Below are 144,179 nucleotides of genomic sequence, written 5' to 3'. Positions count from 1 at the left end.
TTATATGTCCTAGTGTCTGCAGTGTATCTAATGTATCTATTATATGTTCCAGTGTCTGTAATGTATCTAATGTATCTATTATATGTTCCAGTGTCTGGCTGAGCTCTGCTGCTAGAAATGAGCTGTTCTGCAAAGGGGCTCAGTGCTTTCTTCTCAGATAACGCCACCTTCGGGCTGGAGTGTTTTTGCGCCCATTTTTGCGCCTAAATGAAAACGTTGCAAGTGATGAATATCATTAGGCGCAGCAAAACATCTGGATTGGTAAGATAGATGAGGGAAAGCTGGTTATTTTTGCTGCGCGGCTAGTTTGGCGTTTAATCGCAAAAATAGCGCAAAAACGGTGCACCCGAATGAAAAGGCGCAAAAAGAAAGAATGAGTGATACATGTGGCCCATTGTATACACACTACACATAGTACACACTGCACATAGTACCCCCCGCACATAGTACACACTGCACATAGTACACACCGCACATAGTACACACTGAACATAGTACACACTGCACATAGTACACACTGCACATAGTACACACTGCACATAGTACACACTGAACATAGTACACACTGCACATAGTACACAGGACACTGCACATAGTACACACTGCACATAGTACACCCCCTGCACATAGTACACACTGCACATAGTATACCCCCTGCACATAGTACACCCCCAGCACATAGTACACAGGACATAGCACATAGTACACACTGCACATAGTACACACTGCACATAGTACACACTGCACATAGTACATTCAGCACATAGCACACACCACACATAGTACACACCGCACATAATACATACTGCACATAATACCCACACCGCACATAGTACCCACCCTGCACATAGTACACACGGCACATAACACTCACTGCATATAGTACCCACCCTGCACATAGTACACACCGCACATAGTACCCCCTGCACATAGTACACACCGCACATAGTACACACTGCACATAGTACAAACAGCACATAGTACACAGGACACTGCACATAGTACACACTGCACATAGTACACACTGCACATAGTACACACCGCACATAGTACACACTGCACATAGTACAAACCCTGCACATAGTACACACTGCACATAGTACACACTGCACATAGTACACCCTGCACATAGTACACCCTGCACATAGTACTCCCTGCACATAGTACACACTGCACATAGTACACACTGCACATAGTACACACTGCACATAGTACACCCTGCACATAGTACACACTGCACATAGAACACCCCCTGCACATAGTACACACTGTACATAGTACACACCGCACATAGTACAAACTGTACATAGTATACACTGCACATAGTACACACCGCACATAATATACACACTACACATAGTATACACTGTACATAATACACACTGCACATAGTACACACCGCACATAGTATACACACTACACATAGTACACACTGCACATAGTACACACTGCACATAGTATACACACTACACATAGTACACACTGCACATAGTACACAGTGCACATAGTATACAATGCACATAGTATACACTGTACATAATACACACTGCACATAGTACACACCGCACATAGTATACACACCGCGCATAGTACACACTGCACATAGTACACACTGCACATAGTATACACACTACACATAGTACACACTGCACATGGTACACACTGCACATAGTACACACTGCACATAGTACACACCGCACATGGTATACACTGCGCATAGTACACACTGCACATAGTACACACTGCGCATAGTACACACTGCACATAGTACACACTGCACATAGTACACAGGAACTGCACATAGTACACACCACACATAGTACACACCGCACATAGTACACACTGCACATAGTACACACTGCACATAGTACACACTGCACACAGTACACACTGCACATAGTACACACCGCACATGGTACACACTGCACATAGTACACACTGCACATAGTACACACTGCACATAGTACACCCTGCACACAGTACACACTGCACATAGTACACACTGCACATAGTACACACTGCACATAGTACACAGGAACTGCATATAGTACACACTGCACATAGTACACACCGCATACAGTACACAGGACACTGCACATAGTACACACTGTACATAGTACACACTGCATACAGTACACACCGCACATAGTATACACACTACAAATAGTATACACTGTACATAGTACACACTGCACATAGCATACACTGTACATAATACACACTGCACATAGTACACACCGCACATAGTATACACACTACACATAGTACACACTGCACATAGTACACACTGCACATAGTACAAAGGAACTGCACATAGAACACACTGCACATAGTACACACCGCACATAGTACACACTGCACATAGTACACACTACACATAGTACACACTGCACATAGTACACACTGCACACAGTACACACCGCACATAGTACACATCGCACATGGTACACACTGCGCATAGTACACACCGCACATAGTACACACTGCGCATTGTACACACTGCACATAGTACACATTGCACATAGTACACAGGAACTGCACATAGTACACACCGCACATAGTACACACCGCACACAGTACACTCCGCATATAGTACACAGTTCACATAGTACACCCTGCACACAGTACACACCGCACATAGTACACACTGCACATAGTACACACTGCACATAGTACACACCGCACATAGTACACACCGCACATAGTACACACTGCATATAGTACACACTGCACATAGTACACGGGACACTGCACATAGTATACAATGCACATAGTATACACTGTACATAGTACACACTGCACATAGTACACACTGCACATAGTACTCACCCTGCACATAGTACACACTGCACATAGTACACACTGTACATAGTATACACTGCACATAGTACACACCGCACATAGTATACACACTACACATAGTATACACTGTACATAATACACACTGCACATAGTACACACTGCACATAGTATACACACTACACATAGTACACACTGCACATAGTACACACTTCACATAGTATACAATGCACATAGTATACACTGTACATAATACACTCTGCACATAGTACACACCGCACATAGTATACACACTACACATAGTACACACTGCACATAGTACACACTGCACATAGTATACACACTACACATAGTACACACTGCACATGGTACACACTGCACATAGTACACACTGCACATAGTACAAAGGAACTGCACATAGTACACACCACACATAGTACACACCGCACATAGTACACACTGCACATAGTACACACTGCACACAGTACACACCGCACATAGTACACACTGCACATAGTACACACCGCACATAGTACACACTGCACATAGTACACAGGAACTGCATATAGTACACACCGCACATAGTACACACCGCACACAGTACACAGGACACTGCACATAGTACACACTGTACATAGTACACACTGCACATAGTACACACCGCGCATAGTATACACACTACACATAGTACACACTGCACATAGTACACACTGCACGTAGTACACACTGCACATAGTACAAAGGAACTGCACATAGTACACACCACACATAGTACACACCGCACATAGTACACACTACACATAGTACACACTGCACATAGTACACACTGCACATGGTACACACTGCACATAGTACACACTGCACATAGTACAAAGGAACTGCACATAGTACACACCGCACATAGTACACACCGCACACAGTACACTCCGCATATAGTACACAGTTCACATAGTACACCCTGCACACAGTACACACCGCACATAGTTCACACTGCACATAGTACACACTGCACTTAGTACACACCGCACATAGTACACACCGCACATAGTACACACCGCACATAGTACACACTGCACATAGTACACACCGCACACAGTACACACCGCACATAGTACACACTGCACATAGTACACACTGCACACAGTACACACTGCACATAGTACACACTTCACATAGTACACACCGCACTTAGTACACGCCGCACATAGTACACACTGCACATAGTACACACTGCACATAGTACACACTGCACACAGTACACACTGCACATAGTACACACTGCACATATTACACACCGCACGTAGTACACACTGCACATAGTACGCACTGCACATAGTACACACTGCACACAGTACACACCGCACATAGTACACACTACACATAGTACACACTGCACATAGTACACACTGCACACAGTATACACCGCACATAGTACACACCGCACATGGTACACACTGCGCATAGTACACACTGCACATAGTACACACTGCGCATAGTACACACTGCACATAGTACACACTGCACATAGTACACAGGAACTGCACATAGTACACACCGCACATAGTACACACCGCACACAGTACACACCGCATATAGTACACAGTGCACATAGTACACCCTGCACACAGTACACACCGCACATAGTACACACTGCACATAGTACACACTGCACATAGTACACACCGCACATAGTACACACTGCACATAGTACACACTGCACATAGTACACACCGCACACAGTACACACCGCACATAGCACACAGTGCACATAGTACACACTGCACACAGTACACACTGCACATAGTACGCACTTCACATAGTACACACCGCACTTAGTACACACCGCACATAGTACACACTGCACATAGTACACACTGCACATAGTACACACTGCACATAGTACACACCGCACATAGTACACACCGCACATAGTACACACTGCACACAGTACACACTGCACACAGTACACACTGCACATAGTACACACCGCACATAGTACACACTGCACATAGTACACACTGCACACAGTACACACTGCACATAGTACACACTGCACACAGTACACACTGCACATAGTACACCCCGCACATAGTACACACTGCACACAGTACACACTGCACTGTTCTTATTAAATGTGGCCCCTGTGTTTTTTGATCAAGGGAGGTCGACTTTGTAACAAACTTATCTCCGCTACACATGATACAAATCTTTTAGTCTCCAGTGTCTTCATCTACAAATCCAAACCCTCCAGTATATTGAAACTGTAAAAACCCACACGTGCACATCATTAATAGATTCGCCGACCTCATTTTTTTGTTCCCACAAAAAAAACGACATCACATGAAATGAATTTCACGGAGAGCGGCCTTACACAAACAAAGATCCCGAAAACCCTGCGTTTAGCCCCGGATCAAGGTGTTAATGTGCGGTTTATGGATTTGAAGTCTCGGCTTGTTTTTGTTTTAATCTCTTAAGCGCAAAAGTTGGAGGCGTCCGTATATTATGCTTGGAAGGGCTGGCGGTGATGTCATCGCAGGTATCCTCATACTGATCCCCTACACTGATTGGAGCGATGATGTCACCTGGAGGGCGGCCAATTACAGGAGCGCTCGTACCATCTGCTGTGATAGTAAACAGAAAACTCATCTGAATAGACGACTTTCTTCCAAAATCCGCTGTGAAATGTAATTCTTTATTTGCTACATAAAACCAGCGTGGGGCCGGCCGGCTGCAGCTCGGATTTCTACATTAAGATCTTTATTGTCCCGGAGTCTTGGAAATGTGAAAATGACTCAAAATCGGTTTTTGTGCAACTAAAAACATTGGGGCTCATTTACTAAGGGCCCGAATTGCGTTTTTACGTCCCGTTACCCGAATTTTACCGTTTTGCAACGATTTTCCCTGAATTGCCCTGGGATTTTTGCACACACGATCGGATTGTGGTGCATCGGCGCCGGCATGCGACGGAAATCAGGAGCGTGGCCATCGGAAAACCTGTCGGATTCATAGAAACCTCCGTATTTATAAAAGAAAAATGTGTCGCTTGACATGCACTTACCTGCACCCGGCCCGGCTTGGTGAACTTCAGTGAACTCCGACAGACTTCAGCACAGCAGCGACACCTGGTGGACATCGGGGGAACTACCTTAGTGAATCGCCGGAAGACCCGATCATTCCACAGAGAACGATCCGCTGGATCGCGAATGGACCGGGTAAGTAAATCTTCCCCAATGACTTATAACTGAGGACACTGTCTAAAAACTATTAACCCTTCATCTGTTACACATTTTTTAAAGGAAATCTACCATCAATATCCATCATGATAAACCAGGGGCACTTACTCATAGATCCAGGCACCGGGACTGTGGGAATCTTCTTACACAGGCGGTCCCCTACTTAAGAACACCCAACTTACAGACGACCCCTAGTTACAAACGGACCTCTGGATGTTGGTAATTACTGTACTTTAGCCTTAGGCTACAATGATCAGCTGTAACAGTTATCACAGGTGTCTGTAATTAAGCTTTATTGTTACTCCTGGTTCTGATGACAACCCAACATGTTTAAAATCCAATTTTGCCTGCGGTTACCATTATAAAATATACAGTTCCGACTTACATACAAACTCAACTTAAGTACAAACCTAGAGAACCTATCTTGTACGTAACCCGGGGACTGCCTGTGTATGTGTTATCCATGGCCTTTGGCCCTTTAATAAATGTTCTTATGGTCTATTTTCTGTCTGGGATTTTGTTTTTCAAAAAGTCCCAAAAAAGTCTCAAAATGCATAAAAAGTCTCAGCACATAGACCAGCAGGGACTGGAGTAATTATGAGACTTTTTGTAAAGTCATGACTCTGGCTTTGCATGATGTTACACTTGCAGTAGTTCTATGTTTACACCAGATTAATGAAGAGGCGTATATAGTCCTGTGAGACTTTTTAGCAGTGAAAAGTCTCAAAAAACCTCAATGCGACTACTTTGAGAATTTTTTTACACAAAAAAACCCTAGGAAAACCAATGATAAATAACCTCCATAGAGTATATACAACTCAAATATACATACATACAGCTTATACACGGTATATACACACATACAGTATATACACACAGATACATTGATACAATCATACACACTTATGTATATACTCAGTCTTCTTATACTAGGAGGTTATCAGAGATATGAATTCATAAAGCCCAGAAGCATTAGGTTACATGTGAGACGTAGATGGCAAGAAGCAAAGTTTTGATATTCCCGGTGCACAGTGGATTATAATATAGGCGGTTTGGGCAGTATCCCAGGGCCCAGGCGTTCTAGGGGGCCCACGACCACCCAAACCACCCACCAAATTTTATATGGAAAAGGACCTTTAATTCATCCTTGTACATCTGTTCCTGCTCTCAAAACACATGTACACAAGAGCCATTTCAGGACCTGATTCTAGTCCCAGATGTAGGAAGTGATTCCAGACTTGTAGGGGCTATAATATTCATCATACAGGCCAGAGCCCATGGTGGTCTTATCCATCCCTAGGTTCTGCTCTCCTGCGATCCCTTCCCTGACATAACTGAGCTGCCGGCTCAGCTGTGTTCTTTGGAAGATGTTCGCCCCAATGTGCAACTTAATGGGGCACATTTACTTACCCGGTCCAGTCGCGATCCCGCGGCACGTTGTCCGACGTGGAGTTCACCTTCTTCGTCCCGGTGCATGTGAGTGCTGATCTTGCGACACAAATTCTTTTTTAAATTCCGCTTTTTTTTCCGAATCCGTCGGGTTGTCCGACGGCCATGCCCCACAATTTCTGTCGCATTGAAGCCGGCGCCGACGCGCCACAATCCGATCACGTGCGCCAAAATCCCGTGTCTATTCGGTGCAAATCGGAAATCGCCGGGAAACCCGACGAAAGTGCGCGATTTAGACCCTTAGTAAATGAGCCCCAATATGTAAATAATGATACATATCCTACAGTGTGGAAGGTTGGGGTGTCGGGATAAAATAATGATACACATCCTCCAATGTGGTAGATTGGAGTGCCGGGCCCCCTGACACTGCGGGCCCCATAGCAGCTGTTATAGCTGCTACCCCTGTAGTTACACCCTGTCTGTGCTTCATACTGTAGACCCTAAGTCCATATTACAGGCTTATAGGCCCTGTATTTGGAGGCTAGCTCCCTGTTTTAGTCCTATGAAATAATATCGGATATATATCACTCCGAGCGACAACACATGACAAACTCAACCCCGCTACATCAGAACAGCCATTCAGCCGGTGCCAAACCCTTTCATCCAAAATAAAAGTGGGCTTATTATTGTAAACATAAGGCTTCCTGGCCCGAAACTTTGGAGAGTCTTAGTGGCTCAGGTGAGATGAGATCAGCCTTCATAACTTTACTGAGCTTTCCAGAATGATGCAAACTTGGCAGCCGCCTCCTATGTACAAACAGGCAAATGTTTCCCTCGAAATCTTTTCCCCCATAAATTATTCTGTCCGTCCATATGTCATCATTAGCGATTTCTGGGAGACTTCAGGGTGGTATCATGTATATGCGTTTTCACACCTCCGTGTAATTACCCACAATCCTTTCATTAGCCGTTCTACAGGTTTTTAACGTGTCACTGGAAAAGTAATGAGCAAACATGACAACATTTCGCACTTCGCAAACCTCCCAGTTGTTAACATCTTAAATAAATAGATAATAAATATTCACTTTCTCCGTTCAGGACGCAGGGAGAACGTATATAGGAGGCCGGAGCGCGAGATTGGGAGGGGGAGGGGGTCAGCGCTAAGCAGATGGTAGTAAGGGGGCCACACATGGAGCACGTGTATGAATACACAATGGCTGGTGTGTTACTCCTGGATGATGGATTCATTGGAGGTTACATTAATTTTGAGCATCATTAAAGCTGAACCGTTGGGTGTAACAGACCCTAAAAGTGACCCTAATGAAGCATGACTGAAAACTACAACTCCCAGCATGCTGCTCTGCCCAGTCCAGTGTTTTTACTTTGGACTTATAGAAGATCTCCATGATCTTCATGAAATATACAACATCTATACTAACCATCCTTGACGCACTAAGCCCTGGTCTACCGGGGGTAAATGGTCAGGGTCGCACACCCGGTCCCTTGTGATTTGGAATCAGTCCTTCGTATACCATTGCATACACATCTTTTAGATCTGTGGTCCTGAAACTTGTAGGACCTCACCCTCCTGGTGCTTCAGGTGGTGGGATGTGTGAGGAGCAGAAGCAAAGATCTTTGCCCTCCTGCCGCTCCCTGTCATTTGGCCATGGTGGCTTAGACAATGGGACAATTTTTTGAATCACAATGGGGGTCATTTACTAAGGGCCTGATTCAAGTTTTCCCAACGTGTTACCCGATTTGCACCGATTTTTCCTGAATTGCCCCGGGATTTTGGCGCACACGATCGGATTGTGGCGCTTGGGCGCCGGCATGCACGCGCCGGAAATCGGGGGGCGTGGCCGTAAAAAAACCCGATGGATTCGGAAAAACCGCACGCTTACCTGCACCCAGGGTAGGACGGTGAACTCCGATGGTCTTCAGCGCAGCAGCGACACCTGGTGGACATTGGAGGAACTGCCTTAGTGAATCCCGGCCGGACCCGAATCCACCGCAGAGAACGCGGCGCTGGATCATGAATGGACCGGGTAAGTAAATCTGCCCCAATGTGTCAAGACTAGCAAAGGACAGCACCAGTATCAAGATGAAGCGGAGCGGAGGTGAACTTTTTTAGCCTTTTTGTTTTTGTTTTTCTGTGGTTGATTTCCTTTAAATGATTGTGGCTGCACCAATATACCATTTTGGGGAAGGAAATCCCTCCCAGTGAAGTCATCGGGTAGCGACGATCCTCCCAAACATGGTTAGTGCCGGCGCTCGTCCACTGAGACATAATGCCACTGGCTATTGATGAGCGGACCCAATGTTTGTGTTCGGGTTTGAGCCACGCGAACCTGACATATTGCCAAATTGGTGGGCGAATAGTCTATATGGCATTTTGATGCCACTAGCAACAAACCATGGCTATGATTGGTCAGGAGTGTTGGGTCCAATAACCCAGTGCCATTTAAAGAGTTAACCGCTGCAATCAGTGCCGGCACCGATTGCAGGCGTTAGCAAGGGGTTTGGATTCGAAACCCACCCCAAACTTCAAATGAAGTATGGGTGCAGTTTTGGAGCACTCGAACCTGCAAAGTTCTGTACGAACCTGATCTTTCAGGTCAACACAACTCAGAATTCTCAACTTGGAGAGAGAACGATCTGGAAATTAACTAAGAACCTGGAGTTTGTGTTGTGAATGTAGCCTAGGGGCAATAGATCATTTTATAGTGTGTGGATGTGCGGACCAGATCCTTCTCTCTCCATGTGTTGATACAACTCCGCATTTCCCTTTACTCCCTGGTTAAGTCCTACACAAAATCCATTATTGACCAAGTGCATTGTAGTCTTCCATCGACCATTGTTACAAATAAGAGGCTATGCTATCCAATAGGCCAACATTTTTAGAAGTTAATACCAGTGGAGTCAGTAGACGGTGACCTTTACGGAACACAATCTCACGCAGTGGAGATAAAATATCTGTTTGTTCCAAATTCGGGAAAAGTCAAGACTACCGCTCCACTCATTCACTACGGAAAATATGACAAAGGCCCCGCTCACCTTCCCACTTGTTTTTACTAGGTCTTTAAACATCCTCCTGGTGAGGAGGAACATTGGAAATTCATAAAATTATCATTTAAGTAAATACTTGTTAATTTGTTTGTAATTCTCTGTTGTAGCAACGACCCGTAATATTAGTAATCTGGCGGAAACTTTGATAGTAACAGAGCTGAGGAAGGGGGGCGTTGGGTTAGATCTTTCCAGGAAAGTTTTGTGGTGAAGCTGATAAGACGGATTAAGGAAACAGACTTTTTACGGACTGACAATGTCCACCTCCGACAGATACTTAGATTTATCCGGCGGCTGTCAGGATCGGAGATAATTGGATGTTCTCGGCCAAACTTGGACAAAACAGAGAAGAGTTTTTGAAGCTTCAAAAGAAAAGGTCCAAGTCCTGGAAGAAACTTGAAGTAGTCACATAGACCCATTACAAAATCTGTGACTGGACCCTCCACCGTCTATGTGATCTAACTCTACCATCCATATTACGTCCATGGGTTAGATACTTGTACTGGAAAGATCTTCTTGAAAGAACAAGTCTTTTTGGATAGTTATGGTTAAATGGTTTGTTTCTTTTTGAAAACCCATTTCTTAGACACCCTGTTACCCTGTCCTTATCTATTCTCTACAATAACCATTGGTGTCTTTTTGAATATCCTGGAAGGTGTCGCTTCAATGTCTACTATCGACTATTCATTCTTAATCTGATTCCGTTCATCACTTATTGTTCCTTCAGCTAAGTTCACATTCGCAGAAAAAATAGTGCAATAGTCCGCAACGTTTTTCCGCTATTAATAACTGATGCATTACAGAAGATTCATTACAGTCTATTGAGAACGGAAGGTTCTGGATGATCTCTCGATCATCTTTCTTCTTAGTTACTGTTACGTTATCCTTAAAGGGAACCTACCACCACGAATCTACCTTTAAAGGTTTATTGGGTGTTAGGTGGATAAATAGGACGTGAGGATGGCCCTTTTAAGGGCTAATCCTCACGTCCCCGCACTGTTTCGATAAGTTTTATTAGATTTATATGCAAATTTTCTTATGCGGCTACTGGGGCGTGGAGTAGCCGCATCTGAGGTTACACGAGGCGGCTACTCCACACCCCGGTAGCCTCTTTTCTCCTCCTACTCACAATCTTCGGCGCGTATCAGTATTGGCTTAAAGTCCGGCCCACCTGAGGATCCTCTGACTCTCTGGTGGGCCAGTCCGGCACTGAGTACTGGTGCAGGTGGATCTGAAGACTCCGGTGCAGTTCATCATAGAGAATATGTAGAGACTGCTAAGAGAGGTAAGACGCCAGTCAGTACGGAGCACCAGGGTTACACCAGGTTTATGGTTGAGAGCAAAAATTGGGCCCTTCTTCTGATGCAATATTATAGACAATATTATACAGTGATGGGTTAAATAAGAATAACTTAGTCATTTTCCAATATTCATTCATGCAGGGAGGGAGGAGGTTGTGACGATACAGTATGAGCGAGAGCCAAATCCCGGTGGACGGTAATCACCTGAATCTCGTATCACTGCCATGAAGGATTACCTATAACATACACCCGAGCTAATGAGAAGGCGACCAGAGACAAAACAACCCAAGCAGGAGCTCCGCCGATAACCTGCGGCTCTACATTACTGACAGGTGTTATGACTGCGCTCAGGAGGTGCACTCACAGGATAATTGGGAAGGCATGTGGAGGGTCAGCGTAGTATGTGTAGAAATCCGGGTCCATCAGGACATTTAGATTCACAATGCAAAATGATGTGGAGTATTCAGGGACAGATCACAATCCGGGGTCGTCACAGGCTGAGTCTAGGCTGACGTCTATTATTTAAAGGTGCTGCCTCCTCAAGGGCAATTCTTTTAAAGGGATGTGTTAGCAGTATTGCCCATGGATACTGCAGCCAATGTCAGGTCTTGTCCCTGGAGAGATGTGTAATCAGACCTTTGTGCATGATGTTAGTATCAGCAAGACTGTGAAATATGGATTTATATTCTAGAATTGTAACTTCTCCAAATGTCCTCCTGTAACGTCCAGTGATTGGTTGGTTCCTTACATTCCCTGGTGATCAACTCTGCAAGACTTTATAAAAGAGGACTAATTCCAGGCTGCTGTGTCTTAATCTCGAGACATGTGAATTGCAGATATCTCTGCTGCAGAAGCAGCAGAGCCAACCTGGCTCCTATCTCCAGCCTTCTGACCACTGTATCATTCTGAGGTGCTCCCAAATTCCTGCTCCACAACGGAATAATTGCGCAGCCAACCAACCCACCACCTTGTGTGCCTGCGGGAAGGACCATTATCAGCCTGCTACTTACTGCTGTGTGGACTGTGTTTGCCATTAAATATTCCCATTGTTCAGTGTGATCTTTGGCCTGGCAATAACATCTTGGGTCACCCCATCTGTCCGATGATCCATTACCCCAAGTACACTGGGTGTTCCCCAGGGGGATCCATTATGTATATAGTAGTCTCCCCCTCTTCACGCCTCGTCTCTCTGGCCCTGACAGATGTGGACGAGACCTATTCCTGTGGACCAAGCCACCGTGACACAGCCCTTCTACTTCAGTATGTGCCTGCTCCAGTATGTGCCTGCTCCAGTATGTGCCTGCTCCAGTATGTGCCTGCTCCAGTATGTGTCTGCTCCAGTATGTGCCTGCTCCAGTATGTGCCTGCTCCAGTATGTGCCTGCGCCAGTATGTGTCTGCTCCAGTATGTGCCTGCTCCAGTATGTGCCTGCTCCAGTATGTGCCTGCGCCAGTATGTGCCTGCTCCAGTATGTGCCTGCTCCAGTATGTGCCTGCTCCAGTATGTGCCTGCGCCAGTATGTGTCTGCTCCAGTATGTGCCTGCTCCAGTATGAACCAAAAGACTTCTCATACTCAGAACAGAGGTGTTGTGGGGCTGCTCATGATATGGAGAACCAGGCAAAGTAGTATGATGTTTGGAGCAGCAAATATGGATTTGTGATTCACTAAGATTGTGCGCCCGATATCCAGCAGGTGTCGCTTCCCCACTCAGGTCCCTTAGTAAATAGGCCCCAGTGTCTGTGCACCATCAGCACTAACACTCAGCTAAACCCAGGATAAAAGCTGCAGCTTCCACAACTGGACACAGTTCCATCCCAGCCTGCATCTGCTACCAGGCTGGTGACCCAATTCCTGAGGACCACTCTCCATGACCACTCCAGTAATCCGGAAGCTCCAGTAATCCGGAAGCTCCAGTAAACCGGAATCTGTACCAAGGTCATTCTGGCCTGTTGCCTGCAGTTGTTCCGATAAAGAACCGTGAGTTATTTTGCACAACGTTGCCTCTGTCTGATCCCTGGATACGGCTGTCACTACCATGGGCTTCCCCATCCATTACCCAGGGATACATCTTACAGACACTCAGGGGTTGCCCCAGGGAAAACCAGTACATCAGCCTCTCCCTCCATATTTCTTGCACACCACCTGATGGAGACCTGCCAGGCTGTGGGACAGCCCTCCGGTCCCCATACCAAGCACCGTGACACCAGCGTGCCTAGGACGCAACCGCCAGCCACTCCGATATTCCGGGCCCCGGCTGCCTCCAGGCCCCAAGAAAAGGCTAGGCCCCGGTGGGAAATGTTGCATAAATCCCAGCACCATGGCAAAATATGAAATTATATTGCAGGTGTTTTCCTCACACTGCTGTCCTCAGTGCACCCTGCTGGCAATGTTAGGTATTGTCCTTGGACATCCGTGTAATTATATCTTTGTGCATGTTGTTGGGAGCAAAAAGACTGGATTTATATTACAGAATTGTAGAAAACGCACAACTGTCCTTACACAGCAGTTCATTGTGCACTCTTCCGCCAGTGTTAGGTATTGTCCCTGGAGAGATGTGTAATCATACACCTTTGTTGTTAGTAGCAGCAGCACTGTGAAATATGTATTTATATTCCAGGATTACAATTAGGGTGCCCTCACACTGCTGTGCTCTGTGCACCCTGCAGCCAGTGTAAGGAATTTTCCCTGGACATCTGTGTAATCATACTTTTATGTGTGTTGTTAGTAGCAACTGTACTGTGAAATATGGGTTTATATTCCAGGACTGTAGCTTCTCCAAGTGTATCGGGGAGATGTCCTCACACTGCTGTGTTCTGTGCTTTCTGGATTTAACTTCTCCACAACCTCTCCCCTGTTCCCTTAGAGTTGTAGCAGTCTTCTTTTCGAACACTGCACAAGTCGCTCTGTGCAAAAGGAGTTTGTTGTGGCGCAGTTCAATGCAAAGTGCACAGCAGTGTGAGGTAAGTCATAAAAAAAAGTCATAAATCTTACTGATAATGTGTTGCACATAATGATACATAATGGAATTGGCTAGAAATGATTTATCTTTGTGTATAGAGATAAAGCGGTCACAAGAAAGGAACTACCTGCAGGGAGAACCTGTAGGTCACCAAGGTACACGATGTGGAAAATCCACACGTAAATCTGCATCAAATCTGCATGGTTTATGTGTTTTTATCCAGATATATGTTATGTCTTTATGAGGATTGACATGCATTTTATTCCATATGACAGATTCTTGTGACACAGTTATAAATAAGGAGATTAGGGCTCAGCCTCCCTGACTGTATACTTATGGTAGAGCGGATATAGAGGACAATCAATGTACCCCTCCAGCTTCTAAATTGTTCTGTTTCTGGTTGGCCGTGTGATGTTGTACCAAGGCATCATGGGATTGATAGCATACCGGAGGAGAAAGAGGAGAGAGGAAATGAAACTCACTGCAGGTTGAGCCTAAACTCTCTGCTGCCAGAGGCGAGCTGTAGAACGACATCCCCTCTCTGCCCCATCCATTAGTAATATATCAGGTGATTTCGGGATAAAATGGGTTTTACATGTACTGTCTTACACCAATACTGGCAATACTATTTGTAAGGTGCTGCCTGAGGCAAGAGGTTCACCTCGCTTCATGGCTGGTGCAGAAGTATTATCTAGCACAGGGGTTCAAGTAGAAGTTTTTGGAGGGGAAGCTGGAGGTCATCAAAACGGTATCAGACTGCTCAGTGAAACCAGAAGATAATGGGGGTCATTTACTAAGGGCCCGATTCGCGTTTTCCCGACGTGTTACCCGAATATTTCCGATTTGCGCCAATTTTCCCTGTATTGCCCCGGGATTTTGGCGCACGCGATCGGATTGTGGCGCATTGGCGCCGGCATGCGCGTGATGAAAATCGGGTGGCGTGGCCGAACGAAAACCCGACGGATTCGGAAAAACCGCCGCATTTAAAAACGGAAAATCTGTCGCAGAGCTTGCACTTACCTTCACTCAGCCGGCCTCGGTGTATTCCAGTGCGTTCCGATGCTCTTCAGCGCAGCAGCGCCACCTGGAACTGCCTTAGTGAATCCCGGCCGGACCCGAATCCACCGCAGAGAAGGCGCTGCTGGATCGCGAATGGGCCGGGTAAGTAAATCTGCCCCTATGTGTGTTTTTCACTGAAAACACACTGATGGCTTAACACGAGTTACATCTGTAACATTTATGACTGTAACGCATCTATGTGTATTCCAACACTATTTTTATGTGTCAGCTCCTAATTCGTAGCAGGTGACTGCACCCCCTGATGCCTCCCCCCCATCTTGCAGCAGGTGGTGCCGCCTGAGGCAAGAGGCTCATCTCACTTCATGGCTGGTGCGGAAGAATTGTCCAGCATTGGGGTTCAAGTAGAAATTGTTTGGAGGGGAGCTCATGAAAACTATATCAAAATGTGGATCCAGACTATAGAATATTTTTTGTGTGTAGCCCGAGTTGCATCTGTGACATTTATGACTCTCACACATCTGTATTGGCTCTTAGACCGTTACGTTGCGCTACGCTGATCTTCAAAAAGTCCCCTTGACTTTCTAATTTTTTCCACTTGAATGGCAGCCCTGTGCCGCTGACATCCAGCCTCTTCCAATTAGTTTTCAGCGCTGCCGAGTACATTTCTCTAACTAGTAATCCCAGTGTAAATTATAAGTGAACAGAGTGTACGCTTCACCCTTAATGGTTTAAACAGAGGCGCTTCACTCCGCCGCGTAAATGTTTTTTCCACAAGCGGCCCCCTCTGCACCGCATCGATCCCTCTTCATTAGTCCTGGAGGCGGCCTGGCTGACACTGGGTCATTAACCCCTTCTCTCCCGCGCCTCTCGCTTGGAGTTTCGTTACATTGATCCTTGCCGTGAAATATCTCTAACAGGCGCCGAGATCACGGGTGACGATGATGAAACGCGCGCTGCTGTATGATCAAACCAGATGGGTCGACACGAGGCGGCTCCGACATCTAATGTAGGAGTCCCCCAGAGACTGGCATTGAACTGTGCAGAACTCCGCACTCAACCGGCAGGACTATGTAGCACCTGCAAGTTTTTGTTCCTGTATGATTTAGTAATAGCAATTAAAGGGGTTTTCCGGGAATTCTGTAAAAAAAACTCAAGGGGCCAGAGAAGAAGGAATATATATGAAGTGTACTTATCCTGCTCCGAGCTTCTACCGCATGTTCATTGACTATCCTGACTCGGTCAAAGGAGCCAATGGGGGTCATTTACTAAGGGTCCGAATCACGTTTTTCCGTCGGGTTTCCCGAATATTACCGTTTTGCACCGAATTGCCCCGGGTTTTTGGCGCACGCAATAGGATTGTGGCGCATCGGCGCCGGTATGCATGCGACGGAAATCGGGGGGCGTGGCCATCGGCCATCGGATTCGGAAAGACCGCCGTATTTTTTTTCAAAAAAGGGTCGCTTGACACGCGCTTACCTGCACCCAGGATAGGATAGTGAACTCCGACGGACTTCAGCGCAGCAGCGACACCTGGTGGACATCGGGCGCACTACCTTAGTGAATCGCCGGAAGACCCGAATCCTCGACGGACAACGCGCCGCTGGATCGCGTCAGGACCGGGTAAGTAAATGTGCCCCAATGAGTGAGCCTAGTGGCCTCCTTCAAGGTCATTGGAACCTGCTAAGACCCCAGTCTGACACCTCTCATCTCACCTCCGTCTCCACCAACCCAGGGGGGGATTCAGAAATACTAAAAATGACATTTAATCATATAAAATAGTAAAAAAATCTATTACGTGCCGTACAAGACTAGCCTTAGGTACTTGTGTCTCTCTCACAGTCCATCTCACTGACAGACTCAAGAAGAGGGGAAGGAAGCAGGATGAGTCATAATCACCTGCTGCAGCTCCTCCTATTCATCTATTCTTTATCTATTCTTTTTGCTAATGAACCTCTTAGGCTAATGGAGCGTGTAGTAGCCCGTCTGAGTGCCCGGGGCTACCTTAGCCTCTCAAGTCTTACCTCCGCATGCGGCTCCGCAACGCTTTTCGGGTACTCAGCCTGTACCGACACATGCACTCACTGCCGAGAAGAGCAAGAAGTTACTGCGCATGCGTGGGCACAGGCTGGATAGCTGTAGAAGCTGGAGGGCCACACACGGAGGTTAGACTTCAGAGGCTACAGGTAGCCCCCGGTGCTTGGCCAGGCTACCATGCGCCAGTAGCCCCTGAAGTTCATAAGCATAAAGGATACAGTTTGTAGTTGGTTTGGTTAAAGGTTTAGGTAAAGGCAGTGTAGGGATTAGTAGATAGAAAGGTATCTACCATCAGGAATACCTCACTAGTATATTTCTGATGGTAGGTTTCCTTTAAAAGTAGGGCTGAGCGGACCCGTTCAGGTTCTAGTTTGGGTACCCAACCTGCACCTGAACACACACAAACCATCTAAATGCTGGTGGTGCATGCGCGCCTCCATTTTTTTTCATAATGTTATTGGGGATTGACAATACAAGAGTAAATAGCTGTTGCATTTAAAGAGTGTTAAAGAGTTAACACCTGAGATCGATGCCAGCACCGATTACGGGTGTTTCCATCCAGGCGCTGAACCTAGCGCTGAAGTATGGTTCATAGTTCGGTTACAATGAGCATGCACATCGGGGGTTCGGGTCCACTCATCACTATTCAAGAGTCATGTGGGAGGTGCAGCGCTGGATCGCCAGAAGGACAAAGAGATTTCTGCATTTTAGGCTTATAAAGAAAAGCTAAATAACTCAGACAATCCCTTTAAGAAGAGCAAATATTCATAGCTGGAATTACATCGCATTACACAATGCAGGTCACATGACCCATAGATGACTGGGATAATAGTCTGCAGTGTCCGGGTGCCGCCGGATATCCTCCAGTGCCTGTTGTATAGTAGTTATTCCAGACATCTGTGAGGATATCACACACCACAAACAATGGACACTGCACTTCACTTCCAGCTGCCGCGCACCTGTACATGATCAGCGCGCTCTGACGACTTTAACCCTCCAAGTACAACTTTGCAAAAAAAAAGTTTCAGAACTTTTTGACATTCTTTTTTTTCCATGAATGGACAAAAGACCGTCTATATCCATCTGTTACTTAATTCTTATGTTATTAGAACTGTACATATTGGGTTAAAAAAATGACGGGGGGGGGGGGGGGTGGAACGACTTTCCTGATGAAGTGACAGGAGGGCGCTGCACGGCCACAGACCAACACGAACGATGTTAAACGCTTCAAGCTGTAGAAGCGGCCGGGCCGAGGCCTTCACTACAAACTCGGGGAGCTCAGGGATAGTTACAGTCTTTAGAAATGGTTACACTTAAGATTGGAAAAACTTCCTTCCATTCTCTTAATGCCGACTTTTAAGGTTTTCTTGAATGTTTTTCTTTATCACCTTTCCAGAAGAAAAAAAAATTTGCAAGTAGCCGCTCGGTTTCTGTAGTAAAATTATTTCCCCCATGTGTCATTAGGAAGGTTTTTGATCCAACAAAAACCTGTTTCCTTCCTCCCGTGTTACACATGTCTTTCCTTTTGCTTGGCTCACCTTCCTACCCCTATTACTGCGGCTTTGAAGTTTCCACCTTTTTCCCCCCGTCTTTTAGCTTAAAAGCAGCCGGTGCCCCTTCCATAAGTGAACGGGGGCCGAGCGAGATTTCACTTCTGATTAAATTTTGTGTTTATGCCCAGTCAAAATACAGAGGCCCGGATAAATGGGGCGTAAACCGCTCAATTTTACTTCATCTGATCCGAGCAGATGTGCCCGGGGATTATTGAGAAAGGTCTAGAAGGTAATGTGACGCTTCATGGAAACCTGTACATCACTTAAAGGGTTAGTTCACTTATGTGTGATTCCAGGGGTTTTCCAAAGGAAAAAGTTTCCGTGAAGAACTGATCAACTCTTTTCACCCTCGCCAAAATTTAGGCTCTGGCATGGACCAGGTCCTTGCTTCACTGTACTTCCTGCTCCGGCATGGACCAGGTCCTTGCTACACTGTACTTCCTGCTCCGGCATGGACCAGGTCCTTGCTACACTGTACTTCCTGCTCCGGCATGGACCAGGTCCTTGCTACACTCTACTTCCTGCTCTGGCATGGACCAGGTCCTTGCTACACTCTGCTTCCTGCTCCGGCATGGACCAGGTCCTTGCTATACTCTACTTCCTGCTCTGGCATGGACCAGGTCCTTGCTACACTCTACTTCCTGCTCTGGCATGGACCAGGTTCTTGCTACACTCTACTTCCTGCTCTGGCATGGACCAGGTCCTTGCTACACTCTACTTCCTGCTCCAGCATGGACCAGGTCCTTGCTACATTCTACTTCCTGCTCTGGCGTGGACCAGGTCCTTGCTACACTCTACTTCCTGCTCCAGCATGGACCAGGTCCTTGCTACACTGTACTTCCTGCTCCGGCATGGACCAGGTCCTTGCTACACTCTACTTCCTGCTCTGGCGTGGACCAGGTCCTTGCTACACTCTACTTCCTGCTCCGGCATGGACCAGGTCCTTGCTACACTCTACTTCCTGCTCTGGCATGGACCAGGTCCTTGCTACACTCTACTTCCTGCTCTGGCATGGACCAGGTCCTTGCTACACTCTACTTCCTGCTCTGGCATGAACCAGGTCCTTGCTGCACTCTACTTCCTGCTCTGGCTTGAAGTTATGTGTTGTTTGCGAAAAGCCACGCCTCCCTTAACCCGAAAAAATCGGGTTTGGAAAGGGGATGACTGACTGGACTGAGAGTCCATAGAGCCGTTCAGGAGCCAGAAGAGCCATCACTTCTCGCATGACAAGTAGAAGGAAATGCCACAGTCATCTTACCTTTCTATGTTGACTATTCAGGTTTCAACACTTGCTTCTCTTCATGTGTTTACTTCCCGATTTCTTAAAGGAACACTCCAGTCACAGCTGATTCATTGAATTAAACCTTTCGTAGGGCCTAAAGGTAGGAGCGTGACTCTAAGTTAATAGAGGAAATGTCTGGAGATGGCCTCACAACAAATCACTGGTTGCGTGTTCTCTGTTCTGCCCCAGGTTCCACCGGTCATCTCTTCCATTGGGATCTCCTAAAATAGCCACCCATTTTTTTCCAGAAAGCTGCCTCTAAGTCACAGGCCCTCCCGTCTCCACACTAACCAGAGCCAAGACTATGAAGGGGGTGTTTTCTTGACTACCAACATCTTCCAGATTCATAGGACCCTCCTTTTTTTGATGATCCAATGCTTGAATCCATCTGGGAGCCCCAAGGAGATTGAATGGTGCAGCAGTGCACAAGCTAGAGCACCACCCTATCCAAGCAAGAAGACACAGGGTGACATCATTGGAGGGGTTCAAATAGTCAAATCTTCAACAAAATCATTGCACCCCTCCTGCGGCTAGTTTGAAACTACACAGTATATGTTGGATTGTACTGAGGAAGAAGTTGCTTTCCCCACTACAGCTTACTACCATTGAGCACTCCATCTGAACATACTTGCAGACACTGAACAAGCAGGACATGCCTACTAGAAGAGATGTGATGTAACGTAGGGTGCAGGTCCAAACCATAGAAGCATTTCGTAGAGGCAGGGGAAATGCATTGTTGGTCTCCTTGGAGGGGCCTGGAGGTCTCACCTGTTATGAGAATTAGTTTCTTGGGATGGAACGCTGATCCAGGAATGTGTCTACAAGATTGAGGGTCGGGAAGGAATTGTTTCCTCACTATAGGCCAGTTGGCGTCTACCTGTTGGGACAACTTATTGGTTGGACTTGATGAACCTCAACCTTGATCGATCCTAATCTAGTAGGATACTGTAGAGGTTTTACGGAGGTGGACCTATATGGATCAGCTGATCATTGTGCCGATTCAGTAGAAAGTGGTTTGTAATGAAGAGACCACTTGTTTAATCTATAAAGGCTCCATAAAATAACAGATGTACCATTATATTGATGTCCAAAAGCTGCAACCCTCCGGTGGTTAATAATAGAGGTCCAAGTTCTCCGGAGAGAATATCACACTGGTACAACATGGGCTGGCCTGGAGGTTTGCAGAACATCGTGCTTGTTATTTTGACACACGGATGATGTCTCACGTCAGGAATGGGAGAAGCACTGAAGCATTTTGTGAAATTAGTCCCCGGGGAGCCTGTTGCCAAAGAACTGACATAGATTTAACAAGGAACATGAGTCCTGAAGACCTCAGCATACTCCGGGGTGCAAATTAGATTTAGCAGTTTAGGGGATTAAAAGATTTATTTTGTTACTGAACTTGGGGCAATTAAGAGGTTCATTGTATGGGGGGATAGGGAGGGATTTGTTGTGCCTCATTGGACCTGACAGAACACATGTACAACTTTGTAGACCAAAGGAATATTACAAGATATAAAAAAAAATGCCCTGTGTCATCGGTTTTCTGCTTTTTGTACTCTTTTCGTTTTATTGCCGAGATGCGAGTCATTAAAATTCTGTCTTCGTGGATGAAAATAAAGGTCTTTATGGAGGACATTTGTCGTTGTTTTCCACATCCATGAGATTTGCTGACTCAGCGGTTCATTCTGTAGGACTCTAAAGCCCAAGAATTTCCAAGTTTCAAAGCGGTGAACGAGTATCAGGGAGGTCCACATGAAGGTCCACATGAAGGTCATAAACTCATTTAGGACCTATGGGTCTTCAGTCGGATTGGCTATATCTTAGTCAGGGTGAATAGTCGCAGGAATTCTCCCGTTCTTCACAGGTTCTATACAGACTAAGGCATTCACACAGCCCTATGGGGGACATATATATGGTCGACGTATATACGTTGGACATACGTCCCTCATAGACGGCAATGGGTGCACAGCGCCGTAAGGGAGTGGTACAATACTGCACAAGTGCTGCACCGCACTGTTCCATACTCAGGGAAAAAATAGGACATGTCCTATCCTTCCCCGGAATATGGCGCCGTACCCCATGTTTCTCTATGGAGAGGGGTGAGCGACACTTCTCCTTTCCCCGGCGCCGAAGTGTGCCCCCTTGATACGATGGGCACACTTGTGTGTGAATTTAGCCTAAACCAGGGAGCAGAGCCTTATAAACCATCCAATTCCTGATGGTACTTTCCATTCTTTTCCATAAGCTTTGTTGGCTTGTCACAAACGGCTCACTGCACAAGTGATGAGGGAGCAGGGGGGTTGAGACAGTGTAGCAGCCTGTAAAGCCAGATCACAGGGGTGCTACGGTAGTCCCTTGGGTTCATTAACATAATTTGTAAAAGTTGATTTTAGAAGGAGGCCATGGATAACAAATATAAGAAGATACCACAGTCCCGGTGCCCGGATCTATGAGTAATGTCCCTGGTTTATCAGGATGGATCTTGATGGTAGATTTAAAGGGTTAATATTCCACATCCTAAATGGATTATCACATCCGCACTATTCTACCTATTCAAGCTATGCTAGAGGAGTGAGTGCTCACAGTATAATATAAAAAGGTGATAAATTTTACACGGAGGCATAATTTATGTTACGAGAGATAATAACGAGAATAATAAATGTGTTTCGGTCTGTGTTTATAGTTCTCCCCCATTTTCATTGGCGGCATAAGACGAAGGGGCAACGGAAGAGAATGTAGAACCCAAGTCGAATTCCATGTCATAAATGTTTAGATCTATTGATATTAGTGAATGGAGACGACTTAGGAATTTAGGAATCGTGAGAAGATATCGGTAGAAGCGGTCAAACAAACTATGATATACTCAGTGGGTGATGGATCTTTACTGTAATCCATGTAGGAAGCTAATATTCCAAGAGATTTAACCCGAGATAATCTTAATTTCAGATTATTGAGATTATTTCAAAAAGAGCCACAAAAACAATAAGGGGTATGGAGGGTCTCAGTAATAGGGAAAGATAAAAACAACTAGATTTATTAAGTCTGCAAAAGAGACGACTACGAGGGGACATGATTAATTTATATAAATATATATAGGAATGGTCCATACAAAAAAAATATGGTTAAAAGTCGTTCCAGATTAAATCAAACCAAAAGACAAGAGGGCACTGTCTCTGTCTGGAGAAAACAAGGTTAAATCACTAGAGGTGACAGGGCTTCTTTACTATGAATAGTGGAATAGCCTGCCTCAGGCGCTGGTCACAGCAGGGACAGCAGAGAGCTTCAAGAAGGGTCTAGATGCCTTTTTACACCTAAATAACACAGATGGTTATGTTATATAGAATTGTTTCCCCTAAATCCCTTCCTCATCCAATCCCTTCCATTCCTTGGTTGAACTTTATAGACATGTGTCTTTTTTAAAGCGTATAAACTATGGATGATATGTGTTGCTCAGATAATATGACAAGGTCTTATATTATGGTTAGGTTCGGGCTGGGGTTGAATGGAGGTGAACCTCAATGTTTGGGGTTAACCTGGAAAAACTGGTTAATGGGCTGCTGAGCATGAAAACCCCTAAATCCATGAAAAATACAAAATCCACAAAAATATTGGGATCAGAAGTGGAAATGATGTGGCAGGTGTCTGAAAAGTTCAACATCCCTTTCATCTAAACATTATTTAAAATTCTGAAAATGTCATCATCATCCGGGACCCGTCAAAAAACTTCGGACTGCTTTCTAGTGAAATCACTTGGATATCCTGAGCAGATCCGCTCAGCCGTCATGGTGGCCTATACGTAGTGAGCTCACCGCCTGAGCTGGAATATATCTCTAGCGAGACAGATTATCCAGAGGTTGTAATAAGATAAATTTGCCGTTTGACCCAGAACAAATTACTAAAAAAGATCAAATATCAGCGAGTAATGGCAGACGGGCCCCGGGAGGACAGAACTGTATATGGGGCCTCGTATGGTTCCGGGTAAAGTATATCTCCATGAATATTGAGGGCCAATTAAACTTTACGGTGGGTTATAAATGTAATCGCTTTATTGAGCCTCCCTAAGGTTAAATCGATATTAAATGGCAATAACCGGGCAGATATATGTAGCCACTTTTATTAAAATATAACTAGATTTAATCTTCATCTAACTGGGGAAAAAAAGTTGAAGTTCATACAAGGGTAAAGAAGTTGGAAAAAACTTCACATATGGATCCTCAGGTCAAAATCCAAGAACCCTTCGACCGATTCAATAGATTGGATATCTTTTTGAATTTGGTCCATTAAAAGGGTATTCCCATCTCAGCCAAACACCACTGAGATGAGGATAGCCATAGGCAGGACACAGGCAAGGACAGTGAGCCCTAATTTTGAGCCCCTCCCAAAAAGTACAGTCTATTCTTACTGGGGGTCACATTAAACAGTGGCCAGGAACTGGGCATCAGTGCCTCCTTGCACCAAAGTAAAGACACGTAACAAGACAAACAACACAAAAAGGAAGGTTCGACAATGTAATGTACAGAATTGTATTCACAGGAGAATAGTCAAGATTGTAAGCCAATATCAAAAAAACAGAAGTACAAATAAATAGCAAGATAGCACTGACAGAAAGCAAGACAAACTTTTAACCAGCAATGGAAGACGGTGCACACAGGGTTTATGTCGGAATATGATGTATGCTCTAGATGAAAGAGGTAGAGTAGAGTCTTTAGCCTTGCTTATTCAGAGCAAGGATTGCAGAAAGACAGCAAAATACAAATACATATGGTGCCCATCAACATATATAGTAGCCATTGGGATTCTAGTAGCTTTGATGGCAAGAGAGTGACTGTAGACTTGGCTATTCTAGGTGTTAAAAAATAACAAGAAGTGGCTTCATCTGGGATGTTATATCGACAGCATGTGACCTCTGCAACTTATCACCGGTCTCATCAGAGCCTCACTGAGGACAGTAGTCAAAGCCTTTGAAGTGAAGCCACATTAAGAAAGCAGTCGTGACTACTTGAGTGGAACAATTTTAACAGTGTTTCTAACTGGTCTCCCTAGTGTGGACGAACAGCCAATCCAGTAAATGGACGCCCCGTGCTACTAGCCATTGTCTAGCAGCTAGCCAATCATAGCCATGGCTAGTACTAAGGGGCATCCATTTTCCAGATTGGCTGTTAGGCTGGCAATAAATCTGAGTCACATGTCCAAACCCGAACTGCAAACTGAAACTGCTGGTCCGCTCGTCTCTAGTCAAGAGGCAAGCCAGGATCAATGCAGGAGATCAACAAGTAATAGTCATGGGACAAGCCGATGTCAGGTACATAGAAAAACATCCAGAATGCTAAAATTCTTGTAGAAATGAGGCCCTCCGAGTGAGTAGAATTTAAGGGTAATGGGTGACCAGGGACTGTATAATGGACCTTTGAGAAGAAGCAAAAGCTAGCACATGCATCCTGTACATCAGTGATAGCGAGACCGATTGTTCAAACTACGCTCAGAATCCACTTATTTATTGAAAAGTGCAAACACATTATAAAGAAGATCTGTCAGGTCAATTTTGGACCCTAACCTAACTACAGGTCCTTATGGACCTGTGGTTTAGGGTCCCAAACCTACCTTTTTGAAGTTTTTCTATGCCAAAAAATTGGAAAAAAACTTTGATACTTATCTAGATGTGATTCCGATGAAGCTCCTGCGGCGGCGCCCATTTTTGTGATGCAGGAAATGAAGCTAGGACAGTATCCCGGTTTCACTTGCCAGAATGTGCAGGCGCCAAGGCAATCTGGTACGAGGTAAGTAGATCGTTTTGGGGTTTTTTTTTTACTGAATCAAACAGGGGGATTTAGAAGACTACACCATTGGTCTATGAGGACCCTTGGGTGGTTTAGTGTCCCAAATCGCCTTGACAGGTTCTCTTTAAGCAGTAACGTTTTTTCTCCCTGTTTTTCCATAACTTTGAATCGTATTGGCTTCTTAGGACACCAACACAGTTTAATGAAGGAGGACACATTTGGACCATTATTTTGGATTCTGTCCAGGGTCCCCCTGCACAGGGAGACTTGTGGGGCCAGCAGGAGCTCCAACGATGATCCACCACTTTCCACACATTCTCACTCATCCTGCGGTCCCAAGAAGCCAACGATGTGCCGCTAAAATAGCGCGGGGAGCAGTATATCTTCAGTTGCCTGGGTGTCTTAAGTTGCCCGAGTCGTGTCTAGTGAACACTTTGCTGGAACGATGGCCTGGATGCCTACAGAGAGGGCTCTGAGTGCCATAGGTTCTCCACCACTTCTGTAGGTCAATGTCAGAAGAACGTAAGGAGAGGGCAAAGCCACCGGTTGTGTCTGCTGGAGGACATCGAGGGACCTCTGGAGCTACACATCACAAGTTATCAGGTCCCATAAAGTAAGGTTATAAAAATGATATACGCAGGGGAACATGTCCACATGAAACCCCAGCAGCCCATATTACTCCCCCCGTACAGAACAACCCAGATCTTTTATTACCTTCCTATGGCTCTTCATGTCATACGCAGGTCTGCTTTACCTTTACCCGGCATTAGGGTGTCAGCAGCTCCCCGGCTGCGGGGGTGAGACAGTCCTGCGCCAGGGCAAATGGGATTTAAAAAGTGTGACTTTCTTTTCTCACTTTGAACAAATCCTCGATGACTGGAAGTTTTATTCATTGCACGTGAGAGTGTGATAGAGAAAAGAGACACGGGATGGAATTTTTACAGATCTGGAGCTCGAGATGGTTTTATGTGATCAGGAATAAAAAAAAGGAACATATGGTCGGGATTTAAGAGCTGCAAGAAAAGCTGAGATATGAGGGTTGTTAAAGGGACTGTCCACAATGTATAGATAAGAAAGCATCGCCCTCATCAGCGCCAACTAGTGGGGAAATCTGGCACTACGTATTCACTTCCCCTGAATATGAAGCGTTACACATTGGGGCACATTTACTAAGGGTCCGTCGGACGAATTTCCGTTGGGTTTCCCGAATTTTTCTGATTTGCCCTAAATTGCCCCGGTTTTTTGGCGCATGTGATCGGAGTGTGGCGCATCAGCGCCGGGTTTCATGCGACACAAATCGGGGGGAAAGGACTTCGGACAACCCAGCTGATTCGGAGAAACCGCAAAATTTAAAAATCAAATTGTATCGCAAGCCCAAGCACTTACATGCACCGGGAAGAAGAAGGTGAACTCCGGCGGACCTGAGCGGGGAAGCGACACATGCAGGAAATTGGACGCACGATCTTAGTGAATGGTGGCAGCTCCAAATCCTCATCGGACATTCCGGATCGGCGGCGTCAACAGGACAGTAAATGTGCCCTATAGTACATTCACATCAAGTCTGTAACACGGGTGCGGACAGGACCTCCAGTGCAGAAGACACTCGCTTTGTAGACAATCTCCAAAGATTCTTTCTGTCTTGGTCGGTCCGACATGTTATGTTTGGGAGAAGTGGTCATGACGGCTGGACAATGTCGCCACTCGTGGTGGGGCTGGTACTGGGAAATCGGGAGTAGAGTATTGTGTCACCTTTAAATGCTAGAAGACTCTGCTTATGATATGGCACCGGGCAGGTAATTTACACAATAAATGTGGTCAACCGGAAGTGGATCACACAGTAAGTTGATGGAGGAGAAGATTTTGCAAAGTTTAGGGGGTCACCCTAAGCGATGAAGTGATGAATCTGGTTTACCAAGATCACCAAGAAAAGAATATCTTTATTAATTATACATGTTAAGGTTCCGATTTCGCGTAAACTGAACCCGAGTTTGGGTACCAAACCTGAACGCTCACCAGCAGTGGTAACACCTAAGATTGGTGTTGGCACCGAGCATGGGTGGTACCCTTTAATTACTACCGGCAATGCTGATGACGCACGCGCGCAGCCATCTCCCGGAGAATCGTTGCTCCCAATGTTGTCACAGGGAGCAACGATCTTTAGGAAAAGGGCGTCATGCAAGAGTCACCACCCAAGATTGGTGCCAACACCGACCGTGGGTTTTGCTGGAGTTGATCTGAACTCGGTTCGTGTCCGCTCAAACTTTTTGTCTCATTTGGCTAAACGAAGAAAGTCGGAGTTAGGAAACTTTCGCTTTTTTCCCGGAAAAGTTCCAGAAAAAGTTGAGAGTGGTAGTTGTATTTCTTTCTAATGAGACGAAGAAAGATATTTATGAGGCCTAGGAATGTCTCGCGATGTAAAGCCCGGGATACTTTCAACATTCTACCAGAGTTTGTGTGATCTGATTGGCATGAAAATAAATAGAGAGGGTGGTCTGTTTAAGGCTCTTGTCCAAATCCAATCACATTACATTTTCCTAGTATCAACAGTTGAGAATACTGGGGGCTGTTGCATTAACAAAACTTGCTTGGGAATATCTCCAGAGCAGATGGCTGCGAGCACATGGCAGGGGCTGGGGGGGATCGCAAATCACCCCCCCCCCCCTTCCCCAACCATTTATATTTTTGGAATTTCTTCGTTTGTGGGATCTAGAAAGAATTGACAAAATATCGAAAATTTCGGAAATCAAGTTTATAGAACTCATACATCATCTATAGTCCCATAGAATCAGATATTAGTAGGAAAGAAATGATAGAACCATGGGGATTAAGTTTTTCCAAAATATTGCAATATTTAACAGGATTGTGAAATGTAACCGCAAATATTTTGATCACAATTACTTCATTTTATTGGATTCTTGTTATATATGTACAGACAGTGAATCGAACCTGAAACTATTACCCCTTCATTAAAGGGGTGGTCAGCAGGGTGATAAACATGGCATCTTTCTTCCAAAACCAGCGACACACCGGGCCTTGTTATCAGTTCAGATATATAGAAATAAATGGAGCTTGTTTGCATTACCACAAACAACCTATGGTTAGCTGTTGTTACAAAGCAGCCATTTTTCAACCCCTTTAAATATGTAATGTAAGGTAATGTAATCCCTTTATAGGAATACTGCTTTATATGACCCAAATGGATGCCCTAGAGGTGATTTTTCTATTAAGACGGTTATACTTGTAATGTCCCGCTGGACGGGTCATCACTAAATTTAGCTACAGTATCCTATTTGGCTGAAGAGGGTTTGACCAGCTGTCCCATATCACCTTAAGGCATCCTTCCTTTTTAATTTTGGAGTTCACCTGCTTTGTCATTTATATATAAGTCTATAAATACTCTAGATCAGTGATGGCAAACCTTTTAGACACCGAGTGCCCAAACTACAGCCAAAACCCATGTATTGTTTGCAAAGTGCCAATGCGACAATTTAAGCAGTAACTTATTACTCCCTGCTCTTTTGCAGGTTTGAATTATATAGGCACCTGAGGACACCAATACAGTAGAAAGAAGTAGAAGAAGTTTGGATTATCAGTGTAGCTTTCTTCTAGGGTCCTGGGCTGCAAGAGGCCTTAAGTCCTGTCTGACGAACACTGCCCTGAGGTGATGGCAAGGGTGCCCATAGAGATGGCTCTGAGTGCCACCTCTGGCACCCGTGCCATAGGTTCGCCACCACTGCTCTAGATCTTACTCTGAGCTCCTGTTTGGAGACAGGTTCAAGTAGGTCTTTCTGCCTATTACTTCAAAGGGATACTTCTTTGCTTCCTAAGTGTGTATCTCTTTGTTCTAATTCTACAATGATTGAGAGCTTGCTGCTCAAGCAGCAGAGCCAATCTGTCTCCTACTACCCAGCTCTCTGACCATTGGACTAGGGCTAAGGTATTTTTCAAAATTCCTTATCCACAGCCAACCAATCCACTGCCTTGTGTGTGTCTGCAGGATGTAGCTTTTACAGCCTGTTACCTGCCGTTGCGTAAACTGTGTGTCATTAAAGAGACTGAGTTGTTTTTCAAGTTTTCAAGTTTTTCAAGTGTGATCCCTGCCTGCTGCTAACACCACGAGCCTCCCCATCACAACCTGCCCAGGGATCTGTAACTGCACACACCGGCAGTTCCCCAGGGGGATCTCTATAGTGCGGCCTCCCCCTATATTATATTCTTATATAATATTAGCTGCAGCAAAAAAATAAAATAAAAACACACACACAAGTCCCCAGCCTTTCCGAAATAAAACCATGTGCTGTTCGCATTGCATGTCACTTGCGGCAGACACAATGAGATCCACATGGTCACCATCTCCCCAAGTTGACCCAATTACGTTGATGGCTTCAAAGCGGCAATCTGTTTTTAAGAGAGTTTCCCACATTTTTGGAGACGTATAGCAGCGAGGAATATTTAGACATGATAATTATTCAGTTCCTTGACTTGCTAAGAAAAACATACAAACACACAAACACTAGAAGCCGGTCGCTGGCTCACGTCAAACTTGAAAAGCTGCCGGCTCCCAATTGTGGTTCCCATTGGTAAAGATAATGGAAACTTTTGGATAATTGGGTGGACTGGGAGACGGGCCGGGAAGGAGGGTCGAAGGTTGATTGCTGTTCTATTTTAGAGAATTGTTGGTTCCCTCCTCTAACTTGAACTATAATGAATGACTTACACACACAACAGACGTCGTAATCGCCTAAGGGATCGAAAGTAGGATCTCAAATAATCAACGTAAAGTGGCCTACAATAATTTTTTGTCTCGGCTTTAGAATTTTCTACTGTAGAACGATATAGATGTTCTACTTCTCTCCCGTCCGTTTGTTGTTCTACATGGTGAGATGCCTACTGTTGGTAACTATTTTAGGACCTGTAGTTACAGTAGGCCCCAGGTCTTCTTCACCCTAGACAATAGAGATGAGTGGACCTTGTAGTTTCAGTTCGGGTTCACGACCCTGACATTTTGCCGGTTGGTGGCTGAACAGCCAATCCGGCAAATTGATTCCCTTTGCAACTAACCATGGATATGATTGGCCAGGACTCCCCCAATTTGCCAGATTGGCTGTTTGCCCGCCAATCCGGTAATATGTCCAGGTTGGAGACCAAACCCCAACTGATAGTTCGGTTCATCAGTAGGCCCCAGGTCTTCTTGACCCTAGACAATAGAGATGAGTGGACCTCATAGTTTCAGTTCAGGTTCACGACCCTGACATTTTGCCAGATTGGCGGCTGAATAGCCAATCCGGGAAATTGATGCCCCTTGCAACTAACCATGGCTATGATTGGCCAGGACTCCCCTTATTTTAGGACCTGTAGTTACAGTAGGCCCCAGGTCTTCTTAACCCAAGAAAATAGAGTTGAGTGGACCTCGTAGTTTCATTTCGGGTTCACGACCCTGACATTTTGCCAGATTGGTGGCTGAACAGCCAATCCGGCAAATTGATGCCCCTTGCAACTAACCATGGATATGTAAGGACTCCCCCAAATTTGCCAGATTGGCTGTTTGCCCGTCAATCCGGCAATATGTCCCGGTTGCGAGACCAAACCCCAACTGCTCCTATGGTTCCGTTCATTCCTACTAGACAATGATCAAGCAACCAAATCAACCAAGCGAAAAGGCCCTGGTATCAGTCCAGCTTTGCCTTGAGTCATCCTAGTTATAAGAAGCTTAAAAAGTTTTTATAGGATTTCCGGAATACCACAAGGGGGCGGAGGTAGGGATGGCAAAACCTACGACTACCGAAACCAATTCTGCTCCTGGTTCCTGTGTCTTTCTGGTACTTCCGGTCATATTGTAAAGCCCAGGTGAAGTAAACTGCAGAATCAGACTACACAAGGTTTTGCTTGTAGTCTGTTACCAGGGCAACACATAGGTCTGCCAACATAAGCTGTGTTTACATAAAAAAAATGTACATTTTTAAGGAAAGTTATTTAAAAATTTTGCTAAATCTTTCATTTTACATTCCCTGGTTGCAAAAATGGACACAACTTTATATATTTTGTCTTGCCTGCAACAAACTTTATTGATAATATGTAAATGAACAAGGCTGACGACACAAAATGTACACAGTACAGATGGAGTGCAATAAAACATATATATCTTCAAGATACTTTTCTATTAAATATTCTTCTTTTGACGTTGTAAGGAAGTTTTTTTTTTAAATAATAATAAAAATCTGTACGTTTTTCTCTGGGTCTCGTGTTTATTATCGTACGAGTCGCGGGGAACAGTCTCTTATTCTCTTGATCTTTGTTTGACTCCAAACAGACTGCACCTGGGCAGTAAAATCTTTATGTTCTAGGGAACTCATGCGTATTACATGCACTAAACCCACTTTTAGTGTGATTTCAAAAAAGCTACATATTGTCGAGAAAAAAAAAAACCCCCACCAAAAATCAAAGTGCCGATATACTCGGAGACTACCGCTTTTAACCCTTTCTTGCACCACGGCTGGATGTATCTTTCTCATAGCAATGTAAACAAGTACATTAATATATGGGGGCAGATTTACTTACCCGGTCGCGTCGTGATCCTGCGGTGCGTTGTCCGACGAGGATTCGGAGCTGCCGCGATTCACTAAGATCGTGCGTCCGAGTTCCTTCCTGTGTCGCTGCTGCGCTGAGGTCCGCCGGAGTTCACCTTCTTCATCCCGATGCATGTGAGTGCTTGATCTTGCGACATTTCCTTTTTTAAATTCCGCGGTTTGTTCGAATCCACAGCCACGCCCCCCCCATTTCTGTCGCATGCAAGCCGGCGCCGGTGCCCCACAATCCGATCGCGTGCACCAAAATCCTGGGGCAATTCAACGCAAAACGGAAATATTCGGGAAACCCGACGAAAGTGTGGCATTCGGACCCTTAGTAAATGAGCCCCATGATATCACATGTATATAGCACGGCTGATATTTCACTGCCGCGGGAATTGCTGAAATCCACAGGTTTAACCCATTAGTTGCTGCAGCAAAAAGACACATCTCAGCAGGTGTGTTGTGATGTCGCTGATTCGATTCAATTCTATTAAAGCGGTTTGCCATCGAAAATATTTGCGCCTGTACAAAAAAACAAGTCTGCACTTATTTTGCCTAGATTAATACAAATAATCAAGGCGAAAGAGGTTTTGAAATAAAATAATATTTTTTTTCTTAGAATTGTTCAACCCATTTATCCCCTAAAGAACTATCCAACTATTTTGGGCCTAAAGGGACAAAGAAAATTTCTACTGCCATATGTTATCATTGTAGAAGATCGAGGACTTGGTTTATCGAGGGATAAGTTATAGTTTTTAAGTACTTATTGCCTGTTCAATTTTTTATAGATATACACTCACCGGCCACTTTATTAGGTACACCTGTCCAACTGCTCGTTAACACTTAATTTCTAATCAGCCAATCACATGGCGGCAACTCAGTGCATTTAGCCATGTAGACATGGTCAAGACAATCTCCTGCAGTTCTCCCGAGCATCAGTATGGGGAAGAAAGGTGATTTGTGGCCTTTGAACGTGGCATGGTTGTTGGTGCCAGAAGGGCTGGTCTGAGTATTTCAGAAACTGCTGATCTACTGGGATTTTCACGCACAACCATCTCTAGGGTTTACAGAGAATGGTCCGAAAAAGAAAAAACATCCAGTGAGCGGCAGTTCTGTGGGCGGAAATGCCTTGTTGATGCCAGAGGTCAGAGGAGAATGGGCAGACTGGTTCGAGCTGATAGAAAGGCAACAGTGACTCAAATCGCCACCCGTTACAACCAAGGTAGGCAGAAGAGCATCTCTGAACGCACAGTACGCACTTTGAGGCAGATGGGCTACAGCAGCAGAAGACCACACCGGGTGCCACTCCTTTCAGCTAAGAACAGGAAACTGAGGCTACAATTTGCACAAGCTCATCGAAATTGGACAGTAGAAGATTGGAAAAACGTTGCCTGGTCTGATGAGTCTCGATTTCTGCTGCGACATTCGGATGGTAGGGTCAGAATTTGGCGTCAACAACATGAAAGCATGGATCCATCCTGCCTTGTATCAGCGGCTCAGGCTGGTGGTGGTGGTGTCATGGTGTCTTTGGGCCCCTTGGTACAACGCCACAGCCTACCTGAGTATTGTTGCTGAGCATGTCCATCCCTTTATGACCACAATGTACCCTGTAACATCTGATGGCTACTTTCAGCAGGATAATGCGCCATGTCATAAAGCTGGAATCATCTCAGACTGGTTTCTTGAACATGACAATGAGGTCACTGGACACAAATGGCTCCACAGTCACCAGATCTCAATCCAATAGAGCATCTTTGGGATGTGGTGGAACGGGAGATTCGCATCATGGATGTGCAGCCGACAAATCTGCGGCAACTGTGTGATGCCATCATGTCAATATGGACCAAAATCTCTGAGGAGCTTCCAGCACCTTGTTGTATCTATGCCACGAAGAATTGAGGCAGTTCTGAAGGCAAAAGGGGGTCCAACCCGTTACTAGCATGGTGTACCTAATAAAGTGGCCGGTGAGTGTACATTTGGCTAGTTTTTCACTTTATAAATAAGTATTCTGGAATAAAAAAATAGCCTTAAGCTGTCGGTTATCCTGTACTTGTTTTTTGCTGTATGGGTTGTAGTTAGAACTGGTTTGGGCCACATTTTCTCAAAAGGGTTTTCCAAGAAATCTTGAAAACCTGGTGTGGGGCGGAGCATAAGGCACATAAAAGAAAGCATACTTACCTTCTCTGAATCTCAGTTCGTGGGTCACACCTGTGTGTCCTTGGATGTTTGTTCCATGCAGAGCACTGCTACCTACAGGCAATGGGGGTCTCCATTATGCACCCATGTGGTATATTCGGTGTGGATGGGCCAACCATGGTAGACCCCCTTGCCTCACCACTGAAGCTACTGCGGTTAAACTGCCAGAAACCATAAAAAAGTGATATTTCCCATAGAAAAATTAATCTTATAGAATACAAAGTCATCATAAAGCAAAACAGTCGGCGACACAGGACCTGGAGGTCCTCAGACGTCCTCCTCAGCTCCACCGAATGTTTGTCATTGTGTCAGATGTTCTTCCCCGATTTCATAGATTTCCCCGGAGTCGTCTCCGTTATTAAGTTATAATGAAGTTATTTAAATACGTTTGTCAAAGGTCAAGTGTCACGATCGGTTTGGGCCCTTGACAAATTCCATTGGAACGACATAATTCTGACCTAAGGAAGAAACTTTTCCACCGACGTCCAGTAACTTCAGCGGCGAAGGAGGCGATTCTCCAGCGTCTGGAATAATCCGACCAGAAACACAGAAAATGAAAAAGTCTCCCAGAAAAACATTCAAGTCCCTTCCATCCCGTGCCCAATGACCCTGCCCTAGAGATGATCAGTCTCATGGGCATTAAAGTCTCAAGGTATTAAAGATTATAAAATAATTTTTTTTTTTTTATAAAAATGCAAATTTTCTAATTCTGATTCTTTGGTGCACATAGAGGTCAGAGGTCAGGGGTCAGCAGGGGCGCTCCAGTCGGTGACTACATGAAGGAAGGTTCTGTAAAGTAAATATTACACACAGTGATGTCACAGTACAGGGATAATAGACACAGTGATGTCACAGGGATAATACACACAGTGATGTCACAGTACAGGGATAATACACACAGTGATGTCACAGTACAGAGATAATACACGCAGTGATGCCACAGTACAGGATAATACACACAGTGATGTCACAGCACAGAGATAATACACACAGTGATGTCACAGTACAGGGATAATACACACAGTGATGTCACAGTACAGGGATAATACACACAGTGATGTCACAGTACAGGGATAATATACACAGTGATGTCACAGTACAGAACCCCCAGCAGTGATGTCACAGTACAGAACCCCCAGCAGTGATGTTACAGTACAGAACCCCCAGCAGTGATGTCACAGTACAGAACCCCCAGCAGTGATGGCACAGTACAGGGATAATACAGTGATGGCACAGTACAGGGATAATACAGTGATGGCACAGTACAGTATAGGGATAATACAGTGATGGCACAGTACAGGGATAATACAGTGATGGCACAGTACAGTACAGGGATAATACAGTGAAGGCACAGTACAGTACAGGTATAATACAGTGATGGCACAGTACAGGGATAATACAGTGAAGGCACAGTACAGGGATATTACAGTGATGGCACAGTACAGGGATAATACAGTGATGGCACAGTACAGTATAGGGATAATACAGTGATGGCACAGTACAGGGATAATACAGTGATGGCACAGTACAGTACAGGGATAATACAGTGAAGGCACAGTACAGTACAGGTATAATACAGTGATGGCACAGTACAGGGATAATACAGTGATGACACAGTACAGTACAGGATAATACAGTGATGGCACAGTACAGTACAGGATAATACAGTGAAGGCACAGTACAGGATAATACAGTGATGGCACAGTACAGTACAGGGATATTACAGTGATGTCACCGTACAGGGATATTACAGTGATGGCACAGTACAGTACAGGGATAATACAGTGATGGCACAGTACAGTACAGGATAATACAGTGATGGCACAGTACAGGGATAATACAGTGATGGCACAGTACAGTGCAGGGATAATACAGTGATGGCACAGTACAGTACAGGATAATACAGTGAAGGCACAGTACAGGGATAATACAGTGATGGCACAGTACAGTACAGGATAATACAGTGATGGCACAGTACAGGGATAATACAGTGATGGCACAGTACAGGGATATTACAGTGATGGCACCGTACAGTACAGGATAATACAGTGATGGCACAGTACAGTACAGGGATAATACAGTGATGGCACAGTACAGTACAGGATAATACAGTGAAGGCACAGTACAGTACAGGGATAATACAGTGATGGCACAGTACAGGGATATTACAGTGATGGCACAGTACAGTACAGGGATAATAAAGTGAAGGCACAGTACAGTACAGGGATAATACAGTGATGGCACAGTACAGTACAGAGATAATACAGTGATGGCACAGTACAGTACAGGGATATTACAGTGATGGCACAGTACAGGGATATTACAGTGATGGCACAGTACAGTTCAGGATAATACAGTGAAGGCACAGTACAGTACAGGTATAATACAGTGATTGCACAGTACAGTACAGGGATAATACAGTGATGGCACAGTACAGTACAGGGATAATACAGTGATGGCACAGTACAGGGATATTACAGTGATGGCACAGTACAGTACAGGGATAATACAGTGATGGCACAGTACAGTACAGAGATAATACAGTGATGGCACAGTACAGTACAGGGATATTAAAGTGATGGCACAGTACAGGGATATTACAGTGATGGCACAGTACAGTACAGGATAATACAGTGATGGCACAGTACAGTACAGGGATAATACAGTGATGGCACAGTACAGTACAGGATAATACAGTGAAGGCACAGTACAGTACAGGTATAATACAGTGATGGCACAGTACAGTACAGGGATAATACAGTTATGGCACAGTACAGTACAGGATAATACAGTGATGGCACAGTACAGTACAGGGATAATACAGTGATGGCACAGTACAGTACAGGGATAATACAGTGATGGCACAGTACAGTACAGGGATATTACAGTGATGGCACAGTACAGGGATAATACAGTGATGGCACAGTACAGTACAGGGATAATACAGTGATGGCACAGTACAGTACAGGGATAATACAGTGAAGGCACAGTACAGTACAGGATAATACAGTGATGGCACAGTACAGTACAGGGATAATACAGTGATGGCACAGTACAGGGATATTACAGTGATGGCACAGTACAGTAGAGGGATAATACAGTGATGGCACAGTACAGTACAGGGATAATACAGTGATGGCACAGTACAGGGATATTACAGTGATGGCACAGTACAGTAGAGGGATAATACAGTGATGGCACAGTACAGTACAGGATAATACAGTGATGGCACAGTACAGTACAGGGATATTACAGTGATGGCACAGTACAGTACAGGGATATTACAATGATGGCACAGTACAGTACAGTATAATACAGTGATGGCACAGTACAGTGATAATACAGTGATGGCACAGTACAGGGATAATACAGTGATGGCACAGTACAGTACAGGATAATACAGTGATGGCACAGTACAGTACAGGGATAATACAGTGATGGCACAGTACAGGGATATTACAGTGATGGCACAGTACAGTACAGGATAATACAGTGATGGCACAGTACAGTACAGGGATAATACAGTGAAGGCACAGTACAGTACAGGATAATACAGTGATGGCACAGTACAGTACAGGGATAATACAGTGATGGCACAGTACAGGGATATTACAGTGATGGCACAGTACAGTACAGGATAATACAGTGATGGCACAGTACAGTACAGGGATAATACAGTGAAGGCACAGTACCGTACAGGATAATACAGTGATGGCACAGTACAGTACAGGGATAATACAGTGATGGCACAGTACAGGGATATTACAGTGATGGCACAGTACAGTAGAGGGATAATACAGTGATGGCACAGTACAGTACAGGATAATACAGTGATGGCACAGTACAGGGATAATACAGTGATGGCACAGTACAGTACAGGGATAATACAGTGATGGCACAGCACAGGGATAATACAGTGATGGCACAGTACAGTACAGGGATAATACAGTGATGACACAGTACCGTACAGGTATAATACAGTGATGGCACAGTACAGTACAGGATAATACAGTGATGGCACAGTACAGGGATAATACAGTGATGGCACAGTACAGTACAGGGATAATACAGTGATGGCACAGTACAGGGATAATACAGTGATGTCACAGTACAGTACAATACAGTGATGGCACAGTACAGTACAGGGATAATACAGTGATGGCATAGTACAGGGATATTACAGTGATGGCACAGTACAGTACAGGATAATACAGTGATGGCACAGTACAGTACAGGGATAATACAGTGATGGCATAGTACAGGGATATTACAGTGATGGCACAGTACAGTACAGGATAATACAGTGATGGCACAGTACAGGGATAATACAGTGATGGCACAGTACAGTACAGGATAATACAGTGATGGCACAGTACAGTACAGGATAATACAGTGATGGCACAGTACAGGATAATACAGTGATGGCACAGTACAGGATAATACAGTGATGGCATAGTACAGGGATAATACAGTGATGGCACAGTACAGGGATATTACAGTGATGGCACAGTACAGTACAGGGATATTACAGTGATGGCACAGTACAGTACAGGGATAATACAGTGATGACACAGTACAGTACAGGGACACAGTGATGGCACAGTACAGGATAATACAGTGATGTCACAGTACAGGATAATACAGTGACGTCACAGTACAGGATAATACAGTGATGGCACAGTACAGTACAGGATAATACAGTGATGGCACAGTACAGTACAGGGATAATACAGTGATGGTACAGTACAGTACAGGGATAATACAGTGATGTCACAGTACAGGATAATACAGTGATGGCACAGTACAGGATAATACAGTGATGGCACAGTACAGTACAGGATAATACAGTGATGGCACAGTACAGTACAGGGATAATACAGTGATGGTACAGTACAGTACAGGGATAATACAGTGATGTCACAGTACAGGATAATACAGTGATGGCACAGTACAGTACAGGGATAATACACACAGGGATGTCACAGTACAGAGATAATACACACAGTGATGTCACAGTACAGGGATAATACACACAGTGATGTCACAGTACAGAGATAATACACACAGTGATGTCACAGTACAGGGATAATACAGTGATGGTACAGTACAGGGATAATACACACAGTGATGTCACAGTACAGAGATAATACACACAGTGATGTCACAGTACAGGGATAATACACACAGGGATGTCACAGTACAGAGATAATACACACAGTGATGTCACAGTACAGGGATAATACACACAGGGATGTCACAGTACAGAGATAATACACACAGTGATGTCACAGTACAGGATAATACAGTGATGGCACAGTACAGGATAATACAGTGATGGCACAGTACAGTACAGGATAATACAGTGATGGCACAGTACAGTACAGGGATAATACAGTGATGGTACAGTACAGTACAGGGATAATACAGTGATGGCACAGTACAGTACAGGATAATACAGTGATGGCACAGTACAGTACAGGGATAATACAGTGATGTCACAGTACAGTACAGGGATAATACAGTGATGTCACAGTACAGGATAATACAGTGATGGCACAGTACAGGGATAATACAGTGATGGCACAGTACAGTACAGGATAATACAGTGATGGCACAGTACAGTACAGGGATAATACAGTGATGTCACAGTACAGGATAATACAGTGATGGCACAGTACAGGGATAATACAGTGATGGCACAGTACAGTACAGGGATAATACAGTGATGGCACAGTACAGTACAGGGATAATACAGTGATGACACAGTACAGGGATTGTGAATGCAAATAAAATAATAATGTATTAAGTTTATGTGAACACAATTATTGCCTTGTGAAGGCTGTCTTAGGTCATTGACCTCTGACAAGAATAGACATTGTACAGCTCTGTGAATGACAGCTGTAGCTGGACTCTGCAAAACTACCCCATCACTAAAGACTATTTATATATTTAGTTACACATTCTAGCTTTATCATCAGCTTTATGTAAAGGACATATATGGCATCATGCGTTCTCTTATGTCATCAGTCACATGTTTATGTAGATTGTGAGGGGCAGTCCCAGGATTTCACTATATATAATAAAGTTTATTTGAATGCTCTGGGGGGGGAAGGTGGATGGAGCACTAAGCAACAACGTGTCACCTGTGTCTCTGTCCCTACTCCCTACCCCCACCATCTCCCATGGGGGGATGACTCAGTTCTCTCTGTATGTCTGTCAAACTCTCACACCCATAGAAAACTTGCTGTTAGCCGCTGCAGCGACAGGATATTACAGTGATGGCACAGTACAGTACAGGATAATACAGTGATGGTACAGTACAGGGATAATACACACAGTGATGTCACAGTACAGAGATAATACACACAGTGATGTCACAGTACAGGGATAATACACACAGGGATGTCACAGTACAGAGATAATACACACAGTGATGTCACAGTACAGGGATAATACACACAGGGATGTCACAGTACAGAGATAATACACACAGTGATGTCACAGTACAGGATAATACAGTGATGGCACAGTACAGGATAATACAGTGATGGCACAGTACAGTACAGGATAATACAGTGATGGCACAGTACAGTACAGGGATAATACAGTGATGGTACAGTACAGTACAGGGATAATACAGTGATGGCACAGTACAGTACAGGATAATACAGTGATGGCACAGTACAGTACAGGGATAATACAGTGATGTCACAGTACAGTACAGGGATAATACAGTGATGTCACAGTACAGGATAATACAGTGATGGCACAGTACAGGGATAATACAGTGATGGCACAGTACAGTACAGGATAATACAGTGATGGCACAGTACAGTACAGGGATAATACAGTGATGTCACAGTACAGGATAATACAGTGATGGCACAGTACAGGGATAATACAGTGATGGCACAGTACAGTACAGGGATAATACAGTGATGGCACAGTACAGTACAGGGATAATACAGTGATGGCACAGTACAGGGATATTACAGTGATGGCACAGTACAGTACAGGGATAATACAGTGATGGCACAGTACAGTACAGGGATAATACAGTGATGGCACAGTACAGGATAATACAGTGATGGCACAGTACAGGGATAATACAGTGATGGCACAGTACAGTACAGGATAATACAGTGATGGCACAGTACAGTACAGGATAATACAGTGAAGGCACAGTACAGTACAGGGATAATACAGTGATGGCACAGTACAGTACAGGTATAATACAGTGATGGCACAGTACAGTACAGGGATAATACAGTGATGGCACAGTACAGTACAGGGATAATACAGTGATGGCACAGTACAGGGATAATACAGTGATGGCACAGTACAGTACAGGATAATACAGTGATGGCACAGTACAGTACAGGATAATACAGTGATGGCACAGTACAGGGATAATACAGTGATGGCACAGTACAGTACAGGATAATACAGTGATGGCACAGTACAGTACAGGGATAATACAGTGATGGCACAGTACAGGGATAATACAGTGATGGCACAGTACAGTACAGGATAATACAGTGATGGCACAGTACAGTACAGGGATAATACAGTGATGGCACAGTACAGGGATAATACAGTGATGGCACAGTACAGTACAGGATAATACAGTGATGGCACAGTACAGTACAGGATAATACAGTGATGGCACAGTACAGGGATAATACAGTGATGGCACAGTACAGTACAGGATAATACAGTGATGGCACAGTACAGTACAGGATAATACAGTGATGGCACAGTACAGTACAGGATAATACAGTGATGGCACAGTACAGGATAATACAGTGATGGCACAGTACAGGGATAATACAGTGATGGCACAGTACAGTACAGGATAATACAGTGATGGCACAGTACAGTACAGGATAATACAGTGATGGCACAGTACAGTACAGGATAATACAGTGATGGCACAGTACAGTACAGGATAATACAGTGATGGCACAGTACAGGATAATACAGTGATGGCACAGTACAGGGATAATACAGTGATGGCACAGTACAGTACAGGATAATACAGTGATGGCACAGTACAGTACAGGATAATACTGTGAGGTGTCAGTGTCTCCTATGAGTCAGGCTGTTTATAAATCACTTGAAAAGAAGCCGGTAGTGAGAATACACAGAGCGCATGCGCGGACAGCCGCCCGGTCACGTGTGTGTGTGTGATGGCGGCCTCCTCCTCCCTGTCCCGGTGTGTGGTGTCTCCGGCGGGGAAGCACTCGGCGTCCGTCATCTTCCTGCACGGATCAGGTGCTGCGCCTCCCCCCATCCCCTCCCTCATCTCTGGGGAGAGGGACTACAAGTACCAGCAGCTGCACACTGTCCTATATACAGGGGGAGTGTAAGTGGTCACCTGGGCGGGTACCATGGCTGCTACCGCCCCCATCATGGCTGCCCATCACCTCCCCCCTATAATACTGCCATATCACCTCCCCCTATAATACTGCCATATCACCTGCCCCTATAATACTGCCATATAGTGTCATCACCTCCCCCTATAATACTGCCATATCACCTCCCCCTATAATATAGTGCCCATCACCTCCCCCTATAATACTGCCATATCACCTCCCCCTATAATATAGTGCCCATCACCTCCCCCTATAATACTGCCATATCACCTCCCCCTATAATATAGTGCCCATCACCTCCCCCTATAATACTGCCATATCACCTCCCCCTATAATATAGTGCCCATCACCTCCCCCTATAATACTGCCATATCACCTCCCCCTATAATATAGTGCCCATCACCTCCCCCTATAATACTGCCATATCACCTCCCCCTATAATATAGTGCCCATCACCTCCCCCTATAATACTGCCATATCACCTCCCCCTATAATACTGCCATATCACCTGCCCCTATAATACTGCCATATAGTGTCATCACCTGCCCCTATAATACTGCCATATAGTGTCATCACCTCCCCTATAATACTGCCATATAGTGTCATCACCTCCCCCTATAATACTGCCATATAGTGTCATCACCTCCCCCTATAATACTGCCATATAGTGTCATCACCTCCCCCTATAATACTGCCATATAGTGTCATCACCTGCCCCTATAATACTGCCATATAGTGCCCATCACCTCCCCCTATAATACTGCCATATAGTGCCCATCACCTCCCCCTATAATACTGCCATATAGTGCCCATCACCTCCCCCTATAATACTGCCATATAGTGTCATCACCTGCCCCTATAATACTGCCATATAGTGTCATCACCTGCCCCTATAATACTGCCATATAGTGTCATCACCTGCCCCTATAATACTGCCATATAGTGTCATCACCTGCCCCTATAATACTGCCATATAGTGCCCATCACCTCCCCCTATAATACTGCCATATAGTGTCATCACCTGCCCCTATAATACTGCCATATAGTGCCCATCACCTCCCCCTATAATACTGCCATAAAGTGTCATCTCCTGCCCCTATAATCCTGCCATATAGTGTCATCACCTCCCCCTATAATACTGCCATATAGTGTCATCACCTCCACCTATAATACTGCCATATAGTGCCCATCACCACTCCTGCTTTATAATACTGCCATATCACCTTCCCCTATAATACTGCCATATAGTGTCATCACCTGCCCCTATAATACTGCCATATAGTATCATCACCTCCCCGTATAATACTGCCATATATTGCCCATCACCACCCCTGCTCTATAATACTGCCATATAGTATCATCACCTCCCCCTATAATACTGCCATATAGTGCCCATCACCACCCCTGCTCTATAATACTGCCATATAGTGCCCATCACCTCCCCCTATAATACTGCCATATAGTGTCATCACCTGCCCCTATAATACTGCCATATAGTGTCATCAACTCCCCCTATAATACTGCCATATAGTGTCATCACCTCCCCCTATAATACTGCCATATAGTGTCATCAACTCCCCCTATAATACTGCCATATAGTGTCATCACTTGCCCCTATAATACTGCCATATAGTGTCATCACCTGCCCCTATAATACTGCCATATAGTGTCATCACCTGCCCCTATAATACTACCATATAGTGTCATCACCTCCCCCTATAATACTGCCATATAGTGTCATCAACTCCCCCTATAATACTGCCATATAGTATCATCACCTCCCCCTATAATACTGCCATATAGTGTCATCTCCTGCCCCTATAATACTGCCATATAGTATCATCACCTCCCCCTATAATACTGCCATATATTGTCCATCACCACCCCTGCTCTATAATACTGCCATATAGTGTCATCACCTCCCCCTATAATACTGCCATATAGTGTCATCACCTCTCCCTATAATACTGCCATATAGTGTCATCACCCCCCTCTATAATACTGCCATATAGTGTCATCACCTGCCCCTATAATACTGCCATATAGTGTCATCACCTGCCCCTATAATACTGCCATATAGTGTCATCACCTCCCCCTATAATACTGCCATATAGTGTCATCACCTCCCCCTATAATACTGCCATATAGTGTCATCACCTCCCCCTATAATACTGCCATATAGTGTCATCACCTGCCCCTATAATACTGCCATATAGTGTCATCACCTGCCCCTATAATACTGCCATATAGTGTCATCACCTCCCCCTATAATACTGCCATATAGTATCATCACCTCCCCCTATAATACTGCCATATAGTGCCCATCACCTCCCCCTATAATACTGCCATATAGTGCCCATCACCTCCCCCTATAATACTGCCATATAGTGCACATCACCTCCCCCTATAATCCTGCCATATAGTGCCCATCACCACCCCTGCTCTATAATCCTGCCATATAGTGTCATCACTTCCCCCTATAATACCGCCATATAGTGCCCATCACCTCCCCCTATAATACTGCCATATGGTGTCATCACCTCCCCCTATAATACTGCCATATAGTGCCATTATAATACCGCCATATGGTGCTCAATACTTCTAGCTTCCTCTATAATACTGCCATACAGTACCCAACACCTCCAGCAGCCTCTATGACACCAGCCATATAGTGCCCCTCACCTCCAGCAGCCTGTATAACACCCCCATATAGTGCCAAACATTTCCAGTGCCCTCCATAATAGCGCCATTTAGTGTCCAACACCTCCAGCAGCCTGTATAATACCGCCATATAGTGCCCATTACCTCCAGCAATTTGTATAATGCCGCCATATAGTTGCAAACTTTTCCAGTCCCTTCCATGATAGAGCCTTTTAATGTCCAACACTTCCAGCAGAATATATAATACCGCCATATACTGCCCATCACCTCCAGCAACCTGTTTAATGCTGCCACATAGAGCTAAACAATTCCAGTGCCCTCCATAATAGCGCCATTTAGTGTCCAACACTTCCAGCAGAAAGTATAATACTGCCATATAATGCCCATCACCTCCAGCAGCCTCTATAATACCCCCATATAGTGCCAAACATTTCCAGTGCCCTCCATAATAGCGCCATTTAGAGCCCATCACCTCCAGCAGAATGTATAATACCGCCATATAGTGCCCATCACCTCCAGCAACTTGTCTAATGCCGCCATACAGTGCCCATCACCTCCAGCAACTTGTATAGTGCTGCCATATAGTGCCCATCACCTACAGCAACTTGTATAGTGCCGCCATATAGTGCCCATCACCTACAGCAACTTGTATAGTGCCGCCATATAGTGCCCATAACCTACAGCAACTCGTATAGTGCCGCCATATAGTGCCCTTCACCTACAGCAACTTGTATAGTGCCGCCATATAGTGCCCATCACCTACAGCAACTTGTATAGTGCCGCCATATAGTGCCCATCACCTTCAGCAACCTGTATAATACCCCGTATAGTGCCAAACATTTCCAGTACCCTCCATAATACCGCCATATAGTTCCCTCCATAATAGCGCCATATGGTGCCCATCACCCTGTACTGCTCGGAGGTGGTGTATGTGGCAGCACATTAGGGTCTCTGTGGATGGAGCTGTGTGTAATAGTACATGGGGGGTCCCAGCTATCCCCCCAGTTCGTAGGTCACCCCCCCCCCCCTCTCCGGTCTTGTTTTCCATGTGTCATGCTCGCCCCCCTGTGCAGTGTAATGGACCATTGTTGCAGTCATGCGTTGTGGAGACGTGTTAGTCGCTCTTTGTACCTGGGCCCCCCCCCCTATGTTAATGAGCGCGGCGCCACTAATGGGCATGAGGTCATCGGCCGCCGCTCGTGAGTCACCGCCGCTCCCCCCTGATACTTCCCAGCGTCGCGCTCTTATTAAGCATGAAGCCCCCGGACGCCGTGTTACTGCTACTCTCCCTGATTCATCTGCAGCCCAACAGTGCGAGCCAGCGGGGATGTAGCAGAGCCGACACGGTGCACGGAGCAGCCAGTCCTGGAGAGAGGTGTCATCACACCTGGGATATAGTGATTTATACACTGGTGTCCTCACACTGCTGTGCTCTGTGCAGCCAGTGTTACGTATTGTCCCTGGAGAGATGTGTCATCAGACCTTTGTGTATGTTGTTAGTAGCAGCGGGACTGTGATACATGGATTTATATTCCAGGGTTGTAAAAATAAAATACAGTGATGTCCTCACACTGCTGTGCTCTGAGCTCTCTGCAGCCAGTGTTAGATATTGTCCCTGGAGAGAGGTGTAATCAGACCTTTGTGTATGTTGTAAGTAGCAGCAGGACTGTGAGATATGTGACCTCACACTGCTGTGCTCTGTGCTCTCTGCAGCCAGTGTTATGTCTTCTCCCTGAAGAGATGTGTAATCAGACTTTTCTGTATTCTGTTAGTAGCAGCAGGACTGTGATATATAGATTCACACTCTAGGATTGTAAAAATAATCTACTGGAGTCCTCACACTGCTGTGCATTGTGTTCTCTGCAGCCAGTGTTAGGTATTATCCCTGGAGAGATGTGTAATCAGACCTCACACTGCTGTGCTCTCTGCAGACAGTGTTAGATATTGTCCCTGGAGAGAGATGTAATCAGACCTTTGTGTATGTTGTAAGTAGCAGCAGGACTGTGAGATATGTGTCCTCACACTGCTGTGCTCTGTGCATTCTTCAGCTAATGTTATGTACTGTCCCTGCAGAGATGTGTAATCAGACCTTTGTGTATGTTGTTAGTAGCAGCAGGACTGTGAAATATATATTCCAGGATTGTAGCTTCTTCAAGTGCACTGGGGATGTGTCCTCACACTGCTGTGCTCTGATGTATTACCCGTGGATGGATATGTAATCACACCTCTGTGTATATTGTTAGTAGCAGCAGGGCTTTAAAGGAAACCTACCATCAGGGATCTACCTAATAAGGTAGGTGCAATGGTAGGTTGCTGCTATAACATGCACCCCCCGTATGTTGTGTTGTTAGCGTTGAAGCAGGACTGTGAAATATAGGTGTCCAGTATTTTCCTCTGACACTGCTGTGCTCTTAGCTCTGTGCGCAGAAGTCCTGCACTGTCCATGCCATTTTTGCGGTGACTGCTGCAGTATTCAGCTAGAAGTCTGCTCCACAGGGGAGGGGGTTGTGGGCTCAATACAGAGGACTAAGAGCACAGCAGGGTGGGACACTGTGGATGGGAATAATATTGAATCTGTGGACAGCCCCTTTAAGTGGACCATACACAGTGTTGCTGGCCAAACCTACTGATTTGGGCATGTTGGATTTCCACATGTCCGATCCTTCTGTAATGTCCCTTCTAGAATTCCCTCTTTTATGTGACATCTCACCCGTTTACCTATAAAAAAAAAATCTCCCCCCAAAGTCATGTGACAATGAAAGAGAAGAGTCATATTTTCCCCGGGTCCCCGGGTTACATACAAGATATTGTCCGGAGATTTGTTCTTAAGTTGAATTTGTATGTAAGTCGAAACTGTATATTTTATAATTGTAGATCCAGACAAAAAAATGTTTTGGCCCCAGTGACATTTGGACTTTAAACATTTTTTGCTGTAATGGGACCAAGGATTATCACTAAAGCTTCATTACAGACACCTTACAGCTGATCATTGCAGTCTGGGACTATAGTAACATCCAGAGAGGTCAACAGAGGTCACAGGGGGCAGAGGGGTCCGTCTGTAACTAGGGGTCGTCTGTAAGTCGGGTGTCCTTAAGTAGGGGACTGCCTGTACACGGCGTGGAATATTACACATATTTGTATAATAAACAACAATATTTGGGCCCGTAGCCCCACTTGATGAACACAACGAAAAGTCCTTGGTGATGGCGCCACCCCCACAGCCCCGAAAGTCGGAGGCCACCAATCCAATACTGATGGCCGCCCCTAATGAAAAAACTTGGACAACTGTCTAAAGGACATCTACCATTAGGATGAAAGACTGTATGCAAATGAGCCCGAGGGGCTCCAGGCTCCATAGATGTTAATGGTGCCTGGAGCCCCTCGGGCTCATTTGCATACAGTCCTTCATCCTGGGGGTAGATGTCCTTTAGAATATTCAGAGATGTTTTTGGATCAGCACAAATACTAAGGTTGCAGGTCTACAATTTGTGGCCGGACACAGCTCTGAGCTCGTTAGTTTCGGAGATTTTCCATTCTCCGGTAATCTCCTTGTACATGTGCGACCCGATCCGCCAGGGTCTGACTTCCCAGAAGACAGAACAGACACTAATCCCTTTAACTAGGAACACTCCTCGTATCCTAGTGGCCGCTTCCGGCCTCGATGTTACTTTTTGTTGGATTTTTTGTAATTTGACTAAACTCACAATAAACAGACGTTTCCTTTCATTTGATGCTTTCTGGATTCTTGGTGCTGGTCCAGGCTGAAGAAAAATGACAATTAGAGATCAGCGGACCGGAACCTTCCCGTTCAGTATCGGGCGCCCTCTGTGCGACCTGGACATATTGTCAGATTGGCTGCCGAACAGCCAATCCAACATGTTAACGCCCCTAGCAACTAGCCACGACTTTGATTGGCCAGTGGTGTCCCCTTGGCCAGGTCACACGGGGCACACCTGAACCCAAACGGGAAGTTCAGGGTCCACTCATCTCTGATTACAATCTGCTAAGACAGATGAAACCGAAGTAATAAGAGGAGGATCTAAGGGGGTTAAGTCGGCACAGGAACTCCAGATCTGCATATCACACTCCGCCCCTTTAAAGCCCTATTTATATTTCAGGATGTGCCCTCACACTGCTGTGCTCCCTGCTCTCTGCAGGCAGTGTTAGATATTGTCCCAGGAGAGATACCTGTGTGTATGCTGTTAGTAGAAGCAGGACTGTGAAAGCAGGATTGTAGCTTCTCCAAGTTCACTGGGGTTTGTCCTCACACTGCTGTGCTCTCGCCCTTTGCTTTCTGACTGCTGTTTTATTATACAAAATATGTATTAAATGACCCCCCCCCCCCCCCACCTTCCTACTAACTAATATTCCTTTTCTTTGTAGGTGACACAGGACCAGGAATTAAATCATGGATACGGGAAATCTTGAAGAAGGATTTAGCATTCAGCCATATTAAAGTCATATTCCCCACCGCTCCGGCCAGGTGAGTTTTCTCAGTGTGGGAATATACTCTAGGTCAGGGGTCAGGAACCTTTTTGGCTGAGAGAGCCATGAACGTAACATATTTTAAAATGTTACTCCGTAAGAGCCGTACCATATGCACATACCCCCCAGTAGGTAGGTAGGTACAGTGTCACGGGTGCCCCTTTCCACAGTGCTTCCTTCCCAACTGTTGACGTCCCATTGTGACCCAGGACCTGTTCCGGGTCACACACATACAGCACATACTCCCAGCAGATAGGTAGCCACAGCACATGCCCCTAGTATATAGGTAGCCACAGCACATGCCCCCCAGTAGATAGGTAGCCACAGCACATGCCCATCAGTAGATAGGTAGCCACAGCACATGCCCCCCAGTATATAGGTAGCCACAGCACATGCCCCCCAGTATATAGGTAGCTACAGCACATGCTTCCAGTATATAGGTAGCCACAGCACATGCCCCTAGTAGATAGGTAACCACAGCACATGTCCCCCAGTAGATAGGTAGCCACAGCACATGTCCCCCAGTAGATAGGTAGCCACAGCACATGTCCCCCAGTAGATAGGTAGCCACAGCACATGTCCCCCAGTAGATAGGTAGCCACAGCACATGTCCCCCAGTAGATAGGTAGCCACAGCACATGTCCCCCAGTAGATAGGTAGCCACAGCACATGTCCCCCAGTAGATAGGTAGCCACAGCACATGTCCCCCAGTAGATAGGTAGCCACAGCACATGTCCCCCAGTAGATAGGTAGCCACAGCACATGCTCCCAGTAGATAGGTAGCCCCAGCACATACTCCTAGTAGATAGGTAGCCCCAGCACATACTCCCAGTAGATAGGTTGCCACAACACATGCATGCCCCCCCCCCCCCAGTAGATAGGTAGCTACAGCACATTCCCCCCAGTAGATAGGTAGTCACAAAAAAAAAGAATATTCACTTACCTGCGCCCCTGCAGCCAGCTCCTCATCGCTCCCACAGTCTTCTCTTTGACCCAGGCTCAGACGATGGCGGCAGTGGCACCTGGGTCGTACAAAAGACGTAGGCAGCAGTAACATTGCTGCCTGTGTCCAGTGATCAGTATGAGACACACACAGCAGCCATCACTATTTATTACAGATCTGTCTGAGAGCCAGATGCAGCCAACAAAAGAGCCACATCTGGCTCCCGAGCCATAGGTTCCCTACCCCTGCTCTAGGTCATCCATGTGTGCGGCTAGGATAAAGGTGACCTCAAAGTATCTGGTGGCATCAACTAGGATAAGGTGGGCAATCCAAGGAATCTTCTGAGCGATTTTTAAGCCCTGTCCTAAACTAGACCTTCCTGGTGCCAGATTCCCAGGTCATGGTGTTCAGAATGGTCAACTAGTGGTGGAAGAAGTGTTGTTTGACCGTAACGTAATCAAGAGTGAAACCGAAGGTTGCCACCAGGAGAGCACTCAGGATGAGACAGGTGTAAGGACAATATGGGAATGTGGTTAGGAACTAAGCCAAGTTTCAAAGCCTAAAGTAGTACAACAGGCACCAGGTGAAAAAAACGTATAGCCAGGCATGAGGGATATCTAGGAGAAAAGATGAGATCGAGGTTAGAGTCAAGATGAGGATCAGTATGCATAAGCAAGTCATGTCTGCTCACAGAGATTCCCCTCTGGTATGACAAATAATGAGAAGGCAACAGTTGTCCTACCCATCCCCCCCATGGGCCATGAGGAGAAATATGGTGGAGACCAACAGGACCTTTGATGAGGATTAGAGAGTCAACTGGTCTTTCAACTAGACTCTGCCATCTACTTCATCCGCGGCTACTCACCAGGACACGTCAGTAGAGCCAAGTCAGGTAACATTCGGTCACTTATGATACGGCCAGCTGGCAATTCTGGTTCTGTTGGCAAGTATCTATCCCAATCAAAAAGTTGAGAATTAGTATGATGTGGAAGATTGAGAACCAAAAATAAGTCGTGATTGGTCACAGATTCCCCTCTAGTAGGACACTAGGTCTCACTGAGTCCACCGAGACCTTACCTGAGGCTCAGAGGAGTCAACAGGACTTTGCCATCTACTGTTCGTCAGGACTCGTCAGTGGAGCCAAGTCAGGTAACATTCGGTCAATGATGACAGGACCACCGGCAAATACCTATATTAATTACCACCGTTGGTCGGGATGGATGGCTTTTTGGGATGAAACTGGACCCGGTAATTTTGGAGTTGGACATATTGAGGAGTTGGAGACAGAAGTTTGACTTACCGACTCCACAGCCCAAGTTCTTCTATAGATATGGAATATAGGTATGGACATCCATGATAACTTCCATAATTGGCCGTTGGGTTTCTCCATCGAGGTCCTCAGGGCTGATGGAATCTACAGGAATATGAATCAAAAACTTATCTCTAGCCCAGCCCCCTCAGACTGGACTTCATGGAATCCCTTTACTGAAGTGTTGCAAAACATTTTTCTTCAGCACATTCTCCGCCATTCTCCTCGTTCATTCCAGGAAAATGTCTAAACAATGAATCACTTTTTTGGAATCCCGAGACCCTATTCTCTTTTTGGATCACACTCTGGTGATTCATGTACTTGTTTCCCATAAATGAGGAAGCGCACTGCATAACATTGGTGTTCTCCCTACGACGTGCGCTGGGAAGTGCCTTACCCTTTTGCGATGATATCGTCTGCCGCCCGTCCTAGATGTTCTACAGTAGATCCAGACGCTGGCCCGGATGGGATGGGATCTTGGCCATGGATTTCCCCCTGCTCTGCCTCTTATTACTGGTAAAAAGTCAGAGGGCCATAAAAAGTGTGAAGAGTCGGCCAAAACCTGCCCGTAACTCACAAACATTCCCGAGGCCGGAATCCTGGATGCAAATTACCCGCAGGAGAGATATTAATCACCCGGGTTACTACGAAGAGCCGCCATGGTGTCCGGAAGCCCAGCTGCCACTCCTAGGCCCATGGCTCAAGTACACGAAGAGTAGGGATTGGAAACTCATTGGAAAATTGAGTTCAATATATAAGGATTTGGGTCATTTGAGGGTATTTTAAAGTAATTCAAACGTACCGTGGCAAATACATTTGACCCGTGTAGACCTGGACTCCACAAGACGTCCATAGGAGTCCTGCAGAATCTGGCAGGAGATGTCCTGTAAGTTGTGGTTAGATCCTCTCTTTTGAGGTTTTAATATATTTTTTGGGTCTTTTAAGGGAATTTTTAAAAAAAAAAATACACATGTGCCGTGGCTAATCTGATTCGAGCTCTGACCCATGTAGACCTGGACTCCACAAGACGTCCATAGGAGTCCTGCGGTATCTGGCAGGAGATGTCCTGTAAGCTGTGGTCATATCATCTCTTTTTGAGATTTTATTATACTTTTGGGTCATATGAGGATATTGTAAGAGGTACAAATGTATCGTGGCTTCTGTGATACACGCTGAGACCCTAGAAGGCCCAGACTCCTTAAGATATCTGAAGGAGTCCTATGGTATCTGGCAGGAGATGTCCTGTAAGATGTGGTCATATCATCTCTTTTGTGGTTTTGATATATTTTTGAGTTATTTGAGGCTATCTTAAAGAAATGCACATGTACTGTGGCTGATATGGTCCAAGTTTTGACCCATTTAGGGGTGGACTCCACAAGACGTCCACAAGAGTCCAGGACTCCTATCTGGCAGGAGATTCTTTTGAGCTTTTATTATACTTTTGGGTTATTAAAGAATGACACATTCACTATTTTAGCTGCTCTGACCCTTTGAGGCCTGAACTCCACAAGGCCTCCTGTGATATCTGTCTTGTGGGTCAACTGGATTGACCTGGAAGACTTTGTCATGTTCTTCAGACCATTCCTGAAGTGTAGCAGGACATTATCCTACTGGAAGAGGATTAGGAGGCAGCACAGCTATACGGGAGGGTGCAAAACCGCGTTTATGGTATGGACCCTGGAGAAATGGGTGATTACACCTTTGTGTGTGTAGTTAGTAGCAGCTGAACTGTTATTTATGGATTCGTATTTCAGGGCTGTAACTTTTCAAAGTGCAGTGTGGGTGTGTCCTCACACTGCTGTGCTCTCTGCAGCCAGTGTTATGTGTTATCACTGGAGAGATGTGTAATCAGACCTTTTTTATGTTGTAAGTAGCAGCAGGACTGTGAAATATGGACTTCTATTCCAGGATTGTAATTTTTTCGAGTGCATTGGTGGCATTTCTTCTCACTGCTTTGCTCTGTGCTCTCTGCAGCGTGTTTTAAGTATTGTCCCTGGAGAGATGTGTTATCATGCCTTTTGTTTATGTGGTTAGTAATATGAAATATGGATTTATGTTCCAGGTGCACTAGGGGTATGTCCTCACACTGCTTTTCTCTGTGCTCTCTGTAGACAGTGTGTAGGTAATGTCCCTGGGGAATTGAGTAAGCATACCTGTATGCACTGGTAGTTGCACTGCTGTCCTTGCACTGCTGTCCTTGCACTGCTGTGCAAAAAAAGAGGGATTTGGGGCATTTTTGACACAACTGTTTCCTACCCCTGGTCCTGTTTCCTACCCCTGGTCCTGTTTCCTACCCCTGGTCCTGTTTCCTACCCCTGGTCCTGTTTCCTACCCCTGGTCCTGTTTCCTACCCCTAGTCCTGTTTCCTACCCCTGGTCCTGTTTCCTACCCCTGGTCCTGTTTCCTACCCCTGGTCCTGTTTCCTACCCCTGGTCCTGTTTCCTAGCCCTGGTCCTGCTCCTACTCTTCAGGGTCCGCGGGCTATAATTACACATCTGATTACAAATCTAACTCGGGTTATTACTAGAATTTTATGTTTTACTTTTTCAACTTTTAAGTCCCAAATGTGAGGTTATTGGGTTTGTGTCTCAGCAGTGAGAAGAAACCACTTGTCCTCATGGTCCGGTGAATGTAATGTAATAGGGCGGTAAACACGGCAGCGACGGAGGCTGCGCACTACATTCTATAAATCAGTAATACCATCTAGTGGCTACTGCTCAGCACAGCGCTGCCCTATAGACACATGAATATGGGAATGACAGGGAACCTGGCAGCAGGTGTCACCATGCAGCCAGTGTTATGTATTGTTCCTGGAGAGATGTGTAAACAGACCTTTGTGTATGCTGTTATTAGTAGCAGCAGGACTGTGAAGTATGGATTTATATTCCAGGATTGTAGTTTCTCTAAGTACACTGGGGATGTGTCCTTTCACTGCTGTGCTCTGCACTCTCTGCAGCCAGTGTTAGGTATTGTCCCTGAAGATATATGTAATATACATGTACTCATACCTATGTGTATATTGTTATTAGCAGCAGGACTGTTTTATATGGATTTATATTCCAGGGTTGTACCTGGTACCTCCAAGTGCACTGAGGGTATATCCTCACACTGCTGTTCTCTTAGCAGCCAGTGTCAGGTATTATCCCTGGAGAGATGTATAATCAGACCTTTGTGTATGTTGTTAGTAGCAGCAGGACTGTTATGTATGGTTTTATATTCCAGGTTTGTAGCTTCTCTAAGTGCACTGGGGGTGTATCCTCCCACTGCTGCGCTCTTAGCAGCCAGTGTTAGGTATTGTCCCTGGAGAGTTGTGTAATCAGACCTTTGTGTATGGTGTTAGTAACAGCAGGACTGTGAAATATGGATTTATATTCCAGGATTGTAGTTTCTCCAAGTGCACTGGGGGTGTGTCCTCACATTACTGTGCTCTGAGGTATCGCCCCTGGAGCTTCTCCTAATGCACTGACTATGACCTGTGCCGCTCACCCGGACCTTTGGTCTGTTTCTTGACCACAGTTGTTAATTCTGCCATTCGGCCCGGCCGCGGGAACCTTAGTTTTTGAGATAGGTGCAGGTCCTAGAAGTGGGAGCTCCATCTATCATGTATTTATCACATATCCCGTGCGCTCCCACTCACCCAATGTGTAACCAACAAGCATGCTCTACAACACCATAAACCTAAAGTGAGCAAAATAAGTCATTGGAATTAAGGGCTATTTAGTATCTAAATGCAGAGAGCACAGAGCACAGCAGTGTGAGGACACACCCCCAGTACAATATTGGAATATAAATCCATACCTCACAGTCCTGATACTATTAACAAAATACAAAAAGGTCTGATTACACATCTCGCCAGGGATAATACATAACACTGGCTGCAGAGAGCACAGAGCACAGCAATGTTAGGTCTGATTACACATCTCTCCAGGGACAGTACATAACACTGGCTGCAGAGAGTACAGAGCACAGAAGTGTGAGGACAAACCCCCTTTACAATTTTGGAATTGAAATCCATATTTCGCAGTCCTGCTGATACTAACAACATACACAGGTAAGGTAAGCTTTAGGTTACTAGCTCTTATTGAGGAGATGAAGGTGGTTTGTTTTAGGCAGTGCATTATGGGAAAAAAGTAAAGAATGTAGAGATGTTTTTATCCTTTCCTTTGCAAAAAAATTTGACTCCAGTTAAATTTGACACCCGAGTCCAAAGTGACTCGGGTGCACGACCTTAGTGAATCACAGCACGGTGCATTATCGGCGGGGATAGCGACAGGACAGGGAAGTAATTGTGCCCCAATCTCCGCCATATTCAACTGCCCCAAAGACATTGGGGCTCATTTACTAAGTGTTTGAACACCACACTTTCGTCGGGTTTCGCGATTATTTCCGAATTGCCCCGGGTTTTTGGCGCACGCGATCGGATTGTGGCGCATCGGTCGCTGGCTTGCATGTGACAGAAATTGGGGGACGTGGCCGTCGGACAACCCGACGGATTCGGACAAACCGCGGAATTTAAAAACTTGAATTGTGTCGCAAGATCAGCACTTACATGCATCGGGAAGAAGATGGTGAACTCCGTCGGACCTCAGTGCAGAAGCGGCCGATGCAGGAACTCGAGCGCACGATCTTGGTGAATCGCGGCAGACCCGAATCCTCGTCGGAAATACGCACTGCGGGAGCGCGACAGGAGCGGGTAAGTAAATCTGCCCCAATGAATAAAGCGAAAGGGTGCATGCCTGATCTGCATCCCCATACATTCAGGGGAATGGGACCCCGGGTCATCCTGCATCCCCATACATTCAGGGGAATGGGATCTATGGTCATCCTGCATCTCCATTCATTCAGGGGAATGGGACCCCGGGTCATCCTGTATCTCCATTAATTCCCTGGTCTTGTGCGGGGTGGAAGTCTCTTTGGATAGGAGTAACTTCCAGTATCCGGAATACCCCTTTAACCCTGACACTTAGTTTCGTGCCCATTGCAGCGATCTCAGATCTGATGTTGATCAAAGCGTCTGCACTACAGAAAAAAACCTCTAATCTGATGAGATTGTCTGGGAGATTGGCGCACATCACAGCGCCGGCCCGGCGGTTTTACATGACGGTTATAGATGTAACAACACGTTTATTGGCGACCCAAGAAAAATAGAAAAAAAAAAAAATTGGCAAAAAAATCTCCATCTTCTGTAAAGAACACAAGTGCTCAAATAAACATTTAGACAACTGTTCAGATTTAGGGGATTTTTTTTTTTTTTTAAGTTTTCACGGTTGGGATGATATGAAAGGTAAGTGCGTGTCCAAGACATTAATCCCTTATCTGATGGTGGAGAGCCCGGGGTTATTACATTCTTCCCGTGTGTGCGGTTTCACATAGACAAACAATGGATAAAAGATACAATAATAACATCAGCTACGGAAGGGAATTAAAGGGGATTTCGGGGCTGAAAATACTAATCAGATATTTATAGGATAGGCCTATAATGGGGTCTAACACCCAACACCCCCAGGGATCAGCTGCTCCTAGTAGCAGATAAACAGAGACTGTAAGAGGAAGCAGACAGCGCCATTCTCTGTGTAGTGGTCAGACCAGGTTATTGCAGATTATACCCCATTCATTTTTATTGGTGGTGAGCTGCAGTGACTCAGTTCAGCCACTACGTAGAGAACAGCGCTGTCTGCTTCCTGTCTCAGAACAGATGATCTGTTGGGGTACTGGATGTTGGACCCCACCATCTTCATACTGGGGTGCTATCCTTAGAATAGGTCATCAATAAAAGATGGGGGTCCAGCACCCATCACTCCCACTGATCTTCCGTCTCTTCTTCTACGTTTTATACAACGTAGACTGTCAGCCATCCATTTCCTACATTGCTGCAAAACACAGTGGGCGGAGCCAATTGCTTCCGATTCCGTACACAATAGTTCTGGAAGAACCATCTTGTTGGGTTTCCTACTCCCATTGATGTAATAGTCATTATCTACGCAAAGAATTCAACATCAATATAAAATTTCCTTTAAAGGGGTTGGCCGCTCCTTTACATAAGTTGCCCATGTCCGTTTGTGTGGAAAATCACTGAATGTTCATCATGTGATGCAGCAGTCCTGATACTTACATTAGTGCTGTGTGCAGACTCTATGTGATTCTTTGTTTACATGTCTGAGCTTAATAGGAGGAGCTGCAGCAGGAGATTGATAACTCATCCTGCTCCCTCCCCTATTCCTGAATCTCTCAGTGAATATGGATTGTGAAAAGAGAGACACAGTGGGAGACGCCATGAGGACGGGCTGGAGCAGTGAGAGAGAGGAAGCAGTGTATGTATGCAGGGGGCAGCATGGAGAGAACAGGGAAAGGCTGAAACTCTGAAAGGAGGCAAAGACACAGGGACATATATACGCAGAGACCCCTATAAGGAAAACCCCCTTTAAGATTAGATGCATGTCCGACATCCCCCATCTGCACAGCCAGATCCTCTCTCTTCCCCAATGGATGATGTCCGGGTAAAAAGTATGGGGTATGTTGACTTCCGCCCATCCACCACCCAGTAACTCCCTTTTAGGTTTGATTTACTGCCCCCTACACCCCCAGTGATGCTTGGAAAGAGAGGGAGCACTGGACCATATGTCCACGCCCATGTTGCACTGAAATACTGATTTGCATATAAATGAAATAGAAAATCTTGAATATGTGACGGGTTCAGGGGATCACTTACATTTCAATACATTTTTTTAAAAATTGGCATTCCAAATCTGGACTCCTCATCTTTCTTGTTGGAAAGACAGACAGAAGCTCACCGGGGTGTCTATGGAGAGGGCAGGGGAAAGCAGTGAGTCACAGCAGCTAGGTCTACACCCTGCAGCTTGAAATCCCCCTGAAATTTTATTTGGCATGAGAGGCAGAAGCTCACTGAGTGTTGTCAGATTGCATAGAAGTTCTATGTTCTCATTCTTGCCAGTAAGACGGAAAAAGGTTTACTGAGGTGTCTACGGAGAGGGCAGGGGGAAGCAGTGAGTCACAGCAGCTAGGTCTACAGCTTTGAGACAGCTGCTCATTGTTGCTGGTAAGAATCAGAGGGAGGCAGTGAGTCACAGCAGCTTGAAATCCCCCAAAAATTGTTACTGGAAAGATGGACCAGAAGTGCACTCAGTTGTCAGATTGCATAGATGGTTTAAAGATATTGAAGGGGGAGGCAGCGAGTCACAGCAGCTAGGTCTACACTCTGCAGCTTGAAATCCCTCCCAAATTATTCCTGGTAAGAGAAAAAGAAACTTACTAAGTTGTCAGATTGCATAGAAGTTCTATGGAGAGGGAAGGGGGAAGCAGTGAGTCACAGAAGCTAGGTCTACGGATTTGAGACAGCTGCTCGTTGTTGCTGGTAAGAAGCAGGGGGAAGCAGTGAGTCACAACAGCTTGAAATTCCTCCGAATATTGTTGCTGGTAAGAGACAAAAGCTCACACAGTTGTTAGGTTGCATAGAAGCTGTATGGAGAGTGAAGGGGGAAGCAGTGAGTCACAGCAGCTAGGTCTACGGCTTTGAGACAGCTGCTCATTGTTGCTGGTAAGAAGCATGGGGAAGCAGTGAGTCACAGCAGCTTGAAATCCCCCAAAAATTGTTCCTGGAAAGAGAGACAGAAGCTCACTCAGTTGTCAGATTGCATAGAAGGTTTATGGAGATTGAAGGGGGAGGCAGTGAGTCACAGCAGCTAGGTCTACACTCTGCAGCTTGAAATCCCTCCAAAATTATTCCTGGTAAGAGAAAAAGAAACTCTCTAAGTTGTCAGATTGCATAGAAGTTCTATGGAAAGGGTAGGGGGAAGCAGTGAGTCACAGCAGCTAGGTCTATGGCTTTGAGACAGCTGCTCATTTTTACCAGTAAGACGGACAAAAGCTCACTGAGGTGTCTGTGGAGGAGGCGGTGAGTCACAGCATCTTGAAATCCCCCGAAAATTGTTCCTGGTAAGAGGGACAGAAGCTCTCTTAGTTGTCAGATTGCATAGAAGCTCTATGGAGAGGGAAGGGGGAAGCAGTGAGTCACAGCAGCTAGGTCTATGGCTTGGAAGCAGCTGTCCATTCACAGATAGAGAGGGGCGAGCTGTGATAAATAAAGATGAAAAATTATGTCATAGAACAAACTTGCTGAACTACTGATTTAATTGTAGTTTGTTAAAAGTTGAAGGTTATGTGATTGCAATCCCCCGAGGTAGTGAATGGGCGGCTAAACCATCAGCTGCAACGCAAAGTACACTTTGTATTGTTACTTTACTTCTTACTTATGCATAATAAATACATCATTAGAAAACCCCTTTAACATGGAAGCTGGTATGACCATGTAATGACTTGTGTCCCGTATGTTATGACCCCCAGACCCTATACACCCATGATGGGCGGAATCTCCAACGTTTGGTTCGATAGATACAAGATCTCCGTCGATAGCCCCGAACACCTCGACTCCGTCAATTCAATGTGCCAAGTGTTAACCGACCTGATCAAAGAAGAGACGGCAGCCGGGATCGCCAAAAACAGAATACTACTGGGTAAGATCCGCTCCTGCTATGCTCAGTATTATATGAAGCTTTGCATCTGCAGCGCCACTCTTGTGTGGAGGCTGTGCCTGGTATTGCAGCTGAACCTTGGTGAAAATTGGTGAAAACATTTTGTTTAATGTCCTGCAGACAGCTGGGGATTGGATACAATTGTACTTGGCAGTACTTAAAGGGGATGTTTAAGTCTGAATGTTAACAATCTGATTTGTGGGGGTCCAACTGCTGGCATTCCCTCCATTCACAATAACAGAACACCCATCAATCCGGAGGATGGGGAGGCAGGTTGGGTTAAATTTTCAGAGAGTTTTGGAAATTGCTAAGCCAAAGTGCTCAGGTATCTTCAGGCTCTCATAGAGATCCAGAGATCCCCCAGCGCTGTGCTCATCAACTTCCAACACTCCCATGGTATTTATTAGAGCGGCAGAACACATGCTCAACCTGTCCATCCACATAGTAGTCAGAACTGAACCCCCCTTCTCCTGATCGCAGGGGTCCCATCCTTGTGATCCGTGAGAGTCCCGGAGGTCAGAGTTGAAATTCGGTGTCCTTCACTTGATGAGCGCTGGGGCCACTGATTGACCTGAAAGGAAAATTACCATCAAAATCTATCATGATTAACCAAGCGCACCAATGAGCTGTGACAAAATAATTTCCAAATTTGGGATTATTAAATTTCTAACCTATCAATGTATCTACACTTAATCTTAGATCTGTGACTGTGTTAATCGTTAATAATTGTTATCCATGGCCTACTTTCTTCTAAAAATCAACTTTAAAATGTATGCTAATGAGCCACAAATTCTCTGGAGGGGGAAACATTACCAGAGTCCCTCTCTGCTGTAGCTTCACAGGCTGTTACACTGTGCAGGAGCAATTCCCCCTCCCCACTGTGTGAGATTACATCAGAGGGGGGAATGCAGTGTAACAGCCAGAGAAGCTGCAGCATGGAGGGGCTCTGGTAATGACCCTCAGAGCTCTTCTTTTGGCTCATTAGCATAATTTTAAGTGTTGTGTTTAGAAGGAAGGAGGCCATGGATAACAAATATAAGAAGATACCACAGTCCCGGTGCCTGGATCTATGAGTAATGTCCCTGGTTTATCATATTTGATTTCAAAGGTAGGTTTCCTTTAATGGCCATTTCTAACCCAGCCAGAACAACAACGGAACATTTTTTTTAGAAAAATAGAAATTTATCAGAAGAGTCTGAGGTAAAACTGTTCTAATTGCCCATGGAAACCAATCAGAGCTCAGCTTTTATTTTATAAACAGCTGTGGGAAAATGACAGCTGAGCTCTGATTGGTTGGAACAGTTTTACCTCAGACTCAGACGGATAAATGTCCCCAAATGAAAAAGTATAAAGTATAAAAAGGGAATAATTCAACAATCTAAGTCTTAATCCATGAATTCACTTTGTAGATAGACCCTTACACCCCCACCCCTACCCGATATCCCCCCAATATTTCTCCAGTCGCTTTCCACAACACAAAACACATATTTAGCAGATCAGAAAAAACATTCGGCTGATAGATGACATCCTGATCCAATCTGATCGGATCGGATTAACTCATGGAACATTCAGCCTCGTCCCGTGTCTTGGGTCATGGGTCAGGAAAGAGACGGGGAGTGGAGGTGTGGGGGGGGGCGATTTTTGGCTTCTGACAGGAAATTACCTTTTACTCTCTTGAAAACTTTATGAAACGCCGAACAGCGACTCCACGTAGCGGGCAGGTCATTAAGTCAACAATCTTTGGAAGCGAAGCGTCTTCCCGAGCTCGGAAGAGAGAGAAGCCCTTGAAGCAGCAGCATGTGTTTTATGCATCACGTCCATCTCGCCCCTGAAATACTATCCCGCCGAATCATAAAATTTTGCCACAAACTATAAATATTTATTGAAATCACTGTCTGCAAAGAATTTACTACAGTCCATACCTTGGGAATTCGGGAGGGGGGGGGGGCGGTTATTGAGCTACAGAGTTTTTTGATATTTTTTTTTTTTCCCATGGAAAATGACATTTTCAGAGCTGAGAATTTTTCTTCCTGTTCTGCGGATGCGTTTAGCCTCCTTCTTGTAGCGTTCACCACATGAAAGTATCATGACTTCATATGCGACGCTGGAGGTGACTACATCATAGAAGATTGTACGTTGAGTCATACCCCGTCGGATCTGCCAGATTGTGACTAACTGGGTGTAAAAATGTTAACTTTTGGGTTTTGTCAGAAATAATGCGATTTCAATGGGTTTTTTCTGCAGAACTACTTATGCAATAGCGGCCATAAAGTGTATGCTGGTGTATGCAACTCTTTGTGCCCTATAACCGGTCGAGAAGCGGGTTTCGGAATGGGGTATTTTGGGTTATTTTTAAGAAATTCTTTGGGTTTTGTTTCAGGAAGAGGATAAGGTAATAAAAATAAGCGTAAGAATGGAGCACTCCGGACTACAATGGGGCAGATTTACTTACCCGGTCCATTCGTGATCCAGCGGCGCGTTTTCCACGGTGGATTCGGGTGCGGCCGGGATTCGTTAAGGCAGTTCCTCTGATGTCCACCAGGTGGCGCTGCTGCGCTGGAGTTCCCCGGAACGCACTGGAGTTCACCGAGCCGGGCTGAGTGAAGGTAAGTGCAAGCTCCGCAACACATTTATTTTATTAAATGCGACGGTTTTTCCGAATCCATCGGGTTTTCTTTCGGCCATGCCCCCCCATTTCCGTCGCGTGCATGCCAGCGCCGATGAGCCACAATCCGATCGCGTCGGGTAACGCGTCGGGTAAATGAGTCTGAATGGAGCTCAAAGCACATGCTTGACTGTTCCATTGTATACTGCATGACCACAGTGAGACCGAATGGAGCAGCACTCAGGACCACAATGGACTGAATGGAGCAGCAAATCACATGATTGGCTTCTTGATTCTTTACTGTGTGACCAAAGTGAGACTGAATGGAGGAGCAGACAACCATGTGCCTTAAGCTCCATGCAGTCTCATTGTGGTCATCAGTGCTCCATTCTTCACTGCATGACCACAGTGAGACCGAATGGAGCAGAAATCAATCATGTACCTTGCTGCTCCAGTCAGTCCTATTGTGGCCCTGAGTGCTGCTCCATTTGGTCTCACAGTGGTCATGCAATAAAGAATTGAGTATTCAATCATGTGCTTTGCTCCTCCTTTCAGTCCTATTGTGGTCCTGAGTTCTGCTCCATTCGGTCTCACTGTGGTCATGCAGTAAAGAATGGAACAATCATGTGCCTTGAGCTCCATTCAGTCTTATTGGGGTCCTGAGATGCTCGAAACTTGGGAATCTCCTTTGTCTGTGAATAATGTTCTGCAAACTTTAGCCCTATGACTATTATTTTTTTCCCTCCAGGTGGATTTTCTATGGGTGGCGCCATGGCAATGCACTTGGCTTATCGGTACCATAGAGACGTTGCAGGAGTGTTCGCGCTCTCAAGCTTTCTCAATGAAAACTCTGTTGTTTATAAGGTACAGTTCTATGTCCTGAAGTGGATTGTATCAGTAGCGGGAGGAGTGGATTTGTGAGCTTACTTTTTTTGCTCAGGTACTACAAAGTTGGGTTGTCTAAGCCGTACGAAGTCTGGCCTCATACTTACGAGTGAGGAAACGGGCTGAAAACGGGGGGAAATTTTCAGCATGTTTCATCCGGTTGGAATTGGTTGGAGTGAGCACTGCTCACCCTTCCCACCTTCGTAGGTCGGCCCGGAATAGGACCTGCTGTATAATTTGTGTTGGAGCTCATGGTCCAGTGTGACATGGTTTGGTCATCCCAATGACCTTTATGGCTCATGAGCTAGCTGCAATTTTTGCAACTAGCACCTGGCCCCATATACGGTTGTGTTCATGAGGCTAGTAGTCTGGTAGGCGAGGATCACCGGGATTCCTGCCGGTCACAAGACTGCTCCCAACGTAGAGTCTTATTCCCAATTGGATGGAGTGTCTTGTTGAGCGTAAGTAGCGCTCAACCATCTCCTACAGTTCCATAGATAATTGGAAGAGTCAAAGTGTACACGGTCAACCTGCCGCTCTTTCGTATAAGGGAACGGGATAACGTTTTTCGTGATTGGTGGGGTTACGATGGGATTTTGTTCCAACTCCTTAAATGTGCATAGATCAGTCTTGTAATAAGACGTGTACAAGACTCCTTGGATAACCTTAACGAATGAATGCATACAATTATATCGGTAAATTATACAGCTGGAACGCCCCTTTAAATAATTTTTTTTTTTGTTTTCCATTTTTTATTTTGCTTGCTCTTTTTTTTCCCTGTGTCCTTCAGGAACTTGAAGCGGCTCGGCAGAGCCTACCAGAATTATTTCAGTGCCACGGACAGGCTGACGAGTTAGTCTTTCACCAGTGGGGAGAAAAGACTTGCGCACGACTGAAAGGTCTTGGCGTGACTTCATCTTTCCACAGTTTCCCAAATCTTTTTCATGAACTCAGTCTACAAGAATTAGAACAGTTACGCTCTTGGATCTTAAAGAAATTACCCGAGGTCACGGCAAACGCGCTGTAAACCAGAAGAAGAAACCTAATAAATGTTTGTAATCAAAGATAATGATATTTTGGTTCTGACTTGGGTTTATGGGAAGCTTTTCCCCATTCGACATGTCTTGATTTTGTTTATAACTCAGATTTCTTATGAAAATGATGTTTTAATCCTATTTTGGTTTCGGAAGAATACTGAGAGGTTCTCAGGGTATGAGGTTGTTTGTATATTTGACTATGGAAGTAGCGGGCCGGTTCAGTGGTTAGCACGGTTACCTTGCAATGCTGGGCTCCTGGATTCGAATCCAACTATGGGGAACTGTGTGGACTTTGTGAGGGGTTTTTGGAGATGGGGGGTGGGGTAGTGCTTTCTAACACACTTCCAAAGTCAAGTATTTGCCAAAGAAAGTAACCCTGGAATGTTTGAGAAGCATTCATTAAGGAATAAAGGAAAATAAAAGATCTTGATAGAAATTTTGGATTGCCATGGGTAGTTGTCCTGTACCTACCATCTGCCCTGTAATGGTTCACGGACAACTTTTGGGTAGCGGACTTCTTGATGATTGCTAGACATGTCTCTTTGAGAGGGGGAACGTCATCGGACTGAGAGAACCAGGATGGTCATTTTGACTAATCATCCATCATTAAAGGAAATCAAACAGTCGGAAAAACATTAAAAACCTTTGCTCCTCTTCATTTTGATCCAGGCGCTTGTCTACCATAGTCTTGACACCTCGGGATCACCTATAAAAGAAACTTAAAACTAGTAGCACGAAGTGTGGGGACCAGATGTCTGGCGCTCCGGGCTGCTAATCATGCACGCCCCTGCACCTCCCTCTCCCATGCTGGAGCGAGGTGACGGCACGCAAGAGAGGGAGGTGGCTAAAGGGGGGTTTCCCTGCGCCCCGGCCTGCTAATAAGTTTTTTTTCTAACTGATCCCGACGTGTCAAGACTACCGAAGAACACCGTCGGGATCAAGATGAAGAGGAGCAGAGGTGAGTATTTCTAGGTGTTTTTTAAACTGCTCGATTTAGTTTCAGGCCATTATGACCAGGCTGTTAGGTGGTGATGGAAAAAAGTCAAGTGAGGGAATGGATACATTCAGAAACCATGACCTAAATAGGTTCCCTCGGTAGTAAGGGATGTTTAATATGCCACCAAGTACAGGCATCTCCCACAGTTTGATTGTCCACTATCCAGACACAGATAACCCCTTTGTTATACTCAACTTTTCCCTTTCCCTGGACCATTTCTAAGCTGCTTGCTAAAGGGACTATGTTTACTAATAGGAAAAACCTTCAACGCTAGCCTGTCCTTTATGCCCCTTATCCAAGCCCTCACTATGACCTGCCTCCTCCAATTCAAGAATATATCTCGCATCTGAACCTTCATCAACCCCTAATCTACTAAATTGCTATTCCATTCTCCTCTGTAGTGTCCCCCGCACATCCATCCATTCTTTGCTGCCCCCTAATCCATCTCGCTCCTTGTTCCTACTCTGCCAGATTCTCCACTGTCAACCAATTGCACAACGACTTCCCTTTAAAATATTAAGCTTGACCTTAAAAGCCATCCACACCCTGTCCTCTCCATATTTCTCTGACCTTATCACCCAATATCATCATTTCTGATCCTCACATTGGGGCACATTTACTTACCCGGTCCTGTCGCGATCCAGTGGCACGTTCTCAGACGAGGATTCGGGTCTTCCGGCGATTCACTAAGGTCGTGCGGCTGATGTCCACCAGGTGTCGCTGCTGCGCCGAGGTCCGCCACAGTTCACCTTCTTCTTCCTGGTGCTTGTAAGTGCGTGTCAAGCGACACCATTTTTGAAAAAATACTGCGGGTTTTCCGACGGCCACGCCCCCCGATTTCCGTTGCATGCAAGCCAGCGCTGATGCACCACAATCCGATTGCATGCACCAAAATCCCTGGGCAATTCGGCGCAAAGGGTAAAATTCGGAAAACCTGACGGAAATGCGCGATTCGGACCCTTAGTAAATGTGCCCCAATATCTTCTGCTTTATTTTCCTACTATCCATTCTTCCCAGAACTGTCTCCTATATATCCACCGTACATGTCACAATATTCCCACCCTTCAAACTCTACATACAGAGTAGGAGGGATTTTTTAAAACTTTTATGCTGTTTTCCTGGCTACAGGCCTTGAAATAGTCACAATTCCTGATGCACAGCCAGGAATTGCAACTATTTTCCCCATTAACATCACCACCATTTCAAGTGGACGTGAAGGGGACATCCTTGGCCACAGAGTGGAGCGTTTCTACCTGGCGTCTGTGTTCGAGCTAAACCTGAGCCCGGAGCTTGCAGAAGTTATAGCGCAATTCTAGAACTGCCCAACCACTGAGGCCGGAACATCTAGGAAGGGCGGGGTTTACATCAAGCACTAGCCCACTATAAGTCCCCCCAATGTTCTCAGAGTTATGTTCCCATTAAGATTGTGAGCCCCCATGGGCAGGGTTCTCCTTCCACTTTTGACTTTTTTGTCTTTTGTACTTGTTTGTGCTTATTTTTACCCAAAGTACTTGAATGTTTAGTACCATAGAATTAATGCTGCTCTATAAATAATATAGAAATCCGATTTTGGGTCGGGCTAGTTTGGATACGTAATAAGGAGTGGGTCTGTAGCTCACGATGGTGGCTAGTCAAACAAAACTTTTAAATACAAGTTAGTGCTTCTGGAGCAGCCTATATTTAATTTTTCTAGATTTTTATTTTATTTTTTACTAATGAAAAAGTCTTTTTTTTTTTGGTACTAGATGAAGTGCTAAGCTTGAACGATCACCTTGCTGACCATCGTAAAAGCAGAGCAGGCCTCACGGAGCTGGCACACACTCTGCCGATAAAGCACAATTACTTTATCCCAAATGGGTTTTCCAATAAAAATATCTTCACATCACTGAACTGTTATTAAAAGGAGCAAAAAGGGTCCTTTTTAATAGTTTTGTTAAATTAAGAGAAATCCAGATGTTTCATCCAAACCTAATGATGAGGAAAACTGATTATGTGATAGAGAGGAATAAATAGCACACGTTGTATCAGGGAAGGAACACGGTGTAAGGGGAGTTTAAACTTTCTACAGATTTTTAGCTTGTGTTGTCATGTACGCTATAATTCATGGAAAGTGTACGGAGGAAATGGAAAATGATTGAATGGAAAGGAATAGTAAATAGATTGGATCATCCTCTTTGTGCAATTCTAAACCGACTTGGACCCATCCGCCTCGTAAAATGGGGGCAGCTATTGTGTTAGCTTGAAGAATTTTTTTGTTCCGAGAAAGTGGTTAACACATAGGGCAGTGGTGGCGAACCTATGGCATGGGTGCCAGAGGTGGCACTCAGAGCCCACTATATGGGCACCCAGGCCATTACCCCAGGGCAGGTTTCGCCAAACAGGACTCAACTTCTCTTCCAGTCCCAGGCAGCCCAGGACCCTAAAAGGAAACTACAATGATAATCCAAACTACTTCTCCTTCTTTCTATCGTACTGGTGTCCTCAGGTGCCTATACAATTTAACCTGTGACACAGCAGGCAGTAATAAGTTACTGCTTACATTGTCGCATTGGCACTTTGCGAAGCACTTTGAGAAGCAACTGAGATATCCTTTGTTATCTGCTGAGATGCAAGTCTACGTTGTACTATCTAGAGAGCCTAGAATTACTTGGGTTACAACAAGAATGTCTGGTTGGTTACCACCAATCAGTGGTGGTACCAGAGACCTCTTTTTGAGTTGACCATACACGCATGAACACCACTCCATTCCATGCACTTACAGAGATGGATGACCATCTTGCTCTGTTATTCCCATCCAGTTGGTGGTCTTGTATTTGCTCTGCTATTCTCTTCGTACACAGACTTTGGAATCCTTGTTCGGATAGTATCAGATGGATACTTGAGTGCACAACATACCTTAGGAGAAGGAAGATGACAAGCAGATTCTCGAAGAACCACGGAGCTCAGAACTTGGAGTGCCACAAGCATAAACATCAGAAAAACTAACCTTTTGGAGTTCCATTAACTTGTCTTGTGATTGTACATTTTCAACTTGTTGATCTTTGCAGTGTGAGAGAGAGGGAGGAAGTGGTGACCTGATATTACAACATACAATATTGAAGGAAAGGGAGGAGGAACTCCAGCTCAAAAGTAAACTTCAATCCAGGTAGGTAAAATCGAAGAGACTTTTATTGAAGATATACAAACAACATGATAAAACGGATTGGCATGGGTAGCGGGAAGGGTCCCTGGAATGCCTACGCGTTTCGGATAAACTCTGTATCCTTATTCATGGCTGATACATACAATATTAGGATAGATGGAGAGTAGTTTGACAGGCACTAAGTGAGCTCAGAACTTGAAGCTCCACAAGCAGACACTTCAAACAAACCACTCTTTTTGGACTTCTCGTTCTTGTGAGTTTTCCAGTAGTCCAATTGTGTCAACGCAAGATAGTAAGGAAGTGCAGACCCGTCTGCACAAAATACTATGTTAGGAGAAGAGTAGTTTACAATCAAACATTGAGCTCAGAACTTGAAGATCCATAATAAGACACATTAGTCAAACCAATAACCTAGAGCAAAGTAAATCTGTACCGATTTTTGTAGAATCCCTTGAGATACAATAGAAATCCTTCAATAACGATAAAATAATTGGTTCTACCAACATTTTTGTATTTTCAGATCCAAAATATGAGGTTTCCTAATGCCCGTTAACTTAGGAGCAGTTAAATTAGGGTTAAGATAGGGGTATAGATATCCCAGTATATTCAAGAATGACCCAGTGGTTGACCCCAAGTTAAAAAATGACGACACAATTAATTTAAAGCTAAATATTGGAAGAATCTAAACCAAAATGTACCATCTATAATGTATGCCAGATTCTGTAAATCCCAGATGGTTCCATCAAAGAATTCCAAATAAAAATGAAGAATTTGTAAATCCACTTTCTGGCATGTGAAATCTATCCAGTCCATATTGCACTTTCTCTTGTAAAACTCTAATCCTGATCTATAGAAATTCTGTTTTTATTAGGAGTGTGTCTGGAGTTAACTAATGGAAAATACTGTATCATCCACGATCTGCTTTACGTGATAGAATGCTATGATGGGTATATGTCTGATACGGCGTCGGGCAAGGTCATATACCATGGCAGGCAATGGAAGAAGGAGATGAGAAGCAAGTCTATTGAAATTGGAATTAATATTTATTTATAGAGCACCACTAATTCTATGGAGCTGTACAATCAGTAAGGGGGTCACATACATTACATTAAAGGGCACCTACCACCCCGATTCTACCTATAAAGGTAGAAGGGGTGGTAGGTGGATGGATGGGACGTGAGGATAGCCCTTTTTTGGGCTGATCCTCACGTCCCGGGCGTCTTTTACAAAACTTTATTACATCTATATGCAAATTTTTTTATGCGGCTACTGGGGCGTGGAGTAGCCGGACATGAGGCTACTAGTCGCGGCTACTCCACGCCCCGGTAGCCACATTACTCCTCCTACCAGATAATCTTCAGCGCACAGCTCCTGGCAGCTGCGCGCCCTCATCCGGGTCTGCCTTCGGCCGCGCGGTTCCGGGGCCGGAACTACTGCGCATGCGCAGTAGCCGAGGGACTCGGACGAGGGCGCGCAGCTACCAGGAGCTGCGCGTCGAAGATTTCCTGGTAGGCGGAGTAACGCGGCTACTGGGGCGTGGAGTAGCCGCGACTAGTAGCCTAATGTCCGGCTACTCCACGCCCCAGTAGCCGCAAAAAAAAATTTGCATATAGATGTAATAAAGTTTTGTAAAAGACACCCGGGACGTGAGGATTAGCCCCAAAAAAGGAATCGGGGTGGTAGGTTCTCTTTAAGACATTACATTAAGAACAGGCGCAAGTACAAAAATACAAAACTACAGAGATCAGGAGACAAGTAGCAGGAGGACCCTGCCCGTGAGGGGGCACAATCTATATGGTGGGGGGATAGAGACATGAGGTGAGGGAGCAGTGCAGTTATTGTGCATTCTTGGCGATCCTGAACAGGTGGGTTTTACAGGTTATGTTTGAAGGTTTGGAAAGTGGGGGACACATTTTGGTAGAGCGTTCCAGAGAATGGTGGAAGCACGGGAGAAGACCTGGAGACGGCTGTGAGAAGAATGGATGGTAATAGAGTGAAGCTGAAGGTCCTGTGAGGATCGGAGATTACGTGTGGGGCGGTATTGCCTGATGAGTTCAGAGATATGTAGAGGGGACATGCAGACGGCTTTGTAGGTCATGTGGGATGTGTCTGAACGGCTGAGCAAGCAGTATGCAAACACCCGCTGCTCCGCTCAGACGTCTAAATACACTGCCATCCGTGCACTTTCACGGATCATCCACCATCCTAGAGGAATCCGGTTGATACGAGGCTCTCAAAGGCTCCGGAAACAGGAAGATCCAACATCACCACTGGCTTCAAACGGGCCAGAGAGCCGCTCATGTTGAAAACAAGATGGCTGGAATTACGACAGTACACAACGACCTGGTGGACATAGCTAACAACCTGGAGGAAGAAGTGGACTCCCTTAAGGTAAAATAAGCGCTCCTAGTAGACTGTAATAGGAGAAACAACCTCCACTACAGAGGTATCCCCGAGAAGGGAAAAGGAAATTCAAGACACAATTTTCACCTCGGCAATGGAAGGTGGTGTTTCTTATAAGCTCTAAATCACCTTAATGCATTAACCATTTAGCTACATCCAAAAAATGATTATACAGGTGGTACTTGACCCCAATCCATCTCTCCAAAATGTACTCCTCCAAATCGGTCACATGTTGAATATGCCATAGACAGTGACACCATGTATGGTGGAACTGCGGGAATATTGTCCAATTTTGGCACTCCATCTTCCTATTTCTGAAAAAAATTCTCCTGTTCCCTCCCCCAAGGGGCCCCCAGGTAGCTCTCGTTTCCCCGATCTGGATGACCTCAGCAAAGAGGACAAAATGCTAATATTTCACATCTTGATTGTTACTGGAGTATACATAACCAAAAGATGGAAATCTAGAGCCCCCCCCTTCACTGATGGAGATTGTGCAGGGGGTAGAGTTTAATGCAGTTATGGAAAAGCTCATTGCTATGAGAACGGGCTCCTTACCCTCATACAATGGCATATCCACTAAATGGCATGTATACTAAGCCTCCAATCCACCTAGTAGATTAGACATTATCCTTTTTTCGATTTTCTCACGTAATTTCTCGAGATTTTGTGCTACACTTATACCTTCTAGAGAATTACACAATCGGTCATCATCTAGTCTACTCAGCTGTATGGGTGTACGCATACAGGGAACATGTTAGGCTGCATTCACACAAACGTGTGCCCACCCGACTACGGCCGGATGGGCACCCTTTGGGCCACTGAAGAGAAAGAGAAATTAGTGCTGCTCACCCCTCCACTCTCCATAGAAAATAGCCGCACGGCCATGCTTATGGGCAAGGATAGGGCATACTCTTTTTTGTGGGCACACACAACGTGCGCTCACCGTACCGAGCCCGGATGCCATAGACGACTATGGGGGACCTATATCTGGCTGCAAATTTATTACCTTATATACGTTCCCATGCAACCTTACTATTATGGTTATTGTTATCTGTTAATGTTGTGGTTAATGCTGTATTAACCCCCTTCTCACCTTTTCCTCTCCATTTTTCTTCCCCCCTTTCCCTTCCCTGCTCTCCTTCTCGCCCCTCCTACTTGAGCTTTGTAGGTACATATGTATGTATCAGTGCACTCCGGTTACCGGTAGTTCACCGGGATCATTTCTTTTCTGTATTGTATAAATCTCTTAAAATTCAATTGAAAAAACTCAAATTTTTTAGGTGAATCTGTAAAATATGGTTGCATGAGATCAGAAATGCAACGGCATTGTCTCCACATATCATTGGCAATTACGTTGTCCAAAAAAACCCCAACCTTTTCATGACGAAACGGCACATAGTAGGTTTTGGCTGGGAGAAGTGTCGATGTGGATGACCATACTTTTCTACTACAATGAACAGCAAATCATTTACAATTCTAAGCCTCCAAAAGAAGAGTCGTTGGGGCTTATTTACTAAGGGTCCGCGGTTGCAGTTTCCAACGTTTTTGGGGATTGCGCGGCTGTGTCAGGTATTTAACAGGGGATTGTTTTTCGCACGCGATAGGATTGTGGCACAGATGCGCAGCTTCCATGCAACAGAAATCGGGGCGGGCCGGCCTGGACGATGCGACTGATTCGGACTGATCGCGGGGTTAACATTCAAATTGTGTTGTAAGATCAAGCACTTACATGCACCAGGAAGAAGAAGGTGAACTCCGGGGACCTTAGCGGGGAAGCGACACATGCAGGATATCGGGCGCACGATCTTTGTGAATCGCGGCAGATGTCCATTATCGTCGGAACAATGCACTTTTGGTGAACTCCTCCGGACGTGTAAGTAAATGTGCCCCAATGTTCGTAGTTGCTATTATTGTTCATACAAGGAAGTCTCCAAGGAGTGACCATTAGGTGTGTGTCTGGAGTTAATGGAAAATACTGTATGATCTAAAACTGCTATAATTGATACAATACTGGCTGTCCCTGACCAAACCTACAGAAGACCTGTCACAGATGGACCACTCCACCCACTATGACCCTCGGTTAAGCTCTCTGGATGCTTTACCTTAGTCCCAATGATCAGCTGTAAGGTGTCTGTAATGAAGTTTTATTGATAATCCTTGTTCTTGTCACAGCTGAAATTTGGAAGATCCAGTTGTCACAGGGACAAAAACAATTTGTCTGGAGTTACAATTATAAAATATACCTGTTCTGACTTGCGGACAGATTAAACTTAAGTACAAACCTAAAGAACTTGGTAACCCGGTTACCGCCTGTACTCGATCTATGGTCTATATCTAACTGTACCAGCGAAGGATCATAGATGAATGAATGGGGCAAGAGTTGTAATGTCTTTGCCTCGAGAAGACAACCTGTTTACTAATAGAATCAATAGGGGATATTCATCGAGCACCAGCGTATGAAATGCCCTGCCATTGCATTTTCACAGCGCGATACATCAAGAGGAAGAAGCCTCTTGATGTATCGGGCAGGGTGTGGTGTAGAAATAGACACAGCCGGTGACTTTTCCCATGTGAAAAGTTGCCAGCAGCAGCCAGTGTGCCAGCGCGGGGACAGTAACGCCCTGAGCTGGCCACTCCCGGATGGACCCTTTGCTTTGCTTGCCATGCCCCCTTTCACGCCCCTCTGGATAGCATTTGCGATTATTTCAGGTCCTCTACACCTGATAAATATGCCCCAATGGGTCTGGCTTTGATACTTTAGCTAAAAGGTTGATATTTTGCGAAACAAAAGTGTAAATTACTCTACAAACAGTAGCCAACCTTGTCTTAAATGGATGACTCTAGACGCAGGAGCATGAAAAACTGTTTTAGGTCGCTCTCCATTGTGGCTCACAGACGGAATGTCCACTAAGTTCCTTGAGTTCACCAGAGACGTTACTGAGGTCCACCCTTTATCTATACAGAACTTGTCCACGTCTACCTTTAATTGCAGTGATATCTTATTCATCAATATGATCCAGTAGGTTTCCTGTATTTTTATAAGAAATAGATCATTGATGCAACTGCTTGCTTCCACAGTCACCACCGGATCTGGTTGCCCTTTGTCCTGGTGGCCATGATTATTTCAGAGCCCTGAGCCCCCTGGTGGACCTCCTGGTAGACCAGTCCGACCCTTCCCGTTGATCATAATCAAAAGTGCTCTTATGTATGAAGAATTTTTACCTTTCACATAGATAGATTTGGATCTCCAGTCACTTCCAAGTTTACAATGAAAATACTTTACCGTAAAAATACACTCAGGGGTAATTTTTCATCATCCTCGAAAGTCTGTCGGTAGGACATGAATGCATACATTAATGTGAAAAACAGAGCTGGAAGCGCAGGAGAATTGAGTTACAACACTAAAAAGTCATGCTTTCATTAAAAAGGTACAACATTGGTGAATCTGACCCTTTTTTTCCATTGAAACGCGGTCCAACAGCACACTGTTATTATGAATAGCGGGGTTTTTTTTGCTGAACATCAAGCATGGACAAAAATAAACATTGATGTAACAGATGTTTGAACTTCCTGCAGAAAGTTACCATCTATTGGATTTCAATGTCCAAAGAAGTCTTTTTTAAAAAAATTTATTTTTTTTTGACCAACAGTAGAATAAAATAAATGCCTTTCGTCTTGCAGTTCATCAGCCATGAACATCGATGGTCTTCAGGGGCCAATGACACAATTTCCTCTAGCCCCGGTCGGAGATGGAGCAGAATCGGAATGTTTTTTTTTGTTTTTTTTTTAAAAAACAAGGTCCTATTTCCACTGATAACTTCTGGGAAAGGAAGGTGGGGTGAGGGGGAGAGCGGCTCGAGGCAATGGAAGGGCACGTTTGCCACTGACTCATTAGCTTGACTCATTCAAAATGGAAATACGTGGTCATGGAATTAGTCTTGTACCAGGACCAAATACTTTCAAGTACTAGTGACTTTTTTTTTTTTTAAAGTGACATCAGGACTAAATTTATTGAGTAATTTTTCTTCCTTACCTTGTGCCATCTACTTTCTTTCATATGATTTTGAGACTCGGAAAGAAGATGGCCACCCACACGTGGGTGGTCTTCTCAAAAAGAAGAGGCCAATATGCACAGGATATTAGTGCATTGATCACCTTACGCTGAAAAGTCTATCCTATAGCGTTGTCCTCCCTTCTATTTCCTCTTGGCTAGATTTACCAATTTATGTGGGTCATGTGATGACCAGCTTCTCTAGACAGTAACCATGTACCTCAAATTGATATCCTTAAATGCATCAATATTTGGTCACCTTCTTTTTGATTTGTGATTTGCAGCCTGTCTAGAGATTTGTTAGCATGTCGGGGTATTCTATTGAAGAATCAGGCTAAGGCTACATTCAGATGGCCGTTGCCCGCCATACCGTAGCACGGTGGGCACACGGCGGCACGAGGGAAGAGGAGGAGGAGGTGAGCGCTGCTCACCCCCGCCCCTCTCCATAAGAATACACAGCACACGGCGCCGTATTCTGTTGAAAGGTGTCCTATCTTTCTACGTGTGCGGAACCGTACCGCTCCCGTTGGGCGCCGTGAGTCCATTGCAAAGTATGGTGGGCGTATATTGTTCGTATATACGTCGGTCGTAAATATACGGCCCCCATACGTTCGTGTGAATATAGCCTTAGTTAAATGTGGACAGATCTGTATATGGGAAGGGGGGGGGAGGTTGTCATCTCAAAGCGTTTTTTAGAAGAAAAGCATGACTCAGTTCTAAATTGTAGGTTCCCCACCATGTGCCTTCAACTCTTAGCGTGGGATAAGGAAAACATTGGTTCTTTTTGCTAGCTTTAAAGATAGCCCCCTTTAATATCAAGCATGACTTTCAAGAAGCCTAATGACATGATGTGGGATTAAAGCCAAACCAGAATATCTATTCCAGAAGGAACAACTGTAGACAACAGTGTTTCGATACGGTTGCATCTCTTGAGACACCAGCCTTAATTGGTAAAGTCTCTGTAAGGACAACTCTTACTTCCCGACCCTAGCCAATAGCCTCTCGCTCAGCCAAACCAGTTGTACTGAAGAGAAGCAACCATGATGAAAAATTGTACAGAGCTTTCTATAGTTGGGAATCTGTTCCTTCTAGAATAGATCTACTGGTTTGGCTTTTACCCCACATCATGTTATTAGATTTCTTGAATGTCATGCTCGATGTTAAGGTTGCTGCCTTTAAAGGCATTGTTTTCCTTATCCCATCCTGGAAAATCTATTTGCATGTTTCCCAAAATCCCCAAGTGGAGCATCAATGGCTATAAGTCTTCACACACCTACAAGACGGCCTTAATTAGCAAAGTCTCCTTAAGGAGAACTCTTATTTCCTGTCCCAACTCTTAGCATGTCATCATCTAAGGATAAAATGCTTTCCCAATTCAGAAATATTTGGAGTGAAAAACTATATTATTAACTGAAGTGAACATGGGCCGGCGGTGGGAAATCCTTGGTATTATTTCGAAGGCTTTTGAGTAATGGCAAAAAGAGAGTTAGGTTATAAAGGAAATGAGTGCTGGTTGCTTGGTGCACTACAGGCACTATGTAGCATTTGTAGAAAACTAAAGATGGGAGATTGCTGACATTCAGTCAAGGCACCTCAATGTACTGCTGCCATCACTCCTCCACTGCTTGGGTACCCAATGTTTCAAGCCTGTCGCAGAAGAGGTGAAGTCTCTGTGGAAATGTACACGGCCTTAAACTGACACTTGTTGGCTTACTTCACTCATGTCAAGGAGACAGGAGGTATCATAGACTATCATAAGGCACCATAGTGGTGGTGGTACATATATTGGCCATGCTGAGGGCATTATGAACTGGGCAAGGTAGCATGCACCACCTAGGGGCAAAGGATGTACCACCTTGGGCACAAGTCCCCTAGATTCGGAACCATTGGTTACAGGCATCAAGAAATTTTAAGTAAACATGAATCCTTCCTTCCGTTCCTCTGGGAATGTGTTTTTTTTAAAAGATCAGAGGCATAAAACCAACCTCAACAAAACCATTTGAGTTACTCTTCTTGGTCCTGGTGATCTTGCGACACTTAATCCTGGAAATCATAAGCAAAAAAGAAACATGTCAAGTTTTTGTTTCCGGCTACATCAGTATAGGTTACTCTCGAAACGTTGGAGTGCGCCAACCTCAACAATTTTTTGCCTGTGTTCTCTTTGCCTTCACTTCCATGCCTTGGCGTTCTTGAGTGGATTTGTTATGTAACATATGATTGTGTTTGTTATTACACAGTCATGAGGTCAGCAGAACCCTGACTCAATTTGTCCTACTTTATAATCTTAATATTTTCATTAATCACACTTCTTGGAAAGGTCTGAGATCCCGAACCTCCTGAGATTCCTGTATTTATTGATATTGTGGGCTAATCTGGTGGTATTCCATCAAGTCCTAATCTTCTTGTATATCAGAACTCTTTGCGTTCTTAAAACTTCAACAAACTTATCTCCTGCAGTACAAGATGAACCCAGTTGTGAGAAAAGGCTAAAGCTTTTAGCGTGGTTGACATCAAATGACCATCTGAGATTTCTCAATTACCGGTATGAAATATTCTTGGAACATCTGGTGACATTTATTGCCCAGCACATAAAATGTATACATTTAAAGGGGTATTTGTATATCAGGTATTTATGACATATCCATAGATGCGAGTTTCATCTCAGTAGCCCTTCCAGTAACCCTTGGACAGCCATAGCGATGGCTACGCATTCAGTCGAATTGGAGAGGTCAAAAAAGTCGAAGAATAAACTTCAATGGGAATTGTCGAAGTGGGACCCGCATCAATCCCGTATTTATTACTCATCCTGTGGATATATCATAAATACCTCAGTTGTCACCTGAGGTATTCTGGTAATAACAACCTATAGGCATCCAGTATGTAATTTGGAGGGCGCCAACACCATCGCTCACCTCTCTCAATTGGACATTGGCTTTCCTTTTGTCATTGCACCTCTCTTCCATTTCATTTGTAGATACTCTTCTCATGCCCATCTGGAGATTAGATATTATCACCTGATGACAGGTTCCAATTGTCATTGTAATAAAGATTCCAGTAAGATTACCTGGCTCCCTGCCAGAAGCCCCAAGCAAGTCACGGGGGCGTCAGTTTCTACAGTCCTCGAGTCCAACTCCCTCACCCTCACTCATCCCCCTCTATCCTCCTCCCCCATGCCTATGTGAGATGACCACTGCAAGCAAATATGCTTCTTCTAATTGTCATGCGCAGGAAACAGTGAAGACAGATCACCCCATCTTCGCTCTCACTGCGCATGCGTCACAAAATTCGTCCGGTTGCTAGCAAGTAAATCACTACCGAGTATTCACACCGCCGTGCCTCACTATCTTGCAACCCGGCAGAATGAAGCAACACATATGCTTTGAGAGTGGCGATGAGATTTTCTTGCAGTGGTTACTCCACATGAGGGAGGTCGGGGGTATGAGTAAGGATGACTTGAGGACTCCGGGACTCGCTCAAGGCTGCTGGTAGGGAGCCGGGTAAACTTTGATATACTGTTATAGCTTGCTGGAAGCTATTGCAACCTGTCATCAGGTGAAAATGCCATATCCTTATGATAGGTTCCCTTTAAAGCGCCTACAACGGAATTGTACTGCCAACAGTCACCTGTGGGGGGAGCTGTTTCCCGAATATAGTAATAATTCCATTTAAAATTGTATCCGTATAAGAATTACTCTATGTAAACTTGTATCTCTATTAAGGGCAGAGTTCAGGAGTGGGAATCTACTCATAATAATAGGCTGGATGCCCCGTTCCTGAACCCGGCCTGTATTACACTTAAAGCCTTTCACAGCTTCTAGGATTCCGGCTCTGGTAACACAGCAGATAAAATGGTAATGTATATTATAAGGTGTTATAACAGCGCAGTACATCATGTTCTGTTATAGTCCAAGTAAAGACTCCAGGAATTGTTGGATGCCGGCAGTAGTCCTGGAGCCGGATCGCCGGTGTTAGACGTAGGAGTGCACTGTAATGTCTGATGTACACGGCTGTGTCTGGGATGTGTATGGCCGCCAATCCTGTATTCTACTTACACAAAGCTTTTCCTCGCCAATGCCATGTACATGGGTGGATTCTGATATGTTCCAGGGAATGGCTTGTTTTTCATATTTTTTTTAATTTTTTTAAATTTTTTTTGAGTTTTTCCAATTTTATAAGAGAACAACATAGGATTATCAATGCAAATATTGGGTCTGGGACCCACAGGAGAGAGGGACAGGGAAAGGAAGGGGTATGGAAGTAAAAGGAAGGGGAAGTTCAGGTCAATAGGTTCCATTTAATTCAGAATGGCGACTCCAATTCTCTCCAGCCGTAAGCAGGATCCTTTGCATGGTTTATTTTAGGAGCATACAAACTTTGTTTAGAAGTACAAATGACTGGGGTAAAGTTTAGAATATATCTTCTATTCTGTTTCTAATCTGCTGGATTCCATCTTGCTAGCAACTAGACAGAAGCTCAATAGGAGGGTCAGTTTACAAAGAAGATTCCATTGAGGTCTATAGTGAGAGAAGGGGGAGCAATAAGTCGCATTGTCCATTTCTCCACCAACTAGCTTAAAGTGCACTTCAAATTCATAGACATAGATTGCCGAGATCAGAGCTGTTGGGAAAATGAAGACTCCAGTCCGCATAATGACCAGAAACAGTAACACTCCTAATGCACACACAGTGGACCTCTGGATGGAAATCTGCCCCTGGTAATGTGATATCACACAGGTGCACGACTCGTTATTTCCCTGGTCATGTGATGTCACACAGGTGCACGACTCGTTATTTCCCTGGTAATGTGATGTCACACAGGTGCACGGCTCGCTATATCCCTGGTCATGTGATGTCACACAGGTGCACAGCTCGTATTATATCCCTGGTCATGTGATGTCACACAGGTGCACGACTCATTATTTCCCTGGTCATGTGATGTCACACAGGTGCACAGCTCGTATTATATCCCTGGTCATGTGATTTCACACAGGTGCACGGCTCATTATATCCCTGGTCATGTGATGTCACACAGGTGCACGGCTCGTTATATCCCTGGTCATGTGATGTCACACAGGTGCAAAGCTCGTTATATCCCTGGTCATGTGATGTCACACAGGTGCACAGCTCGTTATTTCCCTGGTCATGTGATGTCACACAGGTGCACGGCTCGCTATATCCCTGGTCATGTGATGTCACACAGGTGCACAGCTCGTATTATATCCCTTGTCAATTGATGCCACACAGGTGCATGGCTCATTATATCCCTGGTCATGTGATGTCACACAGGTGCGCGACTCGTTATATCCCTGGTCATGTGATGTCACACAGGTGCACGGCTCGCTATATCCCTGGTCATGTGATGTCACACAGGTGCACAGCTCGTATTATATCCCTGGTCATGTGATGTCACACAGGTGCACGACTCATTATTTCCCTGGTCATGTGATGTCACACAGGTGCACAGCTCGTATTATATCCCTGGTCATGTGATGTCACACAGGTGCATGGCTTGTTATATCCCTGGTCATGTGATTTCACACAGGTGCACGGCTCATTATATCCCTGGTCATGTGATGTCACACAGGTGCACGGCTCCTTATATCCCTGGTCATGTGATGTCACACAGGTGCAAAGCTCGTTATATCCCTGGTCATGTGATGTCACACAGGTGCACAGCTCGTTATTTCCCTGGTCATGTGATGTCACACAGGTGCACAGCTCGTATTATATCCCTTGTCAATTGATGCCACACAGGTGCACGGCTCATTATATCCCTGGTCATGTGATGTCACACAGGTGCGCGACTCGTTATATCCCTGGTCATGTGATGTCACACAGGTGCACGGCTCGTTATATCCCTGGTCATGTGATGTCACACAGGTGCATCGCTCGTTAGTATCATAGAGCAATCAGAGCTGTGTGTTGTAATGTGCCATGCACCTGTGTGACATCACTTGACTAGAGACCGTTTTTTTACCCACATGAAGCTATAATGGAGCTGTCCTATAACACGACAGCGACTAATTCTATATAACCTTTTGATTTTCAAACAATGCTGGAAAAATGGACAACCCCTTTAACTCCCATACACTGCAACTTATGGATGGATCTCCGGTATGGCTGCTATATATTAACATTCAGGCTGCGAGACGTCCCTTTTAATCTCGTATAATCTCAGTTGGATGAATAAAAAAAAAAACGAGTGTTTTTTTGGACAAGAAATACCAAACATTTCCATTAGCGATACAAGGTAAAAAATCATTAATACAGATGTTCTTGTAAACTGACGGAACGACAGCTAAAACGCTCAGTGAGTCACTTAGAAGAAGTGAAGTCATTGAAGTTCTCCGCTCCTCTGCTTATCGTGGGGCTCCTCATGCCAGACTACTGTAAGTTATGAGCATTACTCACGACTCTGCTCTTCGCCCCTCATAAAAGGATAAGATCCTGACCGTCCGCGGGCTGTTCATTACCAGTCCCAGATAGGATTTGTCAGGGAGAAGCCTCCTTATCGCTCATCCCTGCCGTGAATGTTGTTCCATGCAGTGTTAATTAGGTTGTAGATCATTGCAATACAAGATGTTAAGCAGGCACTGGCGGCCATACATGGTCATCCGAGCCCGGCCAAAAAGTGAGTAATGGCAAATGTATCTCTTCACTTGGAAATAAATTGAATCCTGGAAGTAAGAAAAAATGGATGTGTGAAATTATTTGATGCCTCGTTATATTGGATTGAATATTGGCCATTTTGGTGGTTGGTTGCCTCTATGGGGCTCATTTGCTAAGGGTCCGAATGCTGCACTTTCGTCGGTTTTCCCGAATATTTCAGTTTTACGCTGAATTGCCCCATGGGATTGGATTTCGGCACATCGGCGTTGGCTTGTACGCGACAGAAATCGTAGGGCGTGGCCGTCGGGCAACCCGACGGATGCAGACAAACCACGAAATTTTTAAAAGGTTTTGTGTGGCAAGATCAAGCACCAGGAAGAAGCAGGTGAACACCGGCAGACCTTGGCGCAGCAGCGACACAGGAAGGAACTCGGACACACTGGGGCACATTTACTAAGGGTCCTCAGCCGCGAATCCGTCGGGTTTTTCCCGAATATTTCCTCTTTGCGCTGTATTTCACGGGATTGTGGCGCACGCGATCGATTTTTGGTGCAATCGCTCCGACTTTCGCGCAACAGAAATCGGGGGGCGTGGCCACCGGACAACCCGAAGGATTCGGAAAAACCGCAGAATTTAAAAAGCCATTTGTGTCGCAAGATAAAGCACTCACATACACCAGAAAAATGCAGGTGAACTCCAGCGGACCTCGGCGCAGCAGCGACACCTGGTGAATATCGGCGCACGGACTTTAGTGAATCCCGGCAGAACCCGAATCAGCGTCGGAGAACCCGCCGCTGGATCGCGACTGGACCGGGTAAGTAAATGTGCCCCACTATCTTAGTGAATCGCGCCGGACCTGAAACCTCGTCGGACAACGCACTGCGGGATCGCGGCGGGACTGGGTAAGTAAATCTGCCCCTATGTGGTTTTTGATAAATTAACCCTCGCCAGTTGTCCCTTTCGGGGCTTGTGAAACACTAAAAAAAGAGTTCTACTTGACGGGATTTTCTACATATATTTATCCCTTACCCACAAGATCCGGGATAACTCATTGTTTGCTGGGGGGGTCCAACCAATCGGCACCGGGAAGAACCGTGAAGCCTCTGAACTTCTCAATAGTGACTATGATTTTTGGGATTGGCCTTACTGTAAGACCCCCCGAGGCTCTGTAGAAATTAATGTAGTGCAGGATAAGCATGGAACGCAATCAAAGATGTCTCAGAAGTTGGGCAACTTCTCTATTCTTCTCATGTTTGGGGTTCCAGAGGTCAGACTCGAGGGATCAATGCTGTGAAAAGGAGATAAATGTTTGATTAGAAAACCCCTTTAAGCAGGGTTTTTTGTCTAAAATTGTACACCACCCATATAGGTTACCACCAATGTGACTTTATAGGGGTCCAGATGGAAAGAGGATAATAATGCCAGCAGTCGGACCAACGCCAATCATGAGAACTGACCCCCAGTGATCTCAAGAACTGGGGTCTCATTCTTACTAATTGAAGGAAGCGGAAAGTTAAGTATTCTTCCTGCCACTCCATTAAATACTGAGTGTTGGAAATTGTTGAGCACCGTTCTCGGCAATCGTCGGCACAAACATTCACTGTCTAGGATATTGTTGGCGATTCCAAGTGCTGTGTTCGGCAATTTACAAAACTCTCATATTGAATGGAGTGGCAGGTTGAGCATGAATGGTTGAGCTTTGTTCACTTAGTGAGAACACTCAAGCCTGAAACAGCCCCTTTAATGAGGAATCCATTTTTACGGAAATGTCCCATTGGTGTTGGGAACTCACCAGTGGTTGAAGTTGATGCCAAAAAAAGTTTGTATCAATGAATCTGTTATTTATTCTGATCAACCTCACCAATGCCTAGCTTCTTACAAGAGGACTGGCTCAAAAATATTGATTATGATAATTTTGGTGGCAACGGTCAGTTATCTGATGTGTGTGGTCACCTTTAGGCCTTGAAGATGTTTCCTAAGTCAGGTTAGCCATGTTGGATTTCCATTTGTACGAAGTTATGTGGTCACCACCAGACGTGAAAGCACATGCAACCTTGACCAACTATGGCGGTCTGCAGACCAAAATCTGTTGGCTATCTAAAGTAAATGTCTACATTAAGGCTGTATTCACAACATTTTTGGGCAAGTTGCTTAAGATACAGTTTATAAAGTCCAAACATATGCTTCAACATGAGATTTCATGAGGTCCCTTTAAGACTCCCTAATCGAGATGTCTTCTGGCTGAGAGGAGTAGCCGAACTGCCAGAGAAGGATCAGGTTGGTTGCACCTCCTCAATACTGGATCAAAAATAAGAAGATAAGTGTATTTATTTTTGGAAGAAGAACTGAGACTTCATGTCCACCTGCCTAAGTTCTTCTTGTGCTCGGTATGAGCTTTATCTGAAGACTGCTGCTATTAATGGGATCCATTCCCAAAAACATTATGAGCGAATCCAAAATATTCTGGAAAGGTTCACTATAGGTTAACCTGGAACCTAGAGCCAAGTGAGATGCAAGTGTCTGGAGCTTCTTTGGATATTTCACGCGTAATCTGATTGCTCTGACCTTGAAACTTGTAGACGTAATTGGACAAAAATATATGTGAGACCTCTAGTCTATTTGGATCACTTACTTGATTATTCTTACGTTTATGCTTTTTAAGACCTTTAACGGGTTGTCCGAGAGATATAAAAAAAATTGTGATGGGGTGAGGCTGCTTAACAAAATAAACATGTAGTTACCTCCACGTTCCCCCCCCCCCCTCCGGTGTCCCATGCCGCGGCCTCTCCATGCTGTGCCGTGGCTTGTTTACAGGGGCACGAAAGCTGCATCTTATCAGGCGCTGGGATATGGTGATGGGTGGGCATGCCTGGCCGTCTGAAAGCTGTCTGAGTGCGCCTTCCATACCCCTGTATACAAAAAGGGAGAGGGCACAAAGAGACCACAACACAGAACACCGGGAGTGACTGAGGGGGTAAGTACATGTTTGTTTTTTTAAGCATCTTTTTTATATTTCTTGGACAACTCTTTTAATCCGTTATATCTTCATGAAGTGTCAGTGACCTCCAATCAAATAAAGTGTTTTGAATTAATGCTTAACTTTTTATAACTTTATTTACAAAGCTTCTTGTATGATTTTGAGGTCCTTGGTGACCTTCCAAAGCCATGACATGACGTTCATGACTGGGCTCCACTGAAGGCGATACCCAGGTACACCAAATCCCAAATTCCATGAGGATAGTATGAGGGTCCAACGTCCACAGATGGGAGATGTGTTCACAGTCTAACACCGTGCAGGACACTTGGCATTTGCCAGAGAACCCCAGGATTGGCTAATTCACCACTGGCACAGTGTGCTCTTCACAGATGAAAGCAGGTTCACACTGAGCACATGTGACAGACATGACAGAGTCTGGAGACACCGTGGAGAGCGATCTGCTGTTTGCAACATCCTTCAGCATGACCATTTTGGCAGTGATCAGTGATAATGGTGTGGGGTGGCATTTCTTTGGAGGACCGCAACGCCCTCCATGTACTCCCCAGTGTTAGCCAGAATGCCATTCGCTACAGAGATGAGATCCTCAGACCCCTTGTGAGACTATATCCTGGTGGCCCTGGGTTCCTCCTAATGCAGGACAATGCTAGACCTCATGTGGCTGGAGTGTGTCAGCAGTTATTGCAAGATGAAGACAGTGAAGCTATGGACTGGGCCACTCGTTCCCAGACCTGAATCTAATTGAGCACATCTGGGACATCATGCCTCGCTCAATCAACCAACGTCACATTACACCACAGATTTTCCAGGAGTTGGCGAATGCTTTAGTCCAAGTCTGGGAGGAAATTCCACAGGAGACCATCTGCAACCTCATCAGGAGCACGCCAAGGCTTTGTAGGAAGGTCATACAGGCACGTGGAGGCCACACACAATATTCAGCCTCATTTTGTCTAGTTTTACGGACGTTACATCAAAGTTGGATCAGTCTATAATGTGTTTTTCCACTTTAATTTTAGAGGTTCCAATAATACTTGCTGTCTCTAACTTGGGATGCCCAAAAATGGTTTCCAGAAGAGACAGGTCCCAGGTCAGCCGGAAGATTTTTGCTTTTAATGATTATTTCACCCCGCCCGATCCGTGCTTCGATCCTGGACCCACAGCTCACGTGCAACCGTGGGGAAGTGTCCGGGCAGCCGAGCATGTGGGGACTTATAACAGGGTAGGGCAGCTTACCCTTGTGTGCCGTGCCCACTTCATGATTGTTATGGGCCTCTAGGACGCCTCTGATCTTGAGGATGATGTCCACCAACTGTGCAAGGAACTATAGCTCTAAATCTGTACTCCTTCTCAGAATAACTAAGGGACTAATGGTTTGACCCCCAATTTTCATAAAGTGCCCCTTTAATTGTTTTTTAATGAAAAGTTATTTAAAAAATAGAATAAAAGTGTTTTTTGGGCGGGGAGCTGTGCAGTAGTCTACTACGTCCTCCTGCCAGTAAAATATTTTTGTTATTGATAGTTAGTTTTTGAAGCAAGAGAAAATAATGTGATGTTACCTCTCATCAAATCCAGGGTTGCACCTCATCTTCTATGTGAAATATGGTTCCAGGCATCATGAAAAGAACACGATGAAACTAAGAAAATGAGGAGAAGGTCAACAAACTTAGTAGAAGATTTATGGAACACTTAGATGGGCTTTACGAGAAAAGGTTCCTCATATTCACCAGATAAAACTTCTAAGCTCAAAGTATAAAGCCGGTTATTATTCTATATCAGTCACAAGTGAAAAAATATGTTGTCCAAAACAGTGAGTATAAAATGTCCAATTATAGGATGGGAAGCACTTACAATCTACAAATATGGCCATACCCATAACAACCTACAGTGGAAGCCTCTTCCCACACTGCTAAGCGGAGAAAATTAGGTAGCTAGTTTTATCCTGGCCAATTAGAGGGAAATCAGTTACCCATCCATGAGTATGTTCGTGATCTAGCAGAGGAAATTTGGGTACCCTGCCCGAGGATGTTCCTTTTCCAAAAAAAAATAAATAAATAAGTACTTGGCCCTAAGTAAGTCCCTGGTCCCTCAGAGGAAAATCAGGAGAGCACTTATGTGTTTGTACCTGGACCAGCAGAGGAAAGTCAAGTATTCGATCTCTTCCCAACATTGGAAAATCCCAAAGCATGTCCCCATTGCAGCAAGAGGAAATCATGGACCTATTTCTGAGCATTTCCCTGGCCAATCAGGTGCCTGTTCCGCCGTATGTACACAATGCAGCAGAAGAAAATCATGGATCCCCCATTGACCAGGTCTCTTTCCAACAGAGGAAAATCAGGTACCTGGCCGTGATCATGTCCCTGGTCCTTGAGTGGAATATTGTACATCCACTTCTTAGTATTCTTCTCATTCCAGTTGCCCTGCAGAGAAAAATTAGTTGCTTGCCCCATAGTATATTCCTGGCCAAACAAGAGAAATTCATCTACCACCCCTAAGCATGTCTGTGGCCCATTGGAGGAAAATCAGGTAACCATCCAAGTATTCTTGGGTCTAAGCAGAGGACAATCAGGTACGTGCCCCCAAGTATGTCCCCCATATGAGCATGTCCCTGGCCAATCAGGTGCCTGAGGAGAGGGTCTGGACCGATTCTATGAATCAGGAGTAGAAGGGAAAAGACCAGGGCGCATCGACTCAGGTGTAGGTTTGATTAAAAAAAGGTATTTAAAAAATGCTAATAAAAGCTGCTCACCTTGCGGCTATCTTTTAGCCTAGCATGTAGTCAAGTATGTGGAGTGCTGCCGGTGGAGCCACGAGGATTGAACGTCCAGAGGTAGAATCCCGCGGTGTGGAGATGCTTGTAGGTAAGCAAGACAGAGAAGATCCACAGTGTGGCGCAACTTCACTTTGGTAAGAATCTTTATTGCAAATGAACTACGCGTTTCGGCGCTTGGACCAGCGCCTTCGTCAGGTTCGGCAAACAAGATAAAAGGTAACATACATGGCTATATTTTATACATAGAGGCTGGGAGCCTCATTCTCAAAAAGGGGAGGTACGTCATAGGTAAGATGGTGGGATAGGAAGATGCTGCTGTCCATCAGTGGCAGCCCCGTGTTTTTTACAGGTTAAAACAATAAATATTTGGATAATAACACAATGACACAATAATAACACAGTAATAATCCCACATACTTCATATAGATACAGATAGGTTGGTTAAAATAACGGGTTAAAAATAGCATGTTAATAAAGAAGAAAAAAAAAAAATTTGAAAAAGAATAATAAGGGGTTTACCCTGGATCCAGTGGGAAGGTGTATTGTTGGGGCTTATGTTTGGTTGCTTACACACTTGAGTCCCCCAGGTCCCAACCAAACATAAGCCCCAACAATACACCTTCCCACTGGATCCAGGGTAAACCCCTTATTATTCTTTTTCAAATTTTTTTTTTTTCTTCTTTATTAACATGCTATTTTTAACCCGTTATTTTAACCAACCTATCTGTATCTATATGAAGTATGCGGGATTATTACTGTGTTATTATTGTGTTATTGTGTTATTATTGTGTCATTGTGTTATTATCCAAATATTTATTGTTTTAACCTGTAAAAAACATGGGGCTGCCACTGATGGACAGCAGCATCTTCCTATCCCACCATCTTACCTATGACGTACCTCCCCTTTTTGAGAATGAGGCTCCCAGCCTCTATGTATAAAATATAGCCATGTATGTTACCTTTTATCTTGTTTGCCGAACCTGACGAAGGCGCTGGTCCAAGCGCCGAAACGCGTAGTTCATTTGCAATAAAGATTCTTACCAAAGTGAAGTTGCGCCACACTGTGGATCTTCTCTGTCTTGCTTACCTACAAGCAATCAGGTGCCTGTTACTGAATATATCTGCAATGGAGCAGATGGGAATCATGGATCCACCCCTAAGCATGTCTCTGACCCAAAAGCACCCTGACTTTATCCATTGCCATCAGAGGACAGTCAGGCATCCACCTGAATCTGAGAATGTCCTGGTCAATCATTTGTCTGTTTTTCAGTATGTCCGTAATGCAGCAGAGGAAAATCATGGATCCACATCCGAGCAGGTACCTGGCCCTGATCAAGTCCCTGGTCCTTCAGAGGAATATCATGCATCCACTTATAAGTATGTTTCTGGCTTAGTTGCCCAGCAGTAGAAAATCAGGACTTGTCCTATAATGTATTCCTGACCAATCAAAGCAAAGTCATTTACCCAGCCCTAAGCATGTCCATAGCTCAGCAGAGGAAAATCGGATACCCCTAACGCAGCATGTTCCTGGTTCAACAAAGAAAATTTCGAAAGCCATCCAAATATTCTCTGATCTGGCAGAGGAAATTCAGGTACCCGCATATGGGTATTTCCACAGTCCAGCAGAGAAAACCCAGGTACCTCTGGGTATGTCCATGGCCCAGCAGTGGAAAAGCAGGTGTTTGCTCCAAACTACATCCCCAGTGCAGCAAAAGGAAATCATCCCTAGTTCTTGTTCCTCAGTATGTTCACAACTTAGCAGAGGTAAATCATGGATCCACCCCTGGGCATGTCTCTGGCCCAAAGGAAAATCACATACCCACCCCTGAGTATGTTCTCAGCCTAACAGAGGAATATCAGCTACCCACAACTCAACATACCCTCAGTCCAGAATCGGAAATCAGATTTGTGCCTCGCCTAATTATATCCAAAGCCAATCAGAAGAAAATCTTGTACCAAACAAAGTGGGTCTCCAATCCAGCAGAGGAAAATCACCCTGAGCTTGTCCTTGATCCAGCTGTCAAAATCAGGTTCCCCGACCTTAGCATGTACCCAATCATCCATTTTTTTGAATAACACATCGGGGCACATTTACTGAATTGCGTTTTTCCAACGGGTTTTCCAAATTTTACCGTTTTGCGCCGAATTGCCCCAGGTTTTTGGCGCACGTGTTCGGATTGTGTCGCATCGGCACCGGCTTGCATGCGACGAAAAACGGGAGGCGTGACCGTCGGAAAACCCGACGGATTCGGGAAAATCGTGCTATTTATACAAAAAAGTGCCGCTTCACACACTCTTACAAGCACCAGGAATAGAAAGGTGAACTCCGGCGGACCTCGGCGCAGCAGCGACACCTGGTGGACATCGGGCGCACGACCTTAGTGAAACACCGGAAGACCCGAATCCTCGTCGGAGAACGTGCCGCTGGATCGTGACAGGACCGGGTAAGTAAATGAGTCCCATCCTGTTGCACTAAACCTTCGAAACATTCACCTTCATTCCAACATGTCACCACCTTACACGTATTGAGTTACGATCCTCATATTTCAGAGTATCCTAAAGTATCTTTGGTTGGATGGATATTAATTCTGCTTTTAGACGGAGAAGACAACATGTGGCACAAATTAGCATCACAATAAATACATAAATGGGAAGGAAGAAGGAATGGAATGGGGGGGGGGGCAAAAAGTTGCAGATAACACTTGCTAAGCCGCGGCGCGGAGTACATTTAATCTGAAGCCTCTCTGCTGTGTATAAATGATTATGTCATAACATTTGTCTTCAATTACTGTTCCCTTTCCAATACTTTGACTCATTGCATGTTTGGTTAACCACAAAACATGTACTACAAGATTTGCAGTATAGATTCCTCCTCACATCTAAGTAAGAAAACATTGGTTCCCCCGGCTCCCGAAAAAACCTTACACCGGCTAATTATTTTCCCCTAATCAACGGCAAAGTCTCATTGATGATCCGGTGGTTGGTGGATTCCGGCACAGGTCACTCCCTCACTTCGGAATAACTTCTGAACTCCGGGTCTTTGCGAGCGCGTCGTTAAATTTAATCACGGGTCCGGTGGAATTTTCCCACTGCTCAGTTTTCACTCGGCGTAATTATTTTTGATGACAGATTAACAATGGAATGCCGTGTTTACAAATTTAGTTTCCATGTCTTTCGGAGAAGAAAAAAAAAAAATAGAAAGTAAATCTTTATATAAAAAGAGCCTGAGAAATTCCACTGTAAGATTAATGTGTTTACATCACAGAGATTGACTGCTAATGTTATGTGATGCCTTCTTATCAAATTTCGGAGTGGAAGGATCTGGAATCACCCGGAAAGGAAGAACAAGGTTTTCAAATACTACAATTTTAGTGTAGCTTTACATTCATGGAGCAGAATATTGACATTGAGCTCTCCACCTTGGAAGATAGGTGTGAATTAACTTGGGGTAAATGCTGGGGGTACAAAGCTGAGTTAGCTATGAATGCAAGTGGGTTCAGTATCGGACTTAAGTCCGATATGGTAGATATTTTCTAATGGGCCAAACTTTAATATCTACTTGCCATGAGGATTCCTTCCAATGTATGAGATATAACTGCTAAGTGAAGGAAGTTACCATAATTAATTTTTGGGACATCAGTGAAAGGTCCCCCTATATCCCAACTCCATTAATCCATGATTTCTATCTTAAAATGGGCTGGAAATAGAGTTTTTCAAGTATAGAGGTCCAGAAGTCAGCACTTTGACAATTTAAGCATTGTAAATCCTTCAACCTTACTTTGTTTACACGTCAAATATTCTAAGATGTTGGTAATGAATCAACGGGTCATGTAATCTGCTGAAAGGTACTGGTGGCCATTACATGGTGGCCCCAGACTAAACTATTGTACTGGGGCGCGTGAGACTTTGGTTATGTCTTGGCTTAAAGGGACTGACCCATAATGAAAACCTTTAAACCTTTTTTCAAAAAGTAGTCCTCTAGCCAGAGGCCGATTAAGACGGCCATGGGCCCTTGTCTGTATGAATATTATAGGGATATGAAACCGTATGTTCATCTATGTTCAATGCCATTAGGGGTCGGTGTGAGATTTCAGCTCTGAAGCCCAAAGAACACTAAATACTTTCATCACTTTATTCACTTTAATATCCATGTACACTATGGGGCTCATTTACTAAGGGCTCCATGGCCGCACTTTTGTTGGGTTTCCCAAATTTTTCCGTTTTGCGCCGAATTCCACCAGGATTTTGGCGCACGTGATCAGATTGGCTTTCACGCGACAGAAATCCGGGGGCGTAGCCTTCGGACAACCCGACGGATTCTGAAAAAACGCGGAATTTAAAAAACGAAATGTGTCACAAGATCAAGCACCTACATGCACCGGGAAGAAGCAGGTGAACTCCGGCGGACCTCGGCGCAGCAGCGACACCTACTGGATATCCGGCGCACGACTTTAGTGAATCTCGACGGACCCGAATCCTTGTCAGACAGCGCGCCGTGGGATCGTGACAGGATTGGGTAAGTAAATGTGCCCCTATGAGTAGTATTAGAGCAAATTTTTACTGTGTATTGAGTATTTTCTGCACATGGTTCCTATATTGATTTATGTGTATCCATGGTTACAGACTACAAACAAACTCTTTGTAGTCTGACCCCGCCTTCCTTATTTTTTTTTCCTTCCATCACTATAAAACAAGCAGGCATGGAGAAAAGACAAGACAGGGATTACTTGTGGCATGTAACATAAAGGTTTGCATGGGAGTCACAGACAAAAAACTGTCCATTTTTCTTTTTTTTTTTAAACTATAGTTTATTTTTTTGTTTTTCCCATCATGCTTTTCTCTCCTCCAAGTCTTCAGTTTACAGTTTTCTTTCAGCTAAAAATAATCTGATGCTATGCCCCAAAAATGTCCTTCTTTCATTCATTTTCAGGCAACTGTAAACACAGCGACAAAAAAAAATTTTTTTGGCCACAGGACAGGATATTCCCGTATATGTATCCGCTTCATAGCGTAGACCACGATTTGTTGTTTATTAAACCTGACATTAATTTATACAGGCGGCCGTCGTGCCAAGTTTTGTTTTCCCTTTCAGATTCTGAAAAAAAACACTGTCAGCGGTCCAGCTGATTCTGTGATAGAGGAGTGCACTCGAAAAATCTGTTCGTTTTTTTTCCTAAACAAAAGGGGCGGGACGGGAATGATTCACAGAATCTGCTGGAGTTGCACTCGGTTTACCTCGCACATCCACAATTTATGTTTGTTGTGGAAAAAAAAAACAAAAAAAAATTTAAGATTTTGGCTCTTCATACAGTTTTAGTATTTTCCGAAAACATCACTGGAAGTCTTACTTTTCAAGTAAATTTTTTTATAGTGTCACAACTTCATTCTATATCTTAATAGGGACCCAAGGTAAATTATAAAATTCTGGCTACCTGCCGCTACCACTAGGGGGAGCTTAGGAGCGGAAATAAATTATGTATTTCATTTTCTATTTGCAGAAATCCATTTTATTAAATTACTGTATATACTCGAGTATAAGCCAACCCGAGTATAAGCCGAGACCCCTAATTTCAACACAAAAAAATGGGAAAACCTATTGACTCAAGTATAAGCCGAGGGTGGGAAATGCATTGGTTACAGCCTCCCAGTATATAGTCTGCCAGCCCCTGTAGCATACAGCCTGCCCAACCCCTGTAGCAAACAGCCTACCCAGCCCCTGTAGCATACAGCCTGCCCAGCCCCTGTAGCATACAGCCTGCCCAGCCCCTGTAGCATACAGCCTGCCCAGCCCCTGTAGCATACAGCCTGCCCTGCCCCTGTAGCATACAGCCTGCCCAGCCCCTGTAGCATACAGCCTACCCAACCCCTGTAGCATACAGCCTGCCCAGCCCCTGTAGCATACAGCCTACCCAACCCCTGTAGCATACAGCCTACCCAGCCCCTGTAGCATACAGCCTACCCAGCCCCTGTAGCATACAGCCTACCCAGCCCCTGTAGCATACAGCCTACCCAGCCCCTGTAGCATACAGCCTGCCCAGCCCCTGTAGCATACAGCCTGCCCAGCCCCTGTAGCATACAGCCTACCCAACCCCTGTAGCATACAGCCTGCCCAGCCCCTGTAGCATACAGCCTGCCCTGCCCCTGTAGCATACAGCCTACCCAGCCCCTGTAGAACGAAAAAAAATAACACTGTACTCATCTTTCCGACGTCCCACATAGGTCCTCTTCTGTCTCAGACTGTCTCAGACAGAAGAGGACCTATGGGTGACGTCAGAAAGGTGAGTTTTGTCTTTATGTTTTTAGTTGACTCGAGTATAAGCCGAGTTAGGGTTTTTGAGCACAAATTTTGTGCTGAAAAACTAGGCTTATACTCGAGTATATAAGGTAATTTAAAGTTTTGCTATTAGCTTATATTTTTGTAACTAGGAGTAAGAAACCAAACCAAACGGATTGTGCAGAGCTTTGCAGAGATTGCAGTACAGACTAAAATGACATATACCATTATAGTATCATAGTTTATACGGTTGCAAAAAGACACACGTCCATCAATTTTTTTTTTTTTTATATATAATTGTATTTTTATTATTATTTTTCAGAAATATATAACAAACAAGTTATCATGTACATGTATCACATAAAAGTTTCCCAGTGGTAAAACAACTAAAAGACAAAAAAGGAATCTGTTTCCCCATAGAATATCAGCAGTGTAAATCTTCTGTTTGCGAATCAAAATGCAAAATCCAGCAGTACAATATGTATATAATAGTAAAACAAATACCAAAGATGGCATCAACTCAATGCCTAACCCATCTAAAGGGGTTGGGAAAAGGGATACAAACAAAGACAGTCATTCATACTCACTATGACAACAATTAACACTTGGGTAGACACTAAAGGGATGGCCCTGTCACTCTCCTCCTCCTGCTCGTTCTTCTATCCAGTAGCGGTCCCAACGTTCCCAGGTTTTGTCAAACAGCGGGATCCGATTGTTCAGGGAGGCAGTCAGATATTCCATACTGCGAGTTTCTCTTACCCTAGAGAGAAGGTCCATTCGGGAGGGGGGGGCTTGCCTCTTCCAAAACTGTGCACCTCGCAGTTGTAAGAATGTGTAAGCTCAGTTTTGTGGTCGCTTTGGCCATGGGGTGCGGAGAGACGTTCAGCAAGTGGAATAATGGGGAGAGCGGGATATCCACCCGAAGGAGAGTCTTTACTTCCTGCCAAAAAGGCTGCAACAATGGGCACGTCCAGAAGATATGTTGAAGAGTACCCCCAACTGAGCCACATCGCCAGCAAGTATCTGGCGTATCTGGAAATAATCTGTGCAGCAAGGATGGGGTGTGGTACCACTGCATCAACAGTTTGTATTGGTTCTCCTTATGTGTAGCACACAGGGAGGTCTTAGCCGCCCTATGCCAGATCAGTCGCCAAGTGTCCTGAGATATCGGCCCCCCCACTATGCTCTCCCACTAGGCCATATACGGGTGTGCGATGGGTTCGTCTGGAGTAGTATCATGTAGATATCTGATATGAGTCCAGAAGTCTGGGTAGCAGTTTTGCAAATGTGTTCGAACGTGGTGGGTGCCGAGACTGTCTCAGCACTGTCCAGGGATTGTAAAAAGTGCCTAATTCGGATGTAGTGGAAATTGGCCGTATGTGGGAGATGGAATTTATCCTGTAGGGCGGCAAAGGGCAAAATCTTCCTATCGCAGTAGTCCACAATATCTGCAAATCTAAATAAACCCTTCTCATGCCAGGGTTTAATTTCCTGCCCAGCCCCAGCTTGTTGCATGAGGGGAGTGTGTAAGAAAGATTGCATAGGGGAACACTTAGACACTAGTGGGAATCTAGCCAGACAGGCCCTCCATAACTTAATCGTGAATGAAATAGGGCCTAGTTGGGGATCAGGCAGCGCAGGCGCCTCTTTAGGCCAAAGGTAAGAGTTAGGATGGAAAGGGGCTAGCCACAGTTTCTCTATCTCCATCCACTTAGAGAATGCTAGTAGGGTGGACCATGCAGGAATACGCCTCAAATGTGTTGCCCAGTAGTATCTGGTTATATCCGGCACCGATAGGCCGCCCCTAGATTTGTGAGAGAGTAGAACAGACCTGAAAACTCTGTGTCTCTTTTTCGCCCAGATGAAGTGTAATATTGATGCTTGCAGGGACCTCAGAGCACCCAGCGGCACTGCCACCGGCAGGGTTTCAAAAAGATACAGCAGCTTAGGTAGAATAGTCATTTTGACCGCTGCTATCCTGCCAAAAAGAGAGAGGGGGAGACTGTTCCAATTATCAAGCAGAGTTCTTATTTCCTGAAAACTGCCAGGGAAGTTCTGCCCATACAGTGTGTTGTAAGAGGGGGTCAGGAGTATTCCCAGATACTTAATAGTGTCTGCTTTCCAGTTATATCTGAATGTGGTCTTCAATTGGTCTACCAGCGGTTGGGTAATATTGAGAGGCAAGGCCTCCGTCTTTGAGGTGTTCACTTTATAGCCAGAAAGACGGCCATATTGTTGTAACCTTGCTTGTAGGTTAGGTAGGGAGATTAGAGGTTGAGTAAGATATCATCTGCGAACAACGACAATTTAAATTCCTTGTCTCTAACCATGACACCATGGATGTTAGGGTCCTGACGGATAATGGAGGCCAGGGGTTCAATGCAGAGTATAAACAAGAGAGGAGAAAGTGGGCAGCCCTGACGTGTACCATTCTTGATCCGCAGAGGTGGGGAGGACGCATGTGGAAGCTTTATTTCTGCTGTAGGATTTGAATATAACCCCCTCAGAGCCTGAAGAAAGGGGCCCTTTATTCCAATGTGTTCTAGCACTTGGAACATAAAGGGCCAGCTGAGGCGATCAAACGCCTTCTCTGCGTCTAAACTGAGAATTAGGGCCTGGTCTTTTTGTTTATTAATTACATCAATAAGATCAATTGTTCTCCTCGTGTTGTCACCACCTTGTCGTCCTGGTACAAAGCCTACCTGGTCCTTATGGATTACCTGAGGAATCCACTGAATCAGGCGATTGGCCAGTAGTTTTGTGAATATTTTCAAATCTGCGTTCAAAAGCGCAATCGGTCTGTAATTAGCACAATCGGTCGCATCTTTCCCAGGCTTGGGGATAAGGGTGATATAGGAATGGGTGAAAGTTGTAGGCATGGGTTCACCTTGTAAAAACGCATTAAACACTTTTGTCATATGTGGCAACAACACAGGGGAGAAGGTCTGATAGTAAAGATATGTGAGCCCATCTGGGCCCGGGGATTTCCCATTAGGCATTTCTTTAATCACCTCCTCTATCTCATCCGCTGTTAACTCTGAGCTGAGCGTCTCGATGGCCTCCGAGGGGAGTCCAGGGAGGGAGCAGGAGTTCAAAAAATCCAATAGCAGCGTTTTTCTAAGGCCCTCATCTAGGGGCAGAGTATTTGGGAGGGAGTACAGTTTAGCGTAAAATTCTTGGAAGCGAGAGGCAATTGCTCTCGGATCATGCAATAGATTGGGGAGTTTGGTGCTCTCTCTTCTCCCTCAGTTGTCTCGCTAGGAGAGAATGGTGCTTGCTCATAATACCGTTGCCTAGTAAACACCAGTAATTTCTCTACCGCTTGAGTCTGAACCTCTCGCAACTGCTCCCTAACCTCAATTAGCTGTTGGAGTCTCCTCCTAGTTGGTTTGGCTAACAGAGCTGCCTCGTGCTTACCAATCTCCTTTCTCAATTCCTTTTCCAGATGGACCCTATTTCTTTTCAATCTGGTTCCCTGTTCTATGCAATGACCTCTGAAGACCGCCTTATGAGCTTCCCATATCATAGGGATAGAGGGAATTGAATCCTCATTAAGCTGGTAATATTCCCGTAGTGCTCCATTTAGCTCCTCCTTGATCAGGGGTTTCTTAAGAAGGGATTCATTTAAACGCCAATGACATGCCCTAGTTGTGGAGGGGCCCTCTCTAAGCTGTAGTAGAACTGGCGCATAATCTGACCACGATGTGTCTCCCACCTCTGCGGAACGCATCATTCGCAAGAATTGGATGTCTCCAAACCAGTAATCTATACGGGTATGGGTGCCATGTGGTGCAAAGTAAAAGGTAAATGAACGGTCGCCCGGGTTGCCCACTCTCCATAAATCATACAAAGCAAACCTCCTGATGACTCTACGGAAAGCCGCTGAAATAGTGCTCTGTGATCTAGTGGTGGGGTTGGGGTCGATTGCCAGTCGATCCATATTTTCTGAAAAGATTACATTGAAGTCCCCTCCTATCAGTAGGGGTGCCGCTGGGAGTCTGGCTATTTTATTCAGAACTTTGGTAATGAAGCGGACCTGTGAAGAATTGGGGGCATAAATATTGCATAAGAGCACAGGCGAGCCGAACATTTTACCCTGAACAATGATAAAGCGACCCATAGGGTCCGAAGTCACTGTCTCAGGTACTATGGGACACGAGGTTGAGAACAGGATCGCCACTCCTGCTTTTTTGTTCTCTGTGGATGCCATATAAGATACCGGGTAAAGGTGCTTAGCAAAATTGAAATTCCCCGTAGCATCATAATGTGTCTCCTGCAAAAACACCACATCTGCTCTACTTCTCTTCAGCTCATTGAGCGTAAGTCGTCGCTTGCGAGCTGAATTGAGCCCCTTTACATTAAGTGTCAAAAGCTGAACCATGGTGAGTTAGCTAACCGATACTCCTGGGCAAAATACGATGGCGCCCCTGAATAGGATGCAACTGGACAAGCTCTGGGGGAGGTGGGGGAGTGTGGGAGAGGCTATGTATAGCTTTTTTCTTAAAGCTCTAGTGTGGTGGTACGGGAGGGTGTCGGTGTATAGAGGCCTAGAGCGTCAGGGAGGCTAGGAAAGGCGACAAGAAGGGTGACGGGGGAAGGGACAAGACTTTCACACCACAAGACAAATAGTCAAAACAGATAAAAAGAAAAAACAACCCCCCCCCCCTCCCGAAAAAAAAAAAGGGGGGGGGAGGTAATAAGAAAACAAGGATAAATTCCTACTACTATAACCAGGGGGAGGAAAACCTCCTGACCCTAGTGCAGGTCTATTCAGCCGGTCTGCCCCTAAGATGGGGGAGTATAGTCAGCTGAACCGGATTCACCACCTCCTGTATCAGCCCTATGTTAGGGTCAGAGGGCGGGATCCGGGAAAGACCCACCTGGTGGGGGAAAAACGTGGCAATAGAACCTAATAAAGGAAAAAAAGAAAAAGCATCAAGTGTAGTACTACACAAAAATAAGAACTGAGATATATCTCTAACTATCCAGACACTAACCCCGGTGCCCTTGTGCATATTACTTCCAAATTTACTAAGGAGGGGAAGGGTACCCCGAATCAAAGCAAATATGAGCAAACATAAGACCCCCTTCAATCAAGTATGATAACTATAAAGGATATATATGCAGCAGGTGTTCTCCTCTAATCATAAGAGTCCTGAGATGGAGCTCTGGTTCGCGGCCTTCGTCTCTTCTGTTGCAGTTGGGTCTTATTCTGCATTTGGCGCAACTGAGGGGGAAGGTCCCCCCAGTCGTCCAGTCGTGGAGTCGGGATGTTCCAGATGTCGCAGAATTCCTGCAGCTCCTCCATTGCTGAGAGCGTCGCCGTTATTCCATCTTTGGTGGCCGACAGGGCAAAAGGGAAGTTCCAGCGATAGGAAATGTCATGCTTATGTAAAATGTCCAGCAGTGGTCGTAGAATCCGTCTTTTCTGAAGGGTGATCCCAGAAAGATCCTGATAAAGCTGTATGGTGTCCTCGTTGAAGACAAAATTCTTTTTCTTCCGCGCCGCAAACATGAGGCGCTCCTTTAATTCAAAGTCATGCACACAACAGACCACGTCTCGCGGGTCTCCTCCCATTACTTTAGGCCTCAATGCTCTATGAGCTCTATCAAGTTTTACTTGTGTTTCCGGTTCCCCCCCAGAAAAGCGCTTGAAGTGTGGCACGGACATCTTCTTTACCCTCCACCTCCGATAGGCCCCTCACCCTTATATTATTACGCCTACCTCTATTATCGAGGTCTTCAAGGTGTCTGGCCATGTCTTGTAATGTGACAGATTGAGAATGCAAGGCATGTTGCGTATGTGTAATCTGACGCATTGAGTCCGCCTGTTCCGCTTCTAGGTGGTCAATTTTCTGCGTCATGCCCTGTATATCGCGCCGTATCTCCGAAATTTCAGATCTGAACGCCTCCTTAACTTCGGCAATTAAAGATTTAAAGTCCTCTTTAGTAGGTAGGTTCTGAAGGTGAGCGTGCCAGAGCGGTTCTGATACCGGTGGTCTCTTGTCTGCCATATCGTCTGTACCGAGGTGCTCAGGCGATGACGCCCATAGCGCAGCATAGCGGGCGAGAGTGGGGGTTGCACCCAGCTCGTCCTCCGTAGCTTGTGACCGGAGGACAAACGGGGTTCCAGGAACAAATTCCCCAGGCTGTGGGAGTTGGGGGGACCTCAGTGGGAGGCTCCCAAAATGTCGCCCCTGCCCTTCGTTTTCAAACTGACCCTCTTCCATAGGGTCGTGTTAGTCTTCTGGGGTCTGCAGATGTTGCAGGGTAGGCTCTTTCAGATGGAGGGGTGACCCCCCCTCAATGTGTCGCAGGCTGCCTTTCTGGTCAGAGTTCTGTGGAAGCGTCACTTTATTCTGGCGCTGCTGCGCTGCTTCATTCTGGCGCTGCTGTATCACTTTATTCTGGCGCTGCTGCGCTGTTTCATTCTGCCGCTGCTGCGCTGTTTCATTCTGGTGCTGCTGCGCTTTTTCATTCTGGCGCTGCTGCGCCACTTTATTCTGGCGCTGCTGCGCATCGGGAGAGCCGCGCTGTCTGTCTGGCTGCGGGCCAAGATGGCGGCTCGGCGCGGCCTGAGAGGCCCTGGCTGGATCGCCGCGGGCCACGTGCGGAGACGGTGCGGCGGTGGACACCGCGGTTCCCCTCTTACCCGTTGCAGGCGTGGGTGCCATGGTGAGGGCTTCTGCCGGCTGCGACTGGTTCCTCAGCGGGCCGTTGGGTCTCCGGGTAGCACGCGGTCCTGTGCTGGCTGCTGCAGAAGAGCGGAGGAAAAAGCGGGTAAGTGGTATTTCGCCCACCCGTTTCGCGTTCTGGGGTCCCGAGGACTTCACTCCCCTTCTGGGGGTCTTTTTAGCTTTAGGGGCCCTCCTTAAGGGTAAAATAGGCACCGGGGCTGCAGAGCTGTCTCAATGTGCGTCCATCAGGCTCAGGGTCTAGCCACGCCCCCCCCATGTCCATCAATTTAAACCAAGGAAAGGAAGGGATTGGATGAGGAAGGGATTTAGGGGAAAAAATTCTATATAATATAGCCGTCAAGGCTAGAAGGCATCTAGATAGTTCTTGAAGCTCTCTGCTGTCCCTACTGTAACCAGCGCCTGAGGCAGGCTATTCCACAGATTGACAGTTCTCATATATACTCATGGTAGACTCCTATAATGTACTTACTCATGGAGGTGTTGTCTTTCTGCACACCCCCACTGTTCTTTATACAGCCAGGTACCGCCTTCTGATCATTCAGACTGCCGGCGACGTCAGCCGGCAGTCTGAAAGTCTTGTGCATGCGCGCTGAGACTTACCTTGCACGTCCAAAGCCAACTGCATGCGAGGAAAGTTTCCACAAGATTTTCAGACTACCGGCTGACGTCACCGGCAGTCTGAATGATTAGAGGACGGGACCCAGCTATATAGAGAACAGTGGGGGTGTGCACAAATTATTAGGCCCTGGAGCCAGGAGGTGCTCAGGTGATGTGAGCCCAAGCCCCTCCGTCTCATTAGCATATTTTATAAAAGTCTTTTTGGGTTCAATTGCCCCATTCCAGAATTTCCTGAAACCACTATTAAAAAGACAACACCCCCATGAGTAAGTACATTATAGGAGTCTACCATCGGTATATCTGATGGTAGATGTCCTTTAAGTTAGAAGATTATGGGTGATGCCTCTATTTGCATTTCTCCATCCAGCCACCCCCCCCCCCCCACCCCCATGATGACAACTTCTCTGGTTAAGCAATGTAGTAAAAATCTCCATGTCCCTAGAGTATCCACCGATACTTCTAATGGCCCAGGAAAAAAAATATAGTCACTTTTAGGCCTCATTGTATATGGCAGCCATCATGGCCGACATTGGCTACTATTATGCACGGTCATGATAAGGCCACCAGGATTTACCACACCGTGCCCGGGCCAGGTGGCCACCCTGAAACTAAAAGAGCAGGTCCTATTCTTACCCTTGTTGTGGCAGGACTAACTGGCTCCTATGGAGTTGAAAGCACTCTCCGAAATGGGCCATAAACATTCTTCTGTTTTTGACAGATCCTTGTTAACCGGCTTTGATATCAGTGCCGGTTCTCCACTCACTGTAGGCAGCACTATGCACTGACTTCATTGAAATGACTACATAGAAAGTGCTGGAAGACCAGGTTTGAATGTGCCACTCTCTCTGTGAGCCAGAAGATCATATCAAAGGTCATTTTGCCTTGGATTTCAAGAGCTTGTTATAGTGGGCCCCACCATACATAAAAATCTCCATCATAGTGTCCTCTTCTGTTCTGCCGACCACCAAACCATCATCTCATGTGTGATATCTGGTTTAGGGTAACGTAACACCAGCTAAAGTAGGAATGGTCAAACATACAGTTAAAGGAGTAGTAGTTGGGGGGCATTGGACCATGTATGACTTCTTAATATATATTAACAAATTAACCTTAAAATCTTTCAAACATAACTGACTTTATGTAAATTGTCCTTAGATATCATATACAAATTTTTACCTGTAAGTATCCTGGGGGTGTTGCTTTTTGGATCAAGAGCCAAAAACATTTATCTACAGTTGTCTTCAGGAGCCTGTGGATTCAAAATTTTCTCTTTTAAGGTGGAGACTAAAAATATTCTAAAAAAAAGTTCTCCCTAACATATTTTTACTCTATGACAGTGGTGGCGAACCTATGGCACGGGTGCCATTGGTCGCACTCGGAGCCCTCTCTATGGGCACCCTTGCCATCACCCTAGTGCAGAGTTCACCAGACCGGACTCAAGGCCTCTTGCAGTCCCAGGCAGCCCAGGAGCCTAGAAGGAAGCTACAATGATAATCCAAACTTCTACTCCTTCCTTCTACTGTATTGGTATCCTTAGGTGCCTATACAATTTAAACAGTAATAAGTTACTGCTTAAATTGTCGCATCGGCACTTTGTGAAATATACATGGGTTGTAGTTTGGGCATTCGGCATCTAAAAGGTTCACCATCACTGGTCTATGACATAAAGGCTCTATGACACAAATCCTGATGCAGTATTCCACAGGGTCATAACGTGAAGTTCCTCCGCACCAATAAATTATCTTTAACTGGACCACAACCATCATGCGCATGGTTGCCACCTTATAACATTAAAAATATCAACCACAATAGGGGGAAGCCTACAATGTGGCTTCCCGACTCACGTCAGCAACCCTTATCGTGATGTCCGCGGAGAATTCCTCACTATTATACAATAACATGACTGGAGTTGAGTCAATAGAGAAAAGTTCCCTTGGCCGGCGTTTACCCATTGGCCTTCTCCATGGATTTTCTTATAAATCTGCACATCTATATGATTCACTCGTAGCATATTGTTGTCATTATTTCAAGAAAAATTTCTTCTCATATTTGGCCATTAAACTTCCCTCACCAAAACCGATCGAGTTATCAAGACGGGCTGGCACCTCGAGGCTACACTTGTACTAATCGTTAGACACAGCTCGCCGCCTAGAAATCCCATAGCTCCATTAAACGGTTGCCAAGAATTGAACTAGACATTGTGCAAGTCCGGGACTGCAGCGTGCGGCCCATGCCAGAGCTGTCAACTTATTTCTTACACCGGGAAGAGATGGCAGCAGCGGGGGATGGAATGGGGTGGTGAGCCATTCATGGCTGGTTATTATTCAAGGAGATTAAACTATGTTGAGACTCGATGGAATGGATATCGAATAGGTTTTTACGGATCATTTTTTTGTTTTACCATTTCATGGATTGTTAAAAGTGTAACGACCAGCGGGTTGTGAACCCACTGTGGCACCAAACCTGTTTGTTTGTGGCCGGCGGAGTACAAGCCAAGATTGTCACGAGAAGCAGAGTATCGAGTCTTATGGCAGAATTGGAGTCGTTAAACCGAGTCGGGGTCAGTAATCTTAATATCAGACAAAACCAGAAAGTTTGGACACTAGAAAGTTGGGGATTTAAATACTCAGGCACCTCCCAGAAGAAGCCATTTATCATCAGGAGTGAGCTCTGATCGGAAGGCGGACACAATAGACCCAGACATACAGGCCTTTTTTATCTTTGGACTTGAGGCACGCGTCTACTAGAACTGAGGAGCTATCCTCTAGATCAGTGATGGTGAACCTTTTAGAGACAGAGTGCCCAAACCACAACCAATCCCCATTTATATGTCGCAAAGTGCCAACTTATTGCATCACAGGTTTCAATCGTATTGGTGGCCTGAGTTCACCAACAGTAAGAAGATGGAGAAATTTGGATTGTAACTTACCTCCAGGGTCACCCGAAGAGAAAGAATCAGAGGACCCAAAGAAGGTGCTCCAACAATAATCCACATTTTCTCGCTCCTCCTGTAGTCCTGTCAGCCAAGGATGTTGCTTTAAAATGGCGCTGAGCATGGCATGTGGACTTGGACCACAGGAGGAAGCTTTGAGTCCTGTCTGGCAAACTGTTGGAGTGAAGGCCTGGGTGCCCAAGGAAAGGGCTCAGAGTGCCACCACTGGCACCCGTGCCATAGGTTCGCCAGCACTGGTCTAGATGCAGGTGAAGTAGATAATTGAACCAGGATGAGGGGTAGCAGTGACCGGAGTACAGCTACAACCTGCCCGGTAGAGGAAAAAATGAGGTGGCGGCAGGGGCAAGCCTAAACTTTCTGCTGCCTGAGGCATACTTAAGGTGGCATCCCCCCCTGCGCCCAATCTTGTATTAATATATAATTTAATATATTTTAGAAGGTGGATTCTCCATGCAATGTCTCACAATCACGCTACAATAAAAACATCTAATCTCTAAGGAATTTTAACAAAGGTAAAAGGATAATAAAACAAATCTGGACCTGGGCCTTGCGTCTTCACTTTGCGAGGGAGCTGGGATTGGTGTCTTTGGGGATCGGGTTTCTCATTGTTCTGTTGAAAGGTTTAATGCGGCTTTACGTCTCCGGAGCGATGGCTTTTTAAGCCCTTCTGCACTTGAAAGCTTGCGTCCCGGTGATTTTATAGGGCAGGGGGTAGCTGTAATATGTGATTACAAGCTGGGATTGTATTTATAGAAGGCGTTCATCATATCTTCATGTCATAAATAACCGCATGCTGCATTACACAATCGAGATAAATCACCGATGGGGGGGGGTAAAGATGACATCATGCCGTGTGCTGTCTCCAGAACAAAAGCCGGGTCATTAAGTTATATCTGATCCGCGGCAGAGACTCTATTAATAGTCATGCTCGGTGCCCTTGGTAATTCCTCTGGTATACGGCATATACCGGGGTAAGAGAGAAGCTGTAATATTACTATACATAGAGGATGCTACTATCATAACAAGCAAAATGCCTCTGATCTGGCAACTGGAAATCCAAATGATAACAATATCAAAAGTAGAAGACTAAGAAAGGATAACTTAAAGGGGTCCTCCTATAATACGTAGGTTCCGACATCCGGTAGATCCATTAGATATTTGCAGGGGAATCATAGACTTTATGTGCTGTGGCCTGTTCACAATTTACCAAGCACAGCGCCACACATGGTACAGTGGCTATGTTGGATATAGCAACCTGGAATGGATTTGACGTCAAAGGTCTGGGAAGTGGAGGCAGCACACAGAGAGGTATCAAGGCCACTCAAGTAACTGATCGTGAGGATGCCGGACTTAGAAGATCTGATATTGATCGAATTATAATCCTGTTATATGCCTTGAAGATAATCTCCCATCAAAATCCATCATGATAAACCAGGGGCACCGTGACTGTGTTATCTTCTTGTATTTGTTATTCATGGCCTCCTTCTTTCTAAAATCAACATTTATGATTGCATCACTGTGTGTGGGCGATATAATAAGGACTCTCGATGCTAATTACTGTGTGTGGGCGGAGTAATCGGGACTCTCACTGCCAATCACTGTGTGTGGGAGGGGTAATCAGGACTCTCACTGCCAATTACTGTGTGTGGGTGGAGTAATCGGGACTCTCATTGCCAATCACTGTGCATGGGAGAAGTAATCGGGACTCTCATTGCCAATCACTGTGCATGGGAGGAGTAATCAGGGCTCTCACTGCCAATCACTGTGTGTGGGGCGGGGTAATCAGGACTCTCAATGCCAATCACTATGTGTGGGCGGGGTAATCAGGACTCTCACTGTCAATCACTGTTTGGTGGCAGGCTAAGTAGGACTCTTACTGTGTCTCCTAGCAGAGCTCAACTTTTTGTTATATGAACACCCCTGCCTCAGTTTCTAAACTCTGTGATAATATAAAACCCTGGACGTATAACACGGCAATATAATGAAGCTTTCTGTGGGGGAATGCCTATAAGTACAGAGATAAGAATTACATATTCAGAATAAGCATCGCTTTTATCTACCATCAGGGCCGCCGATAGGGCAGTACAACTGGTACTGCCCTATGGGGCCCGGACTCTAAGACACTAGGGGGGGGGGGCCCGGGGGCCCGGCCGGTGGGCCGCAGACTGTGCGGTCTGTGCTGCACAATATGTGTGGTCAGCGCCGCCTGTGCCCGGGTGATGACACGTCATGGCCGCCCGGCTGTCCCAGTCTCACCTGAAGCTGGAGGCTGAGATTGAGCGCTGCAGGGCTGAAGGGCAATGGGAGAAGATCCAGGTGCTGGTCAGACAGCTCGCACCCAAGGTGCAGGACAGCGCGGGTGAGTGGCAGAGCGTGCGCGGGGCAGCAGGGAGTGACTGTACTACAACGCTCATCCTCCTGCACTGGCTGCAGTGTCAAGGTGACTGGCATGGGGCAGGGAACTTGGCACAGGGCTGGCAGACACCTTTATGTCACTACAGTGCAAGTATCTGAGATGAGAGCCAGGAAGTGACAGGACGCAGCATCTCCTGCAGGACCCTCCGAGACTTCCTGATACTGAGATTGTCTCATCACACCCTCATGTATATAGCTACCAGACCTCTGTATACTTGCCTGTCCCCCCTGTATACCTGCCTGTCCCCCTGTATACCTGCCTGTCCCCCTGTATACCTGCCTGTCCTCCTGTATACCTGCCTGTCCCCCTGTATACCTGCCTGTCCCCCTGTATACCTGCCTGTCCCCCTGTATACCTGCCTGTCCCTCTGTATACCTGCCTGTCCTCCTGTATACCCGCCTGTCCTCCTGTACACCCGCCTGTCCTCCTGTACACCCGCCTGTCCCCCTGTATACCCGCCTGTCCCCCTGTATACCCGCCTGTCCCTCTGTATACCCGCCTGTCCCTCTGTATACCTGCCTGTCCTCCTGTATACCTGCCTGTCCTCCTGTATACCTGCCTGTCCTCTGTATACCTGCCTGTCCTCCTGTATACCTGCCTGTCCCTCTGTATACCTGCCTGTCCCCCTGTATACCTGCCTGTCCCCCTGTATACCCGCCTGTCCCCCTGTATACCCGCCTGTGCCCCTGTATACCCGCCTGTCCCCCTGTATACCCGCCTGTGCCCCTGTATACCTGCCTGTCCCCCTGTATACCCGCCTGTGCCCCTGTATACCCGCCTGTCCCCCTGTATACCCGCCTGTCCCCCTGTATACCCGCCTGTGCCCCTGTATACCTGCCTGTCCCCCTGTATACCCGCCTGTCCCCCTGTATACCCGCCTGTGCCCCTGTATACCCGCCTGTCCCCCTGTATACCCGCCTGTCCCCCTGTATACCCGCCTGTGCCCCTGTATACCTGCCTGTCCCCCTGTATACCCGCCTGTCCCCCTGTATACCCGCCTGTGCCCCTGTATACCCGCCTGTCCCCCTGTATACTTGCCTGTCCCCCTGTATACCCGCCTGTCCCCCTGTATACCCGCCTGTGCCCCTGTATACCCGCCTGTCCCCCTGTATACTTGCCTGTCCCCCTGTATACCCGCCTGTCCTCCTGTAGGCTTGTTCGGTTTTGGGGTGTGTTGGGGCCCAGACACTTTTGCTGTATGGGGCCCCGAATTTCCTGATGGCTGCCCTGTCTACCATTACATAAGTTTGGGTAAAACGTGAAGATTTCTCTGCCTTATGACCTCTCGCCACACATTTGGGGTGTCTAGTACATTCTGCTTCTCTTATTCCTCCTTTATCTTTATATGCTTTCATTTCCACTATCTGAGTTCCTGGAGCAGAAACTATGAGTAGTACATCATATACCTCTACCAACTCATAATCCATCACACTACAAGGGTGTACTGAGAATTAAAACAAGACAAATGCATCATGTCCCACTATCTCTCCCATATCCTAGAGAGTCATGGCGAAGGTAGGTCGGGAGTAAATGTCATATTCTGACTCATGGTGGGAGCGAGCGATGGAGTACGGTGGAGGAGGCTAAATAAGACAGATGATAGGCGTTGTAGAAGATATCCGCGAGGTGGTGCACTGTTTAATGTTAAACCATCAATACCATTATAATCGATGGTAACCAACATATGGGAGTCATTTTCAGCACAGCATATATCAGGGCAAGGCATCGCTAGGAGTCCAAGGAAATTTGTCTCGTAATCGAGCTACGGGTCGTGTAAGGCCAATCTGAATTTTTTTCTAGATCATTTACGTGTCTTTTACGTCTACCACGTTGCAACCATCCACTCCCAATGTTGTCGTCTTGTTTTCATTACACGTCTCCAACGTCTATCACTCTTGTATCACAATTTCAATTTGTGCCGCATTATGTTGGCAGATTCGGTGATAAAAGTATTAATAAAGTCCACATGTCCATGTTTATTCATATAGAAAACATAAAAATAAAATCCCAACACGATCCGACAAATAAAGGGGCCATTCTACAGAATTCCTCTTGGAGTTTTCAACATCCCGCAGCAGGATCGCGTGATGGGATTGAGCAGTTTTGGCGATTTTCGACTTTTGACCGTTTTCACTTTCATCGGGGATGGGACTGATAGCTGGGAAACCATTGGAAACTCAAAACATGTGTCTTTTACACTGAGGTTGTAAGTACTTGGCAAATTAAGCTCCTGCCATCGTGCTACTGAACATAAAAATAATGTGAATTTTTTTTCCCCCCTCCATTGTTTAAGTAATGGAACACAGCTGCCCCATCGCTACGAGTCATCTGGTTCTCGGAACATCTGCAGGATGAATGAAGATGGAAATAGAAGACATGCTGAGAAAAGAAGAAATATTTCAAAATGGGGAGGATACTTCCACACAAATATATCTACTATCCCTTGGATGTAGCGTCATGTTTTCCACCAATCAACCCATTGGGGCACATTTACTTACCTGTCCCGTTGACGCTGCCGATCCGGAATGTCGGATGAGGATTCGGTGCTGCCGCGATTCACTAAGATCGTTCGTCCAATTTCCTGCATGTGTCGCTTCCCCCGCTGAGGAGTTCACCTTCTTCTTCCCAGTGTATGTGAGTGCTGATCTTGCAACACTATTTCATTTTTAAATTCCGCGGTTTGCCCGAATCAGTCTGGTTGGCTGACGGCCACGCCCCCCGATTTGTGTCGTATGCAAGCCGGCGCCAATGTGCCACAATCTGATCACATGCACCAAAATCCTGGGGCAATTCAAGGCAAAAAGGATAAATTTGGGAAACCCGACAAAAAATGCGTCCGACGTACCCTGAATAAATGTGCCCCATTGACTTCATTGAAACAAAGTCCAGGTGGCCCATGGCCATTGTCATACACATAGGGAATATTGGGGCAGATTTACTTACCCGGTCCTGTCGTGATCCAGCGGAGCATTCTCCGTCGAGGATTCGAGTCTTCCGTTAATTCACTAAGGTAGTGCGCCCGATGTCCACCAGGTGTCGCTGCTACGCCGAGGTCCGCCGGAGTTCACCATCCTATCCTGGGTGCCGGTAAGCTCGTGTCAAGCGACACATTTTTTTTTTTAAGTACTGTGGTTTTTCCAAATCCGTTGGGTTTTCCAACGGCCACGCCCCCCAATTTCCGTCGCATGTGCCAGAATCCGATAGTGTGAGCCAAAAACCCAGGGCAATTCAGGGAAAATGGCGCAAATCGGTAATATTCGGGAAACCCGATGAAAAATAGTGATTCGGGCCCTTAGTAAATGACCACCATTGAGTTATTAGAGTAGGGAGACTGGTGGGAGAGAAAGAGAGTGCTCACAGGGTACTAACATTTTATCACTAAAAGGTCGGAGACTCACCAGATTTTGTTGATTTTGCAGTGTTTAGGTACAACTATAGTTTTTGTGTCATTCAGCTGTTTTGAGTTCTACCACCATACAGGATTTTCTGAACACTGTCTTAACTGGCCTCGAACGAACTGGAAAGATAAGGGTGTGGACACATGAGCCCAAAACATTTAAGGAGATACAGTAGAGGATCAGCTTTGAAAGACTTCATGTGAAGGGCTGAAATAACTTTAAAATAAAGCCTTTCAACCCTGATTCTTACTTTATCTCCTGAAGTTTGGAATGCGCTGGTGTCCATACCCCTTCCTCTTGAGTTATTAGTAGGTTTCCTATGTGTAGGATCCTCATCTCTTGGTCAGAGAGTGCCTCTCATACTGGAGGACCATTCCTGTCCAATAATACTTAGAACAACCATTGCTTTAAAAATTGTCCTAGTAAACCTTCATATCTCCTGTGGTGGGGCTGCAAGGAAACAGAACATTTAAAGCTAGAGTCCCTCCAGATTAGAGCACGTGCCTTGAAGGTGTAGACGAAGAACACTTTATGAACGGCTTATTGTCAGGCAGTGATTGGAAGAACTAGAGTTTTACCAATAGGAAGAGACATTTTAGGCAAAATGCAGTTAAATGGGAAGGCTCAGGTTCAATCCATTTTTTGCTGTGTTTTGAGTAACTAATAAACTTTCAAGACAAAATAGTAAAATTAAAGAATAAAGAGGGTTTAAGATAAATTCAAAAATTTGGAATAGACCTAAAGAACCTAAATACTGATTTGTTAAATACAATGTACATTATAAAAAGTTTATCAAAGTCTATCAGGTTATCATATGAGGGAAATCTTGGATATTGTACCAAGCCACCAATAACCCTAAGGCACCCTAAGGTCTTAGACTTTCCTGCCAATTTGTCTCTTTTATCCTTTATATAATTCATCTTGGCACCAGTTCTGCCTCTAATTCTGATTAACATTTTGTTTCTGACCTTTTAGTTGATCTTCTCATGGTCCTGTTAGTATCTCATTTCCCCCTGACTAGTTTCACACCCAACTCTTCGACTTCCGATCTCTGTCCTATCTGACCACTTTGCAATTTCCTATTCAGTTGTCAATATTCACTCTTTCCAAATTTTCAGTGTTAGCTCAAACCTTAGGTCCATAACTTGTACCAATTGATCATTCCTTGCATCAGACCTTGGCAAATACCAGATTTCCATCAGACTTAGCAGCTTGGTGGAGAACAAGTCTACTACCAAACATGTGGAAGGTCCACCTACAATATAACGAGGAGAGATCTCCATGATTCAGCTCTAGAACCTCAAACACCTGTTTTGTGTCCCGAGTCTTATTTTTGACCTTCCATTAGGTCTTTGTAAATCAAAAAGATTTCCAGAGTCAAAATAAAAGCCATTGTTCCCCCCACACACAAGAGCTGGTAGATAGGGCTGGGACAGATCTGCCTGACATCTTCTAACAATAACAGCATGGGAGGTGCAAGACAAGCAGCATGTGTTTAGTGGTTTACTTAAGTGATTAACTGTGTTTAGAAAAAAGAAATGAAATTATGTTAAGGGTCAGATGAGATCAGAGGAAGGATATGTTCACAAGTGTATACAAAGCACAGACACGTATCTCGTTGCAAGAGTGCCACCCCTAGGACAAAGCTCAAATGCTCCTCTATCCTAAGAAGAATACATGGAAGAAATCAAATAAGACATATTGGAGCACATTTACTTAGCTGGTCCTGCGCGATCCCTTAAAGTGCATTGTCCGACCGGAATGCACATCTGCCGCGATTCACTAAGATTGTGCGCCCGATATCCTGCATGTGTCTCTTCCCCGCTCAGGTCCGTCGGAGTTCACCTTCTTCTTCCTGGTGTATGTAAGTGGTTGATCTTGCGACACAAATTGATCTTGCAACACAAATTCTGCGGTTTGTCCAAATCAGTCGGATCGTCTGACCGCCCACCTCTGATTTCTGTTGCGCCAAAATCCGATCGCGTGAGACACAAACCCCTTCTAAATGCCTGTCCCGGTTGCGCGATCCCCGAAAAGTCAGAAAACTTGACGGAAATGCGGACAAGGGACCCTTAGTAGATAATCCCCAATATTTGCTTGAGTTTTCAGATCTTGATTGTCATGATTGACAGTTATTGCCCCTTCTACAGGATCCAAGAGAGGTCCGATAGCTCTGCCCCCTCTGCGATCCACAGAACGAGCGACCACAAGTCTGATCTAACCTGAACCATACCAGCAGGACTTCCAGGTTTTGTTATCTGCTTTCTGTACAACTGAAACCCAGAGGTCCCACTACAATGGTGATGGTCGAGGAACTTGAAATCTGTGGATCTGTCACAGCTGTTGAGCCCCCCCCCCCCCCCTCATCTGTTACCTAATGTCACCTCACTTAACTATTTGCTCCTACATGGAAGGGTATGGAATGTACTTTGTAGAAATAAATGCGAAATCTCAGCGTTTAACCTACAAAGAAAAGGAATATGAGAATTGAGAAGAAACAAGTCATTTTTGCCTGAGATGAATCAGGCTCAAAGGCTAGGGTTGTGTCACTTTAGATGCCTATATCTTGGGGCTCTATCACAGTTATAATCATGGTTTTGGTATCAGACTGAAGAATTTTTCTCTGGCTTGAGGTTCCATGACCTACAGATAAGATGCAGATAATGGGGCAGATTTACTTACCCGGTCCTGTCGCGATCCCGTGGTGCATTGTCTGACAAGGATTCGGGTCTGCCACGATTAACTAAGGTCTTGCGCCCAAGTTCCTGCATCTGTCGCTTCCGCGCCGAGGTCCACCGGAATTCACCTTCTTCTTCCCAGTGCATGTAAGTTTAACTGTCCGTATCTTTGGCTTGGGTTTCTGCAGCTCACAGAAACCCAAGTCTGATGTGGATTAAAAGAGAAACCATGGTTCTAGCCTTCACGGGACACTCTTTGCCTAGCTACTTGTCTCAGTAGACCATTGGACATCACTTCCTCTTTTGGTCACCCCTGTTGGCTTTCAAGGTATTTTCCAAGATTACTTTAAAAACTCTTTAAGGTATCAATAATTTTGGACTATTAAGCCCCAGATTAACACAGTTTTACCCTCTGAAAGCAAAGTACCATTGCATTAGTGGTGTCACTAGAGGAGGACCTCCGAGGCCCTGAGCTTTGGCCATGGGAGACGGACTCAGGGCAGCCTACTTATGACCAGCTACGTGTTCCGTTGAGGAATAATAAATGGTGAATCTAACATTTACGCTGCGCACAATTTGTGCTCTCGGTTTCTGGACTCTGTTTTTAAGTAGTCCAAATGTCTGTGGTTTTGTCATTAAAAAACAAGTTGGCAGGAACACGCTCGCTCTTTATCATGTGCAGCTGGACAACTGCACATCATTACTGTGAGCTGGATCCTCAAATGTAATTCATATGGAAGATAGTACGGTTAGCTGTATAAACATACCAGGGGACAGTCTTAAAACATTACAGCTGAAAATGTAATTCTATTAGGGTGGCCACTAACCGGGGAAACGGGGGAGTGTGTGAGTCGAGAGGAGGGCTACAGCGGAAGGCAAAAATAACACCCTTACGTTTTACAATGATGAAGTAAAATACTGCAGACACAGATTGTCGTGAAGAAAATGACAAGTATTCTAAAAATTTTTGAAAAAACTTTCACAAGGTCTACTCCAAGATTAAAGTTTTTGTCGAAACAACAATACATTGATGCAAAATCTGTAACAGGTTTTCACAAATGTGGTGATTAAGCTGGTGGACCACTTATCCCAAAGATCTCTTTTTGGCGGCCAGAAACAGAGCCAATCACAAGCCAGGAGACTCTGCACTCCACCCAGCATGACGTGGTACCCTTACACGTCGATAGCAGTGGTTGGCTGGCCAGATCAGGTGACCCTGGGATAGACTAGCCGCTGCCCGCGCTGCTCGGATCATTCTGTGTCTGGATGCCGCTAGGGAGAGAGCTGCTGCTGGTCAGGGAAAGCGTTAGGGTGTTCTATTAGAATAGTGTTAGGCAGGAGTGATTCTCCAAGAACCCAACAGCCCTTCTTAGGGCTACAATAACGTTATACTTTTTTTTTTGTTTGCTTGTGGCTGGGCTTGCTGGCACTAGTAGTGCAGCTAGTACCATATTGTGAGGAATTAGCAGGGGGACTTGCTACCGTTGTGTTTAGCTCTTAGTGACACACATATCCACCTCAAACACCAAAGTGGGAAAATTTATTAGGGGTTTGATTTCAATTAGGCACAGTCTGGCAGTTTCTTTTTATTTTACGTTTATTTTGTTTAATAACTCAGCGTCATCTCATCTGGCATAGTAGTGTGCTTTCATACTTGGCTAGAAAATAGCCATAGGAGAATCCAAACGGCTTACGCCTACAGTAGCGTTATATATATTTTATTTCTGGTTGATCTGCTGGTGGCTGTACTTGCTGCAGTGCATCTACTAGCAAATTGTGAGCAATTTGTAGTGAGACTTGCGACCGCTGTGTTTTGCGCTTAGTGACGCACATATCCATTGCAAAGACCGAAGTGGGAAAATTTATTAGGGCTTGGATTTCAATTAGGCACAGTCTGCCATTTCCTTTTTTATTTTACGTTTATTTTTTTAATAACTCAGCGTCATCTCATCTGGCATAGCAGTGTGCTTTCATACTTGGCTAGAAAATAGCCATAGCAATAGGATAGCATCGTTTGGTTTTAAAAACTAAAAAACACAAAAAAAAACAAAAAACACAAAAAAAAGTTAAAAAAAAATTAAAGTTATAACTCTCATTTTCAAAATGTTTAACCCGAGGGCTAGGGGTAGAGGACGAGGGCGGGGACGTGGGCGTCCAACTACTGCAGGGGTCAGAGGCCGTGGTCCTGGGCGGGGTGAGACACCACCTGCTTATGAGGGAGCAGGGGAACGCCGCAGAGCTACACTCCCTAGGTTCATGTCTGAAGTTACTGGGACTCGTGGTAGAGCACTGTTGAGGCCAGAACAGTGCGAACAGGTGATGTCGTGGATTGCCGACAATGCTTCGAGCAATTTGTCCACCAGTCAGTCTTCCACGCAGTCCACCCATGTCACCGAAATCGGCACTCCTCCAGCTCCTGCACCTCAGCCTCCTCCCCCCCAGTCTGCCCCCTCCCAGGAAAATTTGGCATTTGAACCGGCATACTCTGAGGAACTGTTTTCTGGACCCTTCCCACAGTCACAAACCACTTGTCCGGTTGCTGCTGAGCAATTTTCCGATGCCCAGGTTTTCCACCAGTCGCAGTCTGTGGGTGATGATGACCTTCTTGACGTAGTGGAAGAAGTGTCTAAAGAGGTGTCCGACGATGAGGAGACACGGTTGTCAGACAGTGGGGAAGTTGTTGTCAGGGCAGGAAGTCCGAGGGGGGAGCAGACTGAGGGATCGGAGGATGATGAGGTGACAGACCCAAGCTGGGTTGATAGGCCGGGTGAACACAGTGCTTCTGAGACAGAGGAGAGTCCTCGACCAGAACAGGTTTGAAGAGGCAGTGGTGGGGCCAGACGGAGAGGCAGGGCCAGAGCTGGTGCATCAGCGCCAAATGTGTCAACTAGTGAAGCTCCCGTGGCGAGGGCTCCTGCGGCGAGGGCTAGATTTTCAGAAGTCTGGAGGTTCTTTAAGGAAACACCGGATGACCGACGGACTGTGGTGTGCAACATTTGCCAAACCAGGATCAGCAGGGGTTCCACCACTAATAGCTTAACTACCACCAGTATGCGCAGGCATATGAATGCTAAACACCCCACTCAGTGGCAACAAGCCCGTTCACCTCCGGCCGTGCACACCACTGCTCCTTCCCCTGTGTCAGCTGATAGTCAGCCCCCTGCCCAGGACCCTGCCACAAAAACCCCATCGTCGCCTCCACGATCCTCCACAGCATCCACCAGCGTTCAGCTCTCCATACCCCAGACGCTGGAGCGGAAACGCAAATATAGTGCAACCCACCCGCACGCCCAAGCCCTTAATGTCCACATCTCCAGATTGCTTAGCCTGGAGATGCTGCCCTATAGGCTAGTAGAGACCGAGGCCTTTCGCAACCTCATGGCGGCGGCCGCCCCTCGGTATTCGGTCCCCAGCCGCCACTACTTTTCCCGATGTGCCGTCCCAGCCCTGCACCAGCACGTGTCAGACAACATCATCCGTGCCCTGACCAACGCCGTTTCTGACAAGGTCCACCTGACCACGGACACGTGGACGAGTGCTGCCGGGCACGGCCACTATATATCGCTGACGGCAAATTGGGTTAACTTGGTGGAGGCTGGGACCGAGTCTGACCCTGCGGCTGGTCATATACTGCCGACGCCGAGGATTGCAGGGCCTACCTCGGTCCAGGTGTTTCAGGCCTACTATGCCTCCTCCTCCTCCCACCCCTCCTCCACCTCCTCCTCCGAACTACCATCCGTGGGCATGGCGCCATCAGTCGGTAGCTCTAGGCACAGCAGGCGGTGCTCAAACTGCTGAGCCTAGGCGATAAAAGGCACACCGCCCAAGAACTATTACAGGGCATCACGGCGCAGACTGATCTGTGGCTGGCACCGCTGAACCTGAAGCCAGGTATGGTTGTGTGTGACAACGGCCGTAACCTGGTGGCGGCTCTGCAACTCGGCAGACTGACACATGTGCCATGCCTGGCCCATGTGTTAAATCTGATAGTTCAGCGTTTCCTCAAGACATACCCCAATCTGTCTGATTTGCTCACGAAGGTGCGCCGCATCTGTGCGCATTTCAGGAAGTCCAGCACAGATGCTGCCACTCTCAGGGCAGCGCAGCGCCGCCTCCAACTGCCCGCTCACCGACTGTTGTGCGACGTGCCCACGAGGTGGAATTCAACACTGACCATGTTTTCCAGAGTTTACCAGCAGCGCCGAGCGATTGTAGACTGCCAGATGTCAACTTCCACCAGAACTGGTAGTCAGGTCAGTCAGCTTCCTCAAGTCTACAATGAGGAGTGGACGTGGATGTCTGATATCTGTCAGGTGCTGAGTAACTTTGAGGAGTCAACACAGATGGTCAGTGGCGATGCCGCCATCATCAGCCTCACCATCCCGCTGCTTGGCCTGTTGAAAAACTCTCTGATCAGCATGAAGTCGGAAGCTTTGCGCTCGTCACAAGAGACGGGGGAAGAAGATTCCCTTGTTGATAGCCAAAGCACCCTTAGGTCTGTTTCTCAGCGCATATCGGAGGAGGTGGAGGTGGAGGAGGATGAGGAGGAAGAGGAGGAGAATGTTGGCGAGACACAAGAGGGGACCATTGTTGAGTCCTTCACTGTTCAGCGTGTATGGGCAGAAGAAGAGGAGTTGGAGGAGTTGGATGAGGAGGAAATGGACAGTCAGGCCAGTGAGGGGAGTGAATTCTTACGCGTTGGTACTCTGGCGCATATGGCAGATTTCATGCTAGGCTGCCTATCCCGTGACCCTCGCGTTCAAAGAATTTATTCCAGCACCGATTACTGGGTATTCACTCTCCTGGACCCACGGTACAAGCAAAATCTTTCCACTCTCATCCCTGGAGAGGAAAGGAGTGTGAGAATGCATGAATACCAGCAGGCCCTGGTGCACAAGCTGAAACAGTATTTCCCTTCTGACAGCGCTAGCGGCAGAGTGCGTAGTTCTGCGGGACAAGTAGCGAGGGAGAGTAGGCGAGCAGGCAGCTTGTCCAGCACTGGCAAGGGTAAGCTTTACTAGGCTTTTGCCAGCTTTATGTCACCCCAGCAAGACACTGTCACCTGTCCCCAGTCTCGGCAGAGTAGGGCTGATCTTTACAGAAAGATGGTGAGGGAGTACGTAGCTGACCATACCATCGTCCTAAATGATCACACAGCTCCCTACAACTACTGGGTTTCAAAGCTGGACATGTGGCACGAACTGGCGCTGTACGCCTTGGAGGTTCTTGCCTGCCCTGCCGCTAGCGTCTTGTCCGAGCGGGTTTTCAGTGCAGCTGGTGGCATCATCACCGATAAGCGTACACGCCTGTCGACTGACAGTGCTGACAGGCTGACGCTTATTAAGATGAATAAAGCCTGGATTTCTCATAATTTCCAATCTCCACCAGGTGAAGGAAGCTCAACCTGAATAATTTATCCACTCCTCCTCCTCCTCATTTTCCTCCTTCTCCTCCTCTTTGTACAGTAAAGCAGAGGAAACTGGCTATTTTTTGACAGGGCCCACTGGCTCAAGCTATAGTACTTTATGCATTTAATTTTTCTGGAGGGCCACCGACCCGGTCCTCTATTTTAAACAATTTTTGGGAGTGCCACATACAGGCACTCAATCTATTCAATTTTTCTGGAGGGCCACCTACCTGCTCCTCTGGTTTGAAAACTTTTTTGGACTGCCACATACAGGCACTCAATCTATTTCATTTTTCTGGAGGGCCACCTACCTGCTCCTCTGGTTTGAAAACTTTTTTGGACTGCCACATACAGGCACTCAATCTACTCAATTTTTCTGGAGGGCCACCTACCTGCTCCTCTGGTTTGAAAACTTTTTTGGACTGCCACATACAGGCACTCAATCTATTCCATTTTTCTGGAGGGCCACCTACCTGCTCCTCTGGTTTGAAAACTTTTTTGGACTGCCACATACAGGCACTCAATCTATTTCATTTTTCTGGAGGGCCACCTACCCGCTCCTCTGGTTTGAAAACTTTTTTGGACTGCCACATACAGGCACTCAATCTATTTCATTTTTCTGGAGGGCCACCTACCTGCTCCTCTGGTTTGAAAACTTTTTTGGACTGCCACATACAGGCACTATCCAAATTAAATTGTCTCCATAGCAGCCTCCACACGTTGTCTCCATTGCTACCTCCAAAAGTCGTCCATATAGCTGCCTCCATACATCGTCCCCTTATCAAACGAGGTGTGTCAGGCAGAAATTTGGGTTGTTTTCATGGATTCCACATCAAAGTTGTTAACTTTGTCGCCACCCTGCTGTGTTATCCGCAAAATATACTGGCAAACTTTTATCATTTACCAATATTATTTCAGCGCTTCTTGCGCATCTGTTTACATTCCCCTCACCCGCCATATCCTAAACTTATAAGAACGCTACTACACTTGATCTTATACAAAAGGTTCTTAGAAGTGCTGTTTGGGGAGTAGCCTAGAGACAGGGGCTTGGATTGGCGAAAGCTCGCCTGGCAGCGGAGCGCCAGCTCCATGCGCATCATGCGCTTCTTGCGCATCTGTTTACATTCCCCTCACCCGCCATATCCCAAACTTATAAGAACGCTACTACACTTAACTTGGTGCAGGCTGGGACCGAGTCTGACCCTGGGGCTGGTCATATACTGCCGACGCAGAGAATTGCGGGGCCTACCTCGGTCCAGGTCTCAAAGGTCTAGTATACCTCCTCCTCCTCCCACCCCTCCTCCACCTCCTCCTCCTCCGAATTACCATCCGTGGCCATGGCGCCATCAGTCGGTAGCTCTAGGCACAGCAGCAGTGCCGTCGCTAAGCGACAGCAGGCGGTGCTCAAACTGCTGAGCCTAGGCGATAAAAGGCACACCGCCCAAGAACTATTACAGGGCATCACGGCGCAGACTGATCTGTGGCTGGCACCGCTGAACCCTGAAGCCAGGCATGGTTGTGTGTGACAACGGCCGTAACCTGGTGGCGGCTCTGCAACTCGGCAGACTGACACATGTGCCATGCCTGGCCCATGTGTTAAATCTGATAGTTCAGCGTTTCCTCAAGACATACCCCAATCTGTCTGATTTGCTCACGAAGGTGCGCCGCATCTGTGCGCATTTCAGGAAGTCCAGCACAGATGCTGCCACTCTCAGGGCAGCGCAGCGCCGCCTCCAACTGCCCGCTCACCGACTGTTGTGCGACGTGCCCACGAGGTGGAATTCAACACTGACCATGTTATCCAGAGTTTACCAGCAGCGCCGAGCGATTGTAGACTGCCAGATGTCAACTTCCACCAGAACTGGTAGTCAGGTCAGTCAGCTTCCTCAAGTCTACAATGAGGAGTGGACGTGGATGTCTGATATCTGTCAGGTGCTGAGTAACTTTGAGGAGTCAACACAGATGGTCAGTGGCGATGCCGCCATCATCAGCCTCACCATCCCGCTGCTTGGCCTGTTGAAAAACTCTCTGGTCAGCATGAAGTCGGAAGCTTTGCGCTCCTCACAAGAGACAGGGGAAGAAGATTCCCTTGTTGATAGCCAAAGCACCCTTAGGTCTGTTTCTCAGCGCATATCGGAGGAGGTGGAGGTGGAGGAGGATGAGGAGGAAGAGGAGGAGAATGTTGGCGAGACACAAGAGGGGACCATTGTTGAGTCCTACACTGTTGAGCGTGTATGGGCAGAAGAAGAGGAGTTGGAGGAGTTGGAGGAGGAGGAAATGGACAGTCAGGCCAGTGAGGGGAGTGAATTCTTACGCGTTGGTACTCTGGCGCATATGGCAGATTTCATGCTAGGCTGCCTATCCCGTGACCCTCGCGTTCAAAGAATTTATTCCAGCACCGATTACTGTTTACCGCATCTGTTTACATTCCCCTCACCCGCCATATCCCAAACTTATAAGAACGCTACTACACTTAACTTGGTGCAGGCTGGGACCGAGTCTGACCCTGGGGCTGGTCATATACTGCCGACGCAGAGAATTGCGGGGCCTACCTCGGTCCAGGTCTCAAAGGTCTAGTATACCTCCTCCTCCTCCCACCCCTCCTCCACCTCCTCCTCCTCCGAATTACCATCCGTGGCCATGGCGCCATCAGTCGGTAGCTCTAGGCACAGCAGCAGTGCCGTCGCTAAGCGACAGCAGGCGGTGCTCAAACTGCTGAGCCTAGGCGATAAAAGGCACACCGCCCAAGAGCTATTACAGGGCATTCCACATCAAACTTGTTAACTTTGTCGCCACCCTGCTGTGTAATCCACAAAATATACTTGCAAACTTTTATCATTTACCGATATTATTTCAGCGCTTCTTGCGCATCTGTTTACATTCCCCTCACCCGCCATATCCCAAACTTATAAGAACGCTACTACACTTGATCTTATACAAAAGGTTCTTAGAAGTGCTGTTTGGGGAGTAGCCTAGAGACAGGGGCTTGGATTGGCGAAAGCTCACCTGGCAGCGGAGCGCCAGCTCCATGCGCATCATGCGCTTCTTGCGCATCTGTTTACATTCCCCTCACCCGCCATATCCCAAACTTATAAGAACGCTACTACACTTGATCTTATACAAAAGGTTCTTAGAAGTGCTGTTTGGGGAGTAGCCTAGAGACAGGGGCTTGGATTGGCGAAAGCTCGCCTGGCAGCGGAGCGCCAGCTCCATGCCAAGATCCAACTAACATAGTTTTAACTGCAGCACCTTTAATCTACTACTAGTTCACTGCCTCCATACATGGTCCCCTTATCAAACGAGCTGGTTGTTTTCATGGCTTCCATGTTAACTTTGTCGCCACCCTGCTGTGTAATCCACAAAATATACTGGCAAACTTTTATCATGTACCGATATTATTTGAGCGCTTCTTGCTCACCTCCTTTGGTTCCTCTCTGCCACCCATTGGTTTGAAGCCTGAGTCCATTTAGGGTATGTCGCCATGCCACTCTCTAGCCTGCCGCTGCTGCCGCTGCCTCTGCATGCCGTCCCCTATAGTGTCAGGGTCAATTATTGGATGTTTTAGATGCTATCTAGCTTCATTCTGTCACTCTGTCATGGCCATGCTGTTGCCCATAATTTTGGCATAATGGTGCGATTAAGCAGCCTCAGAGGCATCCATGCATGCTGCCCCTGCTGTTTCCTGTCCATTTCCGTGGTGTTTCCATCCTTTTCTGAGGTTCCCAGGTGTTTGGCCAAGCTTCCCTGTGCAGAGCCTTGGTCCCCTTGAAAAATGCTCGAGTCTCCCATTGACTTCAATGGGGCTCGTTATTCGAGACGAGCACTCGAGCATCGGGAAAAGTTCGTCTCGAATAACGAGTACCCGAGCATTTTAGTGCTCGCTCATCTCTATTCATGACCATCGGGCTTTGTATAGGTCATACGTACTGAAATGGTTCTTGATGTCAATGATTTCACTTTATACTTACTGATATCCAATGGCTTGATGGTCAATCTTTTTTGTTTCTGTTTGTTTACATGTCACACTTCTGGGGTAGTAAACCTCCTGGACCACCGCGGACGATGACATCCGACACCTGGGTCCAGAATCTAAGTGGCACCCAGTTTTCACCAGAGCCCACCGCAAAGCGGGTTGGACTTGCTGCGATGTGGTACCACCAGGTCATTCCACAGGTGCGACTTGTCTGCGGTGGCAGCCAAGGTCGAAGTACAGAGTCGGCAGGCAATCTCATGGTCGGGGACAGGCTGGAAGTCAAGACAGACGGCAAAGGTTTGAGGTCAGAGACGGAGCAGGAGGTCAGGGCTGGCAGCGGAGGCTCAAAGTCAGGAACAGGTCCGGTGTCGCAGCGGGAGGTCAATACACAGGTCAAAGGTAACAGCTTTGTCAAAGGCATAAAGCACAAAGATTCAGCAGGGTGTGTGGGGAGAGGCTGGGTTAAATAGAAGTCTCGGTAAGGCCAGCGCCAATTAACGGTGCGCTGGCCATTTAAGTCTAGTGAAGCCGGACCCGGGAGGTAGGAGCGAGGGCGGGTAAGTTGTTTTGCAGAGTGGGACACACGGAGGGGCACGGGTGAGCCCGCGACCCGAGACATGTGTCGCGGGACCACCCGTGACATGGACATGGTAGTGAAAATCTTCAAACAAAACATTTAGAAAAATCTGTAGCACCCAAACCACTGTCTCAGCCACCCATAGAACGTGGTCTCAATAGCATGTGGTCTTCAACGAAGTCTGGGAGAGTTGGAGTATGGAGAGCCCCTTCAAAAAGAATTGTTTGTATGTTTTCTTGGCAGGATAGTATTGTGGAATGACTACTCAAGACCTCTACGGCCTAGTGTCCAGTATCAATCATTAGAAGGTCCTACTAGTTTATGTTTTGAAGCCTGGGACATCAATCTATGAGACACAACAGAGAGCCATTCCCATTTTGTCCCATTCCTTGTATTACCTAGATGACTATTTATTGGAATGGGCATCTAAATCTATATTCCTTGTCCGATCGGTGAGAGATGAATTACTATGGCCATACTTGGGTCAACAATGCAAATTGGAGATATCAGGAGAACAACAAAATGATTCCGAGCTTGTCTAGTGCTGAGGGCCACAATGCTCAGTACTCACTAATCACCCATTGAAGACGTATAGCATCGAGGTCTTCAAAGAACACTCCACACAAAACTGACATTGTGACCTAACCCCTTTAAGAATATAATGAAGAATACACATTTCTCCAGGGATAAGACTTTGACTATTTGTAGGATCCATTCAAGAAGAAGAACATTCTCAACCTATTTACACCTAATATAAAGAAAAACAATGTGGACCCAGATCAAAACATTTGTGGGAAAGACCATTAATTAGTATATTTTAATAGGAAATAACAGAAATCTGTATTTTATAATCATTAGAAGATTTCTGTTATGTTTTAGCTTCTTCAGTTCTTTTTGTTGATTGTTTGCAATTGACAACTTTAATGGGTTTTTTTGATGATTTATTAAATTATGGAGAAGCGACTTTAATGTGGTCTGTAACATCTCCTAGCCCAAAAAATCATGGGATCCGTAAAAGAGAACTCCAGAACCGATCCCAATGGTCGTAACACAGAAAATCTTGTCCCCTTCTTCTAATTATATTAACCACTTTAATTACCGATGTTCTTTATTTCGTTAGTGAGAAGCATCTGTGAGATATTGAACTTTTGAGCACAGTTTGCTTCCTTCCTGTTTTTCACCACCAAACACAGTGGGACTCTCATTTTTTTTTATTAATGTCTAGTTTTTGGATAATTAGAACAACATGGTTTGCTTTTAAGCTATACTTCTAATTTTTATATAATATTATACAGCCAATGAGAAGGATGTAATAATCCGTAGGTGGAGTCAAAAAGTTGTGGCATTCAAAAACGTTCTTTTTACATAAATCTACATACAGGGGGTCATTTACTAAGGGCCCGATTCGCGTTTTCCCGACGTGTTACCCGAATATTTCCGATTTGCGCCGATTTCCCCTGGATTGCCCCGGGATTTTGGCGCACGAAAACCCGACGGATTCGGAAAAACCGCCGCATTTAAAACAAAAAATCTGTCGCGGAGCTTGCACTTACCTTCACTCAGCCCGGCTCGGTGAACTCCAGCGTGTTCCATTGCTTTTCAGCGCAGCAGCACCACCTGGTGGACGGCGGAGGAACTACCTTAATAAATCCCGGCCGGACCCGAATCCACTGCAGAGAATGCGCCGCTGGATCGCGAATGGACCGGGTAAGTAAATCTGCCCCACACTCTACTTTAGCATAGCAAACTCTTCGACTGGCCTTCCATGTACCAGAGGCGCAGGTTCAGGGCCTCCTACAAACTCACCAAAGAAACTCCTCCATAAAACTTGTCCATGGTCTGTTCTGTTCTCACCAAGTAAAGGTGGCTGCACAAACCGTGTCTTCTCCAGTATAACTATGTGAAGTGGGCACTTTCACAGTCACTATCATATACATTAACTATGGGCACCAGCAATGCGTTAAGAAGTCTATTGCAACTTGTCAAGTGCCGCACATTTGTATGAACAAAGGGATCCAGAACCTAGGTCCATTTTGGGACCAAAACATGCCAGGGCAGGTGATGATTATGGTTCTAGTGATGCCTTGGAACTGGTCTTTGACGTGGGCGTGAGGGTCAAAAGCCAAGTTGTCTTTCAAACTCAGGCTTCGGATTGGCTGCCTAGCCATCATCTTGTTGATCGGCCTGATTGGTGGCCTCAGTTGCCCTACAGTCAAATCGTATTTACCCAAAGGGAGTGGTACACTTAGTAAACTTTGTAGTGTAAAGAGTGATGTGCCAGTTACGGAAGATTGTAACCTCCAAGCCTAAAGAAAATTGTGCTGTAAGCTTCCGGCTGCCTGCTCTACTGGTGTCAGAATCCTCCGAGTGTACTCTGGCTGCTGAGCTTGTGAGCATGTGAGCCACACACAGGGGTTAGCCAGTCAGCTGGTGGGAGGGGGGCATCCAGGGGATAGATAAATTCACAGAGTTCAATTCACTCAGGGATGGTTATTCTTTCTCCTGTGATCTGTAGAACTACTATCTGTTTCTGTTTTACTGGGCCTAAAACCCTGATCTTGTAATCAAGCCAGTATCCAGTCTGAACTGCCATCCTGAACTCCAGTGTGAACTGTTGCCCATTCCCGACTCTGTATACCCCTACTTCTGTGACTTGTGGTACTCCTGCCTGTTTCCCTGACCATGATGTGGAATTCGGTATCCTGACCTAATCCAGTACCATGTATCCTGACCTGATTTGGAACCCTGTATCCTGACCTTACTGCATTGTCTTGGCATTCTCTTGATGAGCTTCAAGAGGTAGTCACCTGAAAAAGTTTTCATATAACAGGTGCCCTGTCAGGTGTAATAAGTGGGATTTATTGCCTTGTAAATGGGGTTGGGACCATCAGTTGTGTTGTACAGAAGTCCGGTGGATATACAGCTCAGATTAGAGACCAGGTCACTGCCGCACAAAGGTCCAGCAGCAGAAACATCTCTACAACAACTGGTAAGAGGAGACTGCGTGCAGCAGCCTTCATGGTAAAATTGCTGCTAGGAAACCATTTGTAAGGACCAGCAACAAGCACAAGAGACACAAAGAATGGACATTACACCAGGGGAAATCTGTGCTTTGCTCTGATGAGTCCAAATCTGAGATCTTTGGTTCCAACCACCGTGTCTTTGTGCGATGCAGAAAAGGTGAAGGAATGGACTCTACATGTCTGGTCCCCATTGTGAAGCCTGGAGGAGGAGGTGTGATGGTGTTGCTGTGCTCTGCTGGTGACACTTTTGGGTATTTATTCACAATTAAAGGTATACTGAACCAGCATCGTGCAGCAGCTGCTTTTCCATTCGGTTTGCGTTTAGTTGGACCATCATTTATTTTTCAACAGGACAATGACCCAAAACGCACCTCCAGGCTGTGTAAGGGCCATTTGACCAAGAAGGAGCGTGATGTGGGCTACATCAGATGACCAGGCCTCCACAGTCACCAGACCTGAACCCAATCCCGATGGTTTGAGGTGAGCTGGACCAAAGAGTGAAGACAAAAGGGCCAACAAGTCATAAGCATCTCTGGGAACTCCTTCAAGACTGTTGGAAGACCATTTCAGGTGACTACCTCTTGAAGCTCTTTAAGAGAATGCCAAGAGTGTGCAAAGGAGTAATTAAAGCAAAATGAACCTAAAATATAAGACATATTTTCAATTGTTTCACACTTTTGTGTTAAGTCTATAATTCCACTTGTGTTAATTCATAGTTTTGATGTTCTTTCTGCACATCTGGGAATTTGTTTGGACATTGAATCTCTTGTAATTAACATGGTCATTTGATGCTTTGTGGTTCACTCCATTCAGGCTGCTCTCCTTTTTCATAAGGAATAGCCATGGTTAATTTGTATGTGCCACCCCTAAATTTTATGAGCACCAAAAAGCAAAAAAAAAAGTCTCAAACTATTTCCAGAATGCGGTTAATGATAGACTCACAATTTTTCTTATCTCGTTCCATCTAGTAGGGAGGCGAACCATCTGTTAAAGAGAGCAGATGTATCCTCGTGTGCTCCTGACTCCACGCCTAAATGACCCAAATCAAAAATAAACATTTTTGTTTTTGCTAAAAAAAAAAAAAGAGAAAAAAGCTTAGTTTGTTGATAATGCTATATACTTCAGACGCTGCTGCCTTGTACCATAGTATCAACAATTTAAAGTATCAATATACAATGCTTGGGAGGCAGCGGATTCGGGGCCTGGGTGTTAACCAGCCTTCTGTTTATCATAGATTAACCTTTCACCCCACAGTATAAATCATAGGACACTGTACATCCCTATACGCCTCCCCATGTTGCACAATTAACTACAAATTAATTGATACTATGTATCAGTTGTTAAAAAGTCTGAATTTTTTTCTTAAAATTTTTCATATTATGTGAATTGATTGTTGTTACATACAAAAGGACTACATAAGACTGAGGACGTGTTGGCTTCATGGCAGGATGGAACCACGTTTAACTCACCTGAGGTGGAGGTGCAGAAAATCAAATCGCTTGGTTCCCACCATTTACGCAAAGGAGTATGGTGCCATGGTTTACCCATGAAATTCTACTTAGGACCCAAAACTTAGACTAGATTGACAGATTTTTTAGACCTAAATATCAGAAGAGATCCAAAGCTTAGACCAGGTCAAGTAACAAGAACAACCCAAGACTAAGACCAGGCCAAGTAGCAAGAACAACCCAAGGTTTAGACAAGGCCGAATAACAGGCACAACTTAAGGCTTAGGCCAGGCCAAGTAACAAGAACAACCCAAGTCTTAGACAAGGCCGAATAACAGGTACAACTTAAGGCTTAGCCCAGGCCAAGTAACAAGAAGAACCCAAGTCTTAGACAAGGCCGAATAACAGGTACAACTTAAGGCTTAGGCCAGGCCAAGTAACAAGAACAACCCAAGTCTTAGACAAGGCCGAATAACAGGCACAACTTAAGGCTTAGGCCAGGACAAGTAACAAGAAGAACCCAAGTCTTAGACAAGGCCGAATAACAGGCACAACTTAAGGCTTAGGCCAGGACAAGTAACAAGAAGAACCCAAGTCTTAGACAAGGCCGATTAACAGGTACAACTTAAGGCTTAGACCAGGCCAAGTAACAAGAACAACCCAAGTCTTAGACAAGGCCGAATAACAGGCACAACTTAAGACTCAGACCAGGCCAAGTAACAAGACCAACCCAAGTCTTAGACAAGGCCGAATAACAGGTACAACCCAAGGCTCAGACCAGGCCAAGTAGCAAGAACAACCCAAGGCCTAGACACGCCAAGTAAAAACAACCCAAAGCTTATATCAGACTGAGTCACAAGAACATCCCAGAGCTTTGAGAAAGCCGAGTAACAAGAACACCCTAAGGCTTAGACCAGACTTACTTAAAAGAAACAACACAAGGTTTAGACCAGGCCAAGTAACAAAAACAACCTAAGACTTTAACCAATCTGAGTGACTGGTACAAGCCAAAGCATAGACCAGTCTGAGGAACAGGAGGAACACCACAGAGATGTAAACCAGGCCAAATAACAAGTGTAATCCAAGGTTTAGACTGGGCAAGTAACTGAAACAACCCAGGGTTTAGACCAGCCTAAGTAATAGGAACATTGAACAGGTTAGACAAGGCCAAAGAACAGGAATAACCCCAGGCATTGGAATGGTTAAATATGTTACTGAATAATTCACAGGTACAAAAGATGTTTTAATGCTTCATATTGTACTGCCAAATCAGTCCCTGTCCCCTATGGGGTTCACAATCTTATCAACCTTCCAGTATGTTTTGGAGTGTGGGAGGAAACCGGAGGACCCAGAGGGAAACCAACATACATTGCCAATATAAAAAAGCTACTATATGATACCAGCATATAATGTCTACATGATTGCACCAGGTTCTAAACATATTGCCAAAAAACTGTGATCTATACCACCAAACAATAAAACAGAACAAGAAGGCTTTGGGCAAACCCTACACCTCACAGGAGAAATAGCACCTCTAGATCTGCGACCCATGTACCATATCAACTTCTGCAGAAAGTTCAGCGCCATCTGCCAATCTGTGACATTGAATTCCCTTTGTATATTTGCAGTAGGAGACTGTGCTGTTTATTTTAGGCTACACAATAGACTATTCATCCAGACATGAGACCTCCAGCGTAAGGAAAACACTGATAACCTCCGGGTCTCTGCAGATTCCATGTCAGGGAGCTGAAACTGATAAGGGAGAGGAATTGTGGCCCCATATAGTCAGCAGAAAATATTTCACATCTCACATTGGTCTCAGATCTGTATCTAGAGTTTTATACAATTTTACTGTTTTCTGTGGAGCCTCAGAAATGTAGACGTGTAATTTACCCCGAAGTCCTGTTCTCCACCACATCATGTGGTCCTGGGAGCTGAGATATGGAAGCAGCATGGTTGGGTCTTCATATGGTGGGAGCTGTAGCTCATCCAAAACCCTGGATGGCACACCTCATATGATCGCCCCTGTGCCCCTGATCAATTTGGCGTTTTGTTTTAAAAATGTGTCTACCCGTCTACCCGTTTTTGATTTTTCTTTTTTGCGTATCTTACCATCTCATTGGCTAGTAGGAGATAATCTATCTATCAATACTTCCGAATGTGACTATGAAATACATTTTACACTTGGTGACGGGCCTGCAGTCATTGCGCCAGCCTTCAACTTTGTTAACATCAATGACAATCAAAAAGTTCCGGTTGGAAAGTTCCGGTTGGGTGCATCTCAGTTGCTTTTGAGATTTTGTGGGATTTTATTAAGGTTTGCCCCCACCCCCCAGAGCAACTCGATTATTATTATCAGACTAAGGTAAATTATATTTACTGTAAACATTATTATTATTATGGGGCATATAAGATTATTCAGGGGGACTGCCTGTATATGATTTATTAGGGGGGCAGATCAGCACTGCGCAGGCTTTATTTGGTTTCACAAGTCTATATACAAAAATAGGAAAAAAGCAGAAAAAGGAGGAGCGTATAAAGCATAACAAATCAGCTTCCCAGATCTTGATTGGAGAGTTTCCCTGCTGTCGCACGTTGACGTCATGTTCACATTCCTTAGCCTCAAAACGTTTCTGTCTCGGATCCATCTTGAGTTCATTGTTTCTATTACAGTACTTTTTAGTAGAATTTGATTCTACAGGATTTGATCAGCTAGGTTTACCTTTACACCAGCACCATAGAGATGAATAGGGAAGCTGGCACATGTGCGACTGGTGGTCTGTTCATCTTGAGAACAACTGAGGTACAATGGACCCATGTTCTCATGATCCATGGGGGTCCCATCACTGAAACCCCCACTCATTAGCCTTACTTTTTGTCACTGGAAAACCCTTTAAAGGGGAGACTGGCACCATGCAGAAGTCTGCTATGGGCCCAGAATCCCCGAGTTACGCCCCTGCCTGATGCATTGTGCATTTAGCTTAGTAAATCTCTATGGAGGCATAAACTACATATTCAGGTGTAATCTCCGGCTTCTTACGAGCTCCAATACAAGAAGACAAAATATTCCTCCAAGTATGGAGAGGCTGCGGCATTCACAACCCAACATTGTCACGTGTAACTGGATCCCCTCCGGCCGGAGCCCCTGGCACAGGTTCAGGGCCGCACCAGCTGTGGATTTTCATGTAGTGACAGAACCCTCTGACATGTAAGTTCAGAACCATTGTAAGAAAAGCCTCCACAAACATCCTCACCGAATGCTGCATGATAAATGTCCCCCTGATTAGTAAAGCAGATCCCACAACCTGCCAGCGGAAGGAGCTTTCATGAGATTGCTTCCTCCAGAGACTTCCAAATGTTTGCGTTTGGGAGCTGAGAAAAAGACGGAAAATCATTCAAAGTTACACGGCCCCGGCGATGTCCCATAAATCATTGCGGTGCCAGATAACATGGTAAAGGGAAGGGGTGTGCACACAGAACTACTAACTTTTCATCCAAAGACTCAGAAAAGTAGGTGCACCCCCCCCCCACCACCACCACCAACATAATCCAACAGTTTCTACAGGATTTGGAAAAACACGGTTGACATTTTTCAACATAAACACTGCCACACCTGTCTACAGGTCATCAGTGGTATAACAGTTAAGCCTCATATGTTGTGGACAGTTGTGGCGCCGCATGTGTATTCTTGCACCTTAAAGGGGTTTTCCCATGAAAGACACTTATCCTGACACCTCATTCACTGGGGGGCTTTCAAACCTCCACTATCGCAATTCTAGGAGGTCCTTGTGATCCAACCCCCAGTTATCTATAAATTTATCTTGCATCCTAGGGCTAAAGACGAATTGTACTTTTATTAGGACTTCCCCTTTTAGGACAGAAATGGACCCTATTGTTTGGGTCTAGACTAGCGTAAAGGAATACTTAACCAAGGGCCAGCCTGGGCACTCAGAGAGAGTCCATCATAGGACCAGACACAGTGGGGCAGATTTACTTACCCGGTCCGTTCGCGATCCAGCGGCGCGTTCTCTGCGCTGGATTCTGGTCCGGCCGGGATTCATCAAGGTAGTTCCTCCGCCGTCCACCAGGTGGCGCTGCTGCGCTGAAAAGCATCTGAACGCGCTGGAGTTCACCGAGCCGGGCTGAGTGAAGGTAAGCGTGTCCCAAGCGACACATTTCTTTTTTTAAATGCGGCGTTTTTTCCGAATCCGTCGGGTTTTCGTTCGGCCACGCCCCCCGATTTCCGTCGCGTGCATGCCGGCGCCGATTCGACACAATCCGATCGCGTGCGCCAAAATTCTCACCTAACTAAAATTTTCAATCTCTCTCTCTCTTCTGGGGTCGTCCCCTCTTCTTTCAAGCATGCTATTGTTACCCCTTTACTAAAGAAACCTTCACTGGACCCATCCAATGCTACTAACTACCGACCAGTTTCTAACCTCCCTTTCATCTCCAAACTCCTGGAACGCTTGGTCTATTCTCGACTGACCCGCTATCTCTCAGCTAACTCCCTCCTTGACCCCCTACAATTTGGTTTCCGCTCTATGTATTCCACTGAAACTGCTCTTTCTAAAGTCTCCAATGATCTCCTCACTGCTAAATCCAAAGGTGACTATCCTCTGCTCATTCTCCTGGATCTATCGGCAGCGTTCGATACTGTGGACCACCAGCTCCTCCTTAGGATGCTTCACTCCATTGGCCTAAAGGACACTGCACTCTCCTGGTTTTCTTCCCATCTCTCTGACCGCACTTTCAGTGTCTCCTTTTCTGGATCTTTCTCTTCTCATCTTCCTCTCAGTGTCGGGGTTCCTCAGGGCTCAGTCCTGGGTCCTCTTCTCTTCTCTCTCTATACTGCCCCCATTGGACAAACCATCAGCAGGTTTGGTTTCCAGTATCATCTCTATACTGATGACACTTAGCTATATACTTCTGCACGTAACATCACTCCTGCCTTAATCCAGAACACTAGTGATTGTCTCTCTGCTGTCTCTAACATCATGTCCTCTCTCTTCTTGAAACTTAATCTTTCTAAGACTGAACTTCTTGTCTTTCCACCATCTACTAACCAACCCAACCCCGACCTCTCCATCTCGGTCTGTGGGATCACTATAGCACCGAGGCAGCAGGCCCGCTGTCTTGGGGTTGTGCTGGACTCTGACCTCTCCTTTTTACCATATATTCAATCTCTTGCTCACTCTTGCCGTATGCATCTCAGAAACATCTCCAGAATCCGGCCGTTTCTGACATTTGAAACTTCTAAAATGCTAATTGTTGCACTTATTCACTCTCGACTAGACTACTGTAACTCCCTACTAATTGGTCTTCCACTCTCTAAACTCTCTCCTCTTCAATCTATTCTTAATGCAGCAGCCAGGCTCGTCTTTCAGGCCAAACGCTACACGGATGCCTCCAGTTTGTGCCAATCACTGCACTGGCTACCTGTCTCCTTCCGTATTCACTTTAAAATAATAACCCTCATCCACAAAGCTCTGAATAATGCTGCACCTCCCTATCTCTCTTCTCTCATCTCAGTCTATCGCCCTTCCCGTGCTCTTCGATCTGCCAGTGACATTAGATTAATTCGAACCTCCCATGCACGTATCCAGGACTTTTCCCGAGTTGCACCAATTCTCTGGAATGCCCTTCCCCGGACTCTGAGACTAATGCCTACCCTCCAAAGCTTCAAACGTGCTCTTAAAACCCATCTCTTTAGGCAAGCCTATCACACTCGCTAACTGCTTGAAATGTCAACTCTCCATTTACTAATTCATCCTATCTCCCATCTGTTATCTGGCAAACAGCTGATATATACCAAGCTCCAGGCTTCTCTGCAGTCTCTTTCACCTAGGACCCTGTAAATAAGATGGCGGCTGATGGCTGGTCCAAGCAGCAACATCGTTGTTTAGTAAATTATTTATTAAATTATTTTTTATTGTTCCCTTATAAAGAATGGCTGGACCATTATACAACCTCTTGTGTCACCCCCTCATCCTCATAGTCTGTAAGCTCTTGTGAGCAGGGCCCTCACTCCTATTGTTCTATATGACTGTTTGTTCTTTGTAATGTAATATAGTTGTATATGTCCCCTATGATTTGTAAAGCGCTACGGAATTTGATGGCGCTATATAAATAAAGATTATTATTATTATTATTATTATCCCGGGGCAATTCATGGGAAATCGGCGCAAATCGGAAATATTCGGGTAACAGGTCGGGAAAACGCAAATCGGGCCCTTAGTAAACGACCCCCATAGTCATCCTAAATATTGTCAGCCATATATTACTACGCACTTATAAGGCTAGTCACACTATGGTTCCTGTATATAGTGTGAACTAAATCCCTTCCCAATTTCTCCCCTATTGACTAGCGAAATCTCCTGCTCCCAAATTACTTCCAGGTAGCAGCTTTTCATCATGGTGATGTTCCCCATAAAACAACCCACACAATTGAATAAGGGGCCCTAAGCAGTGGTGAAATATAATCAGTTCTCTTGAGGAAATTGAGGAAAGGAAGAGGGAGCAGAATGGTGATCTGCAAATGTCCCGCAAGACATTTCATTATTAAATTCAGCACCTTTAAAGGACATTTACTACCAGTTCATCGGTGGTAGATTGTCCTATAATGGATGCTTGTTACTTCTAGGGGATGATGCAGCCGTTTCCGGCTTGATCCTGTGCTCCCGTAGTATGGAGAAAAGAAGGTTTATAAAATTATGTAAATTAGTCTCACGGCTCATGTCACCTGAGCGCCTCATGGCTCCTCCGCTCCTTTATTATGCACACACCCGGTGTGCATAATTAATGCTCTTTTTCTACCAACTACTGCCCAAAAGGAGCACTTATATCCATATTACATCATGCCTGCCACTAAGGAATTAATGTACTATCTGTTTATGTTATGTCTGAAATTAATGTATTATACCGAATACCAGACTTGTGATTGGTTGGTAGGCTCAGACTATTCCAGAACTGTCTAGAAACAGTGGGGGAGATTTATCACTGCTTCTACACCAGTTTTCTAAAATAGCGAATACGGCACCTCCTGTGGGCGTGGGGGAGTCGTAGAGGGGCGTGGCAGCCGGTAGAGGGGGGCTGAGTTCTTTTGAAAAACCAGCAGACTTTCAATCGCTGGTTTTTACGCAAAACAAGGCAGGTCAGACCTGGCATAGTTTTGGTCAACGGCCGCGCTATCCGCTCCGGCTACATTGAAAGGCCTAAATCTCCCTCAATAAGTCTATCGGTTCAGAGTCTGGAATAATACCAGCCTGTTACCTGCTGATGTCCTGGATTGCAAGACTTGATTCCCGTGGTGCAGTGTGATCCCTGGCCTCCAGCTAACACCATGGATCTCCCCTTCACCATCTGACCCAGGGTCCGTTACCACACACATACCGCCCCCAGGGGAATCCCTTATCTATTTTGCTCCCCTTCTCCCTGCTGGCTGGACCAAGCCACCTGTGACACATTTTCTGGAAGTCCAGCAGTCAGGCCCTGGTGGGGTAACGTTGCACAGACCCCCTCCCACTATCTTTAAATTGTATCAGCATCCTTAGGCCACCGATACAAGTTGCAGCTACAGACTCCCGGTTCTGAAATTTGGAGTGAGTAGTACACTGGGGCGTAGCTTTACATGGAATACCATAAATTCTGCCTTGGATGATTCAGCAGTTACATTACATATAATCCCTTTCTCCATATGTTATTTATGACACTGTTTCTAGTATTCTGACTATAGGAAGGATTTGGTGTTGGGGCTGCAGTCACATGGTGTCCGGTGGGGGGTTCATCATCAGCCCCAGAGTGATAAATGGCCGCTGCTGAGTCGTTATTATTGTAGCAGTCCTTTCGCTCCGGTGCTCTCCGCCGCAGTACTGACCCCGCTCTGTGCTCTGGCAGCGGTGGAGTCGGAGCCCCCTGTTTTCTCAGCTGGGCCGTGCCGCCTGTTCTGTTTCATCTGGACAAATTTGCCCGGTTTACAAATATGCAAAGTATAGGTAAATATACAGCGTGACTTCTGAGGGCCGAGGTGCAACAAGGGAAGCTTTATGGACGTTTCCTGTGGCAACAAACGGAAGCCGGAGAAATTAGAAGCAGGTGTTTCGGAAGAAAACTGAGAGCAAGAAAACATTAATATTCGCTGGTGGATCACTCCACTTTACTAAGATATTAAACGGAAATCTTTCACTTCCCTTTTGCTTACTATTCGACACCTGTTACTCAGCCTATAATAAGTGCCTTGTATGTTGGCAATACCAACTTTCATTCAGTATGTACGTGACTAACTAATATGTTGCTCCTGGGGCTCGAATCTGACTCCTGTACCACTCCTATTAGTTGCCCTCACCACCTCCAACTTATTAGAGTAGATTCACCTTCTGCTCTGTTTCATGAATCCCCAAACTAAATTCTGGCACAACCACTGATGGGGGGTGTCATGCTCATTTCCAACAGGTTTTCTGCATGGCTTCTCCATAACTATTGCCCTCTGTCAATTGTTGTATCTGCCAGCCTTCAGGCTGGAGATCATAAAGCAGAATAGAAGGCTGATCTGGACTTGGAAGTAAAAGGTGGACTGATACAAAGTGAGGCCTGGACTGATACAGAGGTGCACCAAAAACAAGGTCTGGCCTGATATAGCGTTGCCCCAGGAGCAAGGACTAGACTGATACAGCAGTGCACCAAGAGCAAGGTATGGCCAGATATAGCAGTGCCCAAGGAGTGAGAAGTGGACTGATAGAGCAGTGCACCAAGAGCAAGGCCTGGCCTAATATAGCAGTGCCCAAGGAGTGAGAAATGGACTGATAGAGTGGTGCACCAAGAGCAAGGCCTGGCCTAATATAGCAGTGCCCAAGGAGTGAGGAATGGACTGATAGAGCGGTGCACCAAGAGCAAGGGCTGTCTGATATAGCAGTGCCCCAGGAGTGAGGAATGGACTGATAGAGCGGTGCACCAAGAGCAAGGCCTGGCCTAATATAGCAGTGCCCAAGGAGTGAGGACGGGACTGATAGAGCGGTGCACCAAGAGCAAGGCCTGTCTGATATTGCAGTGCCCAAGGAGTGAGGAATGGACTGATAGAGCGGTGCACCAAGAGCAAGGCCTGTCTGATATTGCAGTGCCCCAGGAGTGAGGAATGGACTGATAGACCAGTGCACCAAGAGCAAGGCCTGGCCTAATATAGCAGTGCCCAAGGAGTGAGGACGGGACTGATAGAGCGGTGCACCAAGAGCAAGGCCTGGCTGATATAGCAGTGCCCAAGAAGCGAGGACTGGACTGATACAACGATGCGCAAGGAGCGAGGACTGAACAATACAAGAGCGAGGATCAAGATATTGAGTGACACAGCTCTGCACGAGGAGTAAGGTCTCAACTGATGCAGTGATGCACAAGAAGCAAGGTCTGGACTGATACAGCGATGTGCCAGGATTGAGGCACAGACTCAAACAGCGGTGCACCAGGAGCAAGCTCTGGACTAATACAGCAGTGCACCAGGAGCGAGGACTGGACTAATACAGTAGTGCACCAGGAGGGAGGTCTGTACTAATACAGTAGTGCACCAGGAGTGAGGTCTGGACTAATACAGTAGTGCACCAGGAGTGAGGTCTGGACTAATACAGTGGTGCACCAGGAGGGAGGTCTGGACTAATACAGTGGTGCACCAGGAGGGAGGTCTGGACTAATACAGTGGTGTACCTGGAGCGAGGTCTGTACTAATACAGTAGTGCACCAGGAGTGAGGTCTGGACTAATACAGTGGTGCACCAGGAGGGAGGTCTGGACTAATACAGTGGTGCACCAGGAGGGAGGTCTGGACTAATACAGTGGTGTACCTGGAGCGAGGTCTGTACTAATACAGAAGTGCACCAGGAGTGAGGTCTGGACTAATACAGTGGTGCACCAGGAGGGAGGTCTGTACTAATACAGTAGTGCACCAGGAGTGAGGTCTGGATTAATACAGTAGTGCACCAGGAGTGAGGTCTGGACTAATACAGTGGTGTACCGGGAGCAAGGCTTAGACTCATAAGCTGTGCATCAGGTTCTAGGTCTGGACTGAAACAGTGGTGCACAACGAGGTCTGAAGTGATACAGGGCAATGTTATTTCATGAAGGATTCTAAAGCAAATATATAATACAAGAACAGCGCCACCATTGTTTGTGTGGTCAGACCTTGTATTGCAGCTTAGGTAAGTGTAAGTAAAAATAAAGAGATAAATGCCCTTTCCAAGGACAGCATATTGATATCTTATGCTCAGGGTAGCAGAATTTCAGGGGACACAACATTAATATTAGCTCTGACTCTTCAAGTTTAACCCATCCAGCCCATCCAAGACCCTTCGAGGGCCCAGTTTGTAGTGCAGGATGGTCAGCATTGGTAACGTGTTTTTGGTGGAGGGCACCATGTATGGCTGACGACCAGAAGTGTAGGGCCAAAAGTTCTTAAACCACATCTGGATGTAGTTGTCCGACATACAGATTCTGTAACATTGCAGCTAATGGAAACATCTTCTAAAAATATTCCTTTCCTCAAGAACTCAATGTTCATTACAATCACGACCACCTAAATGTTAAGGAAGGCTCCTCGGGGACGCTTAAGATGGAAAATCCCCCCCACCATATTCCAGATATAAATCAGGGAACACCTCGGTAGCATTTATTTGTGTCCTGGGCTCATTACACTGAATTCTTCAGGAGAAAGTCTTTTAACTGGTATTCTAGTCAAGAAAAACAAACAGGAGGGTTGTCTCTATAAACTTTCTTCTGAGGATATTCATTTCCTGCTAAGATCCGCGCTCCATGTGCACCAGGAGGCCGAATACTCCACAGGCTACCGACTGCCGACTGTATCGGTAATATGGATTGTGTAGGGCACTGTGTACACTGGGTCAGGTATTATATCAGTAGTATGGATTGTGAAGGGCGCTGTGTACACTGGGTCAGGTATTATATCAGTAGTATGGATTGTGTAGGGTGCTGTGTACACTGGGTCAGGTATTATATCAGTAGTATGGATTGTGTAGGGCGCTGTGTACACTGGGTCAGGTATTATATCAGTAGTATGGATTGTGTAGGACGCTGTGTACACTGGGTCAGGTATTATATCAGTAGTATGGATTGTGTAGGACGCTGTGTACACTGGGTCAGGTATTATATCAGTAGTATGGATTGTGTAGGACGCTGTGTACACTGGGTCAGGTATTATATCAGTAGTATGGATTGTGTAGGGTGCTGTGTACACTGGGTAAGGTATTATATCAGTAGTATGGATTGTGTAGGGTGCTGTGTACACTGGGTCAGGTATTATATCAGTAGTATGGATTGTGTAGGGCGCTGTGTACACTGGGTCAGGTATTATATCAGTAGTATGGATTGTGTAGGACGCTGTGTACACTGGGTCAGGTATTATATCAGTAGTATGGATTGTGTAGGGCGCTGTGTACACTGGGTCAGGTATTATATCAGTAGTATGGATTGTGTAGGGTGCTGTGTACACTGGGTCAGGTATTATATCAGTAGTATGGATTGTGTAGGACGCTGTGTACACTGGGTCAGGTATTATATCAGTAGTATGGATTGTGTAGGGTGCTGTGTACACTGGGTCAGGTATTATATCAGTAGTATGGATCGTGTAGGGCGCTGTGTACACTGGGTCAGGTATTATATCAGTAGTATGGATTGTGTAGGACGCTGTGTACACTGGGTCAGGTATTATATCAGTAGTATGGATTGTGTAGGGTGCTGTGTACACTGGGTCAGGTATTATATCAGTAGTATGGATTGTGTAGGACGCTGTGTACACTGGGTCAGGTATTATATCAGTAGTATGGATTGTGTAGGGCGCTGTGTACACGGGGTCAGGTATTATATCAGTAGTATGGATTGTGTAGGGTGCTGTGTACACTGGGTAAGGTATTATATCAGTATTATGGATTGTGTAGGACGCTGTGTACACTGGGTCAGGTATTATATCAGTAGTATGGATTGTGTAGGACGCTGTGTACACTGGGTCAGGTATTATATCAGTAGTATGGATTGTGTAGGGCGCTGTGTACACTGGGTCAGGTATTATATCAGTAGTATGGATTGTGTAGGGCACTGTGTACACTGGGTCAGGTATTATATCAGTAGTATGGATTGTGTAGGGTGCTGTGTACACTGGGTCAGGTATTATATCAGTAGTATGGATTGTGTAGGACGCTGTGTACACTGGGTCAGGTATTATATCAGTAGTATGGATTGTGTAGGACGCTGTGTACACTGGGTCAGGTATTATATCAGTAGTATGGATTGTGTAGGGCGCTGTGTACACTGGGTCAGGTATTATATCAGTAGTATGGATTGTGTAGGGTGCTGTGTACACTGGGTCAGGTATTATATCAGTAGTATGGATTGTGCAGGGTGCTGTATACACTGGGTCAGGTATTATATCAGTAGTATGGATTGTGTAGGGCGCTGTGTACACTGGGTCAGGTATTATATCAGTAGTATGGATTGTGTAGGGCGCTGTGTATACTGGGTCAGGTATTATATCAGTAGTATGGATTGTGTAGGGTGCTGTGTACACTGGGTCAGGTATTATATCAGTAGTATGGATTGTGTAGGACGCTGTGTACACTGGGTCAGGTATTATATCAGTAGTATGGATTGTGTAGGGCGCTGTGTACACTGGGTCAGGTATTATATCAGTAGTATGGATTGTGTAGGACGCTGTGTACACTGGGTCAGGTATTATATCAGTAGTATGGATTGTGTAGGGCGCTGTGTACACTGGGTCAGGTATTATATCAGTAGTATGGATTGTGTAGGGCGCTGTGTACACTGGGTCAGGTATTATATCAGTAGTATGGATTGTGTAGGACGCTGTGTACACTGGGTCAGGTATTATATCAGTAGTATGGATTGTGTAGGGTGCTGTGTACACTGGGTCAGGTATTATATCAGTAGTATGGATTGTGTAGGACGCTGTGTACACTGGGTCAGGTATTATATCAGTAGTATGGATTGTGTAGGGTGCTGTGTACACTGGGTCAGGTATTATATCAGTAGTATGGATTGTGTAGGGTGCTGTGTACACTGGGTCAGGTATTATATCAGTAGTATGGATTGTGTAGGACGCTGTGTACACTGGGTCAGGTATTATATCAGTAGTATGGATTGTGTAGGGTGCTGTGTACACTGGGTCAGGTATTATATCAGTAGTATGGATCGTGTAGGGCGCTGTGTACACTGGGTCAGGTATTATATCAGTAGTATGGATTGTGTAGGACGCTGTGTACACTGGGTCAGGTATTATATCAGTAGTATGGATTGTGTAGGGTGCTGTGTACACTGGGTCAGGTATTATATCAGTAGTATGGATTGTGTAGGACGCTGTGTACACTGGGTCAGGTATTATATCAGTAGTATGGATTGTGTAGGGCGCTGTGTACACGGGGTCAGGTATTATATCAGTAGTATGGATTGTGTAGGGTGCTGTGTACACTGGGTAAGGTATTATATCAGTATTATGGATTGTGTAGGACGCTGTGTACACTGGGTCAGGTATTATATCAGTAGTATGGATTGTGTAGGACGCTGTGTACACTGGGTCAGGTATTATATCAGTAGTATGGATTGTGTAGGGCGCTGTGTACACTGGGTCAGGTATTATATCAGTAGTATGGATTGTGTAGGGCACTGTGTACACTGGGTCAGGTATTATATCAGTAGTATGGATTGTGTAGGGTGCTGTGTACACTGGGTCAGGTATTATATCAGTAGTATGGATTGTGTAGGACGCTGTGTACACTGGGTCAGGTATTATATCAGTAGTATGGATTGTGTAGGACGCTGTGTACACTGGGTCAGGTATTATATCAGTAGTATGGATTGTGTAGGGCGCTGTGTACACTGGGTCAGGTATTATATCAGTAGTATGGATTGTGTAGGGTGCTGTGTACACTGAGTCAGGTATTATATCAGTAGTATGGATTGTGCAGGGTGCTGTATACACTGGGTCAGGTATTATATCAGTAGTATGGATTGTGTAGGGCGCTGTGTACACTGGGTCAGGTATTATATCAGTAGTATGGATTGTGTAGGGCGCTGTGTATACTGGGTCAGGTATTATATCAGTAGTATGGATTGTGTAGGGTGCTGTGTACACTGGGTCAGGTATTATATCAGTAGTATGGATTGTGTAGGACGCTGTGTACACTGGGTCAGGTATTATATCAGTAGTATGGATTGTGTAGGGCGCTGTGTACACTGGGTCAGGTATTATATCAGTAGTATGGATTGTGTAGGACGCTGTGTACACTGGGTCAGGTATTATATCAGTAGTATGGATTGTGTAGGGCGCTGTGTACACTGGGTCAGGTATTATATCAGTAGTATGGATTGTGTAGGGCGCTGTGTACACTGGGTCAGGTATTATATCAGTAGTATGGATTGTGTAGGACGCTGTGTACACTGGGTCAGGTATTATATCAGTAGTATGGATTGTGTAGGGTGCTGTGTACACTGGGTCAGGTATTATATCAGTATTATGGATTGTGTAGGACGCTGTATACACTGGGTCAGGTATTCTATCAGTAGTATGGATTGTGTAGGGTGCTGTGTACACTGGGTCAGGTATTATATCAGTAGTATGGATTGTGTAGGGTGCTGTGTACACTGGGTCAGGTATTATATCAGTATTATGGATTGTGTAGGACGCTGTATACACTGGGTCAGGTATTCTATCAGTAGTATGGATTGTGTAGGGTGCTGTGTACACTGGGTCAGGTATTATATCAGTAGTATGGATTGTGCAGGGTGCTGTGTACACTGGGTCAGGTATTATATCAGTAGTATGGATTGTGTAGGGCGCTGTGTACACTGGGTCAGGTATTATATCAGTAGTATGGATTGTGTAGGGCGCTGTGTACACTGGGTCAGGTATTATATCAGTAGTATGGATTGTGTAGGGCGCTGTGTATACTGGGTCAGGTATTATATCAGTAGTATGGATTGTGTAGGACGCTGTGTACACTGGGTCAGGTATTATATCAGTAGTATGGATTGTGTAGGGCGCTATGTACACTGGGTCAGGTATTATATCAGTAGTATGGATTGTGTAGGACGCTGTGTACACTGGGTCAGGTATTATATCAGTAGTATGGATTGTGTAGGGCGCTGTGTACACTGGGTCAGGTATTATATCAGTAGTATGGATTGTGTAGGACGCTGTGTACACTGGGTCAGGTATTATATCAGTAGTATGGATTGTGTAGGGCGCTGTGTACACTGGGTCAGGTATTATATCAGTAGTATGGATTGTGTAGGACGCTGTGTACACTGGGTCAGGTATTATATCAGTAGTATGGATTGTGTAGGGTGCTGTGTACACTGGGTCAGGTATTATATCAGTATTATGGATTGTGTAGGACGCTGTATACACTGGGTCAGGTATTCTATCAGTAGTATGGATTGTGTAGGGCGCTGTGTACACTGGGTCAGGTATTATATCAGTAGTATGGATTGTGTAGGATGCTGTGTACACTGGGTCAGGTATTATATCAGTAGTATGGATTGTGTAGGGCGCTGGGTACACTGGGTCAGGTATTATATCAGTAGTATGGATTGTGCAGGGTGCTGTATACACTGGGTCAGGTATTATATCAGTAGTATGGATTGTGTAGGGCGCTGTGTACACTGGGTCAGGTATTATATCAGTAGTATGGATTGTGTAGGGCGCTGTGTATACTG

The 144,179-nt window shown here is 45.6% G+C and overlaps 1 protein-coding gene and 1 long non-coding RNA gene across 2 annotated transcripts; one reads left to right on the top strand and one right to left on the bottom strand.

Moving 5' to 3' along the window:
* The first annotated feature begins 43,329 nt into the window (after positions 1–43,329).
* On the top strand, positions 43,330–66,060 carry LYPLAL1 (lysophospholipase like 1). The gene is made up of 5 exons (XM_072140108.1): positions 43,330–43,453; positions 50,599–50,698; positions 61,314–61,483; positions 64,855–64,970; positions 65,782–66,060. The coding sequence occupies exons 1-5, from the start codon at positions 43,369–43,371 to the stop codon at positions 66,016–66,018; spliced, it is 708 nt and encodes a 235-aa protein (XP_071996209.1). The 5' UTR covers positions 43,330–43,368; the 3' UTR covers positions 66,019–66,060.
* An 18,169-nt stretch (positions 66,061–84,229) lies between these two features.
* Positions 84,230–106,217, bottom strand: LOC140121007 (uncharacterized). The gene is made up of 4 exons (XR_011854008.1): positions 106,078–106,217; positions 103,761–103,833; positions 87,781–87,858; positions 84,230–84,517 (listed from the first exon to the last, which is right to left on the bottom strand). It is a non-coding gene; the product is annotated as an uncharacterized lncRNA (long non-coding RNA).
* Between the last annotated feature and the right edge of the window lie 37,962 nt (positions 106,218–144,179).

Source organism: Engystomops pustulosus, chromosome 3, assembly GCF_040894005.1.
Source record: "Engystomops pustulosus chromosome 3, aEngPut4.maternal, whole genome shotgun sequence".
Taxonomy (NCBI): Eukaryota; Metazoa; Chordata; class Amphibia; order Anura; family Leptodactylidae; genus Engystomops; species Engystomops pustulosus.
The sequence above is the reverse complement of the archived record's forward strand: the minus strand, read 5'-3'. Positions and strand labels throughout refer to the sequence as shown.

Bases quoted from the DNA above. Each gene is read 5' to 3' on its own strand.
- LYPLAL1 (XM_072140108.1), top strand. From the start codon at position 43,369: ATGGCGGCCTCCTCCTCCCTGTCCCGGTGTGTGGTGTCTCCGGCGGGG. The intron at 43,454-50,598 runs GTGCTGCGCCTC...TTTTCTTTGTAG, and splicing joins CATCTTCCTGCACGGATCAG to GTGACACAGGACCAGGAATT. The intron at 61,484-64,854 runs GTAAGATCCGCT...TTTTCCCTCCAG, and splicing joins CAAAAACAGAATACTACTGG to GTGGATTTTCTATGGGTGGC.